Below are 144,179 nucleotides of genomic sequence, written 5' to 3'. Positions count from 1 at the left end.
GTGAATGGAGGTTTAGTGCATATGTAAGAAGATCTTTAATTGGGTTAGATAGTTGTTCATATTGGATCAATGCATTCACAAGCATTGATTCATGTTGAATATATAATATAGAAGGAAATTTAAGTTGATAAAATATGACCATCATATGGAATTGGAAGACTAAAAGCTCTTGATGGACATAATCTGAATTTTGTGATTCACAGTCTAGTAATGAACATTGTAAATTTTCAACACTTAATTTTTCAATATGCCAGAAAATGGCACCTAAAAATTGGAAAATGAAAACAAATAATAAATATAAAAACAAACAAAATAGATGAAGGAAATCAAATGAAATGAACTCATAATTTACACTATTGTTACAATTAATGTTACAGTAGAATTGGGACTAGTTTGAAACAATTTCCTTTTCACAAGCACTAGCAAAGATAATACAATTAGAATGATCATCTTGTGGAAGAGGAAAATATTCATGAATATGAATAGGAGTGAGAACTTGATCATAATAAAAAACAGAAATTGGGATATATGCTTGAATGCTAGAATCATGAAGAGAATTATTTGCTTGAGAATGAGAATTAACTGGAACAATTTCTAAATTTTAGTTTTCTTCATTCTCACATATGACTATACTTTGATCGTGAGGGTTTGAAGGAGAGGAATATAAATCATCATTCTCAATGTCAAAGTAATTATCATATATGTCTTCACAATATTCATTAAAATTCTCTTTGTTCTCATATGATGTATCAAGACAAGAAGGAATATTATGCACATGTTCATCACTGTTGGAAGAATGATCAATCAATGATTCTATATATTGATAAAAAATAGTAGGTAATTCATTAAAATCAGTTTCTCTGTTTTCTAGAACAATATTACTACAAGTAAGAGATAATTCTTTATAAGCAAACATATAAGGATAAAGAGAGAAATGGGAGTTTAAAGAAATGAATCTGAAAACATCTTTGTTTATAGGCTTCTGTGTTTTCAAATTGTTGATCATTCATTTCACTAAATATGCTTTCTTAAGGAATGTTGTTTGGCTGCCATGAATTTGGAATTTGATCGTCATGATAAAATTAAAAAAAATTACAGCAGATTGTGTATTAGGGCAATCCTCAATTTCTACTTGTACATGTTGATTTAATGACTGATTTTCTATATTAATTTTAAAGTGACTTTCATATTTCGTGGCAAATGGTTCTTCAAGTTCGTTGATGGCATCTTCTTGCAGTTGATTAACATATTATTCCATGCTTTGTGATTGTGTTTCTCCAATGTGTAGAAGAGCATCATGATCATCATTAATATTATAATAGATGTGCAATAAATGATGGAATGTATCATGCATGGTAGAGGCAACTTCATCACAATTAGTATGCACCTCCATATTGGAATTTTTAACTATGTTAATAGATACTGAAGAAGATTCATCAAAACTTGAAATTATTTCATGTGGATTTGTAATGGGAGGAAGGGAACAAACACATTCAAAACATTCCATTAATTCAATATCTGAAGGTTTATCTTCAACTTTGAATCTTACGCAATTTAATCGAAATCAAGCAATAAAATCTAAGAAAGATTCATTTTCAAACCTTCATAAATCTTAAAATTCATCAAATACCTATTCATAACCATAATCGTCAAATTAAAAAAGGAACCTTGTGATAAATTGATCCCAACTGTGAATAGAGGAAATTGGAAGAGATTGACACCATCTTCTAGCATTTCCTGAGAATGTAAGAGAAAATATCTTGCATAAAATACATTCATCAATATCATGAAAATTAGAATTTGGAAAATTTTGAAAAAATTGTAAGGGATGATCAAATGCAGAAGCATTATTCTTACTGTTAAATTTTACCTTTGACAAGTGTCTTACTATTTCTAGTGGAGTATTTGAGGATACACATCCATAGATATAACTCCAAATTAGATTTTCTAGAGGAGCCATTGAGATTAAATAAAGCTTAAAAATACAAAAACTCCAAAAGACAACTAGTCATCACACCCTCCTTCTAGTGCCAAAAATGTTGATGGTCCCAAATGACCTCATCAACATGTAAGGAAGACCACCCAGTGGGGAAAATAAATCAGCTCCTTTTCTATTTGGAATGGTGGTTTCGAATGGTTCGATTCAGTCTAGTTAGCCTCTCTTTTTCTCTATTGGCTTAGAGCATGTCTATCACTTTCCAAAAGAAAAGAGGCATCAGATCTACCCTCTTGCAGAGCTTATGCAAGAAATTGATCCTTAAGCTAAATTAAAGGCTTAGCCAAGCCACTCTAACATCTTCCCCTATGTAAGAGAACTTCTAGAATGCAATAATTAAAACTAAATATAAATCTACTGTAAATAACAAAAAATAAATCCTAAATCTAGATCTTAATTGAAAGAAGGATTAGTCCCCATCTCAACTAAGAGAAAGGTAAAAGGGGAATTGAACCAACTTTGAATTTGGAATAAAAATGAAGTCAATAAGCCAAGGAAATAGTTTCAAGACTTATTACTAGTTCGAGAAAGTATATGTATTCAACTATCCGATGAATAGTTATGAAATATTTGGTGCACATACATCCAAAATAAAAGAAAATTGGTTCAAGCTAAAAAGATATGATAGCATTAAGGAAATAGTTCTCATAAAACAATCATTATGAAAACAAAGATAAACTTGACATGGATTTTCTAAATAGTTAACAAGTATGCTTTTTTTATCTGTTTGAATTGATAATTAAATTTGATAACAATTAGATCAATCATTAAAAGATAACTTTCAAATAATTAATACAAGCATGTAGTGCAAAAGTTCAAAAGCACATACTTATCTAGATCAAAAATTACCTCAAATTTTATTAAATGGAAGCCACCAATCAACCTCTATCTCCAACGTTAGTGTACAAGAATTAAAGATCTCATCAAATCCTTTGAGTCCATGAAATTCTAAACAAATTTGATGATAGCATGAAATTTTCAGATCTGAAATGCATCTCTTTTAATCTCCACAAGTCCGGTCCAATCTGAAAAATTCTCTACAAAATTATGCTCTCTACAGTAGTGCAAAAGGGCCTTCTCTTTGCAATTATTCCCCCCCCAATTTTCAGACCTAGAACCCCTAAAAATTCTTACAAAAACCATATTTATAATTACAAAAGAAAAATAGAGTGAGAGAACTGATGGATAATCAATTTTCTCCAACAATTTTTAATTCACCAAAATTATTCTTTCTCTCTTGTTGGTGCAATTATATTATTCCAAGTCTTCTCTTCCCCATCTTCCCAACTTCTCTCCTGCCATAAACCAATCAAAAATAGATTAAATTGCAAATCAAAATCAGAAATACCAAATCAAGGAAAACAAACATCTCCAATCAAAATTTAATTAAATAATTAAATAAAAAGAAATTTTAGCTTACCATTGATGCTTGTAAATATATTGTTGGTCAAAGAGAACATAATCAAATGGATATGCAATCAACACAGGGTTTGGGAAAATCGAAATGAAAAAACTAAACTCAGAAAATTAGTTTTGGTTATAAATTCGGAGCTTTTCTTTTTTTTTCTAAATTTCAGACTTAGTTATTTATGAACTATGGTTATACGACCACTTTCAAAATATTCTCCATCGTTTTAGCTTTCTAACAAGCCATCATGGGCCTCATTTGGCGAAGTGAAACTTGACTTATGAGCCTCCAAAATTGAAGTGTCAAAATTGTCATAGTTTTGGAAAATTGCATGCCTCAGCTAAAATTAGACAAATTTTAATTAAAAATTTAATCTCAATTAACTATACAATTAATGTTAATTAATTTTAATTGAATTAATTATATAAAATTAAATTAAATCAATTACATTAATTAAAAATTAAAAATTAATTTAATTAAATTAATTTGATATAAATTAATTTTAAATAAAATAATTTAATTTAATAAAGATTGCATAGTAATATGTGCCAAGTTATAAGCGGCTATTGTGTCCTCTTGAAAAGAGACCCAAAATATTAAGAAGAGGAGGGACTAATTTTATGACTATAATGTATGGAATGAGGGAGTCATAAGGTAAAGCGAGGAGAGGAATTTTGAAAGGAGTTTTATCAGAGGTTCAGTTAAATTGAAGTTATGATACTATAATGCTCTAAGGTCCTGATGGGATGATGGGTATCGAAGGTATGAACAAGGATTGACATCGGGGCATCAAAGGTTATTGATATCAGGGGTTCTTTTACAAGAGATACCTTATTTTAAAAGTTCTAATGTCTAACATATGAACCATCCTCGTGTAACAAAATTAATAATAAATGTTTAATACAAGCCCATCGAATGTATGAAGCACATTGGGCATCAAAATTTTAATACTTAGGAGGTCATATTTAAAAGGCCCTGATATAATTGTTCCAATAGAACAACAAAGGATTGTTAGAAAATTATATTTTACGGAGCAATGGAACACATAAAATATTGCAGAAATATAAACACAGAAAACGCACAAAACAAGAGAGACACAGATATACGTGGTTCACCCAGTTTGGGCTACGTCCATCCCGAACAGCCAGTCCTTCCTTTCTATTATCCAACAAAATGAAGAGACACAACCTACAACAAATCCGCTGTAATATCCTCTTTTTTCTCTCACAGTCTCACCTCTCTGTTTCTCGCTCACAGAATAACCTCTCTGTTTCTCGCTCACAGAATACACATCTATATCTCAGCCTCCAATACAATGCCCTCATACAAAGAGAAGGGTTGCCTTCTAGGGAAAAAAAGCCCTAAACTAAACATAAGTTCTACTGTCAGATCATCCGCCTAATGAACGTCCCAGACTGACTAGAGATTACTATACTTTTACAAGGAAATTTTACATTTGTTTTTAGCTTCGGGGGCGTTGCCCCCCCCCGCACCCCCCCCGCATGGAGGGGTGTACAATCTTCCTAGGCTATACATCTGGCTGAAACAAAGAGCTCTGAACAATCATGCTCCACACACAACAAGGATCGGGAGGAAGAAGGTATCGGAGGCTTGCTTAAAAAAAAAATTAATGATATATAAATGTTCCCAGGTGAGGAAGATAAATGGTGTGAAGGAGGAGGGAGGCCCACTTGGAGTGGTACCCTCCCTCCTATGCATAAAATATAGCCACTAGATATTAAGGTCATGTAAACATTAAAAACTATAGCTGCTTTATATTATGGGATTTTGGATCTCGTAACTTTTAGTAAAAATAAAATTTAAACTAGCTTCTAAAATCCAAAAACACTATAATTAAAATTATATTACAATTGGCTATGGAAATTTTGTAGGACCGTTAGTGCAAAATGAATTAATCAATAAAAAATAACTAAAAATCAATATTTACAAATAATTAAAAAAAAAATAATGTACATTTTGTACATGTTTTATCGTAGGTGGTAAAAATTATCAAATTTTGAAGGAGCGTCATTTGCAAACCATGCATCCAAATGAGATGAAACAATAACCGATGGAAAGATTGAGAAATAGTGAACACAATGAAGCAATGAAAATAAAAATATGAAAAAAATAAAAATTTGGAAAAATTGTAGGACACTTGAGCAAAAGAAAAATATTAAAAGGTGATTAAGTCAAAATTTTCGAAAAGGGTCCCCATTATTTGAAACAAATAAGTTAAAAATGGGGGTGTTGAGTTTTCACCTCAACACTACCCAGCCCCCATGATTAACTTGGTGGGTGGAGATGATTCTAGACTTTCTCTAGTAGTTCATTCCTTTATACCTTTCTTACCATGATTCTCATTAGTAACCATCTTTCCAAGAATCATTAAGGCCAATTTTATACAAGTAAGGTCACCTACCTAAAACTTGCGGATCTAAATGTTGACTATAAGTTTATCCACTAAGCTTTTCTCAACATTCAAGGTTTTCTCCTCTTCTCCAAATTCTCCAACAACTCACTATGCAACTAAATTGGATTTGTGGGCAAGACGACCTTTTATAATAAAATCCCTAGGTTTTCTCTCACCCATTATGAACAAACAATAGCTTGGTTTTACAAACCTTCAACATCATTAGAAAGTTATCATGAAGTTCTATAATGGGTTTCTTTTTTTTTGGGTAATTTTACACTTCACCAGGAAGCCATTTTTTCCACGAGGTCTCACCTTGCCACCTATTAAAATCGAATTTCTTCATATGAGTAGCCTATACTCTAGTACCACTTTACCTTTGCACTGGTTGACCCACATGCCAATTTTTGTCATGAGTAGCCATTTTTACTCATGTTTTTATGGCCCTCTTTCAGCCTCCCCCCATGTGGTAGCATCATCGAGTCACCCTTTTTTAGAGCATCAGAGATGAGTCACTCTTGCATCTATGGAGTTTGTTCTGAGTCACTTTAATTCCAGTTACAGTGTCCCATACATATTTATATCGCAGTCATCCCAATCTGCTCATATTTGGACTCTAGCTATATTTCTCCGTATTTGAAAAGCCTTCGTTTGAGTAATTGAGAATCCCCTTTGGAATCGAGGCAATTTCTACTCAGTAAACCAAGCATATCATGCTCTGGTAAGGGAAGTCATTGATTCACCTCTCATATTGTCTCCTTCCGTCATCATTCCTAGTGGAATTCCATCAGTCACATTTCTATGAACCTCATGTCTTTGTTGAGGAATCATCATTTCCTCACCTCCGACGAGCCTCCTCTATCAACTTTAGCACATTTATACCAAGAGAGTGGTCTAGACAACGGTTTACCATGGTTCCATCTTTCATCATTATTTGATGCCTTGAATTAAGAAAAGGGAATCATTATTACCCTTTGACTTGATCGTTTCTCGTGTGCTCAACTCCAACTTATTATTACATGATCGAGAATCATACACTTGATGATCAGGTGCTCTTGCAGATTGTACCAATATTTCCCACGTATGTGTAATATTAACTAGATTGCATGAGGGGGTGGCCCTTCAGGTACCCTCCCTATGACCAAATGTTAGGAGATTATGATCCAAACTTAGATGTAGTTCCATAGAATTGATGGGTTCAGTTTCCACCGTTTGCAGCGCACACAACATGAATGTCGCATTGAGATCTTCAGAGCCCTTGCCTATGCAGTAGGGCTTCTTTGGTTATGATTTTCCCTCACCATGTTAGCTTGAGGGTAATTATGTATCATGTACTCAAATCAACAAATGTTATTGTATTCAGTCTTGGCCTCTGTTTTCCAAGTACATTATGTATATGGGACTCATTGTATTATTAGATCACATTCTAACCCATTGATGCCAACTTACCATGTACTTTGTAGATTTGTCCCACATTGATGGGCATGCCATTATTCCTTTTATTAAATTATCTCAGTGGGTATGCGTAGGCCTCCCCTGCCTCATTTGAGATCACGTACTCCAAAACAAAAGGTGACTTATATTAGCTTAGTAGGTATCTCCGCCTCCATTCCTCCATCCTTCCTTACATTTCTTTATCTCTCTCTCTCTATCTCTCTCTCTCTCTCGCCCCCCCCCCCCCCCCCCCCTTTGGTGTCTCTTGGAAGTGAAACCTACAACGTATTTCGGTCATATGATTTCTCCTGACACTTGTCTGTTGGGAGGGAATTTGTTATCACCTAAAAAAATGATCACTGACCATTTCTAACTAGGTGGATCAAAATGCACCATGTAAGATTGATTTTACCATAGTAAAATCATTTTCACCATAGCAAATAATTTAGTAAACCATTTTTATTAAATTATTTTTGTTTAAAATAAAAAACCCCATGAGAATAATTGAATAAATCATTACTCATATAATTTTCTTTAGAAATAATTATTAAATCATTATTTGATAACTATTTCTTAACACATTTGACTAAATCACCTTGAAATAATTAAATAAATCACTATTTATTTATGATTCCTTATTCTTAGTTTTGGAATAATCGTTAAACCATTATTTAATAATTATTTCAATTTCACACTTTTCTTAATCCTTGCGAAGTGATTAATAAATCATTCTATTTGTTAATTACTTCAACCATTTTCTAAATAAAGATATCTGACCACTTTAAATATCTTTTCCCTCTCTAAAAAAATATAATAAAGTATTCCTAATGGTTAGATCTTGACTTGGTCAATAATATATTATTATTTTCCAATTTCTAATCTATGCCAATACTTTGTTATAAATAAGAGGGTTTTCCATTGATTCTTGACCATGATCACTATCATCATCACCACTATCGTCTTCTCACATTTTAGCTCCCACTTGAGTTCTCTCTTGTTTTGGGTTTTCTACGTATTGAGAGAGAGAAATAGACTGTTGAAGCAAAAGGACATGAAAGGACCAATCCTATGAAGGGGGATTTTTAGACCCTTGTTGTAAACTTCCTTCACTAGGTGTTTTATAATAAAATGTGTATTCAATTAAACTCTTCTTCTATTAGGTTATTACATCATTTATTTCTTGTTGTTCTATGTTTTGGATTGCATATGATATTTTTTTGCAGGGTTTTCTTATTTTTTCATTGCATATCTCAAGTGTAAACAACCATATCTTATTGTTGATGTCACTTGTCAATATTGACTTAATTGAAGTGTCTTTGGTACACCTTTCCAAAATACTTACACTAACATAATTCTTTGAGCAATGGTGCTCAAATCCTCAACAAGGAGGTCCCTTTCCTCACTCTCTTTGCAATATTCTCCTCTCTCTCAAAGAAGTATCAAGGCTCTCCAATGGTGAAATATTCTTCACACTAGAATGTTGGTTTGTTGACAAACAAATTGGCCAGCATAATAATTCTCTACTTCTTCTTCAACAATGGAATGTAGGATTTCTTGGGAGCACTTTTGCTATCATAACATTGCCTTGTTTTTGGTCTTCTAATGGCTTGTTTATATAGAATTTTGAATCACTCTTTCCTCTCTTGGTCCATTAATGAGAAAATGAATTATGAGAGGGACAAGAGGATCCATTTGGGGTTTCATATCTTCGGGGTTACTCGAAATCAGTTGTCTTTGACTAGAACATGTCAGGGAATCTCATCTTACAAGTGTGTAAAGTGGTCCTGGACTACTGATTCAAAATTTTTCCCTACCTCGTGGCTATCGAAGGAAAATTCATGTGGTCACTAATTTTCTTCCTTTTGGTAGGCCACATGGATGAATTTTATACTTGAGACCTTTGGATAATTTTTTATTTTTATACTTCATGATGTTTTTAGGTAGAAATTATTCACCTATATGCTTTGTTGGATGACTTTGGTCATCCTTTGGATTGTACAAATGTGTGTACAATTTTTCATTGTTAACATTTTCCCCTGATGTAGGAGATTAGGAGCAAACGTATAGCCAAAATACATCATGTTTTTCTGTGTTCACTAAGAGTCTGATCAACTTCTCGAGAGAGAAAATAACTTGCCAAGGAGATGAGAATGGAAAAATCTTAACTAAGGATAAAAGATAACCATGCTCTAAAGCAATATTCATAAAAAAAAGTGTTTATATGAGGCAGGCATCTCCCATGCTTGTTATGATGATTAGGGAATAAGTATTATAATAATAAAGGAAATATTCCTACAAGTCAGTGTTGTAGTGGCTAACATGTTGATGGTTGACAACGATAACTACTTACGCCCTCAAGGGCACTTCTAGCAAATAGACTGAATTAAGTTCCCCCATGCATCAAAAGCGAAGCACTCCTGAGTGAGGTGTTCATGGATGCATGGGTATTTGACTCTGGGTACCACCTGAGCATCGACATTTAACCATTGTTGAACATGGTGATAAGTGATGCAAGGGTCTTCGAATAAATGAGAGAACTGCAATAGTCGCCTCGTAAGATACTACCTTGACATGAAAAACTTATGGTGTTATTGAATGTCAAGGAGATCAATGCACGATAGTGATCCCATTGTGCCACCTGAGGATGTCCCTTAAGGGGGGGAAGCACCCAAGTTATTGTTTCAATCCTGGAAGACGGGTGTTAAAGTCGACAAGGAAGAACCACCAACCACCTGAAATGATGATTTTGGAAATCAAGATGAAGGTTAAAGATGACTTTAATGTGGTGGGTCAACAAGGCATGATAATGAAAGCTGACAGTATGAATTGATATGGACAACTACTCGAGGTTGGACCTATAACGCGAGTGATGGTAATAAAAACAATTCCTCTAGGGGGAATGTCCCTAGAGTTGGTAGGGCATCAAAGGTAGGTGTAAGAATTTTCTGACTGACGTGAATGCATGGATGGTGTGGCGATCAGTAAGATCCAACTAGGGGTGACTAGGGATTTCCATCGGGTATGAGACATGAAAATATGGGTGGGAACCATTTTTCTAAAACCTATTTGTACACTTGGAAAAATAATGTAAAGGTTGTTTGGAATGTACATAGTTTGAGACAGGTGCCCCATGAAAATGGTGTTCTACATGATTATGGAGGTAAGGTGTTTTTTGTAGAGGGTGGGGTGATTATTTGTTGGTCTCAGTGTGGGGTTTATGAGGTGGATGAAGTGATGCAAATGAGCTATTCCATATGGATGGATAATAGGCCAAATGTAAAATGAAGGAGTGCATTTGACTTGATCTATCACAAATAAATGAGGTGTCGAGGGAGTAGGTTTGGTAAGTGATAAGTGAAGAGGAGAAGGATGAGGCTTATCTTAAAGACATGCAAGTGAAATGGCTCTCAGGCCTAAGTATATGGTCATGGATCCAAATAGTGAGTCGGTGTCTACAACATGGGGTGATCCATAAATGGGAAGTTTCTATTGACCAGCATGGATGTTTACCATGTGAAAGGGGAGGTGGTGGTAAATGTGGCTGAGAAGATGGACCCTATGGTGAGTTTTAGAGAAATGTCATGAGGATATGAAAATATTTGTAGGAATACTATCATGCTGGGTGGAGAATGATACCTTCACTTTCGACAACCACCGAGGGATGGATTCTAATGGAAAGTTGTTGGTGTACCTGTAACTTCGACAACCAGATTGTAGATTGAATATTGCAGATCTAGATTGAAGATTGTAGATATAGATAAAGAGTTTGTGGTATGTAAAAATGCTTACAAGAGAGGACTTGGTGGAGTCCTAATGCAGGAAGGATAGGCAGTATTCTATGAATCAAGGAAATTGAATGAGTAGGAGCATAATTATGTGACTCACGATCTTGAGTTGGTAGCAATTATTCATGCATTGAATATGTGGAGAAACTATCTTCTTGGTGGGAGGTTTTTATTGATGAGTCATCACAACGGACTGAGGTACTTATTAGACAAAACTAATTTTAATTCTAGCCAATCTAGGTAGTTTGCCACACTCAGTGAATTTGAATTCTAGATCAGGTACATTAAGGGAAAATAAAATAGGGCTTCATATGCACTTAGAAGAAGATTGCAGGTAAACCACATTACATCTATGAGTTCATATGGGAGAGATTTACAGGATTGGATATTGCAGGAAGGTCACCAAGATGACGAGGACCAACAAATTAAGCACAGGTTATAGTAGCAGAGTACAGGTGAATAGGATTTGGATTATCATCTCCTAACAAATGGTTTGGTTAGATTTAGGGACAATATCTATGTTCTAAACAACAATGATCTCAAGAAGCTTATCATGTGGGAATTTCATGTTAAGCAATATTCAGGCCACCCGAGATATCAAAAGACATTAAAAAAAGTGAAGAAGTTTTACCCTTAGCCGAACTTAAAGAAAGAGGTGGCAAATTTTGTTGCGAGATGTTTGGATTATCAATAGCTAAAAGAAAAATGTAAGCATCTAGGTGGTTTACTGCAATTGATTATGATTCTACAATGGAATGCGATGTTGTTTCCATGGATTTCATCACAGGTTTTCTAAGGACATCTAGAAAACATGACTCCATCATGGTTGTGGTTGGCATATTGAAAAAGGTATCTCACTTCATTCGAGTGAAGTCTAAAAATTCAACTGGTGAGTGTTATAGACATTTTTGTGCCCTACAACTCCAAGCATGAAATGTCCATAAACTAAGGGCTCCTAAGTCCCTAAAAGTGTTGTTCTAACCCCTAAAGGAACAAGGTCAACATATTACAACTTCTCCCAGAAGTTCTCCACCAGAAACTGCTCAGAATTGGTCAAAACAGGATCATTGCAGCTGCTCCACTGGCTAGGTGCGTTGCATCTCACCCAAATGCACTGTGAGGGTGCGTTGCATTTCAAAACTCCCTTCTGTGGGGTGTGATGGGGGAGAAATGATAAATGGCAGTGTCATTCCGCGAGGTGGAGAGGCAATGGAAGCTTCCAGAATCTTCTCCTGTGACACTTGCCTCACTGAATTCGACCAAGGATGAGTAAGAGGCCCTCAGTCTCCAAGTGGAAGCAAGAACTGACAGAGAGAAGACACTAATCAAATCACAAGCTGACTCATCCTCCTTATAGATATCTATATATGGATCCCTCATCCAAGAGATCCAGGGGGCTGGGGGCTGGAATTTTGCATATTGTAAGGAATTGTTGTTGGTTTCTAGAGACAAACATCAGATTGTTGGGTGATTTATGCTTTGTTTGAGGTGAAGAGGGGCTTCTTTGCTGGGAGGTGGAAGATGGGTTGGAACCACTGGTTTTAACTCCTCCTGGATCTTTTCTTGTTTATCAATAAAATCTATTTGAGTTCTCCTCCATGCTTTTGTATCATTGATGCTTGTTACATTTGTATGGTTAACTTAAATCTGATCCTAAGTTGTTTATGAATATAGATCCATGTCTTTGTATAGTGCTCTTCTTATGTGATCTTACAGGTACTTTGTGAAGCTGGGCATGCAAGGGAGCAGGTAGCTAGAGACTATCAAAGAAGAGAGGGTTTGGATCAAAGGATTAGCGCAAGACATAGGTTGGTTCTTTCTATTCCTCTCTATCTATAATTCATAAAGGAAATACAAAAGTAGTTTTTCTCTGTTTGTTTCTAAGGTAGCTATCACACCTTAGTGGGATAGAGCAGTTCTAAATAGACACTTTTCCCTGTAACAAAATGGCGACTCCGCTGGGGAAGTCTAATTAGTTTGTTTGTGTATCATTCTTTGTTTTTTGTTTCATAAACTTATAAGTAGCTTTCGAACTGCATTTGCCATAACAAATGCAAAGTAGATAACTACTGCTTCAATCCATTCACTGGATCTGTTTACGATTTCAACAGCTGATTCACAAACTATCTGATTTCCCTTGTGATAGCTCTTAGATCCTCCTTAGATCTACCCCTGATTGTTGCATTATTGATTGCTTTTTACTCGGCCAAAAACCAAGGACTGAACTGCAAACTGTGACCTGGAACCCGGACAGAGTCTCGTTTCTGGCCCAGCGCAGGTGCTGTTTAGATATCTTGAATTTCAGTGCACTTCCCTAAGGCGCAACCTGCGCTGCATTTCAGATTCTCTGTGTTACAGGTGTGCTGATCAGACTAGCTCTGTGCAGCTGTGGTTCTTGTGCTCCATTCCTTCCAGTTCTATCCGTGAATTTTGTTGCCTGTGATCAGTATATGTCTATTTGAAACCTCTTTTCCTTGCTGTTATTCTACCTCCTTTGTACAAAAGAACTGTAGATGTTTTTGTGTGTTTGTTGAGTCATTTACAGTTTTCCTTTGCAAAAGTAGCATAGTCGTACTGTCGTCCTTTGATTTGAATCTGTTGCAAGTGTCGATTTCGATCATAGGAGAAAGTTTGATTGATGTTGATGGTCGATTATCCTATTACTATTGCCTTTGTTCTGAATTTGTAATTTTCTAGTGTCAAGAATGAGTGTTCATTTCAAAATCGTAAGGTGTCGTAATCATCTCTGTTTTTTATTTCGAAAAATATATTGTTTATATTTGCCGCTTCAAAACAAATTCAGATTTGTACATCAACTTTATTTATAGCATCAATACTAAGAAAGTCAAAAACAAATACATGCATGTGCATTTGCATATAGACAGTCTGTTTGGCTTCATTTAGGAAAGTGCATTTACAGTGTGCTCTTTGCTCTTTGTGAAAAGATTATGTCTTTCTTTTCCCCTAGTAGCTAGGATTTTCATTGCACAAAAGAGATAAAAGTTTGTTTATCATCTTTAGATTGCATTTTAGGAATTACATCTACATCTCATGGTGAACCTGAAAGGAAAACTTCATAAACAAGATCAACTTAAAATAAATTCAATGAATTTAACAACGCTTTGGAACTTAACGCACAACATTTAGAGGTCTAGGCTAAAGACGTATTCCGGCGTCGTAAAGCCTGGTAACTGTTGTCCTCACTGATGGTTGGGTGATTCCTCCACTTTGAGACGATAAGTGCCAGTACTGACTTGTGCTCCCACGTACCGTCGAGTATATTTTGGGAGACCCCTATAGGCTTAAATCCTTTATCCTTAGGAAGTCGTGTCTGCCACCCTATCGATCGCAATGCACTGAACACAGCATTTGGGAAGATTGACTGCTGTATCGTAAAAAGTATTCTGCAGTTTTGCGATTGGTTTGGTACTCCCTCTACCTAGATCTCCAGAGGAGTCCCTTTCGTTCCTTTTCAGACTCCTTAATGGAAAAGGTCCATCTGAGCACTTGTCACTTCAGGCTCATTAAAAATCGAAGGAGACTAGAGTCATCTTTTGTTTTTTCTCGACTCTTAAAAACTGAAAAAACAAGTTGTGTCAAAGCGTCTAAAAATTTATTTTAAACGGAATATTCACTACCCCTTTCCTACGTTGATCTTGGGTTGAGAAAATGGAGTCCACCAACCAAGGAATTCCCCTTGGAGGAAAGCCTAGTCCCTTCTCCTCTTGGGGAGATGTTGGTACACCCCATATGGCCACATTGTCGCTTCCAGGACTGACAATTGGTTTGCCTGTATGGCTCTTCTCAACCTCTGTCGTTCAGAACACCACTATTCCTGAACAATCGAATCAGCAATTAGATGAATCCAGAGTTACCCACCAACCTTCTACTTCCTCTAATTCTTTCTCTCCTCCTTCCTCTTCGCTTGATGGGGCTCGTATAGCCAAAAGTCAAGTTCCTAAGGAGAAGAAGGAAAAGAAGAAGAAAGAGAAGAAGGAGAAGGAGAAGGAGCCAAAAGCGAATGGGGGAAAACGAGTATCGTCTAACGAAAATCCACACACTTCACCGACCAAGCCTAAATCGCCATGTGTCATTTGCAAAGGAGACCACTTTCACAGAGATTGTCCTTGCATCCCTCGAATCTTAAGGGACTGGTCTCCTCGTTTGCACAACCCGGTGTCGTCAACCTCTGATGATCATGTTGAAAACACACCGTCAACTAGTGAAAGTGAAGCCCCAGGACAAAAACAAAAACATAGATTTCCTTGTAAACTGTGCGAAGGCGATCATGCCATCCACCATTGTCCCTTCTTAGACAAAGCTAAAAGAGTTTTGGATGATCGTCCGGTTTCACTGTTACGACTTCCTCCTGGATATAAAAAAACTCTTGCTGAGTCTGTCACTAGTTGAAAATCCAGCTGATCCGCTCAGGTGGTCGGCCGAAGCATCTGTCATTGAAGATGAACCATCTAAATCCATACCAGACGAAAGTCAAAAGGTCGAGGCAGCAGTTGACCCGGTCTTGCCTTCAGAGGTTCCATCTTCAGATGATACAATCACTGAAGATAACAAGGATGACACCATCCAAATTCTTTTCATAAGCACAGACTCCAACGAACATGGGGGCAATTTACCTGTTCCTTTACCGCACGAAGGAAGTTCGTCAGAGTCGTACCCGACCGTCTATTCGGTCCCACATGCAAGCAACCTAGTTGTCTCCTTCAATTGGAATCAACTAGGTAGACCTCGTTTACCAGCTAGTGTACCATTTCAAATTATTGTTCAGATATATAGAATGGTTATGGCTGGTACCATCATAGATGAGGGGGCTTCTGTGAGTATCCTTTCCTCAATTTCTTGGAAAGCGCTTGGTTCGCCATCGCTTTTGCCTGAGATGAGAAATCTGACAGGCTTTGATAAAGGAACCAATCGATCGTTAGGGATCCTTCCCGATGTGCCCATAACATCGAGAGGGAAAACCGTTCACATGAATGTAATGGTAGTTCAAGGACCCCTGGATTACAATATACTCCTTGGACGAGACTATATTTATTGCATGGGAGCAATTGTCTCCTCACTCTTTAGAGTAATGTGTTTTCCACACGAAGGAAGAGTGGTCAAGCTCATGGACCAGCTTTCATTTCCCAGATCATATAGAGCAAATAGTCATATACCATCCCTGAATGGTCTTTTCACGCAAGAAATTTCTCAATCTCCAGTCCGTCCTCCCGATGAGCGCGAGTGATTCGGAGGGACATGACTGAAACCCAGGGGGCATGCACCCTGGTATGCTTCGGCATGAAAACTTCGGGTATATGTTACAGACATTTTTGTGCCTTACAGCATGAAGCATGAAATGTCCATAATCTAAGGGATCCAAAGTCCCTAAACATGTTGTTCCTACCCCTAGAGGAACAAGGTCAGCAAACCATAGCACTGAATAAAAGTTCTCCACCTGAAAACACTCAAAAACAAGGCAATTCTGGATCATGTCAACTGCTCCACTGAGCATCTGCGCTGAATGTCAACTGCTCCACTGTCTACCTGCGCTGAATGTCAACTGCAAAGAAGGCTACCTGCGCTGGGTGAGTTGGGACATGTGGCACAGTCATTCCTCAAGGTGTCAATGCCCAGGAAGCTTCCAAAATGACACTTGGATCAAGGAATTCGACTGGTGATGAGTAAGAGGGTCTAGATCTCCAAGTGGAAGCAAGAACCTCCAAGTGGACTCAAGAACTGAAGAATAACTGAAGTGAGAGAGGACACTAGTCAGCTTCATGCCAGCCTCAAGCTGACTCATCCTTTCTCCAAAACTCCTATATATAGATCTCTCTCATGAGGTCTAGGGAGGCTGGAATCTGGTGAATGTAAGGAAGTGCTGTTGGTTTGAGTTTAGAACTATTGGGTGATTTTCTTTGAAGGAGGTGAAGAGGAGATTTCTTTCTGATAGGAAGGTGATGCTGGATTGGGCCTCTTATGGTTGTATCACTTCCTGAACTTTACTTCTTCCATTAATAAAGCATTTGAGGTTCTTCTATATGCATGTGTCTCAATGATGTATTGTTATACTTGTGTATTTGATTTATTCTAATCCTTGAATCAATTATGAATGTATGCTTCTTGTAGTTTCCCTCTCTTGCCATTTTGAAGGATCTTGGTGTAGCTGGGCCAGTGAAAGAGCAACGAGCTGGGAGCAAGCAGCAAGGAGAGAAGATTGGATCAACCATTAGCGAAAGACATCGGTTAGTGGATCTCTTTATCCCCTATTTTACTTTCATAAAGAAGAAATCTTCGATAGCTTTGCTTCGATTGTTGCTGAGGTACTATCACCCTTAGAGTGGGATAGGGTCATTCCATATTGGATACTTTTCCCAACAACAAATTGGCGACTCCACTGGGGACCGTATCTTGTTGGTTGTTTGTGTTTTTTGCTATTCATTTCCTAAACACAGGGAGTACCGAATCGAACTGCATTTGGATCTTTCAAATGCAAAGTAGAGGGCAGCTACTCTAGCTCAGTTTCTGGGCATGTTTATGATTTGAAGATCTGATCCACAAGGACTCTGAACAACTCTTAGTGATAGCTTTTCATCCTCCTAATTACCCTTTAGTGTGTACTTGATTGATAGCTTTTGATTTGGCCAAAAACTGTGGATTTTTGAGCAATCTGTAACCCGGAAACCCAGAGAAATGAGAGTTTCTCTCTTTATTATAGGCACTGTGAAGGTAGTCTGCATTTCATCGCAGGTCCCGAAGGGGCTACCTGCGCTGAACCAGTTTTGCCTTGTGTAGCTGGGGTTGTCTGCTTCCTATTGCCCTGTTTTCATCCTTGTTTTTGCAGCCTGTTATCAGTCAATGTACCTATCTGAAGCCACCTTTCTTTGCCACTATTCCGCCTCGGTTGTATAAAGAAACTATATTTGTTCTTTGTGTATTTCTTATATCATTTGCAGTTTCCCATAACGAAAGTGAACTAGTCTTGCTGTGGCCTCTTAGATCTAGACCTGTGATAAGTGTCGTTTTGATCTTAAGAGTTAGTTTGTTTGCTGTTCATGGCTGATTGATTATTTGCTTTCGTCATATGGTTTGAGTTTATGTATTTCTAGTGTCGAAACAAGTAAATCTTAAGGTGTCTTTTGATTTTGGACAAAAGCTTGTTTGCTTTCACTTGAAATTGAATTCAAAGTTATATAACAACTTTCTTTTTGTAGTACATCAACATTAAGAAAGAGAAAAGAAATACCTGCATTGTGCATTTTTCATTTGATAAGTTTGCATGTTGATTTAGGGAAAAAGTGCATTAGTGTGTGCTCTATGATCTGTGTGAAAAGATGATGTCTTTCTTTTCCCTCAGTAGATAAGATTTTCAAAGTTGAAAGATTGAAAAGCTTGCTTATCATCTTAGACTGCATTTAGGAGTTGTACCATACATCTCGTGGTGATCCATAAAGGCAAACTGCTAAATAAGATCAACCTTAAAATAAATTGAATTTACATAACAACGCTTTGAAACATAACGCAAATACATAGAGGTCTAAGCTAGAGACGTGTTCCGGTGTCGTTAAACGTGATATCTTAGCGTTGAGTGGTTGGGTGATTCCTCCACGGTGAAGCGATAAGTATCAATACGGACTTGTGCTCCCACGTACCGTCGCGTATATATGGGGAGACCCCTATAGGAACAAAGCCTTTATCCATAGGAAGCCATGTCGATCGCCCTACTGATCGCAATGCAGTGAACACAGCATTCACGAAGATCGACCACCTGTACCGTAAAACGTATTCTGTGGTTTTGCGAAAGGTTTGGCATACCCTCTGCCTAGATCTCCAAAGTAGTTTCTTTTGGCCTTTTTCAAACTCTATAACTGAAAAAGTCCATCCGAGCGTTTGTCACTTCGGGCTCGTTAAAACATCGAAGGAGACTAGAGTCATCTTTAGCTTTTTCTCGACTCTTAAAAAGTGAAAAAGCAAGTTGTGTCTAAAGCGTCATTATAAAATTTATTTTAAACGGAACATAATCACCTCCTATTCCTATGTTGATCTGTAGGTTGAGAACATGGAACGTCCCAACCAAGGAATTCCCCATGATGGGAATCCTAGTCCTTTCTCCTCTTGGGGAGAAGTTGGTGCGCCCCACATGGCCACATTGTCGCCTCCAGGACTGACAATTGGCCTGCCAATTTGGCTATTCTCAACCAATGTAGTTCAGAACACCATGGTTCCTGAACAGTCGAGTCAACGGTTAGATCAGTCTAGAGCTGCCCACTAGCCTTCTACTTCCTATAACTCTTCCTCCAATCCTTCATCTTCGCAAGGTAGAGCTGGCAAAATCCAAGCTCCCATGGAGAAGAAGGAGAAGAAGAAGAGAGAGAAGAAGAAGAAGGAGCCTAAGGCGACTGGGGGCAAGCAAAAGATATCTGACAAAAATCCACACACAGCACAGACCGGGCCTAAATCGCCATGTGTCATATGTAGAGGAGACCACTTCCATAGAGATTGTCCCTGTATTTCCCAGATACTAAGGGACTGGTCCCCTCGTTTTCACAATTCGGGAGCATCAACCTCTGATAGCCATGTTGAATGCTTACCGTCAACCAGCGAAAGTGAAGGTTCAAGACAAAGAGGGGGAGCAAGATTCCCCTGCAGACTGTGTGAAGGCGATCATGCCATCCACCGTTGTCCCTTCTTAGACGAAGCGAAAAGAGTTTTGGAAGATCGTCTGGTTTCACCGTTGAGACTTCCTCCTGGATACAAAAAACTCGTGCCAAGTCCTTCGTTGGTTGAGAATACAGCTGACCCGCTCAAGTGGTCAGCTGAAGCGTCAGTCATTGAAAATGAACCTTCTGAATCCAGACCGGACGAAAGTCCAAAGGTCGAAACGGCAGTTGACCCGGTTCTCCCTTCAGAAGTTTCATCTTCAAATGACACCGTCACTGAAGATTCATCTTCAAATGACACCCTCACTGAAGAGAATAAGGATGACACCATCCAGATTCTTTTCATCAACACAGACTCTGATGAGCATCAGGGCAATGCGCCCATTCCTTTATCGCAGGAAGGAACATCGTCAGGGTCATATCCGGCCGTATATTTGGTCCCACCACCAAGCAACCTGGTTGTATCCTTTGATTGGAATCAACTAGGCAGACCCCGGTTGCCAGCCAGTATACCATTCAGAATCATAGTCCAAATATACAGAATGGTAATGGCTGGCACTATCATTGATGAAGGGGCATATGTGAGTATCCTTTCCTCTATTGATTGGAAAGCACTGGGTTCCCCGGCGCTTTTGCCTGAGATAAGAAATCTCTCGGGTTTCGATAAAGGAACCAGTCGACCATTAGGGATCCTCCCCAATGTGCCTGTTACATTGAAAGGGAAGACCGTTCAAATGAACGTGATGGTCATTCAAGGACCCTTGGATTATAACCTACTCCTTAGATGAGACTATATATATTGCATGGGAGCAATAGTCTCCTCACTCTTTAGAGTAATGTGTTTTCCACACGAAGGAAGAATGGTCAAGCTCGTAGACCAACTTTCATTTCTGGGATCACGCATCGCAAATAGTCACATACCAACCCTGAATGGTCTATTCAATCAAGAAATGTCTCCACCCCCAGTCCTTCTTCCCGATGAATGCGAGTGATTCGGAAAGATGGGACTAGAACCCAGGGGGCATGCATCCTGGTCTGCTTTGGGCAGAGAAAACCTTGGGTATAAGATAGAATTTTCGCGAGAGAATATGACTAGTCCATACCCCGTCTGTGGATGGAAGAGGGGTTGTTCTGGAATAAGATTCTTTTGTCAAAGTTACGTGTTTGACAAAGGTCATTCACCCTTGTCTATTTCGGTAGACATTGCCGAGGAAGTGTTTTGTTAGAAAAGTTAACGAAACAATCTTTGGGTAACCAGAAAGAGGCAAGCCTCCCTTAATAACACAAATGTTTTGTCTTTGAGTAGTGTTCTTCTCTTGTCGCAAGTAGCTGCTCTCTTGTCGCAAGTAGCTGTTCTCTTGCGATCTTGCGAAAGATCTGTTAAAAGTTGGGCTGACGAGAAGACAACTATAGCATAAGACCCGTTAAAAATAACGAGAAGACAAGTATCGTTAACATTAGACTGGCAAGACGACAAGTAGCTGTGAACACCCAAAGAAAAGCAGAGGTGGGAAAGAGGAGGGGCAGCCTTGAAATTGTATTTTATACCTGGGGGCATGCAACCCTTTTGGAGTGCAAGTAAAGAGCGGTTATTTATCTGTTTTTTGGAAGAAAGGAGCGGAGCAAAGCTTAGTGAGATGAAGCTCCATAAAAAATAGAATCTTGAGGGGACATTTCTTATCTTATGACTGGTAAATCGAGCAGTTTTAGCATAAAGTTCATGCTCGTTAAAAAATAAACGCAAGATCCGAGCAGTTTTAACGCGGTCTTCATGATCGTTAAAAAATAAATAAAAGCAGTGAGCAATGTTTCCCCCAGAGTTTAAGCTCATTTTTAAATAAAAAATGAACCTATTCCGATAAATAACCTCTGTGATCGTAAATTTATCAGCCATAAAAAGCCTTGGTTGTGTTTGCACCTACCACCTCCACCGTCATTTGGCCGATCGTTCACCTCCATATGATTGTTTACCCATTTTGAGGAACAGCTGCGAAGAGTGATTTCACCTAGCCATCCTTGTGACACTGCAGTGATTGGAAAATTCCAACCTGTACCTGGAATCTGCTGCTATCCCTGTTTATCACTCGTTCCTCAAAAGACGAATCTTCTTTGAGCTCTTTTCAACTGACTCGTAAAATATGAAAAGATTTCCGAGTTTTGGCCTTCCAGCTCGTTAAAAGGACCGGAAGAGCTATCCCTCCTCTAGATTTTAATCTTTTTGGACCTGAGGGATTATTGCACAAAAAGGTCGAGCGCTTGTTTTATTCGGCTCGTTAAAGTTATCGAAAACTCATCCCTTCTGTATTGTTTTATACTTTTTCGGACTTAAGGGATTAGATGACGAAAAAGGAATTTTGGAGTTAACTTTTTGTACCTTTTCAGACTCTCTAAAAATGAAAAGGACCGAGTTTTCCTTGTCGTTAGACTCGTTAAAATGATCAAATAGCGACAAACTTGTCTTTAGACGAGAACGAGTTTCCCTATCGCTAGGCTCGTTAAAACATAGCGATGGGCTTGCCCGAAGGGCAGGTTATAGAACAAGCATATGTTATCCTCCTCAAGCTTGACAAAAATAAAGAGGTACTGGTCAGAAATGACTGGGGAAAAATTGGGAGAACCTCAAAGCTTTAATGGTAGCAAGTCGCTCTTGAACATGACACTTTTCCTCCGTACCACATCGGGTTGGGTTGTTTCATTCACCGATCTCATCACCATGGTCTCGCCAAACCATCCACATTTGGGGTAATGCTACCGATCCATCGCATCAGTGTCGTTATATGTTCAAGAGATGTCGTTCAGAAAGAGTCAACCGTGTCCCATCCACTGCCCTACATTATCCTTCATCCATTCATGACCGCCACCCTGAATCATATGTCACAGATTGTTTTCATCTCCATTAAAATCATTAGCTCCGTTCCGTGTCACTGATGTGGGATTCATTAAGGCCCTCCTGTGACGGACCGCTTCTTGTCGACTTCAGCTCATTATCCAAGAAGTTGATCTAGGAACACCCCCCTCAGTACTTTGAAGCTTGCATGCCTCAATGGCAAGTTTCTCACTTCTGGCGACAGGTATACATCAATGACCTTCGACCAGAAGATTTTGCGTGGTGTTCGACGCCAAGTCCTTTATTCACAACACGTGAATTGTACTGCAGTACCTTGAGGGTCATTATCATTATCGGTGATTCCTCTCGCGCTTGTTAACGGTGTAACATCATTGACCGGTAATCAAGCGATGTCTTTCCATGTTCGACTTCAGCGCAATTCTCACATGGATCGACTTGTACTTAGAGTGAAGATCGAATGAGTTTGAAGACCCCGGATCTAGTTTCATCCATCCGGGCTACGATATATATTCAGGAAATATAAAGACATTTGACATGTACATCATTGCAGCAGATGATCATCCTACTCAAAGGATGATAATTTCAGCAGAGAATTATCAGTCTACCATCAGACGATCGTCTGTTCTATGTACCAAAATGAATTTATAAAGCTGAGCATGGGAATGCCCGCCTCAGCTAGATCATGAAAGCAGAATGAAAAATAATGTATTGTATTGTATTTTATTACAGGTCACCTCTCAACGATTGAATGAACTTCGGATCCTCCTGATAAAGAATTTCACCCGATAAACGACCTCATACTTTAGGGGGCAACTGTTATAGACATTTTTGTGCCGTACAGCATGAAGCATGAAATGTCCATAATCTAAGGGATCCAAAGTCCCTAAACATGTTGTTCCTACCCCTAGAGGAACAAGGTCAGCAAACCACAGCACTGAATAAAAGTTCTCCACCTGAAAACACTCAAAAACAAGGCAATTCTGGATCATGTCAACTGCTCCAATGAGCATCTGTGCTGAATGTCAACTGCTCCACTGTCTACCTGCACTGAATGTCAACTGCAAAGAAGGCTACCTGCGCTGGGTGAGTTGGGACATGTGGCACAGTCATTCCTCAAGGTGTCAATGCCCAGGAAGCTTCCAAAATGACACTTGGATCAAGGAATTCGACTGGTGATGAGTAAGAGGGTCTAGATCTCCAAGTGGAAGCAAGAACCTCCAAGTGGACTCAAGAACTGAAGAATAACTGAAGTGAGAGAGGACACTAGTCAGCTTCATGCCAGCCTCAAGCTGACTCATCCTTTCTCCAAAACTCCTATATATAGATCTCTCTCATGAGGTCTAGGGAGGCTGGAATCTGGTGAATGTAAGGAAGTGCTGTTGGTTTGAGTTTAGAACTATTGGGTGATTTGCTTTGAAGGAGGTGAAGAGGAGATTTCTTTCTGCTGGGAAGGTGATGCTGGATTGGGTCTCTTATGGTTGTATCACTTCCTGAACTTTACTTCTTCCATTAATAAAGCATTTGAGGTTCTTCTATATGCATGTGTCTCAATGATGTATTGTTATACTTGTGTATTTGATTTATTCTAATCCTTGAATCAATTATGAATGTATGCTTCTTGTAGTTTCCCTCTCTTGCCATTTTGCAGGATCTTGGTGTAGCTGGGCCAGTGAAAGAGCAAGGAGCTGGGAGCAAGCAGCAAGGAGAGAAGATTGGATCAACCATTAGCGAAAGACATCGGTTAGTGGATCTCTTTCTCCCCTATTTTACTTTCAGAAAGAAGAAATCTTAGATAGCTTTGCTTCGATTGTTGCTGAGGTACTATCACCCTTAGAGTGGGATAGGGTCATTCCGTATTGGATACTTTTCCCAAGAACAGTATAGGGTAGGTTTCCGCAGGAGAATATGACTAGTCTGTACCCCCGTCCGTGATTGGAAGAGGGGGTTATTCTAGAAAAAGATTCTCTTGTCAAATTTATGTGAGTTGGCGAGCACCGCCGCTCACCTTTGTTTATTTCGGTAGACATCGCCGGAGAAGTGTTTTGTTTGCACTGTGAATAGAACGATCTTTGGGTAACCTATAAGAGGTAGGCCTCTCTCGGTAAAACAAATGTTTTAACGAACTAAAGAAGGGGTAACCTTGAAACTCTGTTTTATACCTGGAGGCATGCAAACCTTTTGGAGTGCAAGCAAAGAGCGATCATTTATCTGTTTTTTGGATTGGTCGTTTCCTATCTTGCATAAAGAAAGGATGTGGGGCAAAACTCTAAAAGTTGTCGTTTTTATATGAGACATTCTTATCACAAGACTGGATCAATCGAGCAGTTTTAGCACATAGTTCAAGCTCGTTAAAAAATAAACATAAGATATGAGCAAATGTTTCCACCCGCGTTTAAGCTCATTAAAAAATGAACTATTCCCCAGTAAATAACCATCGTGAATGTAGTACTTCAGTCGTTAAAGCCTTGGTCATGTTTGCACCGTCACCTCCACTTTTCATTGGCCGATCATTCACCTCCATTTGATTGTTTACCCATTTTGAGGAACAACTGCGAAGAGTGATTTCACTAGCCATCCTTGTGACACTGCCGTGATTGGAAAATTCCAAACCTTACCTTGAATCAGTTGCTACCCGTTTCATCACTCGTTCCTCAAAAGACGAGTCTCCTTTAAGCTCTTTTCAACTGACTCGTAAAATATGAAAAGATTGACGATCCATTGGCCTCTCCAGCTCGTTAAAGGGATAGGAAGTGCTATCCCTCCTCTAGATTCTAATATTTTTGGACCTGAGGGATTATTGCACAAAAAGATCGAGCGCTTGTTTTGTTCGGCTTGTTAAAACTATCGAAAATTCATCCCTTCTGTATTGTTTTATACTTTTTCGAACTTAAGGTATTAGATGATGAAAAATGAATTTTGGAGTTACCTTTACGTTCCTTTTCAGACTCTCTAAAATTGAAAAGGACCAAGTTATCTTTGTCGTTAAACTTGTTAAAAAGATTAATAGCGACAAACTTGTCTTTAGACGAGAACGAGTTTCACTATCGCTAGGCTCGTTAAAACATAGCGATGGGTTTGCCCGAAGGGCAAATTATAGAACAAGCATATGTTATCCTCCTCAAGCTTGACAAAAATAAATAGGTACTGGTCAGCAATGACTGGGGAAAAATTGGGAAGAAAACTCAAAGAAACTTTGTTGGTAGCAAGTCGCTCTTGAACATGACACTTCCACTCTGTGTTCGAGTCGGGTTGGGTTGTTTCATTCACCGGTCACATCACCATGGTCACGCCATACCATCCACATTTGGGGTTAATGTTACCAATCCATCACATCAATGTCATCGATATGTTCAAGAGAAGTCATCTAGAGAAGTCACCTGTGTCTCACCCACTACCATACATTATACTCCATTCTTTCATGACTGCCACCCTGAACCTTATATCACCAGATCGTTTTCACCTCCATCAAAATCATTTGCTCTGTTCTGTGTCATTGATGTGGGATTCATTAAGGCCCTCCTGTGACGGATCACTTCTTGTCGACATCAGCTCATTATCCAAGAAGTTGATCTAGGAACACCCCATTTAGTACTTTGAAGCTTGCATGCCTCAGTGGCAAGTTTCTCACTTCCGGCGACAGGTTTACATCAATGGCCTTCGATCGAAAGATTTTGCGTGGTGTTCGACGCCAAGTCCTTTATTCACACCACGTGAATTGTACTACAATACCTTGAGGATCATTATCATTATCGATGATTCCTCTCGCGCTTGTTAACAGTTTACATCATTGACTGGTAATCAAGCGATGTCTTTCCATGTTCGACTTTAGAACATTTCTCACATGGATCGACTTGTACTTCAAGTGAAGATCAGACGAGATTGAAGACCCCGGATCTAGTTTCATCCATCCAGGCTGCGATATATATTCAGGGAAATAAAGACATTAAATGTACAACATTGTAGCACAGATAATCATCCTACCAAAAGGATGATGGCTCTATCAGAATCATCAGTCTACACTCAGACGATTGTCTGTCCTATGTACATGAAAATGAATTTATAAAGCTGAGCATGGGAATGCCTGCCTCAGCTAGATCATGAAAACATTATAAAGATAATGTATTGTATTGTATCTTATTACAGTTCTCCTCCCAGCATTGAAAGATCTTCGGATCCTCATAATAAAGCATTTCACCCGACACCAAAAGGTTAACGGCCTCATACTTTAGGGGGCAACTGTTATAGACATTTTTGTTCCCTACAACTCCAAGCATGAAATGTCCATAAACCAAGGGCTCCTAAGTCCCTAAAAGTGTTGTTCTAACCCTTAAAGGAACAAGGTAAACAGATTACAACTTCTCCCAGAAGTTCTCCACCTGAAACTGCTCAGAATTGGTCAAAACAAGATCATTGCAGCTACTCCACTGGCTAGGTGCATTTCATCTCACCCAAATGCATTGTGAGGGTGCGTTGCATTTCAAAACTCCCTTATGTGGGGTGCGATGGACGAGAAATGACAAATGGCAGTGTCATTCCGCGAGGTGGAGAGGCAATGGAAGCTTCCAGAATCTTCTCCTGTGACACTTGCCTCACTGAATTCGACCAAGGATGAGTAAGAGGCCCTCAGTCTCCAATTGGAAGCAAGAACTGACAGACAGAAGACACTAATCAAATCACAAGCTGACTCATCCTCCTTAAGATATCTATATATGGATCCCTCATCCCAGAGATCCAGGGGGCTGGGGGCTGGAATTTTGCATATTGTAAGGAATTGTTGTTGGTTTCTAGAGACAAACATCAGATTGTTGGGTGATTTATGCTTTGTTTGAGGTGAAGAGGGGCTTCTTTGCTGGGAGGTTGATGCTGGGTCGGAATCACTAGTTGTAACTCCTCCTAGATCTTTTCTTGTTTATCAATAAAAACTATTTTAGTTCTCCTCCATGCTTTTGTATCATTGATGCTTGTTACATTTGTATGGTTAACTTAAATCTGATCCTAAGATGTTTATGAATATAGATCCATGTCTTTGTATAGTGCTCTTCTTCTGTCATCTTACAGGTACTTTATGAAGCTAGGCATGCAAGGGAGCAGGTAGCTGGAGACTATCAAAGAAGAGAGGGATTGGATCAAAGGATTAGCACAAGACACAGGTTGGTTCTTTCTATTGCTCTCTATCTATAATTCATAAAGGAAATACAAAATTAGTTTTTCTCTGTTTGTTTCTAACGTAGCTGTCACACCTTAGTGGGATAGAGCAGTTCTAAATAGACACTTTTCCTTGTAACAGTGAGGTGGCACAACTCTTCATCAGGGAGATAGTGAGATTGTATGGTATTCCTAGGAATATTCGGTCAGACAGAGAGGCCAAGTTCACTTCTAGGTTTTGGAAAGAGTTGTTTTCAGGTTTGTGGAAAAGGTTGGCCTTCAGTACAACTTATCATCTACAGATAGATGTACAGATAGAGAGGGTTAACAGGATTTTGGAGGACATGTGGAGAATATATGTCATCCATCATCAATAGAAGTGGGAAGAATACATTCCACTAGCAGATTTGTATAGCAAAAATGGGTATCAGGAGTCACTAAGGATGAGACTGTTTGAGGCACTTTATGGGTGGATTTGTAATACTCCCATCAATTGAAGTGATCCAGTGAATAGGATATTGATTGTACCAGATATGTTGGCAGAGATGGAACATGAATTATAGGTTGTCAAGAAGAATCTAAAGGCATCACAAGACAGGAAAAAGAGTTATGCATGTCAACTCATGGCATTTAACGATTTTTAGGATGGGGAACATGTGTACTTTCACATCAAGCCCAAGTGGAGCTCCTTGAGGACTGGATCATTTTCCAATTGGCACCTCGGTATTATGGGCCTTTTGAGATCCTTGAGAGGACTGGAAAGGTGCCCTACCAACATGCACTACCTCTGACAGTGAAAGTCCATGATGTTTTCCATATGTTACTGCTTAAGAAGTATGTGAAAGATGTTGATCATGTGACTGCCTAGTTTATATTATAGGTGGAGCTAGAAGGAGAATTCCAGCCAGAACCTTCATGCATTTTGTAGTGAAATATGCTCATGCTTTGGAATTGAGCAATCAAGCAAGTGAAAGTGCAATGGAAGTACTTTGGGCGCAATGAAGCTAAACGAGAGATGGCTAATCAAATGTGAGCTATGCATCCTTCATTGTTTGTTGGTTGATGAAAAGGATTTTTGGTATATGTATATATATTTATGTATCATTTTTATTGTAAATGCAGCAATGATTTTTGTTATAAATCTCTAATAAGCAATTTTTTTTTCTTTTCAGTAGGATATTCATTAAAAATACTACATCGAGCTAAGATATAAAGCTACATGGGCAGTATGATTTGGTTTTCATTGGTCTTGCTAGTCATAGGTTTCATAGAACACCAAGGATGGTGTTCCCCTAATGCGGAGGGGTCTATAACAACCCTGAATTAAAATTTCTTGTAATAAAGTTAATAAAGGAAAAATAAGACCTACTTCATGGGACATGGATTCGAAGATGAATTTTGCGAAAAACAGAGTTATGGGGATCACTTGTGATTAATTTATGGCTAAGGAAATTGGCAAAATCATTGGAAAAGGAAAAGTGGCATTAATTGGCAGCTATCTATGAAAATAATGGAAAATAATAGAAAATGATGGTGGAAGGTCATTAAATTTTATGTGAGGAAAATTGAAGAAAAAATATAGGAAAATTAAGAAAATAGAGGTCTCAATGATAAAAGGGCTTATGAGGATCAATCCATAAAAAAAAAAAAAAAAAAAAAAAAAAAAAAAAAACAGTTTGGCTTGGAGCTCTCTTCTCTTCTCTCTCTCTCTCATACTCTTGCAAACTTAGAGGATTCTTGGAGCATTCTTCAAGCACTCTAACATACATTGGATTTGGAGAAATAAGACAAAGGAAAGAATGAAAGCACAAGGGAATATGTGGATTAGCAATTACAACTAGATTGCATTGCAGGTAACAAGTTGCATGTGTGATTTCCTTGTTGATTTATGGATGCATGGTGTAGGCATGTGATTATCTGGTTATGTTTTCTCATTAGTAGGGAGGATTTTCGAGATTGAAAATGGTTTTAGCCTTGCCTTGCCACTTATTGGAAAGCCATGATGTTGCGTGCTTTTCCACTTGATTTTTTCTGGTTGATGCTCATAATTACTTATGGTTGTGGGTTGAAAAAAATCTTTGAAAGCCGTAGAATGACTTGGGTTGAGTTACTAGTCTTGGAGCCTAGGTTGCAAAAATTATCTAGAGCCCTTGGTGGGTTGAGTTAGTAGTCCTAGAGCCAGGTTGGATAAACAATCTAGAGCCCTAGAAGGTTGTCGTTTCAGTTACTAGTTATTGGAGCATTAGATAGCTGGGTAGAGACCAATCCAGTTAGTGTTAGTGATGTTCGACCATGAGGTGGAATCACTGTTTTAGGGTTGAGGTGGTTTAGCCTATGGAAACCATGGTTTGGTTTTCTTTGTTTTATTTTATGAGATCCCACATTCATGCTTGGAATATGGCGCAGGGGTGATTGACTGAAAGAGAGATTTGGTTCAGCCTTATTTATGAACGGGTGGTACATGGAAGTCCCTGACTTGTTTGTATTTTGCATATGTTAATAAGAGCTTCATCCTATTGTATTCTATGAGTACTTGTACTTGATATTATGTGGCCTTAATGATTTTTCCATCATGGTTTATATATTGTTCATTTGTTGGTTATACATTGGTTATATGATGTATATTGTCTATGGCTCTTGATATATTGCGATTAGTTTATGAATGGTTAGTGAATGCTTGAGAGAAAAAATATTATTCCACTTATTATGAGAGGGAGCTATACCTTCTTGGTGATTCTCAGATAAGTTTCAGACCCCTATGTTCAAATATACATTCATGACTTCTAGATTACATGTTCACCATGTGTTTGACAAAATGATTGTCATGGTTATGCCTAGATAGGTGAAATATTTGATTAGTTTTTATATGAATTCATTTATCTTGATTTCAATTATCATTTTTGAAAGTCTTACTGAGTTCTAGGTACTGGTCTAGAGGTTTACCTTGAATTTAGGCTTGGAATCTAGGACCACATCCTCTAAATTGGAGAAATTTGGTTGCAACTGCATGGATATAGTGTTGTGCATACAGTTGGAGGCTCCCAACCTCATGGACGCCTTGCTGTGGGTGTGGTTCTAGGAACAAGGTTGCGAAAAAGAGGTTTAGCTCAGGTTTTGGCCACCTAGGGTGGTTGTTCAACCTTTGAGTGACCTATAGCCCCAGTCGAATGTGTTGAGTTATTAATTTTTCATCATTAGTCAGCCTCACTTCCTTAATTGGATATAGAAGGTTGGGTCATGTCATAGTATCTCCCCCTCTCATGTTTTCCTTCGTAGGTCTGTGAAATTATGTAAATGTGGTTGGGGTGGTTACAATAATATTTAATCTTATTAATCAAATATGATAGCACTGAAGGAAGGGGGGCCAAATAATATATTATGATGCCTTGAGATGAGAGTATCTTAAATTAATAATTCCTTTAATCTGATGGTTGGAAAGATGAAGGGTCAAGTTGTGTTCATAGAAATGAAAGAAAAAAACATTAAGGATACTTTTAATTTTTATTTTTTGTTGTAACTATTACTCCATTATTCTCTTCATACACTCATTTTTCCCCTCTCTCACTAAAAAGTTTGAATTGGCAAGAGAATTGGTAACAACTTGTGTAATAGGAATGGAATGTGTTCTAGTGTGTAATCCTTGGACTAGATGGATATGAGAATTGGCATGAGAATTGGTAACAACTTGTGTAATAGGAATGGAATGTGTTATAGTGATTAATCCTTGGACTAGATGGAAAGTTATTTATTACTTTGTAGTGGCCGTGCACCTCATTATGTCATATTTGTTTGCAGCATAAAGAGCATTGAAGAAGCATGGTTCAAAGGACTACAAAGGTCAATGAAGGACTCTCTTTTTCTATGGATACCTACATTGTCATTTGTGAATGTATACAAGTCTAGTCAAGGAATGGAAGGGATGAACACTCAGATTCTTTCCAGTGTCTGGAGTGTCCTTCATTTTTGTTTTAAATATGGTCTAAAAAATATGTGCTACATCCCAAAGTTTAGTTATTCCCTCAAGGAATTAATATCTAGCTTGACAGTGGCTAGCTATGGAAGGATTGAAGCATAGTGTAATCTATCGGTTGGTGGAGAGTGGCTCACCCTTATTTAGTTATAGATTGCAAAATATTTAACTCAAGAGAAGTATCTCTTATGGATGATTATTTTTTTCTCTCTTTAGAAATTATATATGTACATGCACTTATCTTTTGGAAAATTTATCATGGTTGTAGTTGTTATACCATTTAGTTGTAGATTTTTATATGTATTAAATTTGTTGAAAATATGGCTAAACTAAGAGTTCGGTCCTTCATTTTTGAAATGGTAATTTTTTGTCAGAAAATAGTTGTGGAAAAAGGACAAATTTAGATCCAAAAATAAGACACTCTCAAGTGGTTAATTTAGGTAAAAAGGAAGCAGAGGAAATGAATGAATAATAACCAAGAAATTTAGTTTGAGTTTTCAAAATCATCAAGTGAGCATGGAAACATGTTAACTACATCAAATGAGTATGAAATGAGGAAATATTGATCATTTCAAAGAAGAGCTAAATTGGATTGTATCAACAGGGAAACACTATAAAGAAGGATTGAGGGAAAGGCATGGGGAGAGATATCAGAGAAAGGATGAAATGCCACTTGATTTTAGTCTTGCATTGTAAAATCTATTCTATTTTATTTTATAGTCCAAAGCCATTGATATCTGACGTATTGACCTATAAATTTAATGGGATATATGTTTAAGGATGTAATCTAAGCTCTGGCTCTTTGTTGATATAATAAGAGGAGATTTGTTTAAGGGGAATTTCATGTGTGATAAGTGTGTTGGGACCCATTTTAAAATTTTATTTCTTCACATGTTTATGTAATATACTTAACCTATTGTTGATTATCTCGAATGAATGATGGGTAGTGTAATTTGTTTTTTAATTTTCCTTTGTCTACAAACCCCTTAGAACTTCCAAAGCCTCGACAATGCTTTGGGTGACAGTTTATTCCCTTCCCAAAGATTGAAAATATTGACACTATGATAGACTAAAATGGACTCTTTTGTTGAAACCCTAATGCAAAACCATATGCGTATGTAATAATATTTTTCCAACAAACGGATCCATATTCTAGAGTTGAAAATTAATTGGAGTTTTAAATAATGGTGACTAGGATGATCCAAAGCAGTATTTACTAATGATGGGAATAAAATTTTGATTCATTTATCTATCAGTAGCTGCAACTATGAAAAGATAGTTGAGATTGAGTTTTCGATGAGATATTTTTTTAACATGCCTATCATTAATATAAGGTATTTTGGGTTGAGTTCCCTAAGAAATCTTATCGGTGGTTGGGCATGTTGCAAAATGTTTTGAGAAACCGGAGTGTTGGTCGAATCTTCAAGTCTTGGGCTACAACTGATATAGAAACATTTCATGGGCTATATCATGTGCTTACTAGAGTTTTTTACTTTTAGGTCCGATCTAATTTGGAGGGATACATTATTGAGTTTTCTATAGAGAACTCCTAGTTTTTTTCCAAAGTGAAAGTCGTATTGAGATTTGGGCTAAGAGGACAACTATTGAAAGAGATCCCTTTGTGAATTAATGTTATTTGGTGGAAGAATGATTGCTATCATTTCCTCTATCTAACATGGTGACTTAAAAACCTCATTCTAGAGAGTGGGGGGACCTTAGGGGAGGCGATGACTAGTGGCAAAAGTTAAGAAAGATTTACGATGGATGGGGAGTAGATGTGAAATGCATGATATTTTAGACAAATGAGGAGGCTGAAAATATATCATGAATGGATTGTGTGGGGGATCTGAGATATTCAAAGAATATGAAGAGAGTTGAAGTAGATAGGATAAGTGTTGGCTAGCCCTTAGATGTGGAAGCGGGAATTAAAAGGAGAGATGAACTCTAGTGGAGGAAGAGGAGCTAGAGGTAGTGAAGAGTAAGAATTGAATAAAAGTGAGAATGTTTATTAGGAATTAGGTGAAACCTTAACACCAAGCCCAATGATTATAAATACTAATCCTAGTACCCCTACAGATAATGATATGCTCTTTGTAATGTGAAGTATATTTTATGAAGACAATATCGTCTTGAAATAAATGTTTCAGAAGGTAGCAGCTTCGAAAATCCTCCACCATTCATTCCCCTAGTTCTCTATTCTAATCTAGTAAGCTTCTTTCGTAGACCAATTAAAACTTTGAATTTACAAAGGTGAATAAAGGTAGTAGTTCCTCTAGTGGTGGTCAACAAGATTTGGGCAATATTTCCCAACCTAGTTTGCAAGGATTTGTTTTGGTTTCTCCTACTTTTCTTCCAATGGATGGAAATTTTATCGTTTCCTTTACTTGGTACCATGAGTACCATGGTTGCGGTGATGAAGGTGTGTAGCAGAATTGGTACTTGTGTGAGGTCATCTGGAGGTCTAATGCAACAACATATGTGACCAAGCTATCTAACTTCTAAAAACATTTAAGGGCTTAAGCTCTTAAGTTGTATACTAAATCCACTCCTAGTACTCGAAATCTAATGACAGATCCATTAAAGGAGGAATTCATCAATGAATTCAAACTACCATAGATAAAGAAGCAAGGTAGAACATAATTACAAGAAATTAGGCAGATAGAAGATGAGTTTCTATGGGACTGTAGATATTTAAATATTCTATGGGTAATTTGACTCATGCCATTCACCTAGACTATCAAAAGGAATGGTTCATTCAAGCTATGTTTCCTTTTAGAAGGAAACCTTTAATGCAACAAAACATCAATAAGTTGCAATAAGCTTTAGAACAAGTGATGAAGATCAAAGTTATCATTGGATATCCATATCACTTTAAACTAGGTTCTACCTCAATTGATCCTACCTTGAATGTCTTGCAAAATTAGATAGTTGTATTGACTGAAATACTAAAAGAGGTGAACACTGTAATGACCTGCTTGTCCACAAGTTTGGTGTATAAAATTTTATGCAGAAGGACATTATGCTAAAAAATTCATGAAGTTGCAAAGTGTGGAACCTTGAACTATTCGACTGGGACTTCCTACTCTGCACACAAGACCTTCAAGAGGAGTTCCACAAGGGTTGATGAGTGTTCTATTTCAGGGACACACCCAGTATTATGAATTTCTAACCAACAAGGTACTTCCCCAAATGATTATTATGAGATCTATCACTGTTATGTCCATTCACCTATTTTATGTCCTATATTACAAAAGTATTCAAATGTACCTAACTCTATGTTCTGCAAGTTATTTTGGGTCTCCCACACATCATACTAACCAGGGTAGAGCCTTGGATTCTCTAGCTGATTGATTGGACCACAATTCTTTTTGCATAAATGAGTCCTCTAATGGAAGTGGAGGTATAAGTTATAGAGGGGGAATAACTAGTGACAGAGGTTTGGTTCAATAATACAACTATGATTTTTAGGGACTTACACCAGGAGCTGTTCTCGTTGAGAAAATCCTTGGTGTTCTCATTGTTGTGTCAATAATCACACAATTGAATACTATTCGGAATTGATCCCTCAACGGGAAGATCGTAATCACCAAAGAGGAGCTAATTTTATCATCTGTGACCCATGGAAACTAGAACTAGCTCAGAAACTAAATATTAATATTGTCACTTGAGGAGGCACTATGACTAGTGCTAACAAGGATTCTTTTGAACAAGCAGTCATCAAGAAAGAAAAACCTTTGCAAACTAAATATGATCTTATTCAACATAAGATGTATTATATAAATGTTTCAGATATATTTAGGGAGATATGTTCTTCCTCTCATAGTCTTTATGTTGTAGGATGAAGACAAGAATGAACTTTAGGTCCTAAAATAAGACCAAGAACTAGCCCTTGATTTCCTATAGAGTCTGCTCAACATGTTACTATGTGGTTCTAGATATTTTTTGATGTGCTAAGTGATGTCCATCTCTATCAATATTTTTCGAAGAGGATAAAGATATTCATGAGAGATGAGGATTTATCACAATTCCCTATATATGAAAATTTACCAAAGTGACACAATATAAGATTCAGGTGCAACAAGAGAGTAACTCAAAGAGATTTATGCATTGATGCTCAGATTGATCGATATTAGATCAAATATACTATGTTAGATTTGGTCTCTCATGTTAATATTTTACCGAAGAAGACTTGGGAGGCACTTGCAAGCCCTAAATTGGTGTTCAATCCAATCAAGTTCCAAATATCTAACCAATATTGTATTTTTCCTATTGCCCATTTAGAAGACGTGGAAGTGGGTGTTGTTGGTGTGAAGACGTATGTTGATTTTAAATTCATTGATATCATCAATGATAATTATCCTTATCAAACTTTATTAGGATTTGATTGGCTTTCAAGACCTATGCCATCATTGATTCAAAGAATGAAACTATGATTTTTTATGTAGATGGAGTCAAGGTCATTCACTATTTGGATCCTTATCAGGTTCCTAGATATATAGAGTCCCTTGATGACACAAAAAATAAAAATTCATATTAGAAATTAATTAACGAAGAACTGAAACCCATAAAAATATTGCAGAAACAGAAACATATATACACATAAAACAAGAGAGACACAAATATACGTGGTTCACCCAATTTAGGCAACATCCACGGAGAAACAACTAGTCCTTCCTTTTATATTATCCAACAAAATTAAGAGTTACAATCTACCATAACAGTTTCTTACCATAACAGAAGATGTTCTTCATGTGTTCCTTCGAAGCTCCTTCTTCCAATGTTCCTGTCAATTAGTTAGTGAAATGGGTGGTGCTTACATCACCACTTGAGTGAAATCATGTGATTTAGTTTTCAAAATTTCTATTTTTTCCTAGTCATTCACACAAAAATTCAAACATCTATTTCTACACAACAAAGCAACAACAAATCTGTTAGGAAAGCGGACAGTGGAGCAGGGCTTTTACATGCTCCGCACGCAGGTTCTTACCTTCCGTTTTTAAGATCCAACTCTTCCCTAACAGGCACTCATCAGATTCACACTACTCTTTAGAAATGGCTACACTCTCCTTGGCAACGGCGCCAAAATGTGGAGCGATAAAAAAGTGTCTTTTTAACTCCTAATTACCTTCACATTAATTATCAACCTAGGGAAGATTTTTTATTTCAAGAGTGTACTCAGTCTGAGGCGGCTATTTAGTCAAGAGTAATGTTTTGCAGTATACTGCTCAAAATCAAAAAGTAAATGAAAGCTGGAAATAAAATCTACTTACAACAAAGCACTTTAAGACTTAAATCATGCATTCGGAAAAATAAGCAATGTATCAGTCAAGGGTCCAGTAGCAATAACTCATCCCTTCGGAAACTGATGTAATTGAAATCAAACCGGAACAAGACAATCAATCTGGGAACGAGGAAGCAATAACCAATTTTCTCTACAGTTGAGAGTCCTGCTTTAAAGCAATTAAAAGGAAATCGAAATTGAACTAAAGTTGCCTTTGAAAGTAAACTAGGAAAACTCTTTAAAAGCAAACTCTTGCAATTAATCAACCAAACTGAACAACGAAGTAAATGGACAACAAACTTATAATTAAAGGAATTAAACAACGAATCATATTTAATAAATCTGAACAGCAAACTCTAATTAGTGGAATCGAATAACCAACAATCTGAAATGAACAGCGAAGCTTTACATTTGAAATGAACAGCATAACAATATAAGTTGAAAAGGATAATAATATCTATTATGATGGAAAAGAATAGCCACGCGATTCAATCTCAACCTGTGCAATAAAACAATTCCATAAAATATTTTAACAACACACTATAAAAACATGAAACTGTAAAATAATGCAATTCAAAAGAATAGGAAATAAATCAAACCATCACACAGCAGCAATTGTAAAGATATGATACACAGCAGCAGCGTACTCCACTAGAGGCTGGGCCCTTAGCCGCCAGCAGATGCTGCTGGGCTACTTCAGATGAAAAGAATGAATAACAACTCCCAAATCAGGTTTTAATCATAAAATGGTAAAATCATTACAACAGCGGCAGCTTTGAGACTTACAGCCTGAAACAATCTTTTCTTCCTCCCATCCTATCATGAATTTTTAATTTTAAATCTCTAATTCTAAATCCTCAATTCCATCATTTTTCCATCTCAAATCATCCCCATCTCTGATCTCTGTTCTGATTTAAATAAAGAGAGATCATAGAGCAGTTACAATAAAGATAAGTACAACATGATTTCTATTACAAAATTGGTTTGCTTATAACCAACTGATCAACAAGAAGATATATTTCCATCCAGCTTTCAACAAGAGCAAGACGAATTTGGCTTTGCAGCTGAGATTTGGAGGACGGCCGCAACAACAAATGTGAGAAAATCGTGCTCAAAGAACCATTCGTTTCTCTCAGTACAAGCCGAATTTGGGCAAACCGTTCTTTAATAAAGTTAATTAGGTCCGTTCTGGACAAAACTCATGTTCCAGATTTTCCAGATTCTGCTTCATTTGCTCAAAATCTCAACTGCAAAACCGTCACTTCTTATTCCAGCGAATTTCTGAGTTGGCACTTTTAATGACCAAATCTTCAATCTGGAAATTATCTTGGAGGCTAAAAATAGTGAATAATGTTACAACTGATTTATTAAAACTATCATTGATAAAATCATGCATAATCATCAATTTATTAGAAATAAAGGAGAATAAATAATATTCATTCATAGAAGCATAAATCATCATAAAATGGATTTATATAATAAATTATAATAAATGGCATGATGAAGAATAGTAGAAATGGGTGGAATAAGTGTTCAAAAGTGATAATAATAATGGCATATTAACGGCCCAACAAAGACCTATGCCATCATTGATTCAAAGAATGAAACTATGCTTTTTTATGTAGATGGAGTCAAGGTCATTCACTATTTGGATCCTTATCAGGTTCCTAGATATATAGAGTCCCTTGATGACACAAAAAATAAAAATTCATATTAGAAATTAATTAACGGAGAACTGAAACCCATAAAAATATTGCAGAAACAGAAACATATATACACATAAAACAAGAGAGACACAAATATATGTGGTTCACCCAATTTAGGCAACATCCACGGAGAAACAACTAGTCCTTCCTTTTATATTATCCAACAAAATTAAGAGTTACAGTCTACCACAAATATGTTGTAATTTCCTCTTCGCTCTCACATAGTCTCCTCTCCCTTATTTGGTCAAAATAATAATTCAAAGCCGCAATACAATTCCCTCATATAAATTGACAGTTTCCTTCTATGGGAAAAAACCCTAAATTAACATAACTTCTACCATAAGGTCATCCACCTAATGAATGACCCAACTTGACTACAAAATTACAATATTTTACAAGGTCAAACATTACCTCTCCATTACAAGGCCAGGTAGGGGAGAGGGGCAATCATATGACCAATATTTCCTCCCCATTAGTAACAAGGATCCAATGTGACTGAAACAAAAACCTCTGAAAAATAAGGAAGATAATTAGGCTCCACACCCAACAATACCCCACTTGGAGACTGATTATATAGACTCCATCATTTCTTACTTGTTGGAAAATGACTCCACCTGGACATGGTTTTTCTAATCTTCACCATCATAATTCAAGACTAGTTGAAACTGAGAAGAACCTCAATTTCTCCCCGGTTACAACTTTTGTTAACATATCTACAAGATTTTGGCTAGTGTGTATCTTTTCCAACTTCAATTGTCCATCTTGCAACACTAACCATATGAAATGGTAATTTAGTTGTATACATTTATTATTGGAATGAAATTTTAAGTTCTTTACAAGATGAATGGAACTATCGTTGTTACTATATAACCTTCCCATCTCCTGCTTCTTACAAAATTCATCCATAAACCTTTGTAACCAAATCATTTCTTCACTACACTTTATAGCGGTAACATACTTTGTTTTTGTTGTTGAAAATGCAACAATTTTTTGCAATTTTGAAACCCAATTGATGGTTGTTCCACTTACAATACACACATACCCATTGGTGCTCCTCATGTTATGTCTATCACCTTCCATATCTACATCAACATATTCTTGTAGAGCAATGTTTGAACCACCAAAGCATAATGCTTGATTTGTGGTACCTTTCAAATACTTGAGAATCCACTTCACTACCATCCAATGATATTTTCCTGGATTGTTAGTATACCTACCTAAAACTCCCATTGAATGTGAAATATCAAGGATTTTTCAAACCATTGGATACAATAGTCTTCCAGTTGTTGATGCATATAGAACTTTGCACATGTAACCCTTCTGAACCTTGGGACACATCTCCTTAGTTTTAAATGGCTAACGAAAGGCGTACTACCTGGTTTTTCATTCTTCATATTAAATCTTTCCAACACATTTTCTATGTAATCACTCCAAGACAATGTTAATTTGTGATTTTTCCTATCTCTAGTTATTCTCATACAAAGGATTTTTTTTCAGCACCCAAATCCTTCATTTCAAAGGAATTTTCCAGTTTTCCTTTGAGCACATTTATTTCCTGCATGTTAGACCCTGAAACAAGCATGTCATCTACATATAATAGCAATATAGTATAACTTTCATCATTTTTCAATAAGAGTGACATATAGTATAACCTTGTTCATATACAAACCTATCAAATTTTAGATACCACTCCCTTGGAGTCTATTTTAATCCTTACAATTTCTTCAATTTTGTTACTAATTTCTCCTCCTCTTTGATGTCATATCCATGTGCTTGCTACATATATATTTCTTCCTCCAAATCCCCATGGACAAAGGTTCTTTTTACATCTAACATCTCATGATTCAAATATTATGTTGCCACTAGACTTAAAATAGTTCTAATTGAAGTCATTTTAACAACAGGAGAAAAAAATTCGTCAAAGTCTATACCTTTATTTTGTGCAAACCCCTTCACCACAGGTATAGCCTTATACCTTTGTTTACCTCCATCTTCTTACTTCAAATTGTAAACCCTTTTATTCTCCAATGTTATTTTACCTGCAAGTAACTTGAATAAGTTGCATGTATGGTTATGCATCAAGGAGTCCATTTATTCTTTCATGCCCTGCTCCCTCTTCTTCCTGGTTTCTACCTGCATTGCTTCTTCATATCTTTTCAGTTCACCAGAATCAGTCAACAATACATAATATAATGAAGAAGAGTATCATTTAGTGGGGTCTACTTATCCTGGTAGATATTCTAACACCACTTTCAGGTGTTTGAGTTGCATGTTGATATTGTGGTTGTTGTTATTGTTGTGGCTACTGATCGTTATGATTTTCAGGCATCTTTGATTATTTTGTGATCTCATCAAGCATTGTGTATTCTTTTTTTTCATTTTCATGTTTCTTTCCCTGCTTCTGATGCTTGTAAAAACATTTTCGTTGAATATGACATCACCACTCATAATGATTTTGTGATTTCCATCAACATATAAGTGATAACCAAACTCATTAACATCATATCCAATAAAGGAACATTTCTTTGATTTTCCCCCAATATTTTTTATATTTTATTTATTAATGTGGACAAAGGCTTCACAACTGAATGTCTTTAAAAATGAGTAATTTACCTTTTTACTTGTCCATGCTTCCTTAGGAATACCACCATCTAAGGAACTTAAAGTCCCTTTGTTTATTAGATAAACAATAGTATTGTTAGGTCCCTATAATACTAGTGTATTCCCTTATTATTATTTTCATTGTATCCCCTTACTGTTATTTTTTGTTCCCATGTCATCTCCATATTGTTATTATTGTGCCCCATAGAAGGCCATTATTGTTATTATTGCACCCTTAAATTATTATTGTCATGTTATCTCTGATTATATTGTGACCCCTTAGACTCCTATATATAGAAAGGAGGTATTTTGATTTGTGTAATGTAAAGGAGTTTTCGCACTCGAAGAGGCTACTTTTGAAGTCATTGATCTATCTCATTCTTCTATTTTGTGAACTAGTTGCATAACAATTGGTATCAGAGATTTGGATTCTATGGTTTTTCTGCTTCAAACAGGTCATCGTGGAATTTTTTCTATAATTTTTTTCTATGAAGCTTTATATCTTGAAATTAAAACCCATTTGAACCACAATCTTAGGAATGTTGGGACCGAATTTTAGATCTTTTCCTTCTACATTTTCAAAGATCTGAACTGAGGAAGTTTGGGTTTTTGCAGGAAAATCGTTATAACATTTTCTCTGAGCATCTAATTGAAATTTTGGAAACCGTTATAGAAACAAGATGGACTTCAGTTTTTTGTATAGTGTTTTTAGGTCCTAAGGTCAAAACAATGACACTTGGCACTTCGTACAAGTTCGCTCTACTGAACTAGTCAATAATCAGGTCATCGTGGGAGATTTGACATAACACTTTATTGGAGAATCCAATCTAGATCATACTTGTGGGGTTGCAAAGAGGACATAGAGGGCTATCAGAAGATGAAATTTTAGACCTTGGAGATCCGAAATTATAGTTATACAACAGATTCAATATTGAGCTCCTACAAAGAGAAAAAAGGTGTATAGTCTTTTATAAAATTTGCATAAGTTTGGTTTGAAAAGGTTGTTTGAAGTGATTCAAAGGGAACAGTGAAGCATATTTATCATTAATTAATGCCCCGAAGAAAGAAATGGAAACACCTAGTAAGAAACCTGAAATCTCTAGCGTGACTCATGAAGAAGAGGAAGAAATGAAACATGATATATCAAAATTATGAGACCAAGTGTGACAAATTTTACTCTCACAAAAAGTAACAGAAGCTAAGATGGATGGTATAAAGAAAGGCATGGAAGCTAAGATGAATGGCATGGAAGCTAATATGAATGGCGTGGAAGCTAAGATGGATGGCTAAGATGTATGGTTTAGAAGTAAACATTGAATATTTGAAGAAAGACATGGAAGGTTTGAAATGAGGTTTCACAAAGTTGCTACAAGAAATGATTCCTAATAGCGAAAAGGTACTAGAGGAAACTCATGATGAAAACAAAAGAAATGTTAGTCATGATTTCATAAACTTTAACATTGGATTGAAAACCCACAATGTTCGAAGATCGATATGAGGAATTTTGATGGCAAGGATCCCGTAACGTGGATACTACAGATGGAGCAATATTTTGATCTCCATAATGTGAAAAACACACAAAAGGTACACATTGTGACTTTATATTTGGAACCCAATCATTTTTTGTGGTATCGATGGCTTTGCTCCCGTAAACTAATTTTCACTTGGGCAATTTTTACAGAAGAATCATAGCATCTCCAAAAAATTATAAGGGAAATATTGCATGCAATCTCATGCACCTTGCACACTCCATGATTATCATGTTCATCCTTTCTAACATGCCATTTTCCTATGGTGTTCCTGGAATTGTTTTCTTTCTACAAATTCCATGATGTAAATAGTAGTTATCAAACTCTTTGATGTATTATTCACCTCCATTGTCTGATCTGAGACACTTCAGCTTCTTTCCTATCTCATTCTCAACCAAACCTTTCCATTTCTGAAATTATTAAATACATCATATTTATTCCAAATACAATAAATCTTGGTTTTCCTAGTTGCATCATCAATAAAATTAACATAATAGCTAGAGCCACAATGATTTTACACCTGCATAGGTCCCCATACATATGTATGCATAAGCTCTGACTTTTCAGTGTTTTTTTCCTTGACAACTCTGAGAAATATGACACTCTTCTATTTTCCATAAACATAATTTTTACAGAAGAAATATAGCATTTGCCAAAAAATTGCAATCTTTCTTCAAGTGTCCTTTGTTCCTACATTTCTAGCACATTGTCCCTGATCTGGACCTGGAACTACCTTTCGTTGGCCTACTAAAATGTTTTGGGCTCTTTCCTCTCTCTAGTTTTCTTCCTCTATACTCTGCATTCAAAGCATTACTTATTGTATCACCTAAGCTTTTCCTTGACATTTACTTGCTAAGGATAGCATCAAAAACATCATCAAAATTTAAAGTACTACATCAAGAGACAGAGTTACTAATAGCCATGACTAATCCATTCCAACTTTCTGGAAATGAGCACAAAAACAATAGAGTCTTAACTTCATCATCAAAATATACCCCTATAGAACCTAACTAACTGGTAACCATGTTAAATTCATTTAAATGATCAGCAACAGATCCACCTTCTAACATATTCATATTAAATATATATTTCATAGGAAAAACCTTATTTGAGGCTAATGGATTTTCACAGAGTTTGGCCAATGTTGTCATTAAACCTTCTATTGGAATTTCCATTGAATGTTATTGACATTGCCAGACAAAATCGTATTGTTCCTAGTGCCTTTCTATCAAGAATTTCCTATTCTTTATCTATCATACTCGTCGAATTCTTTGATTTTACACTCAATGGTAGGTACAAATCTTTTTGATACAAATAATCTTCCATCTGCATCTTCCATAGTTGTTAATTTTGGTCGTTAAATTTATCGACCCTAAATCTACCACCATCTGTCACTTCTCCTACTCGAACCAAGAATCCTTCTCTCCTTTGATTTTATCATCCAAATACACATTTGGATCTAATACCAGTTGTTAGAAATTAATTAACAGAGGAATGAAACACATAAAAATATTGTGGAAACACAAAAACATAAACACAGAAAAGGAGAGACATAGATATACATGGTTCCCCAAATTTGTGTTGTGTACATGGAGAAATAACCAGTCCTTCCTTTTATATAATCCAACAAAATTAAGAGATACAACCCACAATAGATCCACTATAATTTCCTCCTCACTCTCACACAATCTCCTACTCTTCTTCTCTAAGAAAAATAATACATAGCCTCATATCAACCGAGGGTTTCCTTCAAGGGAAAAACCCTACATTAACATAACTTCTACCATTAGATCATCTGCCTAATGGACAACCCATATTGACTACGAAATTACAATATTTTATGAGGAAAAATTTCATCTATTTTTAGCTTTGGAGAAACTTCCCCAGAACCCCCACCAGGGGGGTCGATGATCATAGAAGTGATGTTTCTATCCCACTAGGAATAGGGATCCAATGTGGTTGAAACAAGAAACTTCTGAATAATCAGGAATATGATTAGGCTCCACACCCAACAATTACCTCGATCAATTGTACCAGTTGACTGCAGGAAAGAGAGAGAATTATATCAATCCTATAGCTGATGGGTTTCTCAGTTGGTGAAGTGTTCAAAATATTGAATCTATTTCAAAGGTTCCACTAGAATAATGGAAATAGGCTTACCATGATCTATATTCTAGGAGATGCACAATTATCCGATCAACTCGAAAGATTGGCACGGGGGTAAGGCACTATCCCATATTTGATAACATTATTCCCATAAATACCTATGTGCAAGACATTGAGTGTGCTATTACAAAGGAACAATTCTTTCCTCTGAGATGTTGCAATCCAAGGTACTCCTCCTTAGGGCTAGCCTTCTTAGCGCAACCATCTCTCATCATGGGAAATGGAAATGTCTACTCTTTTATGTAGATTTGTTGAACGAGATAAGGGATTTGTATTGTTTCTTTGTATCAAGGTCATACCAATCCTGATAAACATGTTTAGGCATGTTTTGCGGAACGAAAGAAGAACAAGATACTTGCTAAATTGTGGGTACATTAATTTATTCATACTTTTGGAGCTATTTCTAAGAGTTGGGACTTAAAGGAGGAGATGAAGAGGTATACTTCTAGATGTGATGAGTTGAATTCTCAATTCTATGAATCATTTCATTTCTAAAGTGAATATGCTCGTATTGATAAATTTTTGAAGGCTATAAAATGAGTTATATTTCCCATTCTAAAACCTATTGTAGAACTCTTAGATAAATTAGGTTGCAGAGTTGTACCTGATTTAGGATTCTAGTTGGTTGTTGATTGTTGAAAAATTGACATGGAACTTGATGATGAAGATTTAGAAGGGTTAATACATCTCTCTTTCAAGGAATCTAAATGGGAGTGCAACCTTAAGGTTGATCCCCCTTAATATGCACCACATCTTGAACCCTTGAAGTTGTGGAAGTTCAATATTGGCTATGATGAAAAGCCAAAGTTGGCATCTATATGAGACTATTAGGACGAACAAACCACTAAGGAGATATTTGACTTGATTAAAGAATATTACGATCTTTTTCCTACATTAGTTTCATAGCTAAAGGGTATTAAAAGAGATCTCAAGTAGATGAAGATTTTTTTGAAGCCAGCTTCCCTTCTAGTAAAGCATCATCCATATCGATTGAATGCTGGGGTCAAAGAAAAGGTCAATAGGGAGATCGACAATATGTTAGTAGTAGAGCATACCTTCCTTGAGGTTGAGGCTAACTGGATAAGCCCCATGGTCATCCAGGATAAGAAGGATTTCAAGGATACTAAGTTTTTTCTTATTATCATAACCCAAATGATGCTTTTGTACATGGTCCATTTCCTACTCATATCAATGATGAGGTTTTGGATAATTTGGTAGGGTAGAAAATTATTCATTTACAAATGGGCTCTTAGGATATCACTGGGTCTGGATCATTAGCACCCTATAAATCCTTTCAGCCTAAGGAAAATGGATCCCAGAGGTAACCATAAACCACTTGTAGGTTAAGGTCCAGTCCCCCTAACCTTCGATAGGGCTCTCTCACAAATCAACTATCAATCTAAGAACATTGATAGGATTTACATTTTAGACTAGTTATTAAGCTCAAAGGTAGATAATATAGGTTTTGATGGAAATGTTGGACATGAAGGCCACTGAAGTATAGGACTATAGCACATTAGGGCATGCACAATCCATCAAGGCAATATAGGAAAGGTAGGCACATATCTCAAGTAATTTCTCGGTTGTAGTAGAGCAAGGAATGAGGGAACCAGATAAATATTAAGTTAAATGTAATGGAGCATAAGGTTATGAATTCTACTACATGACTTATAAAAAAATATTTAGAAGAAACATGAAAGAACAATAAAGAATTCTATCATGTATTACATCCACATTTATTTTTAGCATACATGAATGAATTCAAGACAACAACTCCAGAAATGGATATTACATTAACAAATAGGAAACATAAACTTGAAACCACACACTATGGGAATCTCTGAAATAGATAAATAATTATGATCTAAGATTTATTAAAAAATTTACATATAGTACCTCTCCTCTAAAAAATTCTCCATCCATGTTACATTGAATATTTAGCCTTTAAATACTATTTCGGGCAAATGCCAGATATATTTTATTTCATCTAGTTAAGTGGATCAAAGGTGTGTTTGATAATTTCTAATAGAAATAACAAGATTCATGTTAATTACAGAGAAAAAACTAACTTAGAAAAATCGTCTTCATACTCATTCTCTCGTCATCCTCTATAATGTCCCAAACTATCTGTTGTGGTGCCAAAAATCCTACTAAAAATTCTCGTGATGCTTTGGTTCATTCCCCTTCTACTTATCAGGTCACTTCTGAATAGTTGAAACTATAAAACGAGGTAGATTACAAAATCTTGACTGTGGAAGGGATGTAAACGCATTTTCCTGGGCACATTTATGTATTTCTTAGTTTTGTGACTAGAGGTGAAACCAAAGCTTATTATATAGGAGCTTTAGTTGTGTGCCGATTTGAATTGTATGGGGGTATGAAACTCTGCGATATGTCTAGCCCCTAAGTCTTAGGTGGAAACTCAGGGTGAAATAATTTTGATATATTAAACCCTTTGGCTTGAAAGGTGGTCAATTCTTTATAATACTACACTGCATGGGACCATAGTATACAGGCCTAGGTCCTTGTGTCGATATCTCCTGACTCTTTGAACTCTTTATAACCATGGTCTAACCCCCACATCAGAGCTCCTCTCCTGATGATTTCTAATCGATGGTTTCAACTTAGTACATGACACACCTCCTATGATCATTGAACAATGATCACCCTTTTTTCTTAGCACCCAGTCCTATGCTCTTCATGGGACCGCAGTCCAACCCTCGTATCAGAGCTCCCTCTCCTAATGATTTCCAATTGGTAGTTTCATTCGGTGCACACATTATATTTTTCCAATTGTGATTTCCGATCACCTTTTGTGTGTGGCCCTTGGTCCAGTGACTGTTCATGTGCCCACATTCAACCCTCTAATCGAAGCCCCTCTCCCGACAATCTCTATTGGATGATTTCGTTTGGTATGCAACGCACATATATCTATCACCAAATGTTGATACATGACATCATTAATGCCACGTCACTTCCACATCAGTTCCACATGTCATCCTGTGGGTGGTGACATGTGTGACCCAATTTTGGCCTCTTCTGACCCTTGAAAATGTCAGATCTACCTACCACGTGTCCACCATATCGCCACATCATTGCTCACGTCATATGCCACGTGGCATAATCGAAACCAATTACTGACTGCCACGTGTCCCTTTGGGAGGAGAGAGAAAAAGTCCCAGCCTTCTATGTTTTTGCAAGCAAATCCTCTGTAAATCTATAATTAACCTTCCCAACACTTTAACACTAAAAGCCCACTTTAGCGCAATACTAGTGATTACAAAATGTGACCACCCTACCTCCATTATTAATCACCAATTGCAGACCCTGTTGACTGTTGAATGACCATAAAAATCCCAGATGCAAGATCTGGAACCTCTAGGATGTGGGAAGCAGGGTACCTAGGACCCAATTCGTCGCAATCCCGCATCCCACAACTCTTAATAAGAAGCCACCTTGCCATCCCTTGTAAACGGTAATTTTCTCCGATATGCCTGATCTGAGATTAGAGTTCACTGGTTCTAGTCTGACCTTCCATTTCCTACCCCTCCGAACCTCCAACTTGTGGGATCCAGGATCAACACTTAGGCATTTTTTCTCTCTGCTTCTGCTTTGCAAAGGGGAACTCTGATTTTCTCTATATTTTGAGTCTAAGATCCATTAGGTGATAGATATAGCTCATTGGAAAGATAATTTATAGCTCCATCTAATGATTTTACCTAAAATATCAACTAAATGAAGTATCATAGAAAAAAGCCCCTCCTAACTTTGGACTTACTAGCCTTGTGACACTAGTGACTCTTTGACATGGAAAACATTTTTCCATTGGGAGATGATGATCAATGGGCTATTTTGACATTAAAATTTCATGGTAAAAGGATAAAAGCTTGATTACTAGCATGGACTCTAACATTGGATCTAATGGGGATGGCAGCCTCCCAGTGAGATGCCAAGAACAAAAAGTAGACTAGTGGACTAACCATTGTGTAATGGAGTCAAAACTACAATCGACTAACTACAAACTGACTAACAAACTTACATAACTGTAAAAATTAAAAGAAATAAGAAAATTTGACAACACATCATTGAAGTCTAAGGGCCTTCTCCTTGGGCTTCAAACCTCTATGAGAGTTGTCTACTTCCGTTGAGAATACACACTAGGTGATCTCCTCCTCCCAATTTAACCATTCAAGGAAATGGCTACTTGACTAAGTTCTACTCACAATTCCCATGAGCAACTAGAAGAAGGAAAAGAGTGGTAACCTAAAATTCAATTGACCTTAAGAACCAACATCGATAAAGAGTACAAGCTCCCATAACTCTTGCAACATACTAGCCATGGGATAACAAAACTCTTCCTTTGCAGTCTCTAATATACCAAAAAAATATTCATTAAAAACATTATTAGTTACCTCCACTTGAGCACTTTGTTCATCAATTTTTCTCTCTTCAACTGACACAACCATATCCAAAGCAGGAATATGCACATCTATATGATCCAGGACAATTTTCTCTTCTTTAGAAGATTCTTCGATTTTTGAACCTGGGGATAATACGTCAAGTGCAAGAGGCTCTAAAATAACCCCTTCTCTTTCACTATTCTCCTCTTCTTGATCTGGCTCGGTTTACTGAATTTCTTCATTAATGTTTGTCTGATCAGTTTCATCTTCAACTACAAAAGATGTTACCTATTGGTAATCTTCAAGAATATCTGGGTAACAAACCTCTTCTGTTTATTCTTGAGGAAAAGACAACTCAACCAAGGCTTCTTCAATTTCATTTATCATTACATCTTAATCATAGATGCCAATTCCCATGAACTAAAATAGATCATCTAATTTTCGACAAAATATTTATATCAAAACTATGGAAGGATAAGTCTATATACAATTTGTAGAAAATGTTGAATAGAAATCCATCAGAGAACATATACTTGTAGTTGGAAAACCTTCATACCATGATCTAGATTTATCCTCTAAGGTTGCCATGAACATTTTCATCAATGAATCCTCATGAAAATGAACTTCAAGTCTACATACATGCATGTGGAATTTAATTATAAGAAAAGCATCATCTTCTCCCTTTTCATCTGTGAATATTGGGAGATAGGCTGACCAATTAAAAATAGGCATAGGATTCGGAAACGTAGGAATAGAATATCTATCCATAGGAGCATACATGGTATTCATTCTTGCAGAACCCATTTTGAAAACAATCACCATTAATTTTGTAAATTACTTACCTTTAACCAATGAAGACATTTTGAATGTTTGATATAATAGATCATTTCAAAATAGAGTCACCAGGTGAATGATTTGGCCTTTTTTGTGTCTGTTTTCTATTCACCTTCAACAACCAAATCTGAAACTTTGATAATCTTTCCTAGGGAAAATTGAGAATTTTGTTTGTTCCCTAGCAATGGTGCAGAATGTTAGTACTTTGTAAGTCCCTTAAGGCCGAGGAAAAGGGATCCTAGAGGTAGCATAAACCACTTGTAGGTTAAGGTTTAGTCCCCCTAACCTTGGAGAGGGCTCTCTCATTGGATAACCGATCAATCTAAGAAGATTGATATCATTTTCATTTTAGACTGGCTATTAACACCAAAGGTAGATGATATAGTATTTGATGGAAATGTTAGGAGTGAGGTCCACTGATGTTATAGCTCCGATACCTCTTGTTATAGCTCTGACCTAGAAATATTATAGATCTGATATGAAAATATAAGATAATGAAAATAAATCCAGAAATAATATGAAATGATTCTTTATTGATCAAACCCTTAAGGTAGGACAACACCATACATTCACTCCTTAAGGAAGGAGAACACTCCACAAGCCATATGCATGTTCATACAATAATCTTTGACTATTCCCGATGTGGAGTCTCTAGCCTCTGTATAGGCCTCATACATACAACACCATGGGTCATTACCATGGTTCCCTCATACCATCAACTAATACCATGGGCCCCTTACATTATTACTAACTACTTGTGGTCTCTTACGTGATATGGGTTAACCACTTTATTGATTACTATGGCCCATCTCATTATTACATTATTACCATGGGTACCTCCCTTGGTACCCCATATTATCCCCCCTAGGTATATAACATTTCACTCCGCTTAGCATGTTTCGTCCCCGAAACATGGGAAGAACACAAATAATAAGATCTACTCAAAAGAGTAGTCCACTAGTACCATGCACGTGCATCTAGCCATCCAAGAGAAGGGTGAACCCTCGGTCTCGCTGGTGCCTCGCTTGCTTGAGATGGAAGTTGACCGTGGCAGCTCTTCTGTGTTGATGAGTAGTAAATGGATCTTCACTCCTCGCTATCCGTCATACGGGGGTTGTTTTCCTTGTGGCTAATTGGTTTCCATCTTGTTGGTTGTTTTCTTGCGGGGTGATGTGGGTGATGATATGTTGAAGTTTTAACCCACAACGTCTTTTTCTTTAACTCACCCTGTTGTGGTGTCTGTTGTGGATTCTTCTTTTCCAATATGACTTCAACCACTGAGCCCTCATTTGATGTACATGTAAGCTATTCTGCTTCGGCCTCTATTTGTGTTTTATTGGCGATCATAACAGGCTCATCATCTGATATGTCAGTCCCTAGAACATCTTCTGCTTCAACGTTCGTGGACTCTACCTGTTTATTGATGGAAATATCTTGTAACGTAATTTTCTTCTTTTTATACCAGAGCTTCAGGAATTTCTTCTGCACATTAATATTGATAGTACCCGCAGATTCCATCCAAGGTTATCCCAAGACAACATCCATGTTATCCATCTCTGAAGTATAAAAATCACCATGCAACACATACTTATCCATAGAAAGCTTCAAATCCTTATAAATTGGAACATCCTCATCATCAACCTGTGTATTTTCAATTTGTTTTGCTGGAACTTGCAATCTTTTTGCCAAATTAACAATGATAAAATTATGCTTGCAACTAGGATTTATAGAAACCATGATCTTCTCCTTTTGAATCAATCCATGAACCTGTAATAAGGATATACTAGTAGCAAATAGACCCACATGTTTCTTCTTATCTTGTTTTCTGGCATGAGACCATCTGTATAAAAGTAATTTTTCAAATTCTTCATCAGGCAGGTTGAAACACTTCTTTTGGTTAAGTAATCCCCACCATGTGGTTGCCTCATCTTTAAAATTAGCCAGTGCCACCCATTTCCAATTGTGTCTAAATAACCTCTTGTATTCATTTATGTATTCTTCAATAGTAGGACCCTTAACATTCCCTGTAAAAAATTCCTTGCTAGAAGCCATGAAGGTTTGGAAAAAATTCACTTACTTGGCGAAAATTTGAAATTGTCACAGTTTAGTCAATATTGCTCAGAATCCCTATTATGACCTATTTTCGGAAATGGAACAACCATTCTGCATCTACCCATGTGATAGGAATCCTGATCCAGACACTGAAATTCCAGATCTATGCTGCAACTATCCCGCCGTCACCAAAATTTCTGCAAAAAGAGCTAATTTTAAATCAGCGATATCGCCCTCATCCGGACTCCGATTCGACCGATGTTTTTTTTGCAATCGGGTATTTTTTCACATAGCATCCATATCTACAATTATATTTTTCAGATCTTGTGCCAGGACGTCCATATCTGCGCCGCAAACTCGCTGCCCTGAAAAATTGTCTGCAACCCCATTGATTTTTAAATCAGCGATATCTCCTTCATCCGGACACCGATTCAACCGATTTTTTTTTTGAAATTGGCTATTTTTTCACAAAGAATCCAGATATACAATTATATTTTGTATATCTTGCATCAAAACATATATATCTGATCTGAAAACTCGCTGCCCCCGAAATCCTACAAAAAATTAAAAAAAAATTCTCCACTTTTGCCCAAGAAAGTGCTCTGATACCACTTGTTATAAATCTAACCCAGAATATAAGAGAAATAAAAAATATACCCAATAATAACAATATCGAAATAGATAGAAATTCTTCTTTATTAGTCTCAAAACCCTTAAGGTAGGGCAACACCATACATTCACTCCTTAAGGAAGGAGAACACTCCACAAGCCATATGCCTATTCATACAATATTCCTTGAAAATCCTTAACATGGAGTCTCTAGCCTCTATATAGGCCTCATACATACAATACCATGGGTCATTACCATGATTCCCTCATACCATCAAACTAATACCATGGGCCCATTACATTATTACCAACTACTTGTGGTCCCTTACATGATATGGGTTAACCACCTTATTTATTACTATGACCCATCCCATTATTACATTATTACCTTGGGTGCACCATATTATCCCCCCTAGGTATATAACAACTGAAGTATAGGCTTATAGCAAATTAGGGCATGCATGAGTCATCAAGACATCAAACGAAAGGTAGACAGATATATCAAGTCATTTCTTGGTTGTAGTATAGTGAGGAATGATGCAAACACACAAATATTATGTTAAATGTAACATAGTATAAGGTTATGAATTCTGCTACGTGACTTATAACCAAATATTTAGAAGAAACATGAAAGAAAAATAAAGAATCTATCATGTATTATATCCACATTTATCTTGAGAATACAAGAAAGAATTCAAGACAACAGCTTCAGAAATGGATGTTAGATTAACACAGAGAAAACACAGACTTGAAACCACACACCACAAGAATATCTTAAATAGATAACTAATTATTCTCTGAGATTTATTAAAATGTTTACATACAGTGCCTTTCCTCTCAACAATTCTCCATCCCTGTTATATTAAATATCTATCCTTTAAATACTATTTTGGCCAAAGGTCATATACATTGCATTTCATCCAGCTAAGTGGACCAAAGGTGTGTTTGATCATTTCTAATAGAAACAACAAGATTAAGGTTGATTACAGAGACATAATTAATTTAGAAAAATTACCTTCATTCTCATCTGCCCATATTCCTTTGGAATGTTCCAAACTTCCTACTGTGGTGCCAAAAATCTTGCTAAAAATCCTCTTGATGTTATGGTTCATTCCCCTTCTACGTATGAGGTCACATCCAAATAATCAAAACCATAAAATAAGGCAGAGTACAAAATCATGACTGTGGAAGGGATGTAAACACCTTTTCCTTAGTGCATTTATGTATTTCTTATTTTTGTGACCCGAGGCGAAACCCAAACTTATTATATTAGAGCTTTAGTTGTGTGTCGATTTGAAATACCTGGGGGTATGAAACTCTGTGATATGTCTAGCCCCCACGAATTAGGTGGAAACTCAGGGTGAAATCCTTTTGATATATTAAATCCTTTGGCTTGAAAGGGAGCTGACTAGTTATAATACTGCACTACATGGGACCATAGTATACACAACTGGGTCCTTGTGTCGATAGCTCCTCACTCTTTGAACTCTTTATAACCATGGTCTAGACCCCACATTAGAGCTCCTCTCCTAGCAATTTCTAATAGGTGGTTTCAACTTGGTATGTGACATGCCTCCTCCGATCGCTTAGCATTGATCACCCTTTATGCTTAGCACCTGGCCTTGTGCTCTTCAAGCGACCGCAGTCTAGCCTTCATATTGGAGCCCCATTTCTGGGTGATTTCCAATCAATGGTTTCATTCAATGCACACATTACATTTTTCCAATTGTGATCATCGATCACATTTTGTGTGTGGACCTTGGTCCTATGACTCTTCATGTGCCCACATTCAGCCCTCTTATTGGAGCCCCTCTCCCGACGATCTCTAATCAGTGGTTTCATTTGGTATGCAATACACATCCACCGATTGTTGAATGCTAATAAATGACATCATCAATGCCACATCATCACCACATCACTGCCACATGTCTTCCTATCAGTGGTGACATGTGTCACCCAATGTTGGCCTCTTATGACCCTTGAAAATGCCAGATCCGCTTGCCATGTGTCCACCCTACTGCAACATCATTACTAACGTCATATGCCATGTGGCATAATCAAAACCAATCACTGACTGCCATGCGTCGGTTTGGGAGGAGAGAGAAAAACGCCCAACCTTCTCTGTTTTTGCAAAAGAACCCTTTGTAAATATGAAATTAACCTTCTTTACAGTTTAACAATATAAGCCCATTTTATTGTAATCCTGATGATTAAAATATGTGACCACCCTATCTCCATTGAGAATCATCTATTACTAACCCTGTTGACTGCTGACTGACCATAAACCTTCGAGATGTGGGATATGGAACCTTTGATGATTAGGAATGATCAGGAATCATCTGAATGATCTAAAATTATCGAGGATCCAAAATATGCTCAAATTTATGGAAAATGATCAAAAATAAAAGTTTTTAGATGATTGTTAACCAACTTCTTTGCGTAGATTTCATCATTCTGAATCCAATGCAACTTGAATGGCCAAAATTGGACTTCGTATGAAGAAGTTATGCAAAGTCAAAGTTCAGGTTCAAACTAGGAAAAATGTAAAAGGTCACCTCATCAAAGTCAAAGCTCAAGGTTCCACTTATCAATGGTCAACTCAAGGTTCTAATGGTCAACGTTCTAGGCTCACCGTTCCAACTGACACATGACATCTCCAAGTTGTGACAAGTGGCATAATCTGGTTGGTTGATTTTAGGCCAACTGTGAGGCGACATGTGGCCTTAGAGGACTGGTCAAAAATTTGTTTGGATCAAGCAGCGAACCAAATGTGATTCGATCCCACAATGACTCAGTAACAAATATGACACTGTGCCATTGGGTTATGTTGTGGCTTGTGATATAATCTCCGCTACTCATATTTATCGTATTAAGATTATCTAAGTGGCATAAAAAAAGGCGGAGCCAGCCATTGTTGACGGCTTTGCCATATCTAACTCCGCCTCTATTTTATTAATCTTTTCTAGTGCATTGGATAAGGCATGTTTATTGTTTGGAGGGATAAGGTATATACGTTGAATAGGATGGAGCGGGTAGTGGGTCAGGCTAGACCCCCACCACCAAAACCTTATAAAATTTAATTATATGCCAATGAACCATAACAAACGTCCACCAAATCCGAAGAAATCCCACTCATCGTGGATTGAACCATGGACTTAGGATTATTTAAGGAACGCACTCGACCATTGAGCCATGAGCTCTTTTTTTGTTTCACTTATAGTGTCGAGTTCTTTTAGGTTAAACCAATAGATTTGGACACAATTTTGAGCACAAAAAGAGTCGATACAAGTTTTTTGAGACCTTCTTAATGCACTGGTGCCATTAGTTTGATGAGATGGAGATCATAGTTTTATGTACAACAATTTGATCATTTTAATAAAGAGGCCTCCCCACTTAAGAGTAGACCCGGAGATGTAGGCTTGAAGATAGTCGAACTTAGTTATCAATGCGCTAATATTTTTGTCTCTTGAGGTTTGTTTATTTTGCTACAATTTTCCTTAATAGAGTTCAGGCTTCTGTGATCCATATCAAGTTAGGAGAGATTTTTCGGTGAAAATCACAAGGAATACCATTTTTCGACGCGTTTCGAACCAACTAGTGTGGTTCATCGTCAGGACAAGTTGTCCTAATGATGAACCACACTAGTTGGTTCGAAACGCGTCGACAAATGGTATTCCTTGTGATTTTCGCCGAAAAATCTCTCCTAACTACAATTTTCCTTTCAAGTTTCCTATGACAGTTGATTAAGCTATTTTTAATGGTGGCTTTTAATTACATGGATACACTTTTAAAATTTTAATAAACAAATATCAATTTCAATCAGAATTCATATCATCTAAGATGTAAGGTACTTCAGACCTCTGATTGCCAAACACCAATTTGTCGGATCTCCCGACTCTTAATATGCAACCACCTTGCCATCCCTTGTAAACATTGATTTTGGATCTTCGATATGCCTAATAGAAGACTAGAGTTTTCTTTCTCTCGTCCAACCTTCTGTTGTCTACCCCTTCCAACCTCCGACTTGTAGGATCTGGGATCAACACCGAGGCATTTTTTCTCTCTGCTTTTGCTTTGTAAAGGGGAACTCCGATTTTCTCTATCTTTTGAGTCTGAGATCCATTTGGGGAGATCTATAGCTCATTGGAAATATAATGCATAGCTCCATCTGATGATTTCACTTACAAGATCAACTGAACCAAGTATCATAGAAAAAAACCCCTCCCAACTTTGGACTGACTAGCCTTCTGACACCAGTGACTCTTTGACATGGAAAACCTTTGGCCATTGGCAGACACTGATCAATGGGCTATTCTAACATTAAAATTTCATGGTAAGAGGCTAAAATCTTTATTCCTAGCATGGACTCTAACATGGATCATGGAAGAGGATACAAGGAAGACTAGTTTTACCACTGAATGGGGGTTTTATGCATATCATATGATGTCGTTCAACCTTAAGAATGCATGCATATGATTTTTAGAATTATTATTGCAACTTTTTGCGAGTACACACATAAATTCTTAGAATTCTATATTGATGATTGAAATATTTACATTGTTTTAAAGAATCATTCATGTTTTCTTAGATTGATGTTTGATCGATGCAAAAAACTACATATCTCTCTTAATTTGAAGAAGTGTATCTTTGCTATACCATTTGGGACTTTATTGGCATGCATTGTTTGTAAGGTTGGTGTTTCAATTAACCCAACTAAGGTTGTGGTGATCCTGAACATGCCACCTTCAATAAGTATTAAACATCGTAGATCCATGCTTGGGCACATAGGTTATTACCACATATTCATCCACAACTATGCTTTGATTACTGTAGCCAACATAGAAGCTCCTCTGTACCATTTTTTATTGACACAGAAATCTAAGTGTGCTGCTACATTTAAGATGTTGAAGGAAAAAATAGTGATTTCTCCAATTCGAGTCTATCTTGACTAGAGTAAAGAGTTCTATGTGCACATTGATGTGTCTAGTACTACTCTCCATGTTATTCTTGCATAATCTAGAGAAGGCAATTTAGACCATCTTATATAATTTTCCAATCGAAAAATCTCTATCACAGAAGATAATTACACTATGGCTAAGTGTGAGGCCTTAGCAATGGTACACTAACTTCAGAAGTTCCATGATTATCTATTGGTTGGGCACTTCAAATTGTTTATAGATTATTTTGCATTAAAATATTTGGTTAGCAACCCTATGCAGGATGTGAGTATCTGTCGATGGTTGGTGTTATTTTAGGAATTTTATTTTAAGGTTATTGTGAAGTTTGGAAAAACTATGTTGGACCTAATCATCTATATTTTCTAGAGTTTGGAGAGCTGAGAGGATTTTTTATGATCAACTTCCAAACACTGACCTGTTTAAGATCTAAGTTTTGTCTATTATTTGGAAGAATTGAGTTATTTCTAACTACTAGTACATGTCTTGAAGATTATTCTACCACACAAAAATATAAGCTCGTAACCTAAGCAACATATTATCAGCTCATTGTAGGTTAATTATGTAAATTAGGCCTTGATGGTGTTTTGTGCATGTTGGACACATAATCTGCTAAGGGTTATGGTGTGTAAGGTGAACCATCATGAAGATTCCAAGAGACCTTGGAAGATGAATCCAATGGTCACACGATGTATTTATATGTAACATATTTGTAATAATATATCTATTCACACTTAAGTTTCACTTTGTTTTGCCCATTCTAATAGTTGTATCAGAGTATTCCAAGCTTGGCATTTTCAGAGCCTGTCAATTGTGCCTCCTTCCCAAATCATGTCATCTTTTTATCTGCCATATATTTTCTCACTCAAACATGTCCTTGTGAATGCATAAAGGTTGTATATTACTAGAGTAATGCTACACTATGAGACATAAATTACTATTTCACTTAGCTGATCTCATCGTACATTTGCAAGATTCTTCACACCTGCCACTATGGGCATTACTCTGCATATTATTCTCTGGTCTGACAATCAATATTTGTGCTAGTTTTGGCTTCATTTTTGGCTTAGCACACTCAAAAAACCATGTTTGCACATGTATTCTGCCACAGGTGTAGTTATTGGCACTACCATAACTTCTCTCAAGCCTTTCTCCCTAGTCAAAATGGATTTTCCTTGCATTGTTGTTACCTATGAGCTGCTTAATTTCCTTATCACAAACAAGCTCATGGCTATAATGATCATGGTGATCATAAGCCCAATTTGAGAGCGAGGGTGACACCTGGAGAGCCCTATGGATGGTGTTCCTACACAATGTTTTCAATGGGATTACCATGGGAATAGATTTGCTTAGGATGAAAGCATATTTCCCATTACTTTCTTTTTTGGCCTCTAGCTTTTCATTCAGGATATACAACCTAATTAGGGTTTCTATTTAGATTGTTATAGATGCCATCATAGAGGGCTTGTAGCTGACTGGATATAGACCCCTTTAAATTAAGGGGGGATGGTTGACACCTAATCTTCTAAGGGTTATGGTGTGGAAGATGAACCTTCTTGAGGATTCCAATAGACCTTGGAATATGAATCCAACGGTCACACAATGTATTTATAGGTAACATATTTATGAATAATAAAGTATTTCATGCTTATCTTTCACTTTGCATTGCACATTACAATAGTAGAGATGTGTTCTAAGTCATTAGAGGGATGAAATTCTATGGGAGTTTCATTGTGGAGCTGCAAGAGGACAGTCTCAAGGGAAAGCTACTACTCAAAAGGTGCTTCAGGAAGGATTACTTTGGCTAACTTTATTTAAGGATGCAAAATAGTTTCCCAAGACTTGTGATGTTCTCCAAAGTGTTCGGAAGTCGTCTCATAGAGATGAGATTGCACTTCATTAAATTAGAGCACTGCAACCTTTTAAAAAATGGTCTTTCACTGTTATTAGACCCATCAATCATCTGGCATGACATTCACGTGTTGGACATATCATTACTACAACCAAATATATGATTTTATGGGAAAAAGTAGCTATTGTAAAAGTTTTTTCTGTTAGTACTATAACAAGTTTTATATTTGAGAATATTATCACTAAATTTGGTTGCCTTAGGATCTTGACTAGTGATCAAGGATCTCATTTTATCGATGACACTATTCAAACCTTAACATGGAAATTATTAATCCAACATCATCATAGCAATCCTTATCATCTACAAGCTATTGGTATAGTGAAGATGTTCAACAAAATCTTCGAGAAATGACTCACAAAAGTTTTCTAAGCTAATATGGATTACTGGGACGAAAGGGTTCTTAAAACATTATGGGCTTGCAGGACTACTACTAAAAGGTCACATAACTATACTCCTTTTCAGTTAGGGTATGGTAAAGAAGTTTTAGTTCCTACCAAGTTCCTTATTCCCAATATCTATATTGTGGAAGCTACCAAAATGACAGATGATGGGTTATTTTCAGAGAGACTTCAGGAGCTTTGGAAGCTTGATTGGCATAAGTTCTTAGCATATTTCCATCAAAACATGGAGAAGCAAAGGAAAAGGGCTTGACATGATTTAAATATTAAGAAAAATTCCTTCACAGTTGGAGATAAGGTTTTTATATACGATAATAAGTATCAAAAATATCTTAGGTAGCTTTAGATCCATTGGTTGGGACCATTTAGAGTTGTGGAGATCATGGATTCTCGAGTTGTTAAACTCATGCAACTCAATCGTATTCTTAAACCTAGTTAGGTGAATGTCACATTTGTGAATCCCTACTATGGCCCACACATATGGTTTTCTTGCTCTCTAATCAGGAATGTAGGTTACGTCTCATGTTAATAGTCAATTATTTTTTCAATAAAACTTTAGTTGCGTCAGTTGGTTGTTTTTTGTTGTTGTGGCATATTGCAACCAATTGTAGATAGGGAAGTATAATTTAATTTTAATTTGTGTCATTTAAATATTGATTTTTATCTTTTCATCCCATCGAGTCATTCCCTTATAACAATTGAATTTGTTGAGTTGGCTCTCAATTCTATTTTTCCAGTTATATTGCTACTTTATGAGTTTTTCTTGTCAAATCCTTTGTGGTCGCTAGTAGGGTGCATTGGAACTTGATTTCTAATCATAATAATTTTTTGAATCAAATTATAACTTAACTAGCCCGTACTTTAATGTCTCATGTGTGAACTATCTATCTAGATATGGGGATTTTCTAGAAGTATGAAGAGTTGTGTTAGTTTCATTCATTCACTTTTGAGTCTTAACCTAATTTTTTTTCTTTGGTGACTGCATCTGAGCCCCTAGTCTCATTTTCCACTAGCACCCCCTATCCATTTTGTTTATTATGACAAGCATTCTAGTATGGGTCATAATTCTAATTCTATTGTTCCCCTTGACATTGTTGATCCTTGTATCGAGTCTATCGAGGAATTGATAGGAAAATATGACAAAGAAATGTTAGTCGATAATGACTTCTTTGATCCTACCTTATTCCCAGCTTTCAAAGTAGAATTATACATGGTGTTTTCCTTAGCATCATTAAGGAATATTGCTTAAATGATAAAATAGGACTTTTAGTTATGGTAGAAGTCAACTCTTGCAAATATGCGATAATTATTAGAGTTCTAGACCATTAGCGAGGTCGCACAAGTGTTCTAGATCACCGGCGAGGTACCAAGTTCTTGATTAGTTAGAATCAAAATTGTTCACTATGGCTTCATAAAGAGTACCCAATCCATTTTCATGAAATTCATAAGTAGATAGTTCTATTAATTGATGGAGAAGATGTATCTACTACTTTTCAATGGACTTCCAAGCATGGAAATAAGTTGGGTGTTGCTAATTTATATGAGTTCATTGATCTCATCAACATCAAACAAATTAATTTTTCCTACTAACGCATCATAGGTAAATTTTCCCAATGCTACACTAAAGGTGAATGTACTTTTGATGTCATTTCTCTTGTATATTTTTTTCTTCAAGTTGAATGGATAAATTGGTGCAAAGTCCTGTAAGATGAGTTTTCCCTTGCTTGCGAGGTGGTTTACAAGAAGGGAGAATATTTCATATATGGATATCTAGTCATTGTGATCACCATTATGAAGTGGCATACTCGTAAATGTTGGTTTTTTTCTAATATACCATATCTTGAATCCATAGCCCTTTTATTTGACCCCTGGAAAGCATGTTCTAATTCCACCAACATTTCCTTTAATGGAAAATCCTTCGGAGACTAGTACAATAAGTTAATTGATGGTACCCAAATTATGAAAGTTCCCCAATCCATCCTTGACCACCATGCATATCAAATTCAGTTTGTAATTGATCATAATCACTCCTGTTCCCACCACAAAATTGTTGGAAAGGGTACATTTCAGATGCAAGCTTCACCCTTTTACATGTCGAAAGTTTCTTTTCATAGGGAGGCTTTGTCTTGGCTAGGAGTTTGATAAGTGATCACACCTAATGAAATATCATATTCACTTGATGGTTTGACACCAAAGAAACCATATTTAGACATTTATTCTTCCTCTCATAGGTTCCCTACTACTGCTAGTTCAAGTATCCAATCATTTGTCAAGAGACTTCAATCCTGTTTGACTTCAATTAATGACACTGTATCTAATATCAATTCTATTATAGTAACCATGTTGTAAATTCATCTATTCTAGATGCTTTATCCCTCGAGGGAAAGAATTTCAAACATCTAACTCTTCTTATGGCTTCATTAGGCCCCTCATCCACAACAGCCATCGTATATGTCATTCCCTCTTCTATTGCCCAAAATTTTGATTTTGCTAGTGTATTCCCTCATGGAGCTTTGGCCACGGACTTGTTTACATCATTTATTCTTAATCCCTTGTCTTCTGTTGTAAATACTTTTCATTTTTTCTATATTTTGATGATGGACCTATGGACCCTATCCCATTGATGACCATTACTGAAGAAAGAGACACTTCTCAAGTTCTCGATTCCAACCCACATAGTCCCATTTCATCTTTGTATTCACCTAATCCCTCACATAATCCTTCATAAATTATATACAAATATTCTACTCTAGAGCATAACATGGAGATGCTAAGATCTTGAAGTTTTGCTTGATATAAATATTTCTTCGAAGAAAAGGTTCTACAACATACTCAGCCTCTACTATGTAAATCAAGTAACCGAGCACCACATCTCTTTTAGAAGAATTGTATACTCTCATTTGAGATCCAAATCATTGTAGGGAAGTTTGGTAGCTTTGTCCAAAATCATTTGACATAGCTCCCCTACTCTCTTATGAGGTAATTACACAAATTCGCCATGATAGTCAGCAAGAACAAGCAAAATCCCTTGATAGTTCTCTGTAGGAACCATTAGAGAAGTTTGTTGCTAGTGGAAGCCCATTACAATTTAGATTTTTTCTAGTTGATACCCTTTTTACTAAAGATATTCAACAATAGTCCTAATATGGGAAATTGTTCCAATTTATGATAGCTTCATTAGTGCACCTAGAAGATGATATGAGTTTAGTAGATAACAAGAAAAGTGGCTTCTCCTAGGCCTATGAGCAATAATAAAATCAGTTGATCCAAGTTACAAAAGAGTGTGTCCAACTATTCATGGAGAAACAGAAACTTAAAAAATAATTGGTAGATATAAATCTTAGACTTATTAAAATGTGGCCAGCTGTTGCGAAAGCCTATCTTAATTTTTCAAATGAAATTTCATCTTATGTACGAATTCAATGTATAGAATTTCTTGAAAGTGCCTAGACAAGGTTAGTCACTGCTAATAAATATTTTCAGGACATTTTTTTTTAGTTGTGCAAGCAGGTTCCTGATCCTGCAAAATAAATTTCCAACAACTGAACCAAATTATTGAGAACATATTTATTCTTAGATCTACTCTTTAGAAACAAACCGAATATTCTAAGGATATTTTACTACAACTGCAAGAGTAGCTCAGACTATTAGCTGAGTGTAATTGGCTAATTGATAAGCAATGGGAACAAGGTAAAAAGTTGTTGGTGGACACATTTTCGACCACTCATCCTCTTGCATGATAGAAAATTCTTGATCATGCTGCAAAAACAGATAGCCATATTACTACCTTCGTAGATGAATCCTAAAAGGAAAATAATATATTTCATGATCTAAAACCTATAGTCCAACATCATTATCTACAATTGTATCAACTTGAGGTTAAAACATATTCCCAGTGGAGTGATGTACTTGCACCTCAATTAGAGGTACCAGAGGCCACAAACACTCAATTTTTCGTTAGACATGCTAATACTTTTCTACGAATGTGGTGATATTTTTTGGATTCCTATTGTGCTTTCCGAAATTCATTTCATAATACAATTCCAAAGTTGTGTCCTTCAATTGAAGGAGAATCATATGTGCAAGTGGAAGATTGCCCTGAGGGCAAGTCACTAGGTTGTGATCAAGGCCTTTTGGGTCCTTGATTTTTGAAATGGTGAGTTTTTACCAAAACATAATGGCAAAAAAAGGATAAAGAAAGATGAAAAAAAAATACACTCTCGAATGGTTAATTGTGGCCAAAAACAGGTACTAGAAAGTAAATAATGATAACCAATGAAGTTAGTTGGAGCTTTGGAAATCATCAAGAAAATGTGGAAACAGGTTGACGACATCAAGAAAGTGTGAAATGTGGAAATAATGAATATGTCAAAGAAAATATAAATTGGACCATATCAACGCCCAAAATCTATAAATATTCAACGAGGAGAAGGCGTAAGGATAGTTAGCAGAGAAAGGTTGAAATGCTGCCAAATTTTAGCCTTGCATTGTAAAATATATTTTTTTGTATTTGTTGGTTCCAATCCATTGAGACTTGATTTATTGGCCTGTAATATTAATGGGGTATATGTTGAAGGATGTAGTTTAAGCTCTCATTCTCTACGGATACAATAAAAATATATTTGTTCTGAGGGGAATTTCATGTGTTATGCATGTGTTTGGACCCATTTAAATTTTTTGATTTCTTCAAATTTCTAAGTAACATGTAGAAATTAATGTGTATATTCTAAATTGCACTTGAAATTTTCTAAATCACAAGATTAGAAACTAATCCACTGATCTGTGGAAGTAAATTCACGATTGAGAACACAAAACATTAACATGCATCAAGATTCAACACACATACACAGAGATTTATCTAAGGAAAGAAACTGCTCAAAACCCCTTACTATCTATATTGCATTAATCAAGGAATATAGATGAATAAAATATGATTTTCTCAAGCTTGAGCTCAACCTGCACCTGTATCTTCTATCCTTTTCCTAACTGACTAACCTTGGCCAAAACTTAGCAAAAAGTTCAATCCTCCAACCCCCTATTTCCTTTCGTTTTTCATCAAGGAATTAGCCCCCTCTTATTTAGGAAATTCCATAATCTGGAATGTGTAATTTCTAGAGGTCACCCTCTGACTGCATGAAGGACCTTTACATATTGGAATAGTGTACAACTAATAGTACACTACTCTTTGACTCCAATCTCAACTAGGCTCTGCATGAAACAATTATTTTTGGTTGGTTGATTAGTTAACTAGATAATCACTTAGTCTAAAAATAGTTACACACCCTTGACTGAACCTCCACTAGTTCTACTAACAGTGAGAACTACTTACACTGACAATAAGTCAAATGAACTAAAATAGATTGCTAAAAATTAGCAATCAATCATGTATAACTGAACTCAAGTGCCTCCAAATCAAATTTACTAATTTAACTGAGTCACAAGAGCCATGTCACCTTAGTTAACTACCTCCAAGTATTCTGCTGAAATTAAAATTTGAATTTATCCTAATATAATCAAGGGAAAATTAAATTAGGAATTTCTTGATTCATTTTCAACACAACCTCTAATAAAGAAAGGGGTTAGCAGATACCCTAATCCTAGTTCTATGGAACTCTAATTTTTCACTTGACAAGGCCTTCGTCAAAATAAATGCGTCTTGTTCCTCTATCAGAATGTACCGAAACAACATAATCTTCCTTTATGCACAATCTCGTAGATGGTGATATCAGATTTCGATATGCTTGGATCGATCCTGAAATAATGGATTCTTAGAGAGTTTCATACAACTATGGTTTTCACACTAAATCATTGTAGGATCCATCTTCTGACTAAATAACCCAACAATAATATTTCTCATCCATGTAGCCTCACATGCTACTTGACTTGAGGCAATGTAATCCTCTTCTACTGAGTTGAGTTTAACAGATCTCTATTTCCTACTATACCAAGAAAATCTTGTTGACCCAACACTGAAAATTACTCCTAAAATTATCTTCCTGTCTAATGGACTCCCCACCAATCTGCATTTGTGAAGCCTTGCAACTTTGCTCCCTATGTTTGTTTATACTAAAGACTAAACTGAGTAGTGCCTCTAAGGTATCTCAACATATGCTTTATTTCCTTCCAATATAGTTTGGTTAGATTAACCATGGCTTGACTAAGATGGATAATTTCATAAAACATATCCATTCATGTGTTCACCAAATATATAAGTGAACCCATAAGTTTCCTTTAAATGGTGGCCTCCACTTCGTCATCTGAAGTGGCATCCTCTTTCCTCCAGTTCCCTGATAGAGGAGTTTGCATGGGTTTGCTACTCTCCATGTGGAACTTCTTCAACATCTCATTGGCATACTTTCCCTAAGACAAAAATACTTCCACATCTCCTTGCCATATTTCCAAACAAGGAAATAATGCATGAGTCCCATGTCCTTCATCTCAAACTCTCTTGCAAGGTCCTCCTTGCAATATATGACCAACTGCTCATCACCAGTAAGGATCAAGTCATCGAAATATAACACAAGAATCAATAATTTACCTTCTACCACAATTTGAAAAAGGTTCGTATCTGGTTAACTTTTTGTCAAGCCCAAACCTGTGAGGTAACTTCCGATCCTGGTATACCAAGCACAAGGTTCTTTCTTGAGTCCATACAATGATCACCTGAGTTTGCATGCATGTGAATCTCTGTCAAAGGTATTAAAGTCATACGACTACTCAATATACACCTTGCCCTTAATAAATCCATTGAGCAATGTTGTCTTGACATCCATTTGGTGGATCTTCCACCCCATCTACACTGACAGTGCTACAATTGACTCGATGGATGAGTACCTTGCTACTAGAGTAAAAAGGCCATCACACTCAATTCCCTCCACTTGAGAGAACCCCTTGGCCACAAATATGGCCTTGTGTTTTTCTATGCTCTCATTTGTTCCATGATTTACCTTAGAATGCCATCTTGAATCAACCACTGATTTGTTTGTTGGTCTTGGGACCACTTACCGAACACTATTTCTAACAATGGAATCATATTCCTCTACCATAGCATCAACCCATATTGGTTTATCTACAACTTCCTCAAATGAGGATGGCTCTGTATGTATAATCTTTCTCATCAGAGCCATGTAGCTAGTGTACTAATATGGTTACCTCCTCCGCTTGCATTATGATATGGGTTCTCCCACATTCTCTCTAGCATCCTGTAATAATATGTCAGCTTCCCTGATATTCTTCCCTCATTCTCTAAATTTCACTACTTGAGTAGATGTTTCCACTCTCTCCTCCTCTTCTTGTGGTTTCCCCACCACTGCCTAAGGTTCTTTCCTTTAAGGCAAAATCTCTTGATCAGGCTGTAATTGAAGAAACCTCTAAAGAGAACACATTATTGCCTTCTCCTCATTAAATTTCACACTCTTCTGACCACCTTAATCTTGAGAGATGGAAAGTAAACACGACAGTTGTGAGGTGTATCAGTGTACCCCACAAATATGGCCATCACTGTTGTAGGCTCTAGATGTTTCCTTGGTTCCTTGGAAACATGGTGGTAAATATATGATCCAAAGATCTTCAAGTGTGAAACATCTAGTTTCTTCCCCGACAAATCTTCCTCTTGTGTATTCATGCCAAGAATCCTAGAAGGACTCTTGTTCTATAAATAGACAATTGTGTTGCATTCTTTAGCTCACAAGTCTAGAGGTAGCATTTGGTCATGCAACATCTCCCATGTTTCTCCCACAATACTTTTATTCTTCCTCTCATCCACCCCATTTTGTTGTGGGTTATGAGGTCTTTTCAAATCCCATCGAATTCCTTCCTCACCACATTTTAAATTCATTCCACACATACTCACCACTATTGTCGCTCCTTGAGAGCTTTCACTTTCCTGCTAGTCTCTTTCTCAACAAGTGTTTAAACTCAACCAATTTGGAGAATTTCTGGTATTTCTTCTACATCAAGTAGATCCAACACTTTCATGAGAAATCATCCACAACTATAACATAATCCATTTTCTTTGTGGCGGAGGCTGTAGAGAAGGGTCCACATACATCAGAGTGGATCCTCTCAAGGATTGCATGCACCCTGTTTTCTCGATCATCGAAGGTGTATTTGTATACTTCCACAATGTACACCCTTTGCATGTATCCTACTACACTACTGCTCCATTGGGAGGCCTATAGAAATTTGTTGCATGATCTTCAAAGTGCCATGATGCAAATAGCCAAGTATTCTATGCCATAATTTGTTAACATCTCGGCTCTACACCTTCTCTGCTTTTATGCTCAATGTTTCACAATATTTCACATATAATTTGTAGAGGTTCTTCACTCGAACCCTGATATGATTCACTTGTCCCATGGCGATGTGTCTCAAGAAAGCATTCCTTTTTTTGAATATCACATCATAGCCATGGTCTTCCAACACGACAATAGAAACTAGATTCTTCTTTAGACCCTGTACATACATCACATCATTGAACCTAAGAGGGGATTCAAACTCCCTATGAAAATTAATTGTACCAATATTGGTCACAATATACCTTCCATCATCTCCCATCTTGATGTGCATATGGATATCCTTCTCCTCCAAGTCACTCAAAAATTCTTTGTTTCCTATCATGTGGAATGAGGCACTGCTATTGAGATACCACACCGTACCCGTCACGGTGCTTTCCATGCATGCAATGAGGGTAAAATAAAGTTATAAATATGAATCCAAGGCTTCACCCATTTCTCCTTATGTAGTATTATTGCTTTATTTCCTGTGTGGAAATTTCATTTCATATTGTCTCAGTTCATGATAGTGAATGAACTTCATTTTGGATAAGTCTTTCTTCTTGCCTCCTTGACCATATTCTTCTTTGGATTGGGATTTATTACCTTTCCATTTCATTTCCTTTCTAGAAAGGGCACATTTTTCCTCAGCGTTGAACTTAGATGAAGTCTCGTCTCTATTTCTCCACCTTATTTCTTCTAGCACTAGATCGTACCATAGCCACTCCTAGCTTGGCAATTTCTCTCTACCATTTGCCAAATCTAGATAACTATGCCAACTCTTGGGAATGCCCAAGAGAGCTAGAGCTACCAGATATTATTTAGGGACAATAAGACCAACCAATCCAAGTTCATCAAGACACTGTGTAAACTTGCTCAGGTATTGCAGAAATTTTTCATTCTTTTTCATCTTAATACTTCAAAGCTTATCCTTGAGTGCCAACTTCCTATGGTCATTATTTTTCTCAAGAAAATCTGTCAGTTTTTTCCAAATCACACATGGATTCCCTTCCCCATGGATATTAGAGACAATATGATCCTAAACTTTGTCCAATATTATCCTCCTTCTTCCACTAATCAAGATCCTGGGCATCCGATGATGTGGTTTTTCTACATATCTCTTGATGTATTCTAGCATCCCATTATCATCCAATAATATGACCACTTGGATCTTCCATGCCACAAAATTTTTGGTCCCTTCCAAAGCATACTCAAGGTGGAGTCCACTGAAATCCATCTTAGTCCTGGAGAAAACTTGTCACACTGATATTCAAATTCAAAACTCCTGCAACAACAACTTCAAAATATCTTCTCTACTGTGAATCTAGCTTTGATACCATGTAAAAATTAATGTGTAGATTCTGAATTGCTCATGACATTTTCTAGCTCATAAGACTAGAAGCTAATATACTAATCTAGGAAAGTAAATTCAAGATCAGTAACAAAAAACATTAGCATGCATCAAGATTCAACACACATACACAGAGCATTCTTTAGGGGAAAGAAACTTCTCAAAACGCATTACTGCCTATCATGCATTAATCAAAGAATCTGGATTAATGCAATATGCTCTACTCAAGCTTGATCTCAACCTGCACCTGTATCTTCTATCCTCTGCCTGACTGACTGACCTTGGCAATTACTTAGCCAAAATTTCAAGCCTCCAAGCCCTTATTTCCTTCCGTTATTCATCAAGGAGTTATCCCCCTATTATTGAGGAAATTCCTTAATTTACATTGTGCAATTCCTATAAGTCCTTGTCTAACTGCATGCATGACCTATACAACTTGGAATAGTTTACAACTAATAGTACAATTCCCTTGAACTCCAATTTCAAATGGGTAACTCGAACTCTCTACATGGAACAATTGTTTTGGGTTGATTGATCAGTTAACTAGATGATGACTTAGGGTGAGAAAAGTTACACACCCTTGACTGAACCTCCACTAGTTCTACTACAACTGAGAACTAGTTACACTGACAATAACTCAAATTAACTGAAATAGATTGCTAAAAATTAGAAATCAATCATGTAGAACTAAAATCAAGTGTATCCAAATCGAATTTACCAAGTTAACTGAGTGACAAGATTCATGTCTCCTCAGTTAACTACCTACAAGTATTTTGTTAAAATTGAAATTTTAATTTCTCCTAATTTAATCTGGGGAAAATTAAGTTAGGAATTTGTTGCTACATTTTCAACACTCCCTTTGAGAAAGAAATAGATTATCGATACCCCAATACTACTTCTATGGAACTCAAATTTTCCTCTTGACAAGTCCTTTGTCAAAATATCTGCATCTTGTTCCTCTGTCAGAATGTAATGCAACAACATAATATGCCTCTGCACACAATCTCATAGATGGTGATATTGGATGTTGATATGCTTATATCGATCATGAAAACTAGATTCCCAAAGAGTTTGATACAATTCTAATTATCACATAAAATCACTGTACAATCCATCGTCTGACCAAATAACCCAACACGAATATTTATCATCCATATAGCCTCACATTTTTCTTGACTTGCAGCAATGTACTCTACTTCTGCTGAGTTGAGTTCCACAAATCTCTCCTTCCCATTGTACAAAGAAACTATTGTTGACCCATCACTAAAATTTCCTCCTGAAGTGGTCTTCCTGTTTGATGGAATCCCTTCCCAATCTGCATCTATGAAGCATTGTAGCTTCACTCCATTCTTTTGCTTGTACCAAATACTAAGTTGAGTAGTTCCTCTTAGGTATCTCAACACATCCTTTGCTAGCTTCCAATACAATTTGGTTGGATTAACCACAACTTGAATAAGTTGGTTAACTACATAACACATGTTTAGTCATGTGTTAACCAAATACATAAGTGAACCTAGAAGATGCTTTTAAATGGTGGCCTCAACTTCCTGACCTGAAGTGGAATCCTCTTTCCTCCAGTTCCCTGCTAGAGGAGTGTCCATGTGTTTAATAATATCCATGCATAACTTCTTCAGTATCTCATTGGCATACTTTCCCTAAGAGAAAAATAGTTCCCCATTTCCTTGCCATAATTCTAACCCAAGAAAATAAAGCATGAGTCCCATGTCCTTCATCTTGAACTCTCTTGCAAGGTCCTCCTTTTAAGATTTGATCAACTGCTCATCACCAGTAAGGATCAAGATTCAAGCCATAAAAATATAAAATAATAATCAATGATTTATCTTCTACCTCAATGTGATAAAGGTTTTCATCTGCTTCACTTTTGGTGAAGCCCAAACCCATGACATAGTTGTTGATCCTAGTATACCAAGCACAAGGTGCTTGCTTGAGTCCATACAACAATTGATTGAGTTTTCGCACATGTGACTCTCTGTCAAAGGTCTTAAACCCCTCTGGATGTTCAACATACACCTCCTCCTCAATAACCTAATTAAGGAATGATGTATTTACAACCATCTATTGGACCTTCCACCCCATTTTCACTAAAAGTGCAAGAATTGACATGATGGATGAGTGCCTTGCTATTGGAGCAAATGTCTTGATCTAAAAATCACTCGTGAGTGACCTCAGCTAACTAATTAATGAATGAAGGTATTACGGACTCATGTGCTGGTGTGTGTGTCGATGTTATCTTAGGCAACAGATCGATCAGATTGAAAAATACAGAAACGCTGGAAAATGGAAAACAGTAAGAGAAACATAGTAAGAAAATACAAGAACACAACAAATTAATAAGGAGTTCACCCTATTCTCTAGGGCTATGTCTCTGGTCTAGCTTTAAGTGGTGGCCTTATTTTATTGTGTCTTTGAAGCATAGATTTACAATGAGGAGCTCAACTTGAGTCTCTTGAAACAGAGGATGCTTAGTAGGGTAGTTCTTGGATTCCCCAAGCCACTAGAGTGCACAGGCTCTTCCCTTACCAAGTCTCGACCTCTCTGGTCTTTAATGGAGTAGCCCAATGTGGTGCTCAATTCTCAACAGATCCTCACAGGGATTTCTTGAACATCTCAAGCCTTCTATGTACTCAATGCTGCCTTATGCTGCAGGTTAGCTCGGCTCTATATTTTTCTGCCTCTTGCTTCACTGCCTCTTTCATATTTTTCTTCACTGTTCCCTTATATGGTTCTTCCTTCTCCCTTCTCTTCTATTCTCTATCTGTTCATGGCTTAAAGGCAATTTTTCTCGTGACTGCTCACTTCCTCTTCTGCCCCTTCAGATCACCTGTTGCTATTCACTTGGAGTTCCCTGCCTCTGCGTCTTCACCAACGTCTCACAGGGAGGTGGCCACTTGTCCTCTCACGAACTGCGCCAGCTCTTCCTCAATGGTTCGGTATTTCAGTTACAATGTGTAATGATTCATCCGCCAACTCAGTGGTCAAATCGGACTTGAGACTTTTATATGTCACGGCTTAATTCCCGCATCAAATCCAGTTTTTCCATTGGGCACAATCTCCGCTGTTAGATCTAGAGTCCCTAGATCCGACGATATTCGCTCATTTCGTGCAGTTGACTTGCTCGACCGTTAGCCTACGATGAGAGGTGGTTTTCTCTCTCAGCCATTGGACACGCATCGTGTGATGAATGCAATCACTTATTTTCTACCAAATCCGCTTACCACCCCAATATGCCTCCGATATACTGCTAGTTTTGGGAGCGTGGGACCCGCCTTTTGCCTTAGCACTTTCCCCATGGTTTCCCGGCTTCCCACGTGACCAAGCACTCGGGGCGTTTCCTTCTCAAGGGGGTTTTCCCAGGCACAATTAGAAATGGCCTCTGTTTCTCGATTCGAGCTTCCTAACTGCCAGTTTGCCTCCTGTGCAATCTCCATGTGTTATAGACATTTTTGGGCACTACAACCCCAAGCATAAATGTCCATAAACCAAGGGCTCCTAAGTCCCTAAAGGTGTTGTTCCAACCCCTAAAATAACAAGGTCAACTGATTACAGCTTCTCCTAGAGGTTCTCCATGAAAAACCACTCAGAACTGGTCAAAACTGGACCATTTCACCTATTCCATAGGCAAAGCGCATTGCATCCCACCTAAATACACACAGTAGGTGCGATGCATGTCAAAAAGCCCTTCTATGGGGTGTGATGGGCGAGAAGGGACAAATGGCATGGTTAATCCGCAAGGTGGAGAAGCATGGAATCTTCTAGAAACTTCTCCTGTAACACTTTCCTCTCTGAATTCGACCAGGGATGAGTAAGAGATCATCAATCTCCATGTGGAATCAAGAACTATGAGAGGGAAGACACTAATCAAATCTCAAAAGCTGACTCACCTCCCTTGCAGACATCTATATATGGATCCCTCATCCTAGAGATCCAGAGGCTGGAATTTTGTATCTTGTAAGGAAGTGCTGCTGGTTTCTTGGTGCAATATCATAGTGTTCGGTGATCCAAGCTTGTCATGAGGTCAAGAAGGGCTTACTTGCTAAGAGGATGATGCTAGGTTAGAACAATTAGTTGTAATTCTCTTGGCTCTTTCTTGATTATCAATAAAGCTATTCAAGTTTTCCTCCATACTCTTGTGTGATTTATGTTTTATGCATTTGTATGGTCAATGTACATCTAATCCTATATTGTTTATGATAATAGATCTATGTTCTTGGATAGTATTATGCTACTTTGATTCTACAGGTACCCTGTGAAGCTGGTGGACAAAGAAGCGAGTAGCAAAAGATCTATTAGAAGGGAGAGGGATCGAACAAGGAATCAAGCGCAAGACAGAGGTTGGTCTCCTTTATTCTTCTCTCATCTATCTCTCATAAAGGAAAATGAAAGTAGTTTTAGTTTGTTTGTTTCTAAGGTAGCTACCAGCCTTAGTGGGATTAGCAGCTTTGCATAGACACTATTCCCAGTAACAAAATGGCGACTCCACTGGGGAGTGAGTAGATTGTTTGCTCATCTACATTTGTTTACTTTATAAACTTACAGATGGAGCCTGAAGTTAAGCCAACTAGCCTTCGAACTGCATTTGCTGTGCAAGTGCAAAGTAGATCAACGCTGCTTCAGTCAATCTCCGGGTTTTGTTTATGAATTAAAAAATTGATTTACAAACTCTCTAATTGCCCTCGTGGTGGCTCTAGTAACCTCCTTAGATCTACCCCTGTGATTTATTTACTGATTACCACTTGCTCGGCCAAAATCCCTGAACTGAAATGCAAACTGTGACCCGAAACCCAATCAAAGTCTCATCCCTAGTCCAACGCATTGTCTATTCTGTGAACTTCAAATGCAGCGCACTTTCTGAGTGTAGTAGGTGCGTTGCATTTCAGTTTCGCTGTGTTACAGGTGCGCTGATTAGAAAAGACCTTGTTCCTAAATTTTGGTTTCTATGTTCACTCTTTTCACATCTATTCAGGAGTTTTGCTACCTATAGTCAGTAAACCTCTGTTTGAAACCCCTTTCCTTGTTGATATTCCGCCTACATTGTGCAAAGAACTGTAAATGTTTTTATGTATTTTTTGAGTCATTTTTAGTTCTCCTTTACAAATAAGTAGTGTAATTGTACTGTCGTTTGTTGATTTGAAAGTGTCTCAAGTGTCATTTTCAGTCATAGAAGAGAATCTAATTGTTCTTGATAGTCGATTACACTGTTACTCTTGTATTTGATCTGAATTAGTAGTTTTTCTAGTGTTGAAAGCAAGTTTTCGATTCCAAATTGCAAAGTGTTGTCATTGTCCTCATTTTGTCTTGAAAAGAAACTTGTTAGTAATTGTCCCTTTGAAAAATAATTCATATTTGCGCTTAGCTTTCTTTTTATCATTTACACATTAAGAAGGCTGAAAATAAATACATGCATGTTCATTCACATTTAGACTGTTTTTTGGTTTGATTTAGGACAGTGCATATAGTGTGTGCTCTATGCTCTTTGTTGAAAGAACGCCATCTCTATTTCCTTAGTAGCTAGGATTTTCATTGCAGAAAGAAGATTAAACGACTGTTTATCATCTTAGATTGCATTTTAGGAATTGTACATCTACATCATGCAGTGAACCTGAAAGGCAAATTTCTTAAGCAAGATCAACTATAAAATAAATTTAATGAATCTAAGAAAACTTTGGAACCTAACGCACAACATCTAGAACTCTAGGCTAGAGACGTACTCCGGCGTCGTAAAGCCTGGTAACTGTTGTTTTCATTGTTGGTTGGGTGATTCCTCAACTTTGAGACGATAATTGCCAGTACGGACTTGTGCTCCCATGTACCGTTGAGTATATTTTGGGAGACCACAATAGGCTTTATCCTTTATCCATAGGAAGCCGTGTCTGCCACCCTATCGATCGCAATGCATTGAACACAACATTCGGGAAGATTGATTGTTGTACCGTAAAAAGTATTCTGCAGTTTTGCGATTGGTTTGGTAATCCCTTTGTCTAGATTTCCAGAGTAGTCCCTTTCATTCCTTTTCAGACTCCTTAACGGAAAAGGTCCATCTCAGCACTTGTCACTTCAGGCTCATTAAAAATCGAAGGCGGCTAGAGTCATCTTTTGTTTTTTCTTGACTCTTAAAAACTGAAAAAACAAGTTGTGTCAAAGCATCTAAAATTTATTTTAAATGGAATAATTATCACCTTTCCTACGTTGGTCTTAGGTTGAGGAAAATGGAGTCCACCAACCAAGGAGTTCCCCTTGGAGGAAATCCTAGTCCCTTCTCCTCTTGGGGAGATGTTGGTGCACCCCATATGGCCACATTGTCGCTTCCAGGATTAACAATTGGCTTGCCCGTATGGCTTTTCTCAACCTCTATCGTTCAGAACACTGTGATTCCTGAACAATCGAGTTAGCAACTAAACGATTCCAGAGTTACCCCCCAACCCTCTACTTCGTCTGATTCTTCCTCTCCTCCTTCCTCTTCGCTTGATGAAGCTGGTAAAGCCAAAAATCAAGTACCTGAGAAGAAGAAGGAAAAGAAGAAGAAAGAGAAGAAGAAGAAGGAGCCAAAGGTGAAAAGGGGCAACCAAGCATCGTCTAGCGAAAATCCACACATTGCACCAACCAGGCCTAAATCGCCATGTGTCATTTGCAAAGGAGACCACTATCATCGAGATTGTCCTTGCATCCCTCGGATCTCAAGGGACTGGTCTCCTCATTTGCACAATCCCGTGTCGTCAACCTCTGGTGATCATGTTGAAAGTACACCATCAACTAGTGAAAGTGAAGGCCCTGGACAAAAAGGAAAATGTAAATTTCCTTGTAAACTGTGTGAAGGCGATCATGCCGTCCACTGTTGTCCCTTCTTAGATGAGGCTAAAAGAGTTTTGGACAACCGTCCGGTTTTGCCATTACGGCTTCCTCCTGGATATAAGAAACTCTTGCCGAGTCCATCACTAGTTGAAAATCCGGCTGACACACCCTTGTGGTCGGCCGAAGCATCTATCATTGAATAGAAACCATCTGAATCCATACCAGACGAAAGTCAAAAGGTCGAGGCGGCAGTTGACCCGGTCTTGCCTTCAGAGGATCCATCTTCAGATGATACAGTTATCGAAGAGAATAAGGATGACACTGTCCAAATTCTTTTCATAAGCAGAGACTCCGATGAACATGGGGGCAACTTACCCGTTCCTTTACCGCAGGAAGGAAGTTCGTCAGAGTCGTACCCGGCCGTCTATTCGGTCCCATCTCCAAGAAACTTGGTTGTTTCCTTTGACTGGAATCTACTAGGCAGACCCAGTCTACCAGCTAGTGTACCATTTCGAATCATTGCTCAAGTATATAGAATGGTCATGGCAGGTACCATCATAGATGAAGGGGCTTCTGTGAGTATCCTTTCCTCAACTGCTTGGAAAGCGCTTGGTTCACCATCGCTTTTGCCTGAGATGAGAAATATAACAGGCTTTGACAAAGGAGCCAGTCGACCATTAGGGATCCTTCCCAATGTGTCGATAACATTGAGAGGGAAAATCATTCACATGAACGTAACGATATTCCAAGGACCCCTGGATTATAATCTACTCCTTGGATGAGACTATATTTATTGCATGGGAGCCATTGTCTTATCACTCTTTAGAGTAATGTGTTTTCCGCACGAAGGAAGAGTGGTCAAGCTCGTAGACTAGCTTTCATTTCCCGGTTCACACATAGCAAATAGTCATATACCAACCCTGAATGGTATTTTCACGCAAGGAATGTCTCATCAATCCCCAGTCCGTCCTCCTGATGAGCGCGAGTGATTCGAAGGGTATGACTGAAACCCAGGGGGCATGCACCCTGGTCTGCTTCAGCAGGAGAACTTCAGGTATAGGGTAGGTTTCCGCGAGGGATATATGACTAGTCTGACACACCCGTCCGTTTAGGAAAATGGGATTAGAATGGAATAAGATTCCCTCCTCAAAGTTATTTGAGTGGAGGCGTCTGCGCCATTCACCTTTTCCTATTTCGGTAGACATCGCCGAAGAAGTGTTTTTTTTGTAACACAGATAGAACAACCTTTGGTAACCTGAAAGAGGTAAGCCTTTCCTGATAAAACAAATGTTTTGTCTAAAAATTGAGGGGTAACCTCAAAACTCTATTTCACTATACCTAGGGGCATGCAAACCTTTTGGCATGCAAGCGAAGAGCGACCATTTATTTTTTAAATTTGTAGGTCCTCTAACCCTTTAAACTCATAGGATTGGTCGTTTCATAACTTGCATAAAGAAAGGATGCGGGGCAAAGCTTTGAAATAATGCCGTTTTTAGATGAGACATTCTTATTTTACGACTGGATCGAGCAGTTTTAACGCAGACTTCATGCTCATTAAAAAATAAACATAAGCAATGAGCAAGTGTTTCCCCCAGCATTTAAGCTCATTTTAAAATAAAAAATGAACCAATTTATGTTAAATAACCATCGTGAATGTAGTACTTCAGCCTTTGAAGCCTTGGTCGTGTTCTCATCATCACCTCCACTCTGTATTGGCCGATCATTCACCTCCACTTGATTGTTTACCCCTTTTGAGGAACAGTTGCGAAGAGTGATCCTGTTAGCCATCCTTATAACACTGCCGTGATTGGAAAATTCCAAATCTTACTTGGAATCAGCTGCTACCCGAATTTATCACTCGTTCCTCAAAGACGAGTCTCCTTTAAGCTCTTTTCAACTAACTTGTAAAATATGAAAATATTGCCGAGCCAATGGCCTCTCCAGCTCATTAAAGTGACCAGAAGTGCTATCCCTCCTTTAGATTTTAACCTTTTTGGACCTGAGGGATTATTACACAAAAAGATCGAGCGCTTGTTTTGTTCGGCTCGTTAAAAGTACCGAAAATTCATCCCTTCTGTATTATTTTATACTTTTTCGGACTTAAGGGATTAGATGACGAAAAAGGATTTTTGGAGTTTCCTTTACGTCCCTTTTCAGACTCTCTAAAATTGAAAAGGACCGAGTTATCTTTGTCGTTAAACTCGTTAAAACCTAATAGCAACAAACTTGTCCATAACAGACAAGAACGCATTTCACTATCGCTAGGCTCGTTAAAACATAGCGATGGGTTTGCCCGAAGTAAAAATTATAGAACAAGAATATGTTATCCTCCTCAAGCTTGACAAAAATAAAGAGGTACTGGTCAGCAATGACTGGGGAAAAATTGGGAAGAAAACTTGAAGAAACTTTGTTGGCAGCAAGTCGCTCTTGAACATGACACTTTCACTCCGCATCAAAGTCAGGTTGGGTTGTTCCATTTACTGGTCACATCACCATGGTTCCATCACACCATCCACATTTGGGGTAAATGCTACCGATCCATCATGTCAGTGTCACCGATATGTTCAAGAGAAGTCGTCCACAGAATTCACCTGTGTCTCACCCATTGCAATACATTTACGCTCCATTCTTTCATGACCGTCACCCTGAACCTTATATCACCAGATTGTTTTCACCTCCATTAAAATCATTTGCTCCATTCCGTGTCATTGAGGTGGGATTCATTAAGGCCCTCCTATGATGGACCGCTTCTTGTCGACATCAGCTCATTATCCAAGAAGTCGATCTAGGAACAACCCTTTCAGTACTTTGAAGCTTGCATGCCTCAATGGCAAGTTTCTCACTTCCAGCGACAGGTTTACATCAATGGCCTTCGACCGAAATATTGTGCGTGGTGTTTGATGCCAAGTCCTTTATTCACACCACGTAAATTGTACTATAGTACCTTGAGGGTCATCATCATTATCAGTGATTCCTCTCGCGCATGTTAACGACTTACATCATTGGCTGGTAATCAGGCGATGTCTTTCCATGTTCAACTCCAGAACATCTCTCACATGGATTGACTTGTACTTTGAGTGAAGATCGAACGAGATTGAAGACCCCGGATCTAGTTTCATCCATCCAGGCTGCGATATATATTCAGGAAAATAAAGACATCAAATGTACATCATTGCTGCATAGATAATCATCCAATCTAAGGGATGATGGATCTACCAGAATCATCAGTCTACACTCAGACGATTGTCTGTCTCATGTACATGAAAAATGAATTTATAAAGCTGAGCATGGGAATGCCCACCTCAGCTAGATCATGAAAATATTATGAAGATAATGTATTTTATTGTATTTTGTTATAGGTCTCCTTCCAGCTTGAAAGAACTTCGAATCCTCATGATAAAGCATTTCACCCGACATCAAAAAGATTAACGACCTCATGCTTTAGGGGGCAACTGTTATAGACATTTTTGGGCACTACAACCCCAAGCATAAATGTCCATAAACCAAGGGATCCTAAGTCCCTAAAGATTTTGTTCCAACCCCTAAAAGAACAAGGTCAACTGATTACAGCTTCTCCAAGAAGTTCTCCAAGAAGTTCTCCATGAAAAACCACTCAGAACTAGTCAAAACTGGACCATTTCACCTGCTCCATAGGCAAAGTGCGTTGAATCCCACCTAAATACACACAGTAGGTGTGATGCATGTCAAAAATCCCTTCTATGGGGTGTGATGGACGAGAAGGGACAAATGGCAGGGTCAATCTGCAAGGTGGAGAAGCATGGAATATTCCAGAAACTTCTCCTGTGACACTTGCCTCTCTGAATTCGACCAGGGATGAGTAAGAGATCATCAATCTCCATGTGGAATCAAGAACTATCAGAAGGAAGACACTAATCAAATCTCAGAAGCTGACTCACCTCCCTTGCAGACATCTATATATGGATCCCTCATCCGAGAGATCCAGAGGCTGGAATTTTGTATCTTGTAAGGAAGTGCTGCTAGTTTCTTGGTGCAATATCATAGTGTTCGGTGATCCAAGCTTGTCATGAGGTCAAGAAGGGCTTACTTGTTGAGAGGATGATGCTGGGTTAGAACAATTGGTTATAATTCTTTTGGCTCTTTCTTGATTATCAATAAAGCTACTCAAGTTTTCCTCCATACTCTTGTGTGATTTATGTTTTATGCATTTGTATGTTCAATGTACATCTGATCCTATATTGTTTATGATAATAGATCTATGTTCTTGGATAGTATTATGTTGCTTTGATTCTACAGGTACCCTGTGAAGCTGGGTGGACAAAGAAGCAAGTAGCAAAAGATCTATCAGAAGGGGGAGGGATCGAACAAGGAACCAAGCGCAAGACAGAGGTTGGTCTCCTTTATTCTTCTCTCATCTATCTCTCATAAAGGAAAATGAAAGTATTTTTATTTTGTTTGTTTCTAAGGTAGCTACCAGCCTTAGTGGGATTAGCAGCTCTTCATAGACATTATTCCCGGTAACACCATGGGCCTCGATTAGCATGCTTTGACCGAGGTCCTCGTCGTTCCTTGCTGGCTGCAAACTGTCACTGTCCAGAGGTCTTCCTGATAGCACTTTGTTCATAAATTTGAAGTCTGTCTTGATTTGATACAGTCATGGCACTTTGATAATTTTCATGGATCTAATTCAGATCATGGCCTTCCCACTAAAAAAGCTTTTGGACAACCAAAAGTTGGTTTTCAAGCATCGACTAAGTGAGGGTACAATTGTCTCACTTGTCTAATCCCTATCCACTTTGCACTGGTCGGCTTTGGACCCTTGAGCCCAACTCTAAGGTACTTAACATCTCCCCTGCGCGTCGCCCTCACCTTCCTGTCCAGAATTGTGTCTTCCTGCAATTCATTAAGATATTCAGGTAGCAGGTCATCAATAGAAGGCAATTGACTCTGATCTTTGGGATCCTCAATTAGTGATGGTTCAAACAATTTCAAACAATCTACATTTACGACTAAGTGGACGTGCATGTAAGCTGGTAGATCAAGGCGAAAAGTATTCTCACAAATCTTCTCAAGTGTCTTGAAAGGTCCATACCTGATAGGCTTTAGCTTTTTTACCTTCACCTTGCATCTTATCCTTGCTGATATACAGCCAGACTTGGTCACCAACTTGGAAACTATGCTCCATTTGATGCTTGTCATGCCTTGCCTTATATTTGGCTTGGCTCTTTTCTAGTTGTTCCTGTACTGCCTGGTGGATCTTTTGGATCTGTTCAATGAACCTAGTTACCCTGTCCGCATCACTATGTCCCTCAATTGTGGTGTCTTTACCAAAGAAAAGATCCAAAGGAGATCTTGGTGTGAAACCAAAACAGGTCTCAAAAGGAGATCTCTGTGTAGAAGAACGTTTTGTTATATTGTAAGCATGCTGCACATAACACATGTTCATCCCAAAGCTTAGGATGTTTGTTGAAATATCCCATGAGTAACTGGATCACTGTCCTCTTAAATATTTCTATATGGCCATCAATTTGTGGATGAAAAGATGTGCTTTTCTTTAGTTTGGTGTCCATCAGCTCCCACAGACTTCACCAAACCTTTCCCACAAATTGGGTGTCTCGATCAGATACAATGGAAGTGGGTAATCCAAAATGAACCCATACATGTTCAAAGAACAGTTTTTTAGTGTGTTCAGCTGTAATCTGTTTATTACAAGGTATCAAAATACACATTTTTCTGAACCTATCCACAACAACATGTAGATAATCATGGAATTTCATAGATTTAGGTAGTCCTCCAACAAAATCTATGGAAACACTTTCTCAAGGGTGAGAAGGAACTGGTAATGGAGTGTACAAGCCTAGTTTTCTATTGTTGGGCTTGCTTTTAGCACACATAGTACACCCTCTCACATATCTAGAAACTGTCTCATTCATTTTTGGCAAATAACAAAATCTTTGTAGCTGCACAACTATTTTACTTACCCCAAAGTGACCTGATATTAGAGAAGTGTGTGCTTCTCGAATTATCTTTACTCTTTTAGTTTGTGGAATGCATAGCTTCCCACAATTATATAGGAGTCGGTCCTTTACATGATAATCGAATTCTTCTACTCGTTTTCCTTGACTTAAAGTTGCATATACATCTTTAAAATCTATATCTTGAACATATTGTTCAATGTAACTCTCATGTAACACAGAATTATGCTTAAGTATAGTATATGAATTTATAATGGGTCTAGATAACATGTCTCCAACTTTATTATGTATGCTCTTTTTATATTTGATGACTAAATGAAACTGTTGTAGAAAATCCATCCATCTATAGTGTCTTGATTGCTGCAACTTAGTTTGGGAGTGTAGATATTGAAGTGGTTGATGATCAGTATGTATTACTGTCTCTTTGCCCATTAAATAATGTTTCCACTTTTTCACACTCTGTACTAATGCAAATGATTCTTTATCATATGTAGGATAGTTAGCTACTGCAAAATTAAATGTCTCAGAATGATAACATATGGGTTTACCGTGCTGCGTGAACATTGCTCCCATGGCATAGTCACTGGCATTTTTTTGGATCTCAAATGGCCTTTGAAGATTAGGCAGTGCTAGTATAGGTGTTGTACTAATCTTCTATTTCAAGGTGTCAAAGGCTTTCTAGTATTTGCCTCCCCACTGAAACACCTTGTTCAATCCTGTTAAAGCATGTAAGGTATCTGCAATGTAGGAAAAGTTAGAAATGAACTTTATCCAATATTGTGCTACTCCTAAGAAGCTTCTAAATTTTGTAGCAGATTTGGGTTTATGCCAGTTTACAGTGACTGCCACCTTAGAGGGATCTATCTTCGATTCACCACCCCATACTATATGACCCAAATAATTCAAAGAGGTTTTTCCGAATTCACATTTTAAGAGTTTAACATGAAGTTTTTCTCTTTTCAAAACGTCTAATGTTTGCTTAACATGCTTTAAGTGTTCTTCCCATGTTTTGCTAAATATCAAAATGTCATCCAGATACACAATAACAAAATCATCAAGAAAAGGTCTGAGTACATCATCCATTAATCTCATGAAAGTAGTAGGAGCATTAGTTAAGCCAAAAGGCATAACCAGCCACTCATACAATCCCTGCTTTGTTTTGAAAGCAGTCTTCCATGCATCCTGTTCTACAACCTTGACCTGGTGATATCCACTATGTAAGTATAGCTTGGAAAAATAAACAACTTCTCTCAATTGATCTAACAAATCATCTATGCGAGGAAGGGGATAACGATTTTTTATTCTTATCTTATTCAGTGCTTGGTAATCAATGCACATTCTCCACAATCCATCTTTCTTTCTCACCAAAATGACTGGTGACCCACATGGTGATGTGCTAGGTCTGATGAACCCCTTCTCGAGCAACTCCTGCACCTGCTTCTTGATTTCAGCATTCTCTAAAGCGGACAACCTATACATTGCAATGTTAGGCAATGGAGCATCTTGCTGCAAAATAATATCATGCACTATTTCCTTTTTGGGTGGTAGACCCTTTAGTTCTTGAAACAAGATATCATACTCTGAAACAACTCTCTCTAAATCAGTTTGTTGTTTAGCATTACAACCTTCAAATACATTGGTTTTATCAAGTTTCTTTTCCTTTACAACCATCAGTAAGAATTGTTTGCATGAATTTATCATTCGTTTCATCTGCTTTGAGTTTATGAGAGTATAATTATTCTTGAGCTTATGAGCTCTTACAAAGTATTTGATTCCATATTTAACAAGTAGATACTTGTTCTCAACTCTATAGAAGATAGCGTTTCTGTCATACAAGTAAGGACTTCCTAAAACAATTCCACATATATCCAAAGGAATTATGCCTAACTCAACCTCATCTACAAATGCTGACCCAAATGAAAACTTGAGTTTGCATTTTCTAGTCACTTGTAGTTGTGCTTTATCATTTAACCATCCTAATGGGTATGGTTTATCGTGAGGTGTAGTCACTAATCCCAATTTCTTTCCAACTGCTTCAGAAATTAAATTTACTTGTGAGCCACTATCAAACAAAGTATCAATGTTTTTATGTTTGGAGGTAACTTGAATATGGAAAAGCTCATGTCTTTTTCTCTCATTTTCTTCATCAATAGTAGATTGTGCAGAATTACTAGTACATGCTTCAGAATTATTACCTCTTAAACCTGTGGTTGCAATAGTTGTTTCATCTCCTGAGTCTGACCCCAAATCTTTCTGAATAGTTGCAACAACCTTCTTCTTCTTGCCCTCAAACTTATTAGGTCTCAGCTCTTGATGTAGAATCCAACAATTCTCATCATCACGCCCATCCTTCTTATAGTGAGTGCATGAAGCCTCGCTTTTCTGTGCAGTATTAGCCTTCCTTGCTTTCCACTTCTACTTTCTTTTCTCCTTGTTCTTTCTTGCAGTGGGTTGGGATGATCACCCAACTTCTGGACTTCCATTCTTTCCTCTAGCTTCTAGATGAGTAGCTTGTACAGATACCTCATCTATACTGGTGGGATTAAACATGATGATAGTGTGCCTCATGTAGCTGTGTAGACCACCAATGTACTTTCACAGAGTCTCAGGTGAGTCTAATGAGATTCCTAGAATCAATGCTATCTTTTGGAATTATTGAGTGTATCCCTGTACACCTTTCCCTTTCAATTGTCGAAGATTTTGCCAACTCATCATGGCTTGCCGCATGTAGGCCAATGGATGAACTACTTTTTAATTGCAGAAACAAATTCACTCCAGATAGAGATAGTCTTACCATGTCTCTTCATGTAAGCTTGGGTTTTGCCTTCCCACCAAACCACGGCAATGCTGCCAAGGTGTAAGCTTGCTAGCTGAATCATGCTCTTGTATGAATCAATACTCCACACTCTGCAATAAACATCAATTTTCCTAATCCAATTGTCCAACTTTTTTGCATTCAACTTGTTAGAGTCGGTCTAGTAGACCTCCACTAGAGATCAAAACTCTTTGCATTTCATAATTAGGTGTCTCATCAGTGTGATCATGTTGCATCCCGTTAGGCATGCCATAACCCTGGTGGAGAAGCTTATGTCTTTTATTCCCCTCTTGTTTGGCACTGCTGGTGTCATGCGGAAAGAGTCGTTAGTGCGGACACAACCGACCTCCCTAGAAGCAAAAGCTTTCTAGTGACAAACAAGACAAATAAATCCTACCTTTCTCTAAGCATGCATTGCAAATACAAGTAATCAGGGGATCTTTAACATACCTTTAGTCCAACACTTTGTAGTAGTCCAGCCTCGCCGATCCGGATGAGCTCCTCCTTCTCTTCGAAACCTGCATTCACTAACAAGCCAAAAGATTAAATAGCACCTGATAAACTCACAAAACAATACATATCCATCATACAAACCAAGGAGTATATGAAACAAACCATGAATAACAATCTGTTGAGAAAAATAACTTCATTTGCATTAAAAGGTAACAAAAGGAACCATTACAACCTGAGCCTTAGTGTTGTGCAAGTCCCTCCTAGGGTCTAGCAAGAGTTTTCCTTTACTTTGATCAGCTCACCCAGTCTCAAATAAGGCTAGGAAAGGATGGGAATCTCTCCTCTCAAGCTTTACAAGGGAGTCCTAATTCCAGCAACATCTACCCTTAGGAATGTTCAGCTTTCAACCTTTTCTCCTTTTGGCCCAATGCCTGTATTTATAGTGCTCTAGAGGAAGTTATTAAGGTCTACCATCAATGGGATAAGCCCCTCTTTGGATGGGATAGCTCCCCTCTTGATGGGATAAGTTACTCTTTGGTAGGGATACATGAACCATCTGGAGGCGCTTCATACACATCAAACAAGCTTCTAGAAGGCTCTAGAAATGACCACAAGTAACTTTTTTGGAGTGAAACTTGCGCCTTTTGACCTTTACAGGAGTACGCACCCATTGCTTTACATACAGAGCGTACAAGTACGCAGGTATTGTGAACTTGGGGTGCGTACACGCAGGTAAGGCTAAGAGAAACTGCGTACCTAGAGATATATAGATTTTTAATGACTTTCTCTCTTTCTTGGAGTTTGACATGGAGAGTAGAGGTATGAGGCTTGCCAAGGAGGATAGTATGACAGTTGATGGAGCCATACTAACTGCAAATAGTCATGGTGACAAATTTTAGTGTAACAGATTGCCCCCTAAAGTGCGAAGCCTAAAGTAGATTAGGGTTTCATATTTTCTAGGAAGGGTGAAGTACTTTATCATTTCAAGGATTATCTTGTGGAGAGCCCAATCGGAACCTGCAAGTATTCAACACAATATACATATATATGATCATATCATCACTGAGGTAGGCATTCCCATACTCAGATTGAAAACTTTAACTAATTGACTATCTACTACTCTGATACAGGAATGATTCTGCAGTACATCATAATCATAGACTTTTGTAGACACAGTATGGACGCAACCATCTGTTTATAATTAGTCTACTGTATAATGAATACAAAACTCCTCGCAGCCTGGATGGTGGAAACTAGATCCAGGGTCTTCATTTCTACTTCCCGAACAGGTGCGATTCTATCCATGCGAATAAAATGAGTTGATGTCGAACATGGTAGAAACCACTTGATTACGAGTCAATGATGTAAACTATTAACAAGCGTGAGAGAGACCACCAGTGACGTCAATGGTTCTCAAAGTACCCAGTACAATCCATGAGATGTGAATGAATGAGTTGATGTCGAACATTTCACGGAATCCTTCGATTGAAATTCAATGATGTAAACTGTCGTCAAAGGCGAGAAACCTGCCATTGATGCATGCAGACTTCAAGGTACTGACGATTCCTAGGTCATCTTTCTAGATAATGTGCTGATGTCGATAGAAAGCGACCCGTTGCAGGCAAGCCCACAACACGAAATCATAGATCAAGTTGAAGAAATATAGCTGTAAGGACTGACTCAGGGATGGTCAAAATGGATGATAAGTATTTTGCAGATGAATGTTTATTGCAGAGACCTCTTGAACACATAACGACATGACAGATGGCTTGGTGACATTTGACCCAAAGTTAATACCCGGCTAAAGACTTTCAATGTGGTTTGATCAACTGTGAGGCAAAGGATTTCCCAACCCAGGTGAATGAAAGTGTCGTGTTCAAGAGTGGTAATAAGGCTTCTTCTGAGACAAAGGATAACAAATGGACTCATTTTTCTCTCTTTTCCCCCACCATTTCTGGCAAGTACCTCTTTATTTTTTACAAGCTTGAGGAGGATAACATATGCTTGATTATAAGCTCATCCTTCGGATGAGTCCAACTTAGTTTTGATTCGAACCCTAAGAAGGAGTGGTCCGTTCCTGTTTGTAATCGAACAGGTCCTTTACTGTGAAATTTTAACGAGTCCAGTATAGGAGAAACTCAGCATTTTTCATTTTTAGAGAGTCTGAAAAAACTTAAGAAGACTGCAGGTTGAACTTTTTCGTAAAGTTGTGTCTCCCAAGCCCGAAAAAGTATAAAATAATACTTGAGAGAACCGCTTAGTCTTGTGACCAAGGAGTACTTTCATGATTAGTGCCTCTGACCTGAAAAGTAAAAAGCGATCAAGGACACGTCGTTTTATTTCCAGTATCGAGTTTGAAACGACAAAAGCCCGACAATCTTTTCCTGTTTTTACGGTCAGGAAAGAGCTATAAGGGGACCGTCTTTTAATTCCATTTTAATGAGTGTAAAAGAAACGCTCGGCGATGTTTTCATGTTTTAGGAGTCAGAAAAGGGCTTAAAAGATGACTCTGATGTTTTGGTTCGTGAAAAATGATAATTTTCCCTGAAAGTCCTTTTATCCTGCACAAAAATGACACATTACTCATACCTGTTTAAGATAAGCAAAAATGCATTGAGAAATATATAAACAAACTTAGCATTCATTTATCCAAAAAACCTATAAAAAGACCTTTTACCATGTCATTTTTACCATTTTACTATTGAAGGAGAGAAAAGGGCTTTTGGCAAGAAACTTCCCGTGGACTTTGCGGAGAATCCGACCGTCGGAATCAAGTGTCATCTCTTTCAGGTATTTCACAACATCCTCCTCTTTGTTTTCATCCGTTTATAATTTCATTTTAAGCCTTAGTTTGATATTTTGAGGGCTTTGGGGTTTTAGGATCCGCCTTTCGGGGTACGCAGGTGCCCCATGGGCGACCTGCGTACCCCGACATTTTCGTTAATGGGAAAATGGCCGGAGTACGCAGCCTACCTTCAGAACAGCTGCATACCCACGCTCTGTTTTCTGAACGCGGGGTGCGTACTCCGCGCAAAGTGAATTTAAAACCCTAAAACTCAAAACTAAACCATCAATTTTTGATTTAATGAATTCTAATGAATGTTTTTTGGTGTGTAGATTGCCCACCATGCTTGATTGGCGCGAAAGAGAACACGAAGATGTCGATTTGGCCGCAATAGATCACCAACCCTCCATTGATGCTTTGAAGGCATGCGGTCTCTACAAATACTGGGCCATATCTGGCATGAGGGCCCAGGTGCGATTCTTAGAATGGCTGGTTGAAAGGTGGAATGTTCAGGATCAATGCTTCTACATCGGAGGGCACCAGCTCGAGATAGAGCCCTCTGACATATATTTTCTCACTGGTTTGCCTAATAGGGGTGAGCAACTGACTCTGTCCAGGACTAGGCCGGGTGGCCAATCCCTTGCTAGCCTCCGGCTAGAGTGGTGCAACAATCAAAACCAGGAGAAAGGGATAGAAATCAAATACATATCCCTGCCCGAACTTATGGTAATTGCCTTTACAGTTACGAAACTCTGCGGCGCAGCCGCTTTGCATATTGCCACCGGGTCCCAAATGCGGATGGCGATAGATTGCTACCGAGGCACCATTTTCAATTGGTGTGACGCTGTGTTGGCCAATATGAAGGGCCAACTGACTAGGGCAAAGAACGGGCAATTAAAGACCTTTGGGTATGGGCCTCTAGTTGTGAGCTTTGCCCTAGAGAGGGTTCCGATGCTTATCCCATAGCATCTCACTGTTCCAGCTGGGCCTCCTCTGGAGCCAAAGTTGATGCGATGGGTTGCGGTGATGGCCCGGCATCCTGATGAGGGAGGGGGAGTTGTTCGATTTCTTGTGGGTTACTTTCACTGGTTGGAGGACCAGGTCTTTGCGATCCAGGATTTTCCTTATGCCAGAGTAGATTTTCGTGGTGATCCGGACATGGTTCTTCCACAGCGAGAACAATGGGACGACAGAGGTACTTCATTCTTCACAAGTTTTCTAAATTATTTACTTTTTTGTTTGTTTTTTATATCGTCTCAAAACTGACAGTGACAATTTCCAAAATGTAGATGTAAGTCCACAGCGTCCGGCCAATCTCCGGCCATTCGAGAGAAGAGTACTAGTTGCACCAGCACCGACCCCACAGGATGCGGCCGCAGAGACCTTAGCCAAGCTGGAACAGGACCTAGAGCGTCTCACGGTGGACATACCAGAGACGACTATAGACGATATTCCTATCCGACTTCAGCGCTATGTGGTCGCAGTCCCAGGACCTTTCAGGAGGTTCCTGTGTAGGGTAGCACGGGCAGTGGTCTCGTATAAAGAGCACCACCAGTGATTGGCTTGTCACTTTTTGTGGACACATGTGACATTTTTGGTTTTTTGTACTTATCATTTTTGCCGATCATAAGGTGTTTTTCAACCTATGATCGAAGACGATGTATATTTTTTGACACACTCCTATCTATATATATATCATTATTACTGGCTTATCTTGTTAAACATGCATGATGAAATGTTTTTAAATTTACTTTTATGATTATCGCAAATGTCTGTCCAACACTCGAGAAGCAATTGCATCTGCTAATGTATTTAATGACCTTGGAATATGCTGATATTCAATGTAATCAAATTCACGTTCCAAGAGGCGCACTCTCAAAAATAACCTTAATAACACTGGATTTCTAATGGCATATACTCTATTAAGCTGTAATACAACGAGTTCAGAATCTAACCTCACTATCAAACTCCGAATCCCAAACGAAATAGATTCAGATAATAACTCAATCACTGCACTATATTCTGCAATGTTGTTTGTTGTTTGACCGAGGCTCACCCCATGCATAGAAACTAACTCGTCAGAGGGAGAATAGATAACCCAAGCTGCGGAAGAGATATTCTGTGTACTACGACAAGCACCATCAGCAAATCCAATGTACGTTTGGAGAGGCGTCGACATCTGCAATATCAAGAGTAAAACCAAGATAAGCCAGAATAACAACTAAAAACACACTTTCTAAGCTAAGCACACTGTCTATACTAACAAACACACCAGCTAGAAAGAGAAACTAACCTAACTAAATCTCCATACCCATCATTTAAGCATAATACCTCTTTAGGTAAAGTCCATTTATGGGCTTACCCAAAGAGTCCCCATCAAAATCTACCAGCTCATAGGCCCCTTTTGCTAGCTTTCGCTTGACAATGTAGGGCCCATGCCACATAGGAACGAATTTGCCAGCACCTAATTTATCGTTATCTTGATCATATAATAGCACTAGGTCTCCTTCCGAAAAATTACGAGGGGTCACGTTGCGATCATACTGAGCTTTCATCCTTTTTGCGTGAGTCTCGATTGCCAATGCAACATCACATCGAGTCTCATCTAATTTAGCTAAGTATAATAGATGCTTTTCCTCTTCGGAAGTAGCTGGAAGAAATTCGATAGCCATTTGAAGTGATCGGATTTCGCATTCAATGGGCAACACTGCTTCCAAACCATAAACTAGTTGGAAAGGAGTGAACCCTGTTGATGTTTTCACTGAGGTTCGGTACGCCCAAAGCGTTGAAAATAACATGTTGTGCCAATTCGACCGATGAATACCAATGATTCGTCGGATCATGGTAACTAGAACTTTGTTGATGGACTCAACCAAACCATTTGCTTGGGGATAATAAGGAGTAGAACTATCATGACGTAAACCAAGCTGGCTTGTAAGTTCTGTCATCATAATGTTTCGTAAATGGCGCCCCTGGTCAGTGATTATCGCTTGTGGGACACCAAACCTAGCAATAATATGATTGAATATGAAAATCGCAGCTGTCTTGCCGTCTGCCTCGAATGTAGGCATCGCCTCGGCCCACTTAGTAAAATAATCAACCGCAAGGATGATATACGCATGCCCCTCGGCCGAGTGAGGGTTACATGTAATAAAATCGATACCCCATTTAGCAAAAGGACCAACGGCAATTATAGGGTGGAGAGGAGCAGGTGGTGCGCGCATCTTGTGATCAAACACTTGACAGTTGTGGCATTTTCGGACCACAATGATACAATCTTTAAACATGGACGGCCAGAAGTAGCCAGCACGCAACACCTTCTGGGCTGTGGCATACCCAGACATATGACTGCCACATGCTCCAAAATGATAGTCATTCATAACCCTTTCTGCCTCTTCATGAGTTAAGCAACGACGAAAAACCAAATCTGCCCCACGACGATAAAGAGTATCTCCAATAATTTTGTACTGTTGGGACTGGAATCGAATTTTCGGCGTTCCGACTTTGAAGCTTCGGGCTGAAAGGATTGGGTTTGGAGATAGATGATTATATCCCCATACCACGGATCTAAAGTGCTGATGAGAAACAAAGATTTGTCCGCAATGGGTTCCTCTGCCACAGTTTCTGTGTCAGCACGCGGGAAGTCACACATCAATTCCGCAAAGACTAAATATTTCTTAGACTTAGATTTTTCAAACTCCAAGTCGAACTCTTGCAAGATAACAATCCATTTAGAGTACTTTCCCCCTAGCAATTGTTTAGTCAAAATATAGATCATAGGGTTGCAATCCGAAATGACTGTAGTTTTACGGAGAAGAATGTAATGACAAAAACGTTGAATAGCTTGAATAGCTGCCAGGGCCAATTTCTCCACATGCGAATATTTTATCTCAGTGGGATTTAACGTCCTACTAAGATAATATATTACGTGTTCCATTTCGAATTCATCTTCCTATACTAAGACCATTCCAATGGTGGAATGAGCGGCGGCGAGGTACAAAAAGTAATCCTAGTTGTAGTTGGGAGGATGCAGCAACGGTGCATGGGTCCACGCGTGATTTAGCGTATCAAAATATTTCTGAGCTATCTCATCCCAAGAGAATTGAGCATTTTGTTTCAACAACCGGGTAAAACCCTTGGTAATCTCGGCGTAGTTAGGAATGAATCGGCGTAAAAAGTTTGCTTTCCCTTGCAAACTTTGGAGTTGGCGCAAACTCGAAGGAGGAGGCAATTTGATGATAGCTTCGACCTTCGAGGGATCGACGCGAATGCCAGCTTTTGAAACTACAAATCCCAGCAATCGTCCCACTTCGATGCAGAAGACACATTTGTGTGGGTTCAACCGTATACGATAATGCCTACACCTCATAAAAATTGCTCGTAAATGGACAAGGTGATCAGCTCGACGTAAGGAGTGAGCGGGCAAATCATCGAGATACGGTTGCACAATGTGCTTGATGTCATGAAATGCATAAGACATCACCCTTTGAAAAGTGGCTCCGGCATTCTTAAGCCCAAAAGGTAGTTTGCAATAAGCAAATGTCCCCCATGGACAAATGAAAGCTGTTTTTGGTTGATCGGCAGGTAGAATATTGATTTGGTTGTAACCGGAAAAACCGTCCATAAAGGAAAATATTTCACTGCCGGCACAATCATCAATTATTTGATCGATATAGGGTGTTGGATAGTTGTCCTTGGGAAAAGCACGATTGATATCCCTATAGTCGATACATATTCTTATTGTTCCCTACTTTTTATTAACCGGAACAATATTCGATACCCAATCCGTTAACGGGATCGGATAAATGAAACCTGCTTTCAACAGCTTCTCAACTTCTGCTTTAATTGTAGCCGCTTTCCGAGGGTGTATCTGATGCAGACGTTGCCGAATGGGTTTAGCGTCCGGGTAAGTCTTGATCTCATGAACAACAATGGAGGGATCAATTCGTGGAATTTCCTCATAGGACCATGCAAACACGTCGCGGAATTCTTGAAATAGGGCCTTGTATGTTTGAATTTCATCATCTGAACACGAGGAACCTATATGAATGTGTTCAACAATTCCAGGCTTCACTGAAATGTCAATGGGAATAGTGCGAGAAACGTTTCCCAAATTCAGCTCTGAATCAGGATGTTTCATTGGACTCTGAGCGTCTTTGACATATTCAGCTGTAAAGATTGATGAGAAATCGTTTTCAAAACGATCATCCTCAGGTAAAAACGAAGATCTATGATGGAGATCTTCCCATGGTAAATCGTCTACGCACAGGACTTCACAAAGTTGCTCGTCAGATGACACAACTTCGGGAAATGTTATTAACTCCGAGGATGACGCGAAAAGGGATTCCTCGCGGACCACATTCATTTGGTCGATTTGGGTTGAACTTGGGTTGGAAAAAGACTGCACGGCTTCATAAGCAATTTCATATGGACTCAAAGGCATTGCATCACCGAATGAGTCTATCTCAGATTCAGATGGGACAACCCAAGGATCATCGTAAATAATAGTATCTGACGTAATCATATGAATGGATGCGAATGAAGGGTCTGCGTTGATTGGAGGAAAAGGAAAAGTTCCCAGTAAATCGGAATATTTAACTAATCCTACACCAACATCCTTATAAGGGATAGTCGTTTTACCGACATGCTGGATACTCTCTGAAGAGGCTCAGTCGGATGAAAAATAAGCCAGCTGGTCTATTGTCACGATCTTACCATTGTGTGGAAACTTTATTACTCTGAAGACCGATGAAACGACCGCTGTCATAGCGTAAGACCAACTTCGACCCAAGAGAAGGTTGTAGTCTAGAGGGGCATCAACCACCTCCAAATCCAGACTAACGGTTTTTCCTTCAACCCCTATAGGCAAATCCTGTAAAATACCAAACGGATGGAACCCACGGCCATCAAAGGCCTTATGAATTGTCGGGGATTGGTTCAGCGAAGGAGAACCAAGCGATCTCCAACACTGAATCGACATAATACACGTAGAAGCACCATCATCAATTACAGTCCGATGAATAGGCCTGTTTTTTACTATCACTGGAATCTGGAAAGCCATCTGATGAGGGAGACGCAGTGTACTATTTTCTAGATCAAAGATTATCAGGTTCGGGTCCTGAACATCAACAGCTCCTATAGTCGACAAAAGTAATTTTCGCTGTGCTGGGCATGATTGCAGCACTTCTAAAGCCGACATTGCTGAGGGTGAAACAGCTAAATCCTCAACAATGTTGTACTTCTGAGCTGCTCTCGCATGTGGATTGAAAGCAGACCTTCGAAGTACACCCTTGGCGGGCGGTTTTATTACTAAGTCAGGGTTAGCTTTCTCGATCTGTAGTGGATCGGAACCGGGAGCTGAGGTTGATGGATTTGAATGAGAAGATTTTTCTTCTTTCGATCCATCAACAGAACTTTTACTACCATAATCGTGAGATCGAGTCGCAATCCTTACATGAGACATCATCAATATGGGTCCTTCAGTGGCACTCGAGGAAGAATCTATCATCTTACTCTCCTGCTTTGGAAATGGATCTTTCAAAACAGCAGGAGTTGAGGAACCTTTGACGATTTTCACAACCTCGGCCCGATGGGGGCAATCTCTTGTAAAATGATCCTCTTCACAAATTAGACAAGGATATCGAGGTTTGCGCTTTTCATCATTGGATTCTGATTTTTCTGTTTTCTCCTTTGGATTCTTGTCTGCTTTACCCTTCTTCTTACCCTTCTTCTTCCCACCGTTTTTTGATTCAGCCATAGATGACTCTACAGCGTGAATATCGGTGGAAATTTCAGGAGAAGACTCTCCTATCGGGGAATCTGGTAAGGTTATAATGGGTGAAGAATTCTTTGAAGATTTATTCTTGCTTTCAGTATTTACCGAACCAGTCATGCCATCAGCAGCATGAGATCCCGAAGGAGTAGCAGCGATTTGATTTGACTTTGGGAGATCTGGGATATTTTCATGTAACGTACCTGACTGAGTCTAAACTAAGTCAAGGTACTGCGCTTGAGCAATTACTTTCTCCTCAGTAACTATTCCGACCTTAGCTACATCTTCAGTAATCTTCGGTAATAATGATTTAACAAACCATTCAGCTAAGATTTGGTCTGGGATAAAAACTTTCACTAATCGCCGTCGACGTCTCCATTCATGTATATGATCGGAAATATAAGTGGACGTTGACTGTTTTAATGAAGTTAATAGCTCCGTGCCATTATCGTATCTGACCGACAACTGAAAATGAGTTAGGAACGAGGTAGCTAACTGACTAAAATTGTAAAAAGAGGCCCGTGGTAACTCAATGTACCCCTTGGCCACGAGACCAATGAGCGTACACTGGAAAAGACGTAAGTGGATCGAATCATCCGATATGGAATTTGAAGCACACCAGAGGTGGTAAGTCATCACGTGATTGGACGGATCCTCTCCAGACTTACCTTCGAACTTGGGTATATCACTGGGCAACTTATTTGGCATTGGTGGCCATAACGGAAGATATTGTATTGGATCGTTCGTTAGGCGCGTCAAGTCTGGTAAATCCAAAGTTGCGATAAACGGTAACTGCCGATTAGGATCCCTAAAACTTTGGGTCACAAGACCAGTCCCAGGAGGAGGATATCCGGGATAACTTGGAATAGGAATCGCATTCGGGATATTATATCCTCCTGGAAAACCAGGATTAACCGGACCGTACTGGGGTTGCTGAGGTTGTTGATAAGTGTACCCAGGATATGGTTGATACTGGTAAACCGGTTGTTGGACAGCAGGCCCATATTGGTATTGTCCCTGGTACGGTTGATAAGTGAATTGTGGTTGACTAGTGACAACCGTACTTAAACCAGGCTATCCTACAGGCATCTGAACCGTAGTTTGAATCGTAGATCCAGACAATGGTAAAGATGTCTGAGGAGTAGTTGCAGAGACAGTAGAAACCAGAGCTGTCGATACTCCAGAAGCAAGTGTGGTGGAAGGAGCAGATGTTGCGGTAGTTGCAGCAGCCGTTTGAGATGGAGTACTAGGTGCAATTGGCGGCTGAGTAACTACCGAAGTTACAGAAGTTTGAACATTAGACTGGACCGGTTGCTGGGATGGACCAGCAACTAAAGGTTGTCCAGCTTGAGATGACAACTGTATACTTGGCTGCAATACCTGTTGAACTTGCGATGGATCCCACACTATGTTCATTTCGGGGTATTGACCCATGACAGGTTGAGGATATTCAGATCCATAACTGGATTGAGGATAGGATTGATAACTGAAAGGCACAGTTCCCGTACCTTGAACATATGATTGACCTTGAGGTGGTTGATAACCTTGACTCGAGTATTGACCTTGAGGTTGATAACCTTGAGGTAAATACTGATACTGGGGTTGACCTTGACCTTGAGGTTGATACCCTTGAGGTAAATACTGATACTGAGGTTGACCCTTGGGTACATATTGAGGCTGGGGTTGACCTTGAGGAATGTATTGTACTATGGGTACATACTGTCCTTGAGGTTGCCCCCCAGACGCAATTTGTGTACCTTGAGGTTGCCCCCCAGGCGTTAATTGAGGCTGCCCCCCAGGCGGTAATTGACCACCTTGAGGTTGAGAAACGGGAACTGAACCTGACATCATGTAAATGTCTCCTACACCCAACGGTTTATTACCATTGTTTCCAGCTAATAACCCATGTTCAATGGGTTGAGGAGATGCTCCCGCAAAGGTACCAGAAAGTGACTGATACTCGGAGGGAACAGAAGGACCGCTGTACAAGAAAGATTCAGGAGATTGAGTGAACACGGACGACTGACCAGACATATTTACAGGAGTATAAATACCTCCAGGTGGAAAAGGAGTACGAGGTGGAGAAAAACTTATCCGTGAGTTGTCTAAATAATTGGTTAACGAAAGGTACCAAGTAGTACTTCTAGGAGGACTGTAAAAGATAGATTCACGCTCTCTTAGATCAATAGTAGGTTGATCTTCAAGGATAGATACACCTAATTCTTCCTCTGGAGCAAGTTCTTCAATAGCTATCAAACCAGCAGGAAGATTTTCGGTGATGACTCTTTCTACCCTAGGTGAATCAGGTGCACTAGAAGTTGGAGTAACAGGTTCAGATACTTCAGGTTCTTCGCCTATATCACTAGTAGATGAAAAACTACCAGCAAGCTCGGAAACTGAAACTGCTTCGGGATTATAACCTGTTTCTAGACCTTGGTAATCTGGATGGACTACCAACGACGATTCTCCTTCTTCAGGTGAACCTACTTTACTGCAACTAGGAGTTACAAGGACCTTTAAACCTTCGTAATGACTCGGGACCTCTTCAGGAGGTTCGCCCCGCAATCTACGGGACTTCCCCAACAAATCGGCCACGGTAACAATCTCAGGAGACTTGCCCCGAAGTCTACGGGACTATCTCGGTAATTTAGCCATAGTTAAAAACTTTTAACTACTGCACACGCAAAAAAAGTAAAATCTCAAAGCAAACCACCTAAAGTCTCTAAATAACCAAACAAATTTGAATCACACACCTAAAGAATATAGGGCGTCAAACCATACACAAACAGTAGCCTTCCGAACCAAAAACACTAGTTGGAGATGAAACCCAACATCGTCGAATTCAGTACAGAAGTGGTGGGCGGAACAGTTACCCTGGCAACCTTCTTAATGAATAGACCGGCACAAGTTCCTCCACTTTAACCGTCTCGAGTGAAGTGAACCCCCCGGAAAATCCAAGTGAGTCTAGCCGACGTCTGCTCCAAGTACAGTGGGATCTTCCCTCCACCGTCACCTCGGTAGAATCCTAAAGATAATGGTCACTAAGGTTACCAACAGCAACAAATGCACCTGGGGGAACAGTCTACACTCCGACAGCACGCAAGGGCAGAGTATCAAGCTCAATCCTCTTGCCGGCTCCTTGATAATAATCCAAGGTTTACCGACAAGTGACCCCTGGCTCCTCGAAAATGGTTAATCCGAGGTTTACCGTTTGTAATACGTGCGTGTCTGGCATCGTTCCCAATGAAGGAGGATTGATCCCTTCACTGGTTCGGACACGAGCTCGTGCTTCTCCTTTAAGAGGAGCTTTCCCAGAGTACAAATGAAACAGTTGGATTTATCCTACCACAAGATGAGCTACTTGTTTGGTTTTGCTGTCTTGGAGAGTTAATTACTCTCCTACTCCAAGACACTAGCCTGATCTATATTGGTGTTTCAGAGCCCTAGTAAATAAAAGTTACTAAGTTGATTTTACTTTAAGCATTAATTTTTATGGCTTTCTTTAAGACAAAAGGTAGTGGAGATGAAACTGGTGGTGCGTAGACTCGACCGAAATCCACTAAAAAGATGCACTTAGGATGATTTACACTAATTTTTCCTTTTTCAATGAATTTCCTAGCTAAGAGAGTTGGAGAATGCAAATTTGAAATAAAGACAACTTTCTTGGCAATGAAAAACAAAGAAACAAACTCTTTATATTTTCAAAACATACGACACATGACCACTAATCACTTCACGAAAATTCCTTTTTCTTTCAAAGACTCAAATGCTACTCAAGCAAACCTTCCTTCAAAAGATATTTTTGTATTTTTTCCTAATTAATAAAGCATGTAAAACTTACTTTAACAAAAATCAAAGTTAAAAAAGCTATGGCAATCAAATCAACTCAATTTCACTCAAAAGGAAATCTAAGAGAAAAGCACCTAAAAGTAAATCTAACGAGTCAAAAGCCTACTAAAGATGATTCCTGGATGTTTTACTCAGTCAAAATGTAACTAAGGACTAGTTAATGCAGAACCAAAAACTAGTCAAAAACAAAAATCAAAGTCTTTTTGTTCTTTTCTCAAGAATAAAATTCAAAGTTCAAACGACAAACTTTTTCGAGATTCGCAAAAAGAAGACGCAAAGGTAGGTCTCTCACAAGGGTGATTTCTATGACAAGCCAGACTCCTAAGAGGACTGAACAAAACCAAGGAGATCCAAAGTTTGACAACCTCTAATGCCAAAGTCACTACAGGACCAGTTAAAAATCAAACCCTAAGGCAAAATCCCTATGAATTTCACTAAAACCCTCGACACTGACGAAACAAGCATAGGTGAAGATTTATGGCAGAAAACTAGTGGATCTGGGCAGAAAAACAAATTGAAAAACAAAATGTAAAAGGCAAAAAGAAGAAAATTGAAATTTTCTTAATTTTGACAGAGGTACGCAGGCGACCTGTTTGCACAGGTGCGGGTACGCTCTGTGCACAAAGCTACAGTGCGTATAGGTACGCACTGTGCTCAACTCATAGGCTGCGTACTTCTAGCAAAACAAAGAAAAACTAAAATCTAATTTAACCCTAAGCTAGCCCACCCAAATACACAGTCAGACAGCCAAAAACCAGAAAACAAATAACTTTTCTCAGATCAAAAGTTGATACAAAGGAAAAAACATTCACATCAATGGATTCCCCAGTGGAGTCGCCATTTTGTCATGCGGAAAGAGTCGTTAGTGCGGACACAACTGACCTCCATAGAAGCAAAATCTTTCTAGTGACAAACAAGACAAATAAATCCTACCTTTCTCTAAACATGCATTGCAAATACAAGTAATCAGGGATCTTTAACATACCTTTAGTCCAACGCTTTGTAGTAGTCCAGCCTCGCTGATCCGGATGAGCTCCTCCTTCTCTTCGAAACCTGCATTCACTAACAAGCCAAAAGATTAAATAGCACCTGATAAACTCACAAAACAATACATATCCATCATACAGACCAAGGAGTATATGAAACAAACCATGAATAACAATCTGTTGAGAAAAATAAGTTCATTTGCATTAAAAGGTAACAAAAGGAACCATTACAACCTGAGCCTTGGTGTTGTGCAAGTCCCTCCTAGGGTCCAACAAGAGTTTTCATTTACTTTGATCAGCTCACCCACTCTCAAATAAGGCTAGGAAAGGATGGGAATCTCTCCTCTCAAGCTTTACAAGGGAGTCCTAATTCCAGCAGCATCTACCCTTAGGAATGTTCAGCTTTCAACCTTTTCTCCTTTTGTCCCAATGCCTGTATTTATAGTGCTCTAGAGGAAGTTATTCAGGTCCACCATCAATGGGATAAGCCCCTCTTTGGATGGGATAGCTCCCCTCTTGATGGGATAAGTTCCTCTTTGGTAGGGACACATGAACCATATGGAGGCGCTTCATACACGTCAAACAAGCATCTAGAAGGCTCTAGAAATAACCACAAGTAACTTTTTTGGAGTGAAACTTGCGCCTTTTGACCTTTACAGGAGTACGCACCCATTTCTTTACATACAGAGCGTACAAGTACGCAGGTATTGTGAACTTGGGGTGCATACACGCAGGTAAGGCTAAGAGAAACTGCGTACCCAGAGATATATAGATTTTTAATGACTTTCTCTCTTTCTTGGAGTTTGACATGGAGAGCAGAGGTATGAGGCTTGCCAAGGAGGATAGTATGACAGTTGATGGAGCCATACTAACTGCAAATAGTCATGGTGACAAATTTTAGTGTAACAGCTGGATCATGTTTTCTTGAGTAAATAAAATCTTCACAAGGTCATTTCCCTGTTTTAAATTTCAAGGTCTTAGGTCTAGGGTTGAGTCAAGCTTTGTCTTGAGATGTCATAAAGGACCAGCAGGTTAGAGGGATGTCCGTCATAAAGCATCATTTTAATAAATCGTATCATTGTACAGCTAATCTTTACCTTGTTTTCAAAAACCCTGTTTTTGAAGACAAAGGTCATTATCTCATTTTTGTAAACATTTGTAAAAACTTCAAATTCTCCAAAAGTTGGCATGCAACCTTGGTGTCCTTTTCCAAGACATTTCAGAAGCTATCCCTACAAAAATTTTCAAGAGAAATCATCATTTCAACCAATTTATTTTGTAAAAAGGAAACCAGAAGTCAGTAGCAAGTAATTCAAAAAAGTGTCATTTCAAAAACATTATAAAGTGGGTTTTGGGCAAATTAAATTCAAAAGTGAGCCTATAAAAGCCCCTCCCTCCTCATTGGTAACTCATTTTCCTCTCAACACTTCAAGAGAATACTTGTCAAGTCGATTTCAAAGTTCATTGGGCGAATTGGGCAATTACAGCGGCGCGCTATGCATCAGAGGAGGCGCGCTATGCGTTGGGGGTGCGCTACGCATCAACGCGCATTTTCCAGTGAAAATTAACTCAGGCGCTACGTGTTGGAGGCGCGCTACGCATCAGGCTGGGCGCGCTACGCGTAGGGTTTCTTGCTCAGGAAATCGCCAGCAAGCCACCAAAACTACTTCTCTCTCAAAATATTTTTAGGTAGGCTTCTAATCCATGGTGATTTTGGTTTGGCTAAGATGAATGAGCAATGAACATGCAAAAAAAAAATGCCATGATAATATGGAGTAAAAACCCTACCTTGCTGTGTCAAAATTTAAAAATGTAAATGTGCTAGGGTTTCATTGAAATTTGCTGCCCACGGTTACCCATTTTCCATTCCTCTTTCCCCATATTTTCATCACCATTTTCCTTGACATTTTCCCATGCAATCATATAATTTCCCTATTAAAAATAATTAAAGTCCCTAAACCCTACTAATTCCTAAAACCCTATGTAAATTTCCTAAACCCTACTTCCCATTAAAATCCCACAAATTATGATTGTATATGTTCCATGTTCCTTTCCTAAAATTTCCTTTCACATTTGTTTTCCCTAATCCCCTCAATGTTCACTTTTCCCTAACATTTCCCATGTGTGTTTGTCCCCTTGGTAACAACATTTAAACAAGTCAAAACAACAGTTCATTGGGTGCACAATCAGCATTATTTTTCAGTCACTTGCCTCCAAAACCATGTCAGAAACCGAAACAGATTATGAGCAAAGTGATGACCGTGAATGAACGCCAGGGGTAGAGGTGCCAAGGAGGCATCACAGGGGTGGTAAAGGTGGTCAGCATGTCAGGGAGGAGCCCATCTCTATGGCCTATCTACAAGCTTGTCCACTTGCAGTGACATGTTTCCGATACCAATCATGTTATGAATATTGCGAGAGAATCTCCCAAATTCAACACCACAGGGAATTGGTTCGCTTGTTTGTCCTACATTTGCACAATGGGCATGTGAATCTTGCAGGAGTGGACTTCACATTGTCACCCGAGATTGTTTCTCAAGAAACAGGGATACCCAATATTGGAGAAGAGTGGAACAAGCGCCAGCAGTTGGACAGATTTCATTATGAGCCATATATCAAACCTGTATATACGAGGCACCTAACTGTTGTTTTTCCCTTCAGATTCTTAAGAGACGAGTATGCACCTTTGATGAGGATCATCATTCGCTATTTCACTTGCGAGGGCATATTTTCACGTTTATATTCGTACCATATCCGTTTGTTGATGCATTTCACATGGGTACGAATGATGAACATTCCATTCTTCATGTGCCGAAATATAGAGAGGATGGTGCCCTTGGTGCAAAGAAAGAGCCCAGCATAGCAACACAAGAGCATCTATCATTATGCACTGATCAAGATTGTGGTCATGCATCAGTTGGCACAACAGGGTATTCCATGGGAGGATTTCATTTCTCGTGACTTGTTCACAGTGCCATAGCCACCTCGTGAGGTTGTCCGTGATGAGGGAGGGCCTTCACATCAGTTTGACATTCCAGAGCCCGAGGATGTCAGCTCCCCTCCATTTGTTACATATCAGAGAGGCCACAGGGCCTTATTTGCATCTACACGGCGAGTATTATCTTCACACCAGGTGAAAGGGGTCTCGCCTTCTTCATCAACACAACAAGTGTTATCTCCACCTCATGTGGAAGGGGCCTCGCTTTCGATAGCAGCACAGGTACCGGAGAGAGGCAAGCAGCCCATGATTGAGGAGGGACTGTCAGGTGATCCAGACATTGACATTATTGACCTTGACATCAGTTCTCTTAGCTCGTAGCTAAAGGAGATCATTCAGCAACAAAAGGCTGAAAATCGCTTGTTGCAGCAGAAGTTGGAAATGGAAAATTGGACAATCACCTACTTAGAGTAGCGCAACAAGCAACTAGAGGATGAGCACACTCTTGATGAGTTGCGGAGGATCCATGAAGACCGCAACTTGGCTCGCAAGAGACCCGGTGATTTGACACCCATTGAGTGAGAGGCTATGCTCATCCGGGTCAATACTCATTTGGAGAAGTTGTTGGCCAAGGAAAACAGGGAAAAGGACATGCTCTGACACATGAAGAATCACTATTGGGCTCGAATGCATGTGTGTAAAGCAAGAATGAAGGTACTCAAAGGACGGTTGGCGAAGGCACTAAAACGGAGAAAAAGGCCCGATTCCCTTCATATTTTGGCTGAGGCTTCCTTGAAGGAGCATGGCACTAAATGACACACCTTCAGCTCAAATTTCAGAGAACTTGGAGCAATTTTGGTCCTTTTTGAATTTTTTTGGTCAAAAAACAGGTTTTTGCCCTCAACGCGTAGTGCGCCGCGTTCTACCCTGAAGATGGGCAAGTCCATTTCTCAAAAACTTAGCATTTTTGGATTTTTCATGAAAAATTACACTTGCTCAGCAATTTCCAAGACATTTCATCAATTTTTGAGCCCTCAGAAGGTCAAAAAACATGCAAAAAATGACTTTCTGCCACTTTTTGGACACACAAGAAGCAGTGTTGGGAGATTGCAATTTTGGAGGGCCAAATGGACACAAAATTTCGAAATTCCACTTGGGTTGGAAAGCCGACATCCAAACCTTTCCAACAAGCCTACTTTTGCCTCATTTGGATGCTAGGAAGTGCCTCAAAAGTTTGCTCAAAGGCGCGCTACGCGTAGAGAATTGGGGCGCTACGCATCAGGGAAATTTGCCAGATTTTCACCTACAGCTCAGCAAAACGCAGATTTGACTAGTTTTGACCTTTTGGAGTGATTTTTCATCCTCCTTGATGTAATTGATGTAATTTTATGTTGGCATGACACTTTTTAACCTATTCTAGAAGATTCATTCATAAAATGGCAAAAAATTAATGAATGAATTGGTTTCCTAGCTTATAGAGGCAAGTTGTTTTGACTGCCTAAATTGTAGTGCTCAGTTTAGAATTGGTTGAAACAGCTCCTAGGATAATGAGCTCGACCCCTAGAGGCAAGGAAGTGTGTTATCTTGCCTATATTATGTACTTTCTTAGTCATTTTCATGGTTGGACTCTTGAGGGATAAGCTTCTATTGTATTACACTTTGTATCTCTGCAATTTTGGTAAAGGAAAGACCAGGGTTTTGCAACCCTCTTTGGGATTCCTGTGGTTACTTGTGTTGATGGTGTGCTTCTCTTATGTACTTGTAAGTTTTATTATGTGTATCATTTTCTCACTTTTCCTTCTGCAAATTAGGCAAATGAAGTGATAAGGTAGAATTCATGATTGCTATGCTCTACCTTTAAGTTTGCTTAATATCAATGTTTTCATCTGTTTAAGGAGAACTCATGGTGATTTCTTGCTCTCCTTAGCTCCTCACCAGTCATTCCTATCCACACAAATCTTTCAAAGGCATCAAGACAGTCTCCTACCTTGCCCCAAAAAGACCTCTGCAAAAGCTGTGTCCCATCCCAGCACCCAAAATTGCTTTCCCCCTGTTTTCCACCAAAACCCTAAAATCTAAAATCAAACCTTCTCTATCAGTTTACTAGCCTAAAATCAGTGTTCTTTATTGGTTATCTCTGCACTTTGAAGATATTTGTCGAGATAGACCCGGAGAGAGCACTCTCCTGTCCTCGTAGGGATAGCTACGAGGCTAAGTGGTTTGATGTTGCCTTGGATTTTGCCTTCTTCAGCCTGAGGCCAGATTCGAGCGCTAACACAACTCTCAATCACATATAGGTAAATAAAATATAACATCTATTTTAATCAAAGATGCCTTCTTTTTATGTTCAGGGCTATTAGGAGGTGTGAGAAATCTTTCTTCTTTCCCTTTTACTTTTAAGTGGTCATGGAAGTGAGACTCATCTTCTCCTTTGTCTTGTTTAGAGCCTGATGAATCTTCATCCTTATGTTTTCTAAAGTCCCTATAGATTTCTTATACCATGGACCTTATGGCTAGGAAACTATCTATGAATTGAGGGTTTGGCCCTACGAAACCTTCTTCTGACATTGTCTTCTGAGGATAGACTCTCCCAATTTCAAGATTAGTTTCGACCAACTCTCCTTCTCCTAATTTGAGCTTTGATCTAGTTAGCATTCAACAGCTAAGTCCAACACAAGCTTGTCTAACCTTAATAGCCTAAAGCTTTGATACCACTTGACCTGAAAATCACTTGTGAGTGACCTCAACTAATTAATTAATGAATGAAGGTATTACGGACTCATGTGCTAGTGTGTGTGTCTATTTTATCTTGGGAAACAGATCGATCAGATTGCAAAATACACAGACACTGGAAAATGGAAAACAGTAAGAGAAACACAGTAAGAAAATACAACAACACAACAAATTAATAAGGAGTTCACCCTATTCTCCAAGGCTACATCTCTGGTCCAGCTTTCAGTGGTGGCCTTCTTTTATTGTGTCTTTAAAGTAGAGATTTACAATGAGGAGCTCAACTTGAGTTTCCTAAAACAGAGGATGCTTAGTAGGGTAGTCTTGGATTCCCCAAGCCACTAGAGTGCACAGACTCTTTCCTTACCAAGTCTCGACCTCTCTGGTCTTTAATGGGAGGAGCCCAATGTGGTGCTCAATTCCCGACAGATCCTCACAAGGATTGCTTGAACCTCTCAAGCCTTCTATCTACTCAATGCTGCCTTATGCTGCAGGTTAGCTCGGCTCTCTGTTTTTCTGCCTCTTGCTTCACTATCTCTTTCTTCTTCTTTTTTATTGTTCCCTTCTCTGGTTCTTCCTTCTCCCTTCTATTCTATTCTCTATATGTTCATGGCTTAAAGCCAATTTGTCTCGTGACTACTTGCTTCCTCTTTCGCCCCTTCGGATCACCTGCTGTTGTTTTCTTGGAGTTCCCTGCCTCTGCATCATCTCCAATCTCTCACAGGGAGGTGGCTACTTGTCCTCTCATGAAATGCACCAGCTCTTCCTCAATGGTTTGGTATTTTAGTTACACTATGTAATGATTCATTCGCCATCTCAGCGTCAAATCGGACTTCATAGTTTTATATGTTGCGGCTTAATTCCCCCATCAAATCTCGTTTCTCCATCGGTCACAATCTCCATGATTAGATCTAGAGCCCCTAGATCCGATGATATTCGCTCATTTCACATAGTTGACTTACTTGACCATTAGCCTGCAATGCTAGGTAGTTTTCTCTCTCATCTGCCAGACACGTGTCATGCGATGAATGGAATCGCTTGTTTTCTACCAAATCCACTTACCGCCTCAATATTCCTCCGATATACCACCAATTTTGGGAGCGCGGGACCCGCCTTTTGCCTTAGCGCTTTCCCCATGGTTTCCCAGTTTCCCATGTGATCGAGTGCTTGGGGTCATTCCTTCTCTATGGGTTTTCCCTAGCGATGCTAATCGCGCATCAGAAATGGCCTCCATTTCCCGTTCCGGGCTTCCTAACTGCCATTTTGCCTCCTGCGTGGTCTCCATGGGCCTTGGTCAACACGCTTTGACTGAGGTCCTTGTTGTTCCTTACTGGCTGCAAACTACCACTGTCTAGAGGTCTTCTTGATAGCTCTTTGTTCATTTCCTACCAAGGTCTTCTTGTCGTTCCTTACTGGCTGCAAACTGCCACTGTCTAGAGGTCTATCTTGATTTGATACAGTCATGGCACTTTGATAATTTTCATGGATCCAATTCAGATCAGGTCTCCTCATAGTCAATTCCCTCCAACTAAGAGAACCCCTTGGCTACAAATCTAACCTTTTGTTTCTCTATGCTCCCATTTTCTACATGCTTTACCTTGTAAATCCATCTTGAACCAACCATTGATTTGTCTGCTAGTCTTGGGACCACTTCCCAAACACTCTTTATGACAATGGAGTCATATTACTCTACCATTACATCAACCCATAGTGGTTTCTCTACAAATTCCTTGAATGAGGATGACTTTGTCTCTACAAGCTTGCTCATCAGATCCATGTAGCCAGTGTACCAATCTAGTGACCTCCTCTTCCTGTGCTATGATGTGGGTGCTCCCACATTCTCTCTAGCATCTTGGATTAATTTTTCAGCTTCCCTAGTCTAATTCCTTCCTTATCTAAATGTCTCTGCTTGGGTGGATGTCTTCCCTCTATACTCCTCTGCTTATAGCTACTCCACAACTTCCTAAGGTTCTTCCTTTGATGCCAAAAGCTCCTAATCAGGATGCAACTCAAGCTCCCTCTCCAGACAACACCTCATTGGCTTCTCCTCATCAAATTTCACATGTCTTCTAACCATTGCCATCATGGGAGATGGTTACACACGATAGTTGTGAGGTGTATTAGTGTACCCCACAAATATGCCCAACTCTTCTATAGGCTCTAGATTTTTCCTTGATTCCTTGGAAACATAGAAGTAAACTGATGATCCAAAGATCTTGAAGTGTGACACATCTAGTTTCTTCCCTACAAATGCTTCCTCTGGTGTAATCATGCCAAGAATCCTGTGAGGACTCTTGTTCTACAAATAGACCAATGTTTTTCATGCTTCAACCCACAAGTGTAGAGGTAGGCATTGGTAATGCATTATCACTTGTATTCTTCCTTTCAACCACCCCATAATGTTATGGGTAATGAGGTGTTGTCAACTCCTACCAAATTCCTTCATTTGCACATAAAATTTCAAACTCATTAAACATTGTACTCACCATCATTATTTCTCCTAAGAGCCTTCACTTTCCTGCCAGCCTCTTTCTCAACAAGTGTTTTAAACTCAAAAAAATCAGAGAATGTGTAGTGTTTCCTGTACATGAAGTAGATCCAACACTTATGTGAGAAATCATCCACAAATATAACATAATACCTATTCTTGGTAGTGGAGGCTATTGAGAAAGGTCCAGATACATCAGAATGGATCTTATATAGGATTGCATGCACCTAGTTGTCCCAATCATTGAAGGTGGATTTTATCTACTTCCCCAATGTACGCCCTTTGCATGTATCCTGCTACTCTAGTGCTCCATTTGGGAGGCCTATAGAAATATACTACATTATCTTCAAAGTGCCATGATGCAAATAACCAAGTATTCTATGCATAATTCGTCGACATCTCATCTCTGCAACTTCTTTTCTTTTTTGCCCAATGTTGCACAGTTGTCCACATCTAATTTGTAGAGGTTCTTCACTCGAATGTTAATCTGCTTCACTTGTCCTATGGATATTTGTCCCATGAAAGACTTCCTTTTGTTGAATATGACATCATAGCCATGGTCTTCCAACACCTCAATGGAAACTAGATTCTTCTTTAAACCTGGTAGATACATCACATCCTTGAGCCTGAGAGGGGATCTAGACTCCCTCTAAGAACTATCAGGACCAATACTAGTCACGCTATGCCTTCCATCATCTCCCATCTCGGTGTGCATCTAGAGATCCTTCTCCTTCAACTCATTAAAAAATTATTTATTTCTTGTCATGTGGAATGAGGCACCACTGTTGTGATACCACACACTGCCCATCATTGTGATTTCCATGCATGAAATGAGGGTAAAATAAAGTTCAAAATGTGTATCTAAGACTTGACTTGGCGCTCCTCCCATGATCTTCTTTCTTGTTTTCTTGTGTGGAAATTTCGTGGCATGGTGTCCTAATTTATGATAGTGAGAGCACTTGATTTTGGAAAAGTCTTTCTTCTTTACCCCTTAACTAGATTATGCTTTGGATTGGGATTTCTTCCCTTTCTCTTTCTTTTCATTTCCTACCAAGGCATAGTTCTCCTCGTCCTCGACCTTGGATGAAGTCTCGTCTCTATTTCGCCAACTTTTTTCCTATTGCACTAGATCAGACCATAACCGCTCCCATCTTGGAAGTTTCTCTCTACCATTTACCAAATCGTGATAACTATGCTAGCTCTTGGGAAGGCCCAAGACAACTAGATCTACCAAATCTTCTTTAGGGACAATAACACTGACCCCACCAAGTTCATCACAACATTGTGTAAATATGCTCAAGTATTATGAAATTGTTTCATTCTTTTGCATCTTAATACTTTGAAGCTTGTCCTTGAGTTCCAGCTTCATGTGGTCACTATTGTTCTCAAACAACTTTATTAGTGTTTTCCACATCGTGAATGAAGTCTCTTTCCCATAGATATTCGATACAATATGATCCTGAACTCCCTCCAATATGATCCTCCTCGCTTTAGATGCATCCTTCTTTAACTGAGCAAGATCCTAGGCATCAAATGATGGGTTTTTTTCTACATATGTATTGATGTATTCTAGTAGTCCATTATCATTCAATATTGTCTCCATTCATATCTTCCATGCCAAAAATTTGTGGCCCCTTCCAAAGAATACATGAGCTTGAATCCATTGAAAGCCGTCTTCTTAGTCCTAGAGAAAACCTGTAACATTGATCTTCAAAGTAAAACCTCGTGCAATGACAACTTTAAAATATATTCTCTACTCTGAACCTAGCTTTTTTTTTTCCGGAGAAAAAATCTGTAACCTTTTATTAAAAAATGAAAAGTTACAATTGCAGATGCATGATGCATTTCCATAAGCTGCCCAATGGGCTCGAGTGCCATGGCACCCTTCGCAACGTTACATAACTAACGTGCAAAAAATGATGAGAAAAGAAGAGAAAGAGTGAAAGCAAGAAAAAACTGAATTACATATGTGAGTGAGACTCACGCTTCAGGTTTTTCTTCCTTTTTTCTTTTCGACCTTGCGCCACTCTCCTTGAGTGGGCTCGATCGAGGCTATGACTAATTGTGTTTCTGCTTTCTGCGGACCTAATTCCTTGTCTGAGTCTGATGTGTCTGATTGGTGATGCCGCTTAATCCCTCCCATGTTCAGGTCATCATTTGTCTTCTCTGCCTGATTTGGGTGCAACTGTGAAGCCTTGGTGTCTGGTGTGGTTTCCTTCTGAATCCCCGTTTCATGGGAAACCTCAGCTTTCTCTGTGGTAGTATCTTCCTCTTCAGCTTCTGATTCTTCATCTTCTGAGACTGGAGGGGAAAAGAACCATCCTTTCTTCTGCTTTCCTTTCTGCTTTCTTTTGTTGTTTACTTTTTTGGCTTCTGGACATGTGCTTTGCAAGTGTCCTGTTTGTCTGCAGAGCCTGCACCTGAAAGCAGTATTTTCATAGTCTAGTGCTTGCAACCAATTTTGTTGTTTGTAGATCAGCCTTATGTTTTCAGGTAGCCCTTTACTTAGATCCACTTCCACACAGATTCGTGCGAAAGTGAATATCCTTTCGTCGATCCTTTCCATATCTGTTTTGATGTATTTCCCTATGCTGTTCCCGATTCCTTCCAAAACTCGTTCGCTCCAGAAGTGTAGAGGAAGGTTGTGTAGACGAACCCAGACCGGCATTTTGGAGACTGTCATTTTGTTTGGATCGAAGTCTGTAAACCATGGGGTCATGAACAGGCCCGCCGTTCCCCAGAACCAAGGCCCGGCATTGATGATTGTTTCTCTGACTTCCCTGGATGCAAAACTGACTATGAAGAACCCTTTGGAGCATAAGTGTATATCGCATTCCATGGTCCAATTGGAAAAGATCCAGTGAAATAGATTCGTTGGTGTTGGCCAGAAGCTGTTGAATCGGCATATTAGGGCCTGCGATTCATATGACTTAACATAATCATCCAGCCCTGTGGAGTCAAAATTAAGGGCTGGAGTTTGCCCTAGCTGGTCTACTATGTAAGGCCTAGGTGTATATCCGCCTTGATCTGGAGAGGGCCCTGGATCTCTGCTACCTTGAAGGATGTTTTTGTAGGAGGGACCTCCCTTAGGTTGATGCTGAGAAGCTGACTTTTTCCCTTTGTCTCCTCCTGAGCTGCTAGGCTGGCCCTGAGGAAGGGCACCTCCTCTCAGTCTGAGGTTCAAAAAAATGGTTTCTCCAGAGCTGATCTCATAACTTGCCAAAGTTCTGTTATCCTAGAGAGATCTTCTGCCATTTACCAAGTGTTGGATCTGACCAGGATATCCAGTCAGAGCCCAAATTTGCTGCTTCAGCTGCAGAACATTACTCTCTGCTTGTACCCATACTAGAGAGGATTGCTTATTTGGGGTTTTAATGAAAATTTGAAATCAAGCTTTTTTTACCTGATGTCTGCGTTTTAGCTGAGATCCTGATCCTGAGCCAGTGTCGTTGCTGATTGCCTTGCGATCTGACTGTAAGCAGTACTCCAGATCTGGGCTCTTGTTGGGATGTTCCTTCATTTGCATGTTGCGATCTGCGATCCCTCTGTTGAATCGATGTGTAGATCCTCCGATCTGCAGCATGGGTTCTTGGGAGTCTTGAAAACTGCTCGTATCAGGTAGATCTGGCCTGGATCTGCAAGGATGGGGCCATGCATTTGAGTGAAGAGGCAGATCACTCTGAATCTAGCTTGCATACCATGTAGAAATTAATGCATAGATTCTAAATTGCTCATGAAATTTTCTAAATCACAAGCCAAGAAACTACTACATTGATATGCGGAAGTAAATTCACGATCGAGAGCAAAAAAAATTAACATGCATCAAGATTCAACACACATACATAGAGATTTATCTACGTGAAATAAATTGCTCAAAACTCATTACTATAATCAAAGAATCTAGGTGAATACAATATGCACTTCTTAAGCTTAGGCTCAACCTACACCTCTATCTTTTATCCTCTACCTGACTGACTGAAATTGGCCAATAATTAGCCAAAATTTTGAGCCTCCAAGCCCCTATTTCCTTGCATTTTCATAAATGAATTAGGCCCCTATTATTTAGGAAATTAGTCAATCTATATTGTGTAATTCCTATAAGTCCTTCTATGACCGTATGCATGACTTGTACAACTTGGAATAGTTTACAACTGATAGTACACTTCCCTTGAGCTCCAATCTCAATTGGGTAACTCGTATTATCTACATGAAAAAATTATTTTGGGTTTAGTGATCAATTAACTGGATGATCACTCAGTGTCAAAAAATTCACACACCCTTGATTGAACCTCTACTAGTTATACTAACAATGAGAACTATGTACACTGAAAATAACTCAAATTAACTGAAACAGATTGCTACAAATTAGCAATCAATCATGGATAACTGAACTGAAGTGTCTCCAACTCAAATTTACTGAGTTAACTAAGTGAAAATAGCCATGTCATATTAGTTAACCACCTCCAAGTATTCTGCTGAAATTCAAATTCAAATTTCTCTGAATTTAGTAAAGGGAGAATTAAATTAGGAATTTTCTTATGCATTTTCAACATAATATTCTCAATATATTGTTGATTCTCTCGAATGAATGATGTATTCTATAATTATTAATTTTATTCTCCTTTTTTTGTAAATCCCTCACAGCTTCCAAAGTCTACGCAACGACTTAGGTGAGACTTTTTTCCCTTGTGAAAGATAAAAAATGTCCACGCTAAGAAAGAGTACACCAAACTATTTTATTGACACCCTTATGCATAACCCTAGGTCTTTTTAATAAATTATTTCCAACACTAAAAGGTGGGGATGAATCAGTATAACTACCAATTTTAACCAATTTAGATAGTTCAATATACTGATAATGAATTCATAATATTAGTCACATCAACAACATAAGAAACACACCATATAGATATATGAAACTATTTTTAATATTGAATGACCTTGTAGGATCCAATCTACTATTTTATTGATTTAGTGGAACAAACCCCTTGAAATTTTTTACTAGAACCAACTAAAAGGAGGCACTAATGCCCTGAAATGTTTCAGTGGCACCAACCAAAAGGAGACACAAGTCCCTTGAGAAATGTTGGAACTAGGCTAAAATTATTTGTTGGATCCCTTCTTTATATCTTTAGCTATGTTTTATCATAGTTATTTTATGTTTCTCTTCTATTATGCACTTACATGCTCTGATATCTTAACTGCCACACTGTGTTCTTATCCTTTACAACTCATCATTCAGACAACATTCTTTCATATCAAACTTATAGATTTAATTGTTTTAAACCACACCCACATTAAACTTCTTGACATGTCTTTGATAGACTTCATTTCTTATAGTTATTTCACATTTCACACAATAGAACTATTATTTTTTGCAGTAATTCTTAACTAATTACCCAACATCATTATGTCAATATGGGGTCTGTAGAATTCGAGACCCAAGAGAATCTATTCCAGAGAAATATTCTAGAGACCTGCAAAACCAAACCATATTCCACTCTATAAATTATCCATTAAAGTTCTTGTAGTCACTATCATATCCTTGTTCTAAACTTGCAACTAAATCAGAAGCAACCCTATCTATTATTCATATAGAGATCTGAGCTATGGCTACTTCTAGGTTGAGCAACTTTACTGTGAATATTGTCACAATAAGATGGCGGAAAAAGGATCCAAGATTCCTTTGCAATATTCACACTATCAGAAGGACGTTAATACCTCTCTTTTCTACAAAATTCAAAACACAAAATCCAAGAGAAAAAAAAAAATATATTGTGAACTTGCATTCAATCCTAAGTACCTCTGTGTGAAATCAACGGAATAAAAGCGAGGCTTTAAATTTTCTTAAATCACTCACCAACTGTTAAAATTGGAAACCAAGGCAAAACTTCATGTGAGTCATATTATTCATGGCTGATAATATTTTTATTAGATTCCTCTCGTCGAGAGGTGTAGGATTGATATAAAGATCATCCGATTCCGATAATTATTCATGGAGATATGAATTTATTTTGATTATGGAATTATTATCAAGCCGACCTACAAGTCATGTAGGCTCAGAAGCCCAACAGTCGCATCTATTCACCCACCAACGTTGTGTATAAATATAAGAGGACTTTTCCTCATTTGGACTCACTCATATCATCACATCTCTCTCTCTCTACTACACAGAAATGAGTCTCTTCTCTACTGCGCTAAAATGGGTCTCTCTCTCACACATGTGAAGCCGGAAGCTGTTGAATTTGAAGCTGCAACTGCAGAAGTAAAGATTGACTTGCGTGGGCTAGAAGATCTCCTCTTTGGAACTATGTTTTAGGTTGATCTAAACCTCCTCTAAAAGCCGCAACTTTTGGTGGTGGAATGAAGTCAATCCGATGAACGGTTTGCAAGATATCGACTGCCCTAGTTTGAAGCCGGAAACTGCTGAAACTGAAGCTGCAACTGCAGAAGTAAAGAATGACCTGCGTGGCATAGAAGATCTCCTCTTTGGAACTGCACTGTAGGTTCATCTGAACCTCCTCTAGAAGCTGCAACTTTTTATGGTGGAATGAAGTCAATCCAACGGTCGGTTTGTGAGATATGGTCTGCCCTAGTTTGATAATGAAGCCGCTAATGTTGATGTTGCTGATCTAGGGTTTGCTACTGCTGATATGAATCAGATTTATTGTACTATTTCTCTCTCCTAAATTATTGAAGATAAAAGAAGATTTGGTCAAAGGGTTTCCCCACACATTGTGGGGTTTGTCCCTGGCTAGCCGCCACATCTTGTGTCTCTTGTCTTGGCTTGTTTTATGTCGATCGTTTAATGTTCTATCTGCAATTTACTTTATGTACATGTGATTGCTAATCGGTGGAATATAATAAGAAAAATAAGTAAACTGTTATAAGCATAGAACATACCATAACTTAACATGGTATCAGAGCTGAGGTGAAGACAAAGCCTGAGCAAGAGCAAGAGCAATCATCGAAGAGAATATTGGCAAGGCTATCCTAAAAGAACTATGGGGTCCTCAACACTCTTTCCTACTGAAGACAAGCTCCATGAGAAAGCTGACTATCACGGATGGAAGATGTCTATCGATCTAACCCTTGAGAATCAAGGACTGTTGGATCATGTGAGAGGCAATATTGTTGAGCCCCCATCAAGTGCATCCGCTGCTGCCTAGAACAAATGAAAAAATGGAGAAGTCAAAACAATAGAAGATCATCCGGGACTCTATCGACAAGCACTTGGTGGCCTACATCTCTGAACTGGACACCTCCAAGGAAATCTACGATAGACTGGTGAGTTTATTTAAAGTTAATGATGCAAATCAAGTTTTGTTTCTTAGAAATAAGCTAAGGGAAATCAAGAAGGGTAAGGATGAAAGTATGCAAGCATACTTCTTAAGAATCATCGAGATCAAGAACGATCTCCTATCTATTGGGGAAACTATTACTGATAGAGAAATGGCACTCACAACTCTTGGAGGATTGCCATTTGAATGGTATGTGTTCAGGACTACTCTTTACAAACTATAATGTAATTCCTGGTTTTGAGGAATTAATGGCTAGATGCATTCAAGAAGAAACAAGGGAAGAAGTGCAAGAAATGCCCATGCCTAAAGGTCCTCCTGCTACATTTTCTTCTCATGCAAAGAAAAGAAATAATTCCGAGACTAAATCAAAAGGAAAGGCTGGACCTAAGGCTAGAAGAAAATGATGATGTTACATTTGCGATAAAGCAAGTCACTATGTATGAGATCATGAGCATCATGATGAATGAGATCATGGACATATAGGACAGCATGATGATGATGCACACTAGTTTGAGCAGCATTATGATGGATAAAATCATGGACATGCGCAGCATGATGATAATCATGATTAGAGAAGCATGGTACAGTATGCAGTGGTGCAACTCGAAATCCCTCTGATGGCAATCAAAGGAATGAAAAATTCAACAGCAAAGGTAAGAGGAGATCTGGGAATCAAGGAAGAGGACAAGCATTGAAGAAGGCTAGAAATTCTAGGATGTATGAAATGCACATGACCTCAAAAGGAACCTAGTGTCCATCTTGGCAATGGAAGACAGAGGCTACAAGGTAACCTTTAGCAATGGCAAGGTATGTATATGGAAAAATAATGTTAAAGATGCCTTTGCTCTTGGGTTTAGTGTTGATTCATTATATCAGGTCGATGGAAGTTTGCTAGGTGTCATGTCTTGTGACACAACTCTTTAGTATGAACTGTGGCATCGGAGGTTTTCCCACCTTAATTACAAAGCTCTACCCGATGTAAGACAGATGGTAATAGGGATGCCCGAATTCCAAGTAGAGAAAGAAGGTGTATGGCCGGGATGTGCCAAAGGAAAGCTCAAAAGGGGACCATTCCCCTTAAGCCAAAGCAAGACCTCCGATATATTACAATTGGTTTACTCAGGCATACCTGAGGTTGGCATTAAGAGGGAGACTACTACACCACATACTCCTGAGCAGAATGGTGTGGTGGGAAGGAAGAACCACATGATGATGGAAGTTGTCCGGGCCATGCTAAATGATCAAAGACTTCCAAAGTTTCTATGGGATGAAACTACAATCACCGCCGTATATGTACAAAATCGATGCCCTCATCAAGCATTGGGTTCCTAAAATCCTAAAGAAATGTTCACCACCGGTCAAAGGGAAGTCATGATTAGTCATGATGTCACCTTTGACAAAGATATGGCTCTCAGCAAGGTGGACAATCTGCTGACTTTGAGTAGCTCTCAAGAAGCCGACACTAGGGAACCAAAAGAAAAGGATGATGAATCAATGCCTGATGTGGAAGAACCCATGGATCTGATTGATCCTCATCCACATGAGCCTTCCTCTTCTAGGAAGAGGCCTTCATGGCTTAGGGGGATACTTAATGATGCTGAAGGACATGCTGCACGCTGAGGAACCTTCCATCAAAGTAAGAAACTTAACAGGTATCAGGGATACCTAACCATCATGAGCACGATCATACAAAATGAACCTTCATCATTCTCAGATGTCATCAATAATTAACTATGGAAGGATGCTATGACCATAGAATATGAGTCTATTATGGAGAATGATGTCTGGGAAGTAGTTCCAGACCCTGGACAAGACAATTGTTACTTCAAAATGGCTTTACAAGATAAAGAATGCAGCAAATGGAAGTATGGAAAAGTATAAGGTTCATTTTGTTGCTCATGGTTTATCCTAGAAGGGAGGTATAGAATATGATATTTGCACCTGTTGCCAGATATACAACCATCCGCTTGATCATAGCCCTTGTGGCTTCACAAGGATGGAACCTACATCAGATGGATGTTAAGACCACATTCTTGCATGGTTCTATGAAAGAAGAGGTCTATGTGGAGCAGCCTGAAGGATTTGAGATTTATGATTGAAAATCTCATGTATGCAGGTTGAAGAAGGCTCTCTATGGGCTGAAGCAAGCACCCCGAGCATGGTATGAGAGGATCGATAGCTACTTGATGAAGCTGGGATATAATAGGAGTGAAGCTGATCCTAACCTTTACTTTAAGGTTGAAGATGACAAGCCTCTCATACTGGTGTTGTATGTGGATGACCTCTTTCTAACAGGTGCAAACCCTCTCATTCACAAATGTAAGAGGGAGATGGCTTTTGAATTTGAAATGAAGGACCAAGGACTTGAAGTGTGGTAGAAGCCAAGGGAAATTTTCGTATCTCAAGGAAAATATGTGGTAAATATATTGGAAAGATTCGGTATGATGGACTGCAAGCCTGTGACTACCTAGAGCATCTTAACTTTTAGAAGTTATATGGTAGTGATGTCGAGCCAGACTTGGGAAATGCCTCTGAGTTTCAAAAACTCATTTGCATTGATGTTCTTGGTGAACCTCCATCCAAACATATGTTTTGCAGTTAGCATTGTGAGCTCATATTTGGTTGAGCCTCACTGGATTGATGCCAAGAATCTTCTGAGATGTCTTCAGGACACAATCTCTCATGGATTAAGATACACTGCCGGAGATGTGAGACTACTTGGATATACTGATGTTGATTGGGCAGGAAGTGTGGTGGACCGTAAGAGCACTTCCGGGTACTGTTTCACCTTGGGATATGGTTCGATATCCTGGATGACCAGGAAGCAGAAGTCGGTGGCTTTGAGCACCGCCGAAGCAAGATATATTATTGCTAGCATAACCTCGCATGAGGCAGTCTGGTTGCGAAAGCTCTTCAGTGAGCTGTTTGGATTTACATTGGATACCACTGTGATTCTTTGTAACAACCAGAGGTGGGATTCGATTATTGAGGAATCCCATATTCGTCAATTTCTCTAGCAGATAGACATCATCTGGGATATGGTAAGTCGATGAGAAAGGAAGCTCCATAACATTAAGATGATGTACAGGTTGATACACCTTGTCAAAGCCCCGAGGAAAGATCTAATCTGTGATTTTCCCAAATGACTTGGAGTCGGAAAGAAACCCTTGTACAAGGGTCCTGCATGTTGCATACATTGAGCTCTGGGAGCTTTGAGGGCTTGCGGTTCCTACTGGAGCAACATATGACCACAGGGTGACTCACCCTCCCCTGGTGGTGCACACTAGAACAAGATGATTCGCTCTCTTGTGGGACAAGATGATTCGCTCTCTTTTGGAACAGGATGATTCGCTCTCCTGTGTAGCAGGATGATTAGTTCTCCTGTGAGGCCTGGATTGATGTGTTCTCCATGGTAGTCTGGATTGATGTGTTCTCCATGGCAATTGTAGCAGGATTGATGTGTTCTCCTATGAGGACAGGATTGATTAGTTCTCCTGTCGAGGCATCCTACCCATGCAGTCTGGGACTCATGGGAAGTACCTCTCATCTGATCAATGAGCAGGGAAATGAAGTTAGGGACCATAGTAGTACCGATGGACGCATTGTTGTATCTACCATACTCCCTACGCTAGGATGACCTCCATTGATCTGGGATCAATGATACTGGTCTGGGACCAGTGGTAGGAGTTGTACCATACTATGACGCTGACTTCAGGTCAGTTGAGACTGGTCTGGGACCAATGGTACATACTCCGTGACTGACTTTGTGTCAGTGCAGTACTGGTCTGGGACCAGTGAGAGTGGTACATACTATGGCGCTGACTTCGGGTCGGTTGAGACTATTCTGGGACCAGTGGTAGGAGTTGTACCATACTATGATGCTGACTTCGGGTCAATTGAGACTGGTCTAGAACCAGTGGTACATACTCCGAGACAGACTTTGTGTCAGTGCAGTATTGGTCTGGGACCAGTGAGAGTGGTACATACTATGATGCTGACTTCAGGTCGGTTGAGACTGGTCTGGGACCAGTGGTACACTCTCTGAGACTACGATATTGGTCTGGGACCAGTGGTAGGAGTGGTACTTACTATGAAGTTGACTTTGGGTCGGCTGAGACTGGTCTAGGACTAGTGGTACGCACTCTGCGACTGACTTTGAGTCAGTGGAGGATAATACTGGTCTAGGACCAGTGGAGTTGTACTCACTATGACGCTGACTTCGGGTTGGTTGAGACTGGTCTAGGACTAGTGGTACATACTCTGAGACTAACTTTGAGTCAGTATGATACATCCTCAATCATTTATTCTTCTTCATAATTCGGACAAAAGAAGAGCAGAATAGAATAATGCAAGAGCAGAGCAGAACAGAGCAAAACAATACAGATCAGTGCAGGGCAGAACAAGACAAAGGAGGACAGGCAAAATAGAGCAGAGCAGGGCAAGGGTCAGGCTGTACAGGGCAGTACATTTGATGGATGAATAGTAACGACCGATAGACAGATTGCAGATGAAGTTCTCCATGGTTGAGAGGGAGTGTTAAAATTGGTAACCAGGGAAAAACTTCATGTGGGTCATCTTATTCATGGCTGATAATATTTTTATTAGATTCCTCTCATCGAGAGGCGTAGGATTGATATAAATATCATCCGATTTCGATAAGTATTCATGGAGATATGAATTTATTTTTATTATGGAATTATTATCAAGCCGACCTACAACTCATGTAGGCTCAAAAGCCCAATAGTTGCATCTATTCACCCACCAACATTGTGTATAAATATAAGAGGACTTTTCCTCATTTGGACTCACTCATATCATCACATCTCTCTCTCTCTCTACTACGCAGAAATGAGTCTCTTCTCTACTGCGCTGAAATGGGTCTCTCTCTCACACATGTGAAGCCGGAAGTTGTTGAATTTGAAGCTACAACTGCAGAAGTAAAGATTGACTTGCGTGGCCTAGAAGATCTCCTCTTTGTAACTGCGTTGTAGGTTCATCTGAACCTCCTCTGAAAGCCACAACTTTTGGTGGTGGAATGAAGTCAATCCGATGAACGGTTTGCAAGATATCGACTGCCCTAGTTTGAAGCCGGAAACTGCTGAAACTGAAGCTGCAACTGCAGAAGTAAAGAATGACCTGCGTGGCCTAGAAGACCTCCTCTTTGGAGCTGCACTGTAGGTTCATTTGAACCTCCTCTTGAAGCCACAACTTTTTGTGGTGGAATGAAGTCAATCCGACGGTCGGTTTGTGAGATATGGTCTGCCCTAGTTTGATAATGAAGCCGCTAATGATGATGTTGCTGATCTAGGGTTTGCTACTACTGATATGAATCAGATTTATTGTACTATTTCTCTCTGCTGAATTATTAAAGATAAAGGAATATTTGATCAAAGGGTTTCCCCACACATTGTGGGGTTTGTCCTTGGCTAGCCGCCACATCTTGTGTCTCTTGTCTTGGCTTGTTTTCTGTCGATCGTTTAATGTTCTATCTGCACTTTACTTCATGTACATGTGATTTCTAATCGGTGGAATATAATAAGAAAAAGAAGTAAACTGTTATAAGCATAGAACATACCATAAATTAACACCAACCCAACGAAAATGTGCTCATTGTGTAATCAAACATCACATGTATATTGAAAATATATTTACTTTAGTTTAATACTCAGCTGTCTCTTCAAACTTGCATGCAAGATTCAAATCCTCATAAGCAAACAAATTCACTTTCTCAATCAAATATGAATTCTACAAATGATTCATGGTCACTAATCATAAGAAAATACACAAGAAAAATATATTGAAAACCATTATTTTTAACCCTAAAAGCATAAACCATTAATTTATTTACAATTACTTAAAAAATATATAGGTCGATAGTTCAATGTTTATATTCACTTTATGAAGCAACCCTAAACTTAAATCCCTATGAGACTAGTGTGTATCACAAAATTTATGACAACATAATAAATATGTTAAGACACCATTGATATGAATCCTGCAAGTCTTATAAACCAAGAAAATGTTCTATAGATAAACTTTGTTTTAATGCACGAGTATGAGTAGATCTAGGAATAACATTATAATGTCTTCAAGATCCCATAAATCTGATACGACTTGTGTTTCAAAATAACAAAAGACCCCATATCACAATGGATCTATTTTTAAAATTCAATAAAAATATTCCATATCTTGATCCAGGATTGAAACCCAAAGAAATAAATTCACGAAACAAAGTATTGGATTGTTGGTTCATCACAACACACATAGGGAAAACTTCATGTATTTTATGAATAACGTTCACATAGTGATTGATCATAATGATGGTTCACATGTAGCACTCATAACAATGATTTATTGTTCTTATGATCATGATACCTCTATCTCCATATATAGATGTGAAGAAAGTGTGCAATGAAGGATTTATATAAGGGAGGAAGAATATGTAATTTCTTTGCTATTAAGGTGCAATAAAACACCACCAATATTTAAAATACCAAACGATGAGAGCATATATAAAACCTAGTCAAGAAAATGAACAAGGAGAAGGGGAAATAAGTTGAATTGTCGGACCCAATCAACCAGCTCATGCCACCTATAAAATAGTTAAATCACAAAGTAGCCTGAAAACATCAAACACACAAATAATAGAACCTAAAACTTGGCATAGGATGTTATTATTATAATCAATTGCTCAATACTTTACATCATATAACACTAGCTCAGAGTACAACACCCAAGAGGAAGCTTCCCCATAGTATAAAACAAAAACATAGTATTACAAAGGTATCACTTTTATTTTCATTACAAAGTATTATATATTCATAAAATATTTGAGTGATGAATGAAACCAATATCTCTGATTTTATGGATCAGTGATCAATCAACATATACAATTTTAGAGTTCTGACCTTATCTCAATCCTTAGATAGAGAAAGGGAATTTTGGACTTAGCTTGAAATGAGAAATCATATCTTCATGCACTAAGTATACACAGATAACAAAGTTCTACAAGATCTGGTCTAATTCTTAGAATAGATTCAAAGATGACCGTATACACTAATCATATATAGCTAACCAACAAATTATATAAAATCCCAATCGTAGCTTATTAATGAACTAGAAAACAAACTATTGATGAACTAAAAAGATCATTGATATTTGTTGCAAATGAATATCTATGGCACAGAGAAAGAGGCTTGATCAAATATTTGACCATTACTTTGTACTTCCTCCTGAGAACCTAGTTAAAAAAATGCAAGCCATCTCGAGGTTCTGTCATAGGAATTGACACATAATTAGTAATAATCTTATGTAAATCCCTCTAAATCTTTGAAACGAAAGGAAATATGTCAAATAATAAAAAAGTTACCTTTTCATGCTCAAATTTGATATAACAATCCAAAGATATGAAAAATGGTGATTATAATAATAGGAATTAGATAAAAACATAAGTAGTCATAGGGAAAAAAAGTTGTATAAAACTCATGAAAATAGAGGTCCAACATCCCCCCATGTCGATAATCTTACATGTCCTTTTCCAATAATAACCTCTGAATAGATACTGAAATTGATCAAAACTGTAGAGTTGTGGTTTCTCTATTAGAGTCATGTTGCATTGACCAAAATATTCTTGTCTTTTACCATTCATTACCTCAAGGATCTAGGGCATGGATTGAAAACTATAGGGATAATTGAGTTAATTAATGTGAAATCATGTAGGTAAGTGTTATATGATGTCAAATTCATTTGCATTAGTGAGATATAAAATACCAAAAGATTGACAACTTATTTTTATTCAAGTGATATATTTATAGGTCCTTTGTAGAGTTCCTTTGACCATAGATTCAGAGGCTTGCTATCAATGATGAACATTATCTTCTTCAATGTGAATCATCAAACCTGTATATTCCACGCATCCTTGAAACCATATAGACACAATGTAAAAAATATATGAAAATCAAAACATAGTGGGATTTAAGCTACAGGTGATCCTACACCTGCTATAGAGTTAGACCGCAACTCTGTTTCAAAAAAAATAGAATTTCCTTGCTTGCTCTAGTTGTTTTAAGTTTGATAAAATGAATCTATGTTGGTTTTTCTTCAAGTTTAGGTCTATCATTGTCAATAATGATCTTCATTATTTTCCAAAAGAATAACTAATGCCATGCTACCATAGGAATGCTAACAACATTGTTACTACAAGAACAATGTTATCATTGAATAAAATGAGATGCCACCAAAATTTATATAAATCATCTCATGAGAAACCTTAGTCAGTAGTTCTTCACCTTAATAACCTCATTATAAATAATAGTGACATAACCATGTTTTGACGTGGCATTAAATATGGATGGAAATAGGGAAAAAGAAGGAAAAAAAGTTGATACATTCCTAGGATGACCTGATTATCCTTGTATCTTAACATCTTACCATTATCCAAGCCTATAACTGAAGCTTCTCTTGTTCAATCAAAGTGAATCACTTACGCTAAGGGCCCCATTTCCATGAAAACCTCATTATTTCTAAAAGATATAACTTTGAAACACAATACCGGAAGGATGCTAAAGCCATTCTCCGGAAGGTATGAGGTTCATTTCCTAGCTTCAATTTTAATGATAATTTCTTTAGAATGTGATCCAATATTTTTGAGTTTCAAGTGTGCCACTTTGTGTTTTCCATCTCTCTTACTCGACATAGCCCACTTCCAGCAATCTTGTTCATTTCCCTGGCGGGTTTTACTTGGTACCATACAAGCATAGCCCCACTCCTAGTAAGCCTATTTAGTATTATTATGGGTTCACATGTACTTACTAATACTTCCTCTTTATTATTATATCGCTCAAAAGATTTGAAATAATGTTTACTACTCATTGGAAATTTTTGGAGTGTAAGCAAGTTGGGTGGTACAAGAGTATTTTAGATTTTATAGACAGATAAATAATTATCTATATTTAGTCTAGGGGATACATCATCCATAATAATATTAAATCTCAACTATTTAATGCATAAAAAAGAATATTGGATAATTACTGAAAGTTCCCTCTAATTGATCATCTTAGGGTTCTTATGAAAGCCCATTGAGGTTCTATAGGAGTGGTTTGCCATAGGATGATTTTCAGCAATACATTCTTAGAGAAACTAAAAAATATTTCTTGAATAATAACTCTTTAGAGAAACTAGACCAAGAGTAGGGTTTTGAGCTTATGAATGGAAAGTATCAATCATAACAATGACAAACCCCCCTTGACTAACTCAATAGATTGTCTGAACCAAACACTATGAAAAAGTACCAACCAATCAATTATGGTCATTTTACACAATAATAAGGCACGAGAAGTGAATTTATCCTAACAATACCTACCACAAGAGTGATTAATGTATATATAAACCAGAAGTTTCAATAGGTTTTCCCTAGGGAGTTGTAGTTTCAAGAGTGTTGTTGTAACAATTTTATTTATGAATGACATTTTTATTTATTTATTTTATACTATCCTATCCTAATTTAAAGAGAGTAATAGCTCCTTCAAGTGTAGGAGTACTTCCAATGCAACCATGTGCATAATATAATACTAAATATACTTATACTCGGATTTTCAAAATATCCTTTAACGTATACCGAAGTTTGAGAAACCAACTATTTTAATTGGTATGGTACCAGGAGCTTCCAAATGATGGAGGGATGTTGTATATCGATGATCAGTTGAAGCTAGGATTCAATGGGGTCCACATATTCATGATTCTCCAACTCAATAAAAATTGTTGGCTTGTACTCCTTTGGTATGTTACGCAAATCTTCCAAAACTTGATGACTACTCTCTTGGAGGTATAAAGGATCTGGTGATAGGTAGGAGAGAAACTGTTTGATCTCGGGCTCCAATATATTCTCCTCACTAATGATTTATCTTCCTTCAGATTGGCAAGGATGATTAAGGGAAAATCCTAGGTTTTTTTCTCAATATTATTTATGAGATTTAACAATAGTTTCAGAACCAGTTTCAATTATATATTATTCCTCTAATGACCTTTGGATTGGAGCTTCTTCCAAGGGTAAATGCTCTATGGCAGGGTAAGTTTTTGAATTCACTCCCCTCTGTGATCTAGGATATATGACATTACATTCAATAGGGGAGTAAGTAGGAAGAATAAGTTCTTTGAATTTTTTTGAAACCTGCTCATTCGAATTAGGGTTAGGTTACAGAGGTAGCTACAATCATAGAGGGGGATGACCTAGTATTACATTGGACAGGAATTGTAGTTTTTCTTGCTTAGGAAATTGAGTTTGCATGGGGAATTCCCCTAGAAAGGAAGCTACAAACCATCCTAAAGGCCACAAGAATATCTGAATTGAGGGATAGGAGCACTGTGGCCATAGGGTAGGGTATTGAATCAGAGGAGGGCTAAAGGCTTTCCATGGAGTTGTAGGATTATGATTTTACTGGGGAACCCACTAAGGATTATAAATGTTAGTCCCACTATTAAAAAATTATGATAGGTTTTGAGTTATACCTAGTGATCGAATTGATCCCTTGAATGCTTTTTGTAATCGTGTCAACGATGGGAAATCATTTATTGAGTGATCCTCCTCACAGATACCATAGAATTTCATACAATTAAGTGGAAATTCTATGAGAAAGTGCTTATCCCTAAATTTGGAGTAGAATATCAATAGTGGGTTTTCAATTTTATTGATCATTTTTTTCCTACAAAACATCCAATTGTGAAGTCAAAGAACTAATAATATAATTTTTAATATTTTCAAACAAGATATTGATCTCTTACCTCATCGATTTTCCATTGGATGATTTTTGTATCTCAACAGAAGAATATGATATTACCCTTGAAATCCGCGTTTAAAGATTCCTTAAATACCATATTTATGTTCTAAACAAGCTTCTCCAGCTAGTTGGTATATTTTTTCAACATATGGATTAGCATATATGAGGGTTCTTATAATACCCTATAAATGAAAACCCTTTAAAAAGGTAAACAAAATACGCATGAAGGGAAAAAATCCAAAGAATATACTCAAAAGCAACAAGAACTTGTGGGAAAATAAGGTAAAGAAGAAAAATGGACTATGACATGTCACCAAGGTCAATCTCTCAAATGAATCCCAAAAAATAGGGACAAAATATTGGTTGCAGTATATGCTTAACTAATGAACCAACATAATTATGTCAATCTGGGGTCTATATACTTAGAGACACAACAAAATCTATGCCAGAGGAAGACTCCAGAGTCCCACAAAATCAAATTGTATTCTACTTTAGAAACCATCCATTAAAGTTCCTATAATCATTATCAGATCCTTGTTCTAAACCTGCAACTAAATGAGAAGAAAAGCTATCTACTAATCATATGGGGATCTAAGCTATGACTCCTTGTATGTTGAGTAACATCAATGTGAATACTTTCCCAGTAAGCTAGAGTACAAAAGAGTCAAGATTCCTTGGCAAAATTCACACTATCAAAAAGAATGTTAAGTTAATCTCTCTCATTTCTATACGATGCGGAACACCGAATCCAAGATCATCAATAAAATCTATTGTGAACCTACATACAATCCTAACTACTTCTGTTTGAAATCAAAGGAATAAGAGACACACTTTAAATATTCTTAAGGCACTAACCAACACAAAGCAATGTGCTAACTTTGTAACCAAACGTCACATGTATAAATGAAAAAATATTCACGCGAATTTGAAAGTAAGTACTCTCTTCAAACATGGATGCAAGCTTCAAATCCTCATAAGAAAACAAACTCACTTTCTCAATCAAATATGAATTCTAGAAATGATGTGCTACCACTACTCATAAGAAAGGATAGAAGACAAAGGTATTGAAAAGAATGCTCTGTGACCCTAAAAACATAAACCATTACTTTATTTAAAATTACCTAGAGAAGCTATAGGTTCATAGTTAAATTTTTATATTCTCTTCATAAATCAACCCTAAACTCAAATCCCTATGGTACTAGTGTGTATCAAAAGATATATGGCAACAAAATACATATGTTAATACACCGTCGATACAAGTCATACAAGTCTTATAAACCAAGCAAGTGTTATATAGATATACTCTATTGTAATGTTCAAGTATGGGTAGATCTAGGAATACCATTAGTTTTTCTTAAAGATCCAATAAACCTAATGTGGCTTGTGTTCCAAATAAACAAAAGACTCCAGATCACAATGGATCTATTACATTTTATATTACCAATCAATACAAATATTTCAGATCTTGATCCAAGATTGAAACCCAAATAAATACATTCACGAAATAGAGTATTGGATTGTTGGTTCATCACAATGCACATAAGGAAAACTTACTATATTTTATGAATTAAATTTACGCAGTGATTCATCACAACAATTATTCATATGTAGCACTCATAATGGAGATTTATCGTTCTTACAATCACAATATCTCCAACTCCACATATAGATGTGAAATAAATGTAAAATGAAGAATTTATATTAGAGAGGTAGAGTATGTAACTTTTGTTTCTATTGACGTGAAATAAACCTCCAAATATGAAAGAAAAGGTACCAATTAGCACACCAAAATTTAAAATACCAAAAGTTGAGAGGAGATATAAAACCTATTCAAGAAAATGAACAAGGAGAAGGGGGCAATGAGCTAGATTGGCAGGCCTAAGAAACTAGCCCATGCTTCCTATAAAAGATTTAAATCATAGAGTAGCTTTTAAACATAAAATTCACAAATAGAAGAACCTAAATCTTGGCATAACATGTTGTTATTGAAAACAATTAATCATTCCTTTACATCATACATTACTAGCTCAGAGCTTGGTTCCCAAGAGGGAGCTACCCTAGACTTTAAACCATCAACATAGTATTACAAAGATATCTCTTTTATTTTCATTACAAAGTGTCATATATTTTAAAATATTCCAGTTATGAATGAAAGAAATATCTCTTATTTATGGATCAAAGATTGTTCAACATGTACCATTTAAGAGTTCCACCTTAATCTCAATCCCCAAAGAGAGCAAGGGAATTTTGGACCTAGACAAAAACGAGAAATCACATCTTCATGGAAAAAGTATGCATGAATAATGAAGTCATATAAGGTTTTGTCTGATTCTTAGAACAAAGTCAAAGATGACCACATATGCTTATCAAATATAGTTAACCAACAAATTATAGCACTCCCAATTGTATCTTATTGATGAATTGGAAAACAAACTATTGGTGGATTGGAAAGGTAATTGTTATTTGTTGCATATGAAGATATGTTGCATAGAGAAGGAGGTTTCATGAAATACTTGACCATGACTTCATACTTCCTCCTGAGAAACTGGGTGCTGTTAAAACAACACAAACCATCTCGAGCTTCTGTCACAACAACAAACCCATAATTAGTAGTAATCTTATGTAAACTCTACTAAATCATTTGAAATAAAGGAAATATGTCAAATAATAAACAAGTTGCCTTACCATGCTCAAATTTGAGATAGTAGCCCAAATATATGAAAAACGATGATGATAATGATAGGAATTAGATAAAGACATAAGTAGTCATAGGGGGAAAATTTGTATAAAAATTGTCAAAATGGAGGCCTCTTGTTGTGGGGAAAAATGCCTATGCAGGACGATCCTATCCACCTAAGGTGTGACAACGCCTTAGAAACAAACGAATACAGCTATCATGATTTCTTCCTTTATGAAATATGAAAGAGAGGAGATCGGCAGACTTACCATTGTCTTTCGGTTGTCCCTCGAACTAGATCCTCTTCTCTTTGTGTGTCCACAGCTACTTGCTTCCTCGCTTGATCAAGAGAACAGCTACTTGAATCCCACGAGATCACAAGAGAACAGCTACCTGTGACAAGAGAACAGCTACTTGCAACAAGAGAAGAACACAATACAAAGGCAAATATACATATTCATAAATGATTCAGGATTAGAAGTAAATCAAATATACTAATGCAATCATACAAAATACACCAACATATAGGAAAGAATCAAGATAGCTTTATTGAAAGTAACAGGGTTCAGGAAGAGATACAACCCATGGGGCTCCAATCCAGCATCTTCTTCCCAGCAGAATGGAATTCCTTCTTCAGCTCCCTTCAAAGCATAACACACCCAATGTTCCAGCCACAAACCAACAGCAATTCTTTGCAAATACCAAATTCCAACCTCCCTGATCTCATGTAGAAGAGATCTATATATAGGGATATTGGAGAGAGGATGAGTCAGCGTGAGACTGGTCTGAGACTGACTAGTGTCCTCTCCCAATTCAGTTCTTGAGTCCACTTGGAGGTTCTTGCTTCCACTTGGAGATTTGGAACCTCTTACTCATCACTAGTCGAATTCCCTAATCCAAGTGTCATTTTGGAAGCTTCCTGGGCATTGACACCTTGAGAAATGACTCTGCCACTTGTCCAAACTCGCTCAGCACAGGTAGCCTTCTTTGCAGTTGACATTCAACGCAGGTAGACAGTGGAGTAGTTGACATTCAGCGCAGATGCTCAGTGGAGCAGTTGACATGATCCAGAATTGCCTTGTTTTTGAGTGTTTTCAGGTGGAGAACTTTTGTTAAGTGCTGTGGTTTGCTAGCCTTGTTCCTCTAGGGGTAGGAACAACATGTTTAGGGACTTTGGATCCCTTGATTATTGACATTTCATGCTCAGTGATGCAAGGCACAAAAATTTATATAACAGTTGCCCCCTAAAGTATGAGGCCGTTTATCAGGTGAAATGCTTTACCCAGGAGGGTCCGAAGTTCATCCATCTGCTGGGAGGAGACCTGTAATAAAATACAATACAATACATTATGATTCATATTGCTTTCATGATCTAGCTGAGGCGGGCATTCCCATGCTCAGCTTTATAAATTCATTTTGGTACATAGAACAGACGATCATCTGATGGTAGACTGATAATTTTAGCGAAATTATCATCCTTTGAGTAGGATGATCATCTACTGCAATGATGTACCTGTCAAATGTCTTTATTTTTCTTGAATATATATCGCAGCCCGGATGGATGAAACTAGATCCGAGGTCTTCAAACTCGTTCGATCTTCACTCTAAGTACAAGTCGATCCATGTGAGAATTGCGCTGAAGTCGAACATGGAAAGACATCGCTTGATTACTGATCAATGATGTAAACCGTTAACAAGCGCGAGGCGAATCACCGATAATGATAATGACCCTCAAGGTACTGCAGTACAATTCACGTGGTGTGAATAAAGGAATTGGCGTCGAACACCACGCAAAATCTTCTGGTCGAAGGTCATTGATGTATACCTGTCGCCGGAAGTGAGAAACTTGCCATTGAGGCATGCAAGCTTCAAAGTACTGAAGGGGTTGTTCCTAGATCAACTCCTTGGATAATGAGCTGATGTCGACAAGGAGCGATCTGTCAAAGGAGGGCCTTAATGAATCCCACATCAGTGACATGGAACGGAGCTAATGATTTTAATGGAGGTGAAAACAATCTGTGGCATATGATTCAGGGTGGCGGTCATGAATGGATGAAGGATAATGTATGGCAGTGGATGGGACCCGGTTGACTCTTTCTGAACGACTTCTCTTGAACATATGGCGACACTGATGTGATGGATCGGTAGCATTACCCCAAATATGGATGGTATGGCAAGACCATGGTGATGTGACCAGTGAATGAAACAACCCAACCCGAATGTGATACGGAGGAAAAGTGTCATGTTCAAGAGCAACCTGCTACCATCAAAGTTTTCTTGATTTTTCCCAATTTTTCCCCAGTCATTGCTGACCAGTACCTCTTTATTTTTGTCAAGCTTGAGGAGGATAACATATGCTTGTTCTATAACCTGCCCTTCGGGAAAGCCCATCGCTATGTTTTAACGAGCCTAGCAATAGTGAAACTCGTTCTCGTCTAAAGACAAGTTTGTCGCTATTTATCATTTTAACGAGTCTAACGACAAGGATAACTCGGTCCTTTTCATTTTTAGAGAGTCTGAAAAGGTACATAAAGTTAACTCCAAAATTCCTTTTTCGTCATCTAATCCCTTAAGTCCGAAAAAGTATAAAACAATACAGAAGGGATGAGTTTTCGATAACTTTAACGAGCCGAATAAAACAAGCGCTCAACCTTTTTGTGCAATAATCCCTCAGGTCCAAAAAGATTAAAATCTAGAGGAGGGATAGCTCTTCCTGTCCTTTAACGAGCTGGAAGGCCAAAACTCGGCGATCTTTTCATATTTTACGAGTCAGTTGAAAAGAGCTTAAAGAAGACTCATCTTTTGAGAAACGAGTGATAAACAGGGATAGCAACTGATTCCAAGTACAGGTTGGAATTTTCCAATCACGGCAGTGTCATAAGGATGGCTAGGTGAAATCACTCTTCGCAGCTGTTCCTCAAAATGGGTAAACAATCATATGGAGGTGAACGATCGGCCAAATGAAAGTGGAGGTGGCAGGTGCAAACACGACCAAGGCTTTTATGGCTGATAAATTTACGATCACAGCGGTTATTTACTGGGATAGGTTCATTTTTTAGTTAAAAATGAGCTTAAACTCTGGAGGAAACATTGCTCACTGCTTATATTTATTTTTTAACTAGCATGAAGACCGCGTTAAAACTGCTCGGATCTTGCGTTTATTTTTTAACGAGCATGAACTTTATGCTAAAACTGCTCGATTACCCAGTCATTTGATAAGAGTGTCTCATGAAAGATCCCATTTTTTATCGAGCTTGCACCTTACCAAAGCTATGCTCCCTCTCCTTTCTTTATGCAAGTTCGGAAATGGCTAATCCTACGAGTTTAAAGGGTTAGACCTACAGGTTTAAAGGGAGGACCTAAAAATTTAAAAAATAAATAGTCGCCCCTTGCTTGCACTCCAAAAGGTTCGCATGCCCCCAGGTATAAAGTATGATTTCAAAGTTACCTCTACTTCAATTCCATCAAAAATTTCGTTTCACTGGGAGAGGCCTACCTCTTTCAGGTTACCCAAAGATTGTCTCGTTAATCTTTCAAACAAAACACTTCCTCGGCAATGTTTACCGAAATAAACAAAGGTGAGTGACGACCCCTGCCCTCTCACATAACTTTGACAAGAGAATCTTATTCTAGAACAACCCCTCTTCCAACCACGGACGGGGTACGGACTAGTCATATTCTCCCGCGGAAACCTACCTCATACCCAAAGTTTCCCTGCCGAAGCAGGCCAGGATGCATGCCCCCTGGGTTCCAATCATATCCTCCCGGATTACTCGTGCTCATCAGGAGGACGGACCGTGGGTTGAGACACTTCTTGCATGAATAGACCATTTAGGGATGGTAAATGACGATTTGCGATGTGTGATCCGGGAAACGAAAGTTGGTCCACGAGCTTGACCATTCTTCCTTCATGCGGAAAACACATTACTCTAAAGAGTGAGGAGACTACAGCTCCCATGCAATATATATAGTCTCGTCCAAGGAGTAGGTTATAATCCAAGGGTCCTTGAACGACCATCACGTTCATTTGAACGGTCTTCCCTATCAATGTTATAGGCACATTGGGGAGGATCCCTAAAGGTCGACTGGTTCCTTTATCAAAACCTAATAGACTTCTCATCTCAGGTAAAAGCGCTGGCGAACCAAGTGCTTTCCAAGCAATAGAGGAAAGGATACTCACAGATGCCCCCTCATCAATGATAGTGCCAGCCATTACCATTCTGTATATTTGACAAATAATTCTGAATGGCACACTGGTTGGTAACCGGGGTCTGCCTAGTTGGTTCCAATCAAAGGACACAACCAGGTTGCTTGGTGGTGGGACCGAATATATGGCCGGATAGCGCTCTGATGAACTTCCTTCCTGCGACAAAGGAATGGTGGCATTGCCCCCTTGATTATCAGAGTCAGTGCTGATGAGGAGAACCTGGACGGTGTCGTCTGTATTCTCCTCTGTGATGGTGTCATTCAAAGATGGAGCCTCTGAAGGCAAAACCGGGTCAACTGCCGTATCGACCTTTTGACTTTCGTCAGGCATGGATCCAGATGGTTCTTCTTTAATGATAGGTGCTTCGGCTGACCATCTAAGTGGCTCAGCCGAATTCTCAACTAGTGAGGGACTTGGCAGGAGTCTTTGATATCCAGGAGGAAGATTCGCTTGTAAAATCGGACGATCTTCCATAACTCTTTTTTCCTCGTCTAAGAAGGGACAACGGTGGATGGCGTGATCGCCTTCACACAGTCTGCAGGGAAATTTAACTTTCCCATTCTGTCCTGGAGCTTCACTCCCACTAGTTGACGGTGAGCAGTCGACATGGCTATCAGAGGTCGATGCTCCCGAATTGTGCAAACCGGGGGACCAGTCTCTTAGTATCCATGGGATACAGGGACAATCTCTATGGAAGTGGTCTCCCCTGCATATGATGCATGGCAATTTAGGCCTTACAAGTGCGGTGTGTGGATTTTTGTTAGATGACATTTGTTTGCCCCCAGTCGCCTTAGGCTCCTTCTTCTTCTTTTCTTTCTTCTTCTTCTCCTTCTTCTCCTTAGGAACCCGATTTTTTGATCGACCAGTTCCGTCAAGCGAAGAGGAAGAAGGGGAGGAAGATGAAGTGGAAGGCTGGGAGGCAACTCTTGTCTGATCTAACTGTTGACTTGACTGTTCAGGAGTGGTGGTAATCTGAACGACATTGGTCGAAAAGAGCCAAACTGGTTGGCCAATTGTCAATCCTGGAAGCGACAATGTGGCCATGTGGGGCGCACCAACATCTCCCCAAGAGGAGAAGGGACTAGGATTTCCACCCAAGGGAACTCCTTGGTTGGTGTGCTCCATCTTTTCAACCTAAAGATCAACACAGGATTAAAGGGTGATTGTTCCGTTTAAAATAAATTGTTAACGACGCTTTTAGACACAACTTGCTTTTTCAGTTTTAAAGAGTCGAGAAAAAGCTAAAGATGACTCTAGTCTCCTTCGATGTTTTAACGAGCCCGAAGTGACAAATGCTCGGATGGACTTTTTCTGTTATAGAGTCTGAAAAAGGCCAAAAGGAACTGCTCTAGAGATCTAGGAAGAGGGTGTGCCAAACCTTTCGCAAAACCACAGAATACTTTTTATAGTACGGGTGGTCGATCTTCGTGAATGCTGTGTTCACCGCATTGCGATCAGTAGGGCGGCCGACACGGCTTCCTAAGGATAAAAGATATATGCCTATAGGGGTCTCCCAATATACGCGACGGTACGTGGGAGCACAATCCGTATTAGCACCACCGACTCTCAGGAGGAATCACCCACCTTCTTCGAGATCGACAGTCACTATGTTTAACGACGCCGGAACACGTCTCTAGCCTAGACCTCTATGTTGTGCGTTATGTTACAAAGCGTTGTTAGGTTCATTCAGTTTATTTTAGGTTGATCTTTTTAAAGTTTGCCTTTCAAGGTTCACCACGAGATGTATGATACAACTTCCTAAATGCAGTCTAAGATGATAAGCAAGCTTTACAATCTTTCAACTTTGAAAATCCTAGCTACTAAGGGAAAAGAGAGCGACTATCTTTTCTCAAAGAGCAATCAGCACACTCTAATGCACTTTCCCTAAATCCAACATGCAAACTTATCAAATGCAAAATGCACAATGTAGGTGTTTGTTTTCACTTTCTTAGTATAAATGCCTACAAAGAAAGCTTTTTGCACAACTTTGAATTTGCTTTACAATGATCAAAATAAACAAGTTCACTTTCTTCGAAATCAACAAGGGTAGAAGAGATTACAATCACTTTGTGATTTTCGAAATAAAGACTCGTTTTGATACTTTGAAAAGAACAAATTCAAACCAATAAGCAAAAGTAAAACTATAATCAATCTGAACAAACAACCAATGAACTCTCTTCTAAGATCACTTTCAATCAGATCTGAATCAAAGGCTACAGAAGGACTACTGTAAATGACGCCACAAACACATAAAAACATTCACAATCTTTTTTTACAAAAATTGGGGCGGAATTCAGGCAAAGAAAAGGGTTATCAGACTAGCACCTATGCTGGTTAAAGGCTGCAAAAACAGAGATCAAAACAGGGCAAAAAAGGACAAAGAACCCCAGCTGCACAAGGCCACACTGGTTCAGCGTAGGGCCAACACTGTCAGTTTGACATTCAGCGTAGGTAGCCCCTTCGAGACCTACGTTGAAATGCAGACTGCCTTCACAGTGCCTGCGCTGAAGAGAGAAACTCTCGTTTCTCTTGGTTTCCGGGTCACAAAATGCTCAAAAATCAACTGTTTTAGGCCAAATCAGAAACACAAGCAAGGTATAAACAGAGGGATGCTTTGATAGGGTACTAAAGACTATCACAAGGATCAATCAAATCATTTGTGGATCTAGTTTAAATCATAGACAAGTCCAACATACTGGATCAAAGCAGCAACTTTTACTTTGCATCCGGGAAAGATGCAGTTCAAGAGTTGCTGTCAAGTCTATGAAGTAAACAAATGACGGAAACACAAATGAAATGAATAAACAAGTTCTTCCCCATCGGAATCGCCAATTTGTTGTCGGGAAAAATGCCTATGCAGGACGATCCTATCCACGTAAGGTGTGACAGCGCCTTAGCAACAAACGAATACAGCTATCACGATTTCTTCCTTTATGAAATATGAAAGAGAGGAGATCGGCAGACTTACCGTTGTCTTTCGGTTGTCCCTCGAACTAGATCCTCTTCTCTTTGTGTGTCCACAGCTACTTGCTTCCTCGCTTGATCAAGACAACAGCTACTTGAATCCCACGAGATCACAAGAGAACAGCTACCTGTGACAAGAGAACAGCTACTCGCAACAAGAGAAGAACACAATACAAAGGCAAATATACATATTCATAAATGATTCAGGATTAGAAGTAAATCAAATATACTAATGCAATCATACAAAATACACCAGCATATAGGAAAGAATCAAGATAGCTTTATTGAAAGTAACAGGGTTCAGGAAGAGATACAACCCATGGGGCTCCAATCCAGCATCTCCTTCCCAGCAGAATGGAATTCCTTCTTCAGCTCCCTTCAAAGCATAACACACCCAATGTTCCAGCCACAAACCAACAGCAATTCTTTGCAAATACCAAATTCCAACCTCCCTGATCTCATGTAGAAGAGATCTATATATAGGGATATTGGAGAGAGGATGAGTCAGCTTGAGACTGGTCTGAGACTGACTAGTGTCCTCTCCCACTTCAGTTCTTGAGTCCACTTGGAGGTTCTTGCTTCCACTTGGAGATTTGGAACCTCTTACTCATCACTAGTCGAATTCCCTGATCCAAGTGTCATTTTGGAAGCTTCCTGGGCATTGACACCTTGAGAAATGACTCTGCCACTTGTCCAAACTCGCTCAGTGCAGGTAGCCTTCTTTGCAGTTGACATTCAACGCAGGTAGACAGTGGAGCAGTTGACATTCAGCGCAGATGCTCAGTGGAGCAGTTGACATGATCCAGAATTACCTTGTTTTTTAGTGTTTTCAGGTGGAGAACTTTTGTTAAGTGCTATGGTTTGCTGGCCTTGTTCCTCTAGGGGTAGGAACAACATGTTTAGGGACTTTGGATCCCTTGATTATTGACATTTCATGCTCAGTGATGCAAGGCACAAAAATGTCTATAACACCTGTCTACTACCAAATACGTGTATCAAACCACTATCATATCAATTGACATAAAATCACACTTCTTCCAAACTTCCCTATCTTATTTATACTTTATCAAATCACGAAAACCTATTAGGTCTAGTATTCCATGAAGGATTGTCCAAAAAACCTGGAGCATTACATTAATTTCTTCTTTGGATGACCTAGATAATACTTAGATCAATGGCTCCTTAGCTCCCTAGGGGCTTAGCTTTAGTTACATGGAACCACAAAACGTGACCTTGTTTATATGTTCCACCAAATGTAGATCTGGGTCCATTTTCATGTGGTAGATTGCTAGATATCCATATTTTAATTCACCCATATTACTTCTAAATCCATCTCTAGGGGTTTTAATGCCATCCATATGACCACCTAGTGATACCACAACTTTAAAAACTACTTCACCAATTCATTTTTATCTAGATATGGGTTTAAACTTTAATTTTATAGCTTTAATTACACCTAGATGCCCAATGATCTAGATAACATCTTACTGTGGAACCATGTCACATGTGGAATTTTTACCATTCTTTCTCCATGGTTGACTAAAATTCCAAGTTTCAAGCTTATGCACATGCTACCTACACTATTAAACCACTAGATGCCTAGATGGTATATGATGGTCCCTACTTGGAAAAATTAAAATATAAAGGAAATTCCACCAAATAGTATCTTTCGTGAATCCCACGACTTTAGGAGTTGCCATGTAAAAAATCCAAGAAATAATCAAAACTTTCCACATGGTTCTATTTCCATTTTATCTCTTCCATGCAATTTCCATGTCATATTCTAAGTTAGAACACTACCACATGTGATTCTAAACTACTGCCACATTTAATCTACCAGTTTCCTAATTGGCCAACTAAAAGTGTATAAAATGAGTGTCATGTGCCAACTCCTTCAACTACAATGTCATTTACTAAGCCACATCACTACCATATATCACCACCTATGTTGACACATGGCACTGGATTCCACCTTGTGTTTGGTATTAGGAAATATGAATCCGTCCCAATTCTCAAGTGGTTTCCTGTGTGCAACCCTATATACCTAGATGCCTAGATACATCTTAGATGCTATGGATGCCTATATGCCTTCGTGTATCCCAGATAGCTTGGATTCTGGCAAAGGTGCTATTGTGGTAAAGCACAAACCCCCAATTTGTTTATTTACGTACTTCAATAATGGGGACCCTTTATATTAATTTTTGGCTAAACACCTCCTAGGATTTTTATTAAGTTAATTATCCTACAATTTTATTATTTTTCATTTTTGTCGGATTTCCATTTTGATTGTTTAATTGAATCGTACTTTTCACAAGCTTTCCATCAATACTTGTTGCGACTCATTTAGTCAACAGGTTTGTAAATGACACTCCTTTGAGGTTTGATTGTTTTCTCACGTGCACTAAAAATGTAAATAGCTGTAAAATATTTCAATTTTTATAACTAATTAAGTTCAATAGTCATTCATTGTAAATATTTACTTTTAGTTAACTTTTATTATTTTTTCATTTTTCACTAACGGTCCTACAAAATGGCCCAGCTAAATCATACAACGGATGAAATCATGTTTTGGAATCTTGGTAATTTACTCCAATATATTATTTTAAAACAAATTGCCAAGACCGGGTTCTCAAAATTGCAAAATGGCTATAGTTAAATTTGTAGGATAAATAATTCACGCAGTTGCCGCTCATCTTCATTAAATTAATAGCCCCAAAGACCCAGATCACAAAAAACTTATAAAAAAAATAATCATATTGCGAAAAATTTCTCGCAAACAATTTCCCGCAAAATACTTCTCGCAAAATCTTCTCAAATTAATTTCAAAAGCCTTAAAAATATATAAGTGCAATAAGCTGATGCTAGAATTACAAAGTCTTTTATTGATCACCTTATGACTCCCGTACCTCCACCTCACCTCATCCCACCTCATGCTCACCTCATCCTCCATTCACTTCACCCTCCACTCACTTCCCTCCTCCATCATTCCTCTTCACGTGGATGGAATTAATGGATTTTGGATTGATTTCAGTGGTTTTTATATAAAATGTTTAATTTAATATTATATTTATATTATAATAATTATACTATAATTTTAATAAAATTCAAATTATAATATTAATATAATATTATTACATTTTAACTAATTTGGGTTAAATCATTTCCATCTTAATTAATTTTTGTAAATAATTAATTTAAATTATAATCACAATTAATTAGCATTAATTAAAATTAATTGTATATATTAGTTAATTAATAATTAAGTTAGAATTAATTAGTAATTAATTAAAATCTAATTTAGGATTAGAATTTAATTAAAAAATTATGATGTTTTGGCGCACGCAACATAATTTCGAGAATTTTTCCATACTTGACTCATCAACTTTGGAGACTCATAGATTGAGCTTTACTTGGCCAAATGAGGCCCAAGATGGCTCATTGGAAAAATAAAATCATGGAGAACATTTCTAAGGAGGCCGCATTAATAGATATCATAATTTATTGGGTTTACAATCCAGCAGAAGATCAAGCTCCGAATTTTTAATAAAACTAATTTTCTTGAGTTTTATTTTCTACATTTTCATTTGCCCAAGCCTCTTTTGAATGCAAATCCATTCGTCAATGATATCCTTGGCCAATTAAAGCATCATAGACATTAATAGAAAACTTGTATTTCCTTTTCAATTATTTATTTAATTGAATTTGATTAGATTTGTTTTAATTCCAGATTTGGCATTTTGATTTAATTTTTACATTTTAATTTTGTTTTGATTTGTTTTTACAGGAAAATAGTTGAAAAGATGAGGAGAACACGATCTAAATCAATGAGAATGCTCTAGAAATTGAAGAATGGAATTTTGAGCAAATGAAAATTGATTGAGCAAATCTCTTCTTCAACAAACTTTCTTGTTAAGAATTCCTTTGCAAATATTATAAATAGCAGTTTGAAAAACATAATAAGGGCTTCTCTCCTTTGTAATTCTAGAATTTTAAAAGCACTTTTGTAATAGGGATTTAGAATTGTAGGTGGGAGGAGTAAAAATCTCAGATATGGAGATTATTTTGTTGGGTGTGGAGCCTGATTATCTTCTGTATTCGAAAGTATCGCTGCATTGAACCCCAGTTCGTAATGAGGCGACAACGCCACCCATAAAATATTCACTGCAGGGGGGTCGAGGGGGGGGGGGTGCTATGACCTTTTGGAACCCCCCCTAGTGGGGGGATCGGAGGCAACGCCCCCAAAGCTAAGAATAGATGTAAAATTTCCTTGTAAAATGTTGTAATTTTTTAGTCAATCTGGTTCGTTCATTAGGCAGAGATCTGACGGTAGAAGTTATGTTTAATTTAGGGTTTTTTTCCCTAGAAGGTAACCCCTCGCTATATATGAGAGAATTGTATTTCATCTATGTACATCTGTATTCTGAGTGAGGAAGAGAGAGGAGATTGAGAGTGAAGAAGGAATTACAACAAATCTACTATAGGTTGTATCTCTTCAGTTTGATGGATAATATAAAAAGAAGGATTGGCTATTTCTCCGTGGACGTAGCCTAAACTAGGTGAACCACATATATCTGTGTCTCTCTTGTTTTATGCATTTTCTATGTTTATATTTCTACAATATTTTATGTGTTCCATTGCTCTGTAATATATAATTTTCGAACAAATAGTATTAGAGCTGAAGATCTATTTGGCTGATAAAATCGCAAGAGAGAAGGGTTCCTAGTTTGAGTGGGAGCAATGGAGAAATATGGTAGCTTTAGGGTTAAAAAATTTAATGACCAAAACAACCAGTTGTGGAAGATTTAGATGGAAGATTATTTATAACAAATAGATATGTACCAACCATTGAGTGGAAAGACAAATAAGTCGATGAGTATGACAAAAACAAAATGGTATATTCTAGATAGAAAAGCACTTTGAACAATACGGCTATGCCTAGCAACATCAGTAGCATTTAATATTTCAAAGGAAACGACAATAGAGGGTTTAATGTTGACATTGGTCAAACTATATGAAAAACCCTCAGCCTCAAATAAGGTATTTCTTATGAAGCATTTATTTAATATAAAAATGTCAGAAGGTGGATCTGTTGCTGATCATTTAAATGAGTTTAATACAGTTATGAGTCAGTTAAGTTCTGTAGGGATAAATTTTGATCATGAAGTTAGGGCTTTGTTATTTCGGTGCTCATTGGCAGAAAGTTGGAATGGTTTACTTATGGCCATTAGTAACTTTGTCTTTGGATCTAGTACTTTAAAGTTTGATGATGTTTTCGGTGCAATCCCTAGTGAGGAAATGCAACGGAAAAGTTGCGGTGAGACATCAGGTAATGCTTTGACTACAGAGACTAGGGGAAGAAAAATGGAAAGAGGATAGAGCTCTGGATATCGAAGTAGGTCAAGAAAAGGCAGATCCAAGTCCAGTCAGGGATAGTGTGCTAGAAATGTAGGAGGAAAGGACACCTGAAGAAAGATTGCAAGTCTCGAAAGGGAAAAGAAGGAGACGTGCAACAAGAAACTAATCATGAAGTGAATGTAATAGGTGATCTGTTGCAAGATGCCTTGATTCTTTCATTAGAAAATATTATTGATGCCTGGGTGGTAGATTTAGGGGCCTCATTCAATGCCACACCTGATAAGAAACATTTTTATGATTATGTTCAAGGATATTTTGGACAGGTTCGATTGGGTGATGATAAACCCTGTAAAATCATTGGAATGAGTATAGTTTTCATAAAGAAGAAAAATGGAAATTAGTGGCTATTGAAGGAGGTAAGGCATGTTCCATATCTGAAAAAAAAAAATTGATTTCAAGAGGGTAGTTGGGAGGTGAAGGTTGCATAACTACTTTCACAGATAAAACCTGGAAGGTCACAAAAGGATCCTTGGTAATAGCGAAAGGAGGAAAGGTTGGTACATTGTATTTATGCAATGGTATTTCTAATTATGTTAATGCTTTAACATCTATAGGAGAAGTTACAACATTGTTGCATCATAGGCTCGGGCACATGAGTGAGAAGGGGATGTAGATTCTTCACTCAAGAAATTTGTTGCCAGGTTTGAAGCATGTTGATTTAAAATTCTGTGAGAATTGTGTTTATGGAAAATAGAAGAAAGTCAGATTCATTAGAGTTGGGAAAGAAAAGAAGAGCGAAAAATTAGAGCTTGTGCATACAGATGTTTGGGGACCTGCTTAGGTATCATATCTTGGTGGCTCCCACTATTATGCTACTTTTATTGATGATGCAACCAGGAAAACATGGATTTATTGTACTCGAATTAAATCTGATGTATTTGATACTTTCAAGGAATGGAAAGCTTTGGTTGAAAATGAGACAGGAAAAAGGTTGAAGTGTCTCAAATCAGACAATGGAGGTGAATATTGCAGCAAAGAGTTCGATAGGTACTATTCAGAGAATGAAATTCGTAGAGAGAAGATAGTTCTAGGAACACCACAAGAAAATGGCGTGTCAGAAAGGATGAATAGGACAATCATGGAGTGTGCAAGGTGCATGAGATTGCATGCAGGATTGTGTTTACAATTTTGGGTAGACGTTGTAGATACTGTTGTTTATCTAATAAACAGAGGGCCTTCAAGTTCCTTGGATGGTGGTATTCTAGAGGAGGCATGGACAGGTAAAAAGGTAAACTACTTATTTTTTAAGACTTTTGGTTGTGAAGCCTTTATCCACATTAATAAAGAAAATGAACAAAGCTTGAGGCAAAATCAAAGAAATGTACCTTTATTGGATATGGTGTTAATGATTTTGGTTATCGCTTTTATGATTATGAAAAACACAAAATCATTAGGAGCAGAGATGTCATATTCAAAGAAAATGTTTTGTATAAGGATCAGTTGCAGGAAAAGAAATAAGAAAAAGAAAATAGAGAATACACAGTGCTTGACGAGATCATAGGAAAAGTGATTGTGCCTGAAAATCATAATGATCAACCACCAGAACAAAAACCACAACAACAACAAGCACCTCAAACACCTCAAAGTGGTGTTAGAAGATCTACCAGGATAAGTAAACCCCCTGAACGATACTCTCCTTCATTATATTATGTATTGTTGACTGATTTTGGTGAACTAGAATGTTATGAAGAAGCAGTGCAGGTAGAAATCAGGAAGAAGTGGGAGCAAGCCATGAAAGAAGAGATGAACTCCTTAGCACATAACCAAACTTGGGACTTAGTCAAGTTTTTTGCAGGTAAAACAACATTGCAGAATAAATGGGTTTACAAGTTGAAGGACGAAGATGGAGGTAGAAAAAGGTATAAAGCTAGACTTTTGGTGAAGGGTTTGCACAGAAAAAGGGTATAGACTTTGATGAGATATTTTCTCCTGTTGTTAAAATGACTTCAATCATAACTATTTTAAGTCTAGTAGCAGCTGAAGATTTGTATCTTGAGCAGTTAGATGTAAAGACAACCTTTCCCCATGGGGATTTGGAGGAAGAGATATATATGTAGCAGCCATAACGATATGAGGTACTAGGGAAGGAGAAATTAGTGTACAAGTTGAAGAAGAGCTTGTATGGCTTAAAACAGGCTCCAAGGCAGTGGTATCTAAAATTTGATAGGTTTATGTCTAAACAAGGTTATACTAGATGTCACTCTCACCATTGTGTTTATCTCAAAAGGCAAAATTATGGCAGCTATATTATATTGTTATTGTATGTAGATGACATGCTTGTTGCAGGTTCTAACATCCAGGAAATAAATGCGCTCAAAAGAAAATTGACAAACTCATTTGCAATGAAGGATTTGGGTGCTGCAAAACAAATCCTTGGTATGAGAATAACTAGAGACAGGAAGAATCACAAATCAACATTGTCTCAAAGTGAATACATAGAAAAGGTGTTGAAAAGGTTTAATATGTAGAATGCAAAACCAGTTAGTATACCTTTCACTAGCCATTTCAAATTAAGTAAGGAGGAGTGTCCCAAGACT

The sequence above is a fragment of the Pinus tabuliformis genome, chromosome X (genome assembly GCF_031772625.1).
Source record: "Pinus tabuliformis cultivar Carrire ecotype Pingquan chromosome X, CPIR1, whole genome shotgun sequence".
NCBI lineage: Eukaryota > Viridiplantae > Streptophyta > Pinopsida > Pinales > Pinaceae > Pinus > Pinus tabuliformis.
Note: the sequence above shows the minus strand (reverse complement) of the source record.